At 39.4% G+C, this 108,823-nt stretch overlaps 3 protein-coding genes across 3 annotated transcripts; 2 read left to right on the forward strand and 1 right to left on the reverse strand.

The window, feature by feature from the left end:
* Positions 1-2,703: 2,703 nt before the first annotated feature.
* On the reverse strand, positions 2,704-7,670 carry LOC149005625 (polygalacturonase-1 non-catalytic subunit beta-like). The gene is made up of 2 exons (XM_089135960.1): positions 7,608-7,670; positions 2,704-3,678 (listed from the first exon to the last, which is right to left on the reverse strand). The coding sequence occupies exons 1-2, from the start codon at positions 7,668-7,670 to the stop codon at positions 2,704-2,706; spliced, it is 1,038 nt and encodes a 345-aa protein (XP_088992086.1).
* A 7,251-nt stretch (positions 7,671-14,921) lies between these two features.
* On the forward strand, positions 14,922-29,960 carry LOC149005626 (ABC transporter C family member 3-like). The gene is given in 13 exon segments (XM_089167765.1): positions 14,922-16,101; positions 16,104-16,483; positions 16,485-16,526; positions 16,528-17,301; positions 17,594-17,680; positions 17,765-18,421; positions 18,518-18,682; positions 27,669-27,963; positions 28,068-28,276; positions 28,526-28,831; positions 29,193-29,256; positions 29,480-29,719; positions 29,860-29,960. Coding segments are annotated over 13 exon segments (4,500 nt in total).
* Positions 29,961-74,162: 44,202 nt separating this feature from the next.
* Positions 74,163-80,930, forward strand: LOC149005627 (polygalacturonase-1 non-catalytic subunit beta-like). Its single transcript, XM_089135961.1, has 3 exons — positions 74,163-74,192; positions 79,956-80,066; positions 80,133-80,930. The coding sequence occupies exons 1-3, from the start codon at positions 74,163-74,165 to the stop codon at positions 80,928-80,930; spliced, it is 939 nt and encodes a 312-aa protein (XP_088992087.1).
* Positions 80,931-108,823: the final 27,893 nt, after the last annotated feature.

Here is a 108,823-nt window from a genome sequence, read left to right on the forward strand (position 1 = left end):
GAGTAGCTGCGTTAAATCGTTTCATCTCACAGTCGGGAGAAAAGTGCCTACCTTTTTTCAAAGCACTCAAAGATTTGAGGAACAGTAAGGAGGCAAAGTGGATTGAGGAATGTCAGAAAGCTTTCAAAGACCTGAAGAGGACATTGGGAAGACCACCGCTATTGTCCCGACCTTAGAAGGAAGAAGTTTTACAGCTGTATTTGGCAGCATCTACTTCGGAGGTAAGCGTAGTCCTCGTTTGGGAAAAAGACAAAAAGCAGTGGCCAATCTATTATGTCAGCCACGTAGTACTTGACGAAGAGACACGGCATTCTCAGATCGAGAAGCAGGCTCTAGCTCTAATGCTAGCAGCTAGAAAACTACGGCCATACTTTCAGGCTCATTCAATTGAGGTATTTACTACTTTTCCCCTTTGTAAAGTTCTTCGTAAACCTGATTTGTCTGGAAGAATGGTAGCTTGGTTGGTGGAACTTAGTGAGTTCCAAGTAAGCTTTAAGCCTCGAACGGTGATTAAAGCTCAAGCATTAGTCGATTTCGTAGTAGAGAGCTCTGCACCGATGGAGGAAATTGCCGAACCCACTATTCCGATCGTATGGGAGGTATATGTGGACAGTTTGAGTAACAAGCAAGGAGCAGGGGCTGGAATTATCCTGAAGAGTCTAGCAGGATTTATTATTCGATATGCATTAAGATTTGCATTCGAAGCAAGTAACAATGAGGCAGAGTATGAAGCCCTAATAGCTGGACTTCGATTGTCAAAAGCATTGGCAATAGCACATGTGACTATTTTTAGTGACTCACAACTTATTGTCAATCAAGTACAAGGGGAGTATGGTGTTAAAGAACCCCGGTTACAGAAATATCAAGAGATTGTACAAGCATTGCAGAAAGAATTCAGGAATTTGAAAGTATGTCAGATCCCAAGAAAAGAAAATACAATGGCAGATGAGCTATCCAGATTAGCCAATGCCAAAGAAAAGAATTTAGACCCTTCGGTCTACATAGAAGAAATAACCTTCCCAAGTTATCGGGAGACAGAAATATCCTATATTGAAGCAGAGCGTTGCTGGATGGATCCGATCATAAAATATCTGAGAGATGATAAACTACCAGAAGATCTGAAAGAGGCAAGATTAATCAAGGTGCGATCAGTATGATTCATTATGCAAAATGGAAGGCTATACAGAAGATCTTACTCCAGACCCCTTTTGAGATGCTTGGGTCTCGAAGGATCGGAATCAGCTCTAGCCGAGGTGCATGAAGGAATTTGTGGTGCTCACATGAAAGTATGCATGCGTTGTTATGTTGTTGGTAAACAGCATGATTGTTTTATAAAATTCACTTACAAGTGTAGCTGATACCCCCATTAACATGCACAGATAGGTAGTCAAAGGACAAGGGTAAATGCATAGTGATCCAAGAGTAGGATTGAGAGCCCGAGGTCTCTTTTTGATTATGCTAGCTATTTGGTTCATAATGGGCAATTATATTAAATATTTTAAGGGTTTGTACAAGATAGTAAATATTCAGTTCAATAACTGGTGTAGATTTGTAAGTCGGATGACTATACTTAATTAGTATAGATAATTAGAGTATGTAGTTGCAATCAGATGATCTATTTTCTGTATTTCTTTATTCTCTCTTGATAAATTGATGTTTCTTCTATCTTACCATAATCTTTTAATTGTGTTATTAAGAAATAATGGTTAAAGAGAAGTAACTGTCACGTCACGTGGTAGAGTTTAGGTGTCATGGGCTCCACTTGGCCCTAGCAGTTGGGAGCATGACAAGGGCAGCCACGTTGCCAATAGAGGGGGGGGGGGGCACTCAAAGCAATTTGCACAGGAGGAGGATTCTCAAAATTTAGTTTTTGGGGAGAACATGGAGTCTATCACAAATTAAATTGAAGGAGCCCACGAGGTAGAGATGGAAGTTGAAGTGAATTCCAGAGTTTTAAATTTTCTAAATTCAAAATTTTTTGAAAAGGATAGAATGATAGATACGTTGCCAAAAGAGGGGGCCCGCACAAAGTAATTTGCACAGGAGAGGGACTTTTAGAATTTGGTTCCTAGGGAGAACTTGGAGTCTGGTACAAATTCAATTAAGGGGGCCCACGTGGAGGATGAGTAGGCCATCGATAAAGTGTCTCATGATTTTAGATGTTGATCCAATGTTCAGTTGAGTGTTGCAGCGAGGCCAAGACTTTTTGGTACAAATTATGGGATTAACCAGTGGGGGGGAGAAAAGGAAAACTAGGCGGGTAAGGGGGGAGAATAAGCCTCACTCAGTGTATGATGGTCTAGATGAAGATGAGATCTCAAACAGTAGGTGAAAGGAGATCACTTTTGAAGAATTCGCAAAAATTAGTCAACTCTTGGTGGAGAGAGAAAACAGTGGGATGAGTAACCAAACTTAGATCATTAGCTCTTCTAATAGGGAAGGGGTTTTTCTATCTTAAAATTTTTTATGAAGACATTCTTTTGGAATAGCAAGGATAATGCTCTACAAATGTATATGTATTTTTTGAATTTTAATTTTTTTCCCATTATTTAATACAAATGAAAAACAAGATATATGTTGAAGCTTGAAAGACATTTTAAGAAACCTTAAGAAGTGGGCTATTATTTATCCTTCAAATACCAAAAGCTGTGACCTTTACCACATATCACAGAAGTAGAAAATAATCAAATCCTATAATGCTGCTCAACCTATTTTCTTTGTCCAGATCACTCCATTCTCGTTTACCCAGTGACATACTTCAATTAAGCCAGGGCCAAAACCCAACTGCTTGAAAGCAAGATGATTTGCATTCCAAGTTGATGTATCATAATGACATGCCATGATCACGCGATTCACTTTCTTCCCAGCTTGAACATCAACAGTATATACTTTTACCTTTCTTAAAATGTGGCAGTAGTAGACTTGAAATGGGAATGGTTGGCTATGACATAAGATTGGTGGTTCTAAAAGGTTTCCACATGTTAGTTTTATAGCTTCAATTGTAACATTTTCATAAGATCCTTCAATGCTCTTAGTACTCCATATGTGTACATGGTGTCCTAATTTTTGAACAACAAAATCAATGAGATCCTCTGCAGATGTCGTGCAAGTGCACTGCTCTCCATGAATGCAGCTTCTCTCACATATCTTGAAGGTATCTTGAATATACTTATCCATGTTTGAATCATCCACCACACCAAAAAGTTCTTTCAATTCCTTAATGTGGGTAGATGAAAATGGCATTTTTGAAGCTAAAGGGCGTGGCAAGAATGATTTATATGACAATGGGTCTCTTAGATCAGGTAAAAGCATGAAATGTCCCTCTTTCACCATTGATTCCCGGAAAAATTGCAAACCCCCTTGGCTGATAATTGATAATGGTGTTCCATTTGGAAGGCCTTCATAAGTCTTTTTAAGATCATTCCATTGGGCTATCGGTGGCAGGATTTTGTCATTCATTGTCTTCTTCAGTAATGCATTTGTAGAACAAGCAATATTAGCCAGCATACAGAATGAATGCCTATGGTAACCCAATTCCTTTTTCTCTATAAGTCTCATAAACTTTGCCAACTGATGGAGGTTCAATGGAGAAGCCTTTGCGCGAAACCAATGCGGAGGGTATGGAGAATCAATATTCTCATCCCAATATTTTAAAAGTTCATTTTCACCTTCAGAAGCCTGCAAATTTTTCAAAAAATAACAACCAAATAAAAAGAAATTAAGAACAAGCAATAGCAAAGGTGAAAGAAACCTGGAATTCTTTCTTTTTCTTACAGTAAAGCATGCTATCATTAGAAGTCCAAAGAAAAGAATGAGATGCGCCATGGTGAATTGAAAAGAGAATGGAATGAGTTGTTTCATGCCTCGTCGTCTTTAAATTTATATGAGTAGTTTTTGTCAGTCCCTTAAATGGCTAACTGTATTGTTTATTTCCAATTTCACCCTATGCAGAAGTGAAGAAACTTTTCATTTATTTGTAATATTAAGGGATGATTTTGGTAACTTGATGCAGGTATCTAAAACCTCATTTTGAGTCAAGATTTTTCTTTTGTGATTAGCACAGAATCAAAGCACAAGTCAGAACCTAAAAACTCAAATTAACTAGTGATGTCTAGAATGATGGATGTAAAGAATACACCTGATGTGGAATGAAATCACCTCATATGCACAAAACACAGTTTCATTTTTCTTTTTAATTTTTCAGAAAATATTGATGCAGAGAAACCATATATCAGCACCCGATTCAGGTGACTTAATGTCACCATGATTTTCAGTCCTTCTACAATGTTTTAACCCAATTTTTTCCCACCTTGGAAATCTGACATTAATTTTTGATTAACTGGGAATCATATTTTATTTCTGGGTTAACAAGCATGGAGGCTTGATTAAGTTTACAGGATTGAATCATTCAAAGATTTGAAGGTAAATCACTGAAGTCTGAGGAAAATAAGGGATCGTAAAGACACATCATCTCTATTCACTTATTTGACAAACGTTCGTTCCAACTAATTCAACCCCTTTATTTATTTATTTATTGATTAAGAAAAAAAATGATTTATTCAAAGAACTTCATAATAATATATATTTGATGAATGTAGAAACCTAAACATCCATATTATGGCAAAACATGCAACATAGTTAAAAACCTGTACTTTTCTATTTTCTATGAGTCCAACCAGTACAGCAAACTCAATGGAAGGATATCTAGGTCTCTAGATTCCTTTTGCCATTCCTAAACTCAGCAAATTTTTTGATATTTTCAGACTTTCTTAAACGAAAACATCAACCAAAAAATTAAAGCTTTATTTAATGAAGAAAACATCTTTTTGGTGTGGAACCTAAGCCATGCGTTTTTTAGGTTAGAATAATGTCCCACGTGATTGGTTGTGGATGGGATTCAAACTTCCACCTAAGGAACATTTTCCTGTAGATGTCATAGAGTATGAATGTGATAGCAGAAAATTAAGAAATTAATAAGGAAAGCAAGAAATTTACACATAAACAATACGAGGTATACATCGCATCCACGAAAAATCATTGGATTTTGGTTTTAGAATAATACAATCTAACTTAAGTTTCAGAAGTAGATTAAAACTCTATTACCAATGTTCTTGTATTCTTAGAACTCTTGTGGAACTAAACTTTCCTAATAAAGAAGCAAAAGCAACCCTTTACTTAATTAATTCCAATGATCCAATACATATTTAAAATTCAAAATACTACAACAACACCCCATCCCCCCACCATTTTGAATATAATGGAGCTCTCACAAAATAACCCTGGAAATCAAATGTATAAATGAAAGGCGTCTTTGGACATAAACCTCCACTTAGTGAAACTCATCAAAGCCAATTAGAAGCACACAATAGATAAATCCTTGAACTGGTAATCCATAAATGACAAGCCAAATGCATCTCACACACTTGGCTTCTTCTCAACTAGTACTCTACTAAGCTGACATGTATAAAGGCACGCGCCGATTTCCTGGTGTCATGAGTGCTTTAAGAGCTTAAGCTTAAAACTCAATAGAGGCAACCTCACTCGATGCACTCACTTAGGTAGACTTATCAAAGATGCCCTATAACACAACACCACAACAAAAACTGTTATAATTCTACTAATAGTGACTCACCCTCCACCTCAACACATTACAGTTAGCGAGCACTCACCTTGGGATGGTTACAAAATCCAGAGCTTGTAGATATCTCCATATAAAATACTTTATTCATTGAGCATCCAACATGATATTTACTGGTACCTCTGGTTGCCTCGATGGTCAGACTTTAATTGTTGTTCTTGGTGACCAGGGATCAAGTATTGGTAGTTTCAACATCATCACCCCATCCAACATGATATTTCATGTACTAGGATGAGTTTCCCCTTTGTTGAAGTATTGTTTACTGAATTCCTAGCAAGACATTTTGTTAGTGGATCTACCAAAAATTGGTTTTATCTCATGAAATCAATGATAATCACTCCATTACTAATCAACTACCTCACATAACTGTGTCTCAGTCCAATGTCTAGATTTTCCATTGTAGATTTGACTATATGCTCTAGACAATGTTGCTTCACTATCACAATGTTTCAATATTGGTGACATGGGTTTTGGCCATATTGGAATTTCTATTAATAAATTTTGTAGCCATTCAGCTTCTTTATTACTAGAAGCCAACGCTACAAACTCTGCTGCCATAGTGGAATCAACAATACAATTTTGTTTCTTAGAGCCCCAAGACATTGCACCTCCACCAAAAGTAAATATCCAACCACTTGTGGATGAGTGGTCCTTGCTCTCTGTTATCAAACTTGCATTTGTGAAGCCTTCCAAAGTAGTAGGATAATAGTATAACCTATGCCATAGTATATGGTCCCCTTAAGGTATCTCAAAACTCTGAAAATTGTTTTCCAATGTAAATTACTAGGGTTACTTGTATACCTACTAAGTTTCCATATAACAAATGCCATGTTTGGTCTTGTACATGTCATGGCATACATGACACAACCCATAGCACTAGCATAGTTTGTTTTGACACTGCTCTTCCATCATTCGGTACTAAACTGATACTAGATTCAAAAGGTATACTTATTGGTCAAGAATCCCAATGATTAAATTTCTTTAACACTTTCTCAATATAGTGAGATTGTGTTAGCATTAAACTATTCCCATTTCTATCTATTTTAATGCCCAAAATGACATTGACTTTACCCATATCATTCATATCAAAACTAGTAGACAAATACTCTTTAGTAATATCTACTTGTTCTTAGTTAGTGCCAACTATAAGCATGTCATTAACATATAAACATATTATCATACCTTCTCCTTCATAAAACTTTCTATACACACATGATTCATGAATTTTTAAACCAGTTGACAAAACTATTTTATCAAAATTTTCATTCCACTGTTTTATTGCCTGTTTAAGTCCATATAAGAACTTCATGAACTTGCAAACATTATGCTCTTATCCTTTCATGAAAAATGCTTCAGCTTGTTGCATGTAAATTTCTTCATCCAATTCACCATTCAGAAATGTTGCTTTAACATCCACTTGGTGAACGATGAATTTCTATATGGAAGTCAATGCAATCAACACCTTAATAGTTGTAATCCTAGCTACTAGAGCTTAAATATTAAATTTGTCTATCCCTTCTTTTTGTGTAAAACCTTTTGCCACTATCCTTGCCTTAGACTTATCAATGGTTCCATCAAAGTTTAATTTTCTTTTGAAAATCCATTAAATTTAAGCTCTAGTAGCTAGGATTTACACAAAAAGTCTAAGGCAAGGACTTAGCACTTTCTTTTGGAGGCTAACACCCTTTTTAGAAAAGAGTTAACTTGATTCGGGTTTACCCCGATCGACTTCGCACCTTTGATAAGGACTTATCCCAAACGAGTCACAAAAGACTATAGTTGAAAAACACTTAGCAAAATTTCATTCATGATAAGAAATTACATGACTCGGGAAGATAGTACTAAACAACGCATGATTAGTTACAAAAACAACTTAAACACTGGATTACATGACTCAGGAACAAAGGAACTCGGGACAGAGATGACAAGATCACACCGGCAAAGAGATGCTTCATCATAATTGATATACTGAAGCATCTTTGAACTCTTCACAGTCGCCAAGAGCAAGATTCATGTGCCGATCGAAAGCCATGAATTTACCAACTAGTTGATGCTCATCTTGGATTGTCACTCGCATTCTGTCCTAAGCACTCCAGTCGGCTCTCAGGGATGGGCTTTGGGAGCTTTCTCTTTGGTAGAAGGCCTGACCAAGCCTCCATCAGACACGTTAGTGTCAGCAATGGTGTCAATTGGGATCCTTTGATTTCTTCTTCAGCGACAGATTTCTCCGGGCCATCATCCTCAGCATCTTCCTCTAACTCCCCTTCAACCTCTTTCTCATCCTCTGCTTCTTCTTCTTCTCCTCTTTCCTCTTCCACTTCCTCTTCGAGATGGTGTTGAGGAGGAGGATCGATGTAGTCAGTAGCATCAGGGAATGGGATGACTAGGAGTTCGGGAAGACCCTCTGGCTGAGGAAGCTTGAGCTCATCATACAACTGAGGGTCCAAAAGCTTCTCCAACTCCTTGGGATGATGAAGCTCTGTTTGCTGAAGTGTCTTCTTGAAGGGGCGTACTCCTCTTCTGAAGGCGGGAGTGGCAATGGTCACCGATAAATCTTTGAATTCCCTTGGTGGAAAAGTAATCTTCTAACACCTCCCGCCTAAAAATTCGAGCCCCCAAAGCTCTCAGTTCAGCTAGCTCATCTCTTAGTTGCGCATTCATATTTCTTTCCTCGGCCAGGAGCCTCAAAAGCTTTCAGATCCTCGGCAGTCTTCCCCCCGAGCTTCTTCTTAAGATCAGTGACTTTTCCTTTGTATTTGCCTTTGCTTTTGGAGAAGTCATCCCTCTCCTTCTTCAGCTTGGCCATCTTCCCTTGAGCATCCTCCAGGACTTTTCTCGCTTGACCAACCCAAATGTTGGCTTGTTGATGCAACTGCTCGGCAAGCGCCAGCTGTTGGGCCTGGTCCCGAGCCCTATGCATTGACTCGGCAAAAATATGGACGGCTTCGGCCACATACTTGAAGGAGAGAAACATTAGACAAATTGCAACAAAAGAAGGAAGGAAGAAGAAATCAAACGGGAAAGAATGTTACCTGTATCCCTCCACAAAAAATTCCCTGTTGGGGAGATTTCTTAAGTACTCCCGATCAGGATTTTGTGTGGCTGTCATCAGCCACTGCTCGACATAGCCCGAGTAAGAGAAAATAGAGCTAAACTCGGGAACTTTAGAGGTAGCTGAGGGCCCAACCTCGTGATCAGGTCATAAATACGAACTTTCTTTGGAGGAGGACGAGGGGCCCCCTCAGCTTTTCTTTTCCCACCTCCCGAAGAAGGCGTCTTTTTCTTGGGACTCTTTTGAGTCCCGACAGCAGCAACAACAGTAGATTGGCCTTTGGCCAGAGAAGACTTAACCGGGATAGGCCCCGAGGCAGAACTCTTGGTCTTCAGGATCCCAGAAGCTGAAGCCTTCGTCTTGATGACTGACATCCTCCTTCGGGCTTCTTCCATCCCCTCGAGAGCCAAGTTCAGAAGGTCCTCATCTGAGATCTGAGTGGTCACTGCAAGATAGAAGAATATAATCAGGTCAGAACAGAGAATGCAAAATAAAGACAATAGGAACAAAAGCTTACCCGGGAGAAGCCCCACAAGTTGGAGGACTGACTCATATTCCATGGAGTATCCATGGACTGCAAATTCGTCGTTCTCAACTTGGTTAATGATCCCGACCCTTTCCTCTTCCTCAGGATCCAAGTCAATTGGGGAGTTTAGGAGGTCAATGTCTTCCTTGGACCTCTCCTAAAACTGCGTGAGGAAAGGCTCAGGAGTAGGTGGCTCGAAGAACAGATAAAATTCTCTCCACCTCTTGGTCGTGGACGGGAGAGAATCCTTCAAAATGAAATTTCCTTGAAAAGAGGAAGACACCCTTTTCGACAAAAAGAACCAACCACGCTGGGAATGAGGATGCAAAGAATAGTAATGATGAAAAAGGCCGAAGGTCTGGAAGACTCCTAAGGCTGTGCAAAAACCAACAAAGCCGATCATGATGCGCCAACTGTTCGGGCTCAAGTTAGACGGGCTAAGGGCGTAGTGACCCAAAAAATCAACAAAGAGATAATGTAAAGGGAGACGCAGGCCCCCGATGAAAGCATCATAGTATAAGGGATAAAATTGCCTCGAGGGACTGTTCACCCTTTGTTCGTTAGTCTGGAGTATAATTTGGTATCCCTTGGGTATACCAAAACTGAATTTAATTCTATCTAAGTCATCAGCAAAAAGGGAGCAAAGATAAAATTCTGGTTCTTGAGGAGGTTTGAACAAAGTCAATATGCCAAGAAGTTAAAGGCTGGGACTGCGCCAACGCCAAGGCAGCTTGATCTAAGGTTTTCCTATCCGGCTTACGGGGCATAGCTCTCCGAAAACCACTAGGACGCTGGAATGGCGGACGAGGTGGGGCTTTTCTAGTAGAAACTCGGGACGTGGACGGAGTATCAGTCCTCAGCAAGGCTTGGGGAGGCGAAGCCAAGGGGTCACGAGAAGTGGCTATGGACTCAGGCCTTAGGGTGCTCTGGGCAGAAGGATTGGTTGAATCAGAAGCAGCGGGATAATTAGAACCCGAAGCTTGCTCGGGACCCTCCCGAGACTCAACACTAGGAATATCCTCTACTTGATCCTGAGTGGCCTGAGCCCGTGCAGCTTAGAGTTCCCTATCTTTACAGTTCATCTCCCTAATCTCCTCAAGGACCCGAGGGTCATCATCTTTAGTAGAATTGCCACTAGAAGATCGGGATCTCTCATCATCCGAAGACTGCTCGTGAAGGTCCTTCAGACGATCCCCAGTTAGATTAAATCTCTTAGTCTGGTCACTATCGCCTTCACTTGCGTATCCCTCAGCTCGACGCCATTTTTCCCGATACACGGGAATGGGAACCTTAGGTTGAAACCTAAAACCCCTCAAACTCACTTTTGGCCTCTTAACTTTATATCTCCTCGGGTCCATTGAAGGAAAAGAAAACTTACTGCTTGGAAGACTTAGAGATCTTGAAGAAGCTTTCGGGAGCTTAGTAGGGAGAGATTCTTAGTCGAGAGCAATAAAACAGTGAACTCAAACAAAGAAGGAAAGGGGCTATTTATACTGCTGGAAGAGGCGTTACTTTTGCTGATTGAACGGTTATGACGTTACATGATCAGCGGCTCAAAGGGGAAGATGCTGTAACTTCCTGAGGAAGTCATTATGACTATAGGCATAGTTATTTGACGTGGCAAAGCCAGACTGGACGAGGTCTTCGAGAAAAACCGTTACGAAAAACGGCTAGTCACTTCATGACAAGCATTTAATGCACCCGAATGGCAAAACTCCCTTGCTCTCCCGAATAAGTAGAACAAGATTTGGGATAAGGCGTTTTGGCTTGGCAACTGGGACCATATCCCCGAATCCTATGGACTTGGACATGAACAGACTTTCTAAATGGTCGGGAGGAACGATGAAACAACATCGTGAGCAAATACACCTCTTATCCTTAACCTAACTCTCTTTACATTACATACAATTGTTCTTGGGAAGATCACCAGCAGTATCCTCAATCATGGATAGCAAGTATTCTCTCAGAAACTTGGCAGGTTATGAAATGGTATCGTATGGAGAAGACCCATTAAGATAAGGGGGTCAGGAGGGTCAAATATACCCGATGACTTAACTTCCTTGCTATCCCAAACTTTGCAAGCAATGATCGGGATAGGGGGCTTATGATACGGAAGATTCATACCTGACCGGGTCTACCTGGTCGGGTCTCCACATACACTCAGTCGAGACCATAACCGACTAAGCTTGGTCAAAGCAAGACATACGCTTGACTAACATGGAAACCATTCTTGATGAGGAAGGTCAACTCCGTTACTGATCAGACGGGCCCAACGACAGGAAGGCTTGATCTCAGGAGAAACAACAGCCTCCGCCGGGTAGACTTGCCAAATATAATAGGTAACACTTACAGTATAAGAACAAAAGCATACCCCTCCGGTAAGCATCCAATAAATTCTGAGCATAGTCTTGTGTAATTCTTGCACAGGACCTTATTCTGTTCACTGTCTGACTTACCCATCAGAGGCGGTTGCCCGATACTCTAGCTGGCCCGCGTCTAACCCTTTTTGCAGGACTCATTGTCTACTACTGGAAGGTGGTTTAGTCGGGAACAACATCATCATAACTGTGACACATCATTATTTTTTGGGTAGAATTTTGAGCTTTATCATCCACATCTCATTATTTTACTTGAACTTCTAATGGGATCATGCTTTAGTGTAAGAAAAACAAAGAATCCCATTTACTTTTAACTTAGCTATTGTGTGTTCTTGATTTCTTTTTGTTTGTTTGTTATTTTCTGTATAAATATTTTTCAGGTTTCCGAATTTGAAAATGCACTTTTACAATATTGGGATGTGCATATTTCCTTACACCCTCCACATAAGTTTATTGCAAAGGCTTTTCATTAAACTTCCATTAGTTGGCAAATTTATGAGACTTATGGAGAAAAAGGAGTTGGGTTACCATATGCATTCATTTTGTATGGAGGCTAATACTGCTTGTTCTACAAATGCATAATTGAAAAAGACAATATATGACAAAATCCTGCCACCGATACTTCACCGGAATGATCTTAAAAAGACTTGTGAAGGCCTTCCAAATGAAACCCCATTATCAATTTTTAGCCAAGGGGGGTTATAATTATTCCAGGAATCAATGGTCAAAGAAGGGGAATTCTTGCTTTTACATGATCTAAGGGATTCATTGTCATATAAATCATTCTTGCCACACCCTTTAGCTTCAAAAATCCCATTTCCCTCTCTGGTGTGGTGGATGAGTTAAACATGGATACATGTATCTAAGATACCTTCAAGGTATGTCTGAGAGCGGTGTTCATCACAAGCAGTGCACTTGCATGACATCTGTTGAGGATCTCATTGATTTTGTTGTTGAGAAATTAGGACACCATGCATATGGAGTACTGAGAGCATTGAAAGATCTTATAAAAATGTTACAATGAAGCTATAAAACTAATACATGGAAACCTTTTAGAACCACCAATCTTATGCTATAGTCAACCATTTCCATTTCCACTCCATTTCAAGTCTACCATTGTCACATTTTTTTTTTAAATAAAATAAATTTATATACTGTTGATGTTCAAGCTTGGAAGAAAGTTAATCCAAGGGTTATTTTTAAGGAAGAAACATTTAAAATCAAATTAGAAATTAACTCATGAATCCCAAAACTTTTTCCCTAAAATCACAATCTCCTTAATAAAAATTCCAATCATAAGTTGACTACCTAAATATTCTTTACCCTAGACAATATGTATCGTGAAAAGACATCAATGCTCCCTCGATGGGGATGTGATCTTAACTCTCATTGTTTGGTCGCTTAGCATTTTGAGTTCCGGCTCCACCCTGCATAAGCTATCTCTTAGGTTTCTTATAATGTCTTTCAAACTTCAACATAATTTTTGTTCTTCAATTTTAAACCTGACTTTTTATTTATTTATTTTTTTTTAAATTGCCTATTGGCTTATCTATATGAGCTCTTCAATGGTTACTTATGTCCATTACTTAGCAGTCAGGGCAAAGCTCCAATGGAATGACAAATGTGCAATTTGATTAAGGGCTGGTACAATTTACCTGAGCATTATAAGTGTAAAAAAACATGCGAAAAGGCACACAGACAAGATTTACATGTGGTTCACAAAAGGTAACAGTCATGGCTGAATAGATTTGGTGTTTCATTATGAAGAACTAAATAAACAAAGTATAACCTAGTCATTTTTCTGCCACCATTCTCAACTTGTTGAGAGGCATAAATAGTAACATGTGAAAAATCCTACTTGAAGATAAAATGACCAAAGTTCCCGTGTACCAAAAACATGTCTAGAATAGCAATGTAGAAGTCAAAATGATTTGAGACCCAAAACGAGTCATTTCAAAGGTCTCAAAGTTCTAAACAAGACCCATGTCTATATAACAATGGCCAGTAAAAACGGCCACTTGGACGCCAAATGAGCCCTGGAATATTTTCCATGGTGAAAGTTGGTGTTCACCAGATAATTAGGAGACCAAAGACATTTTCAAAAATTGGGTGGTTGGGTTTGGAGTGCTAAAAATTAAGTTAAACCTGAGAAAGTTGTCTTTTATCCTCCTAAGAAACTGCCTGTCTGATTTAGTAAACAGAACAACCTCACAAAATTTCAACCAAATGTCATCTTGGTAAGAAAGTAATTTCTAAATTCAATCTCTGTGTTTTTTAATTTTGGGCAAACATACTGTGATAATTGTCCATGAATAGTCGTTTTTATCGGTTTTCTAATTATTTTGTAATTTTTATTTAGGCTGTTATGCATCTTCCTGGTGCAAAATTTCACACGTGGGATTAGGCGGGGCCACAGAATGTCTAATATGCCACAAACAGCAAGTTCAGCCAACGCCAAACATCCAGCTCCACCTGAATAATATTTGCTGGTCCTGCTCACGGACAATTCATCTGAACTGTTGTTTGAGACGTACAAGGGATTTCTCGTTCTTTTTTTTTTCATTGAAGAAGCGCAAGAAGAAGTTAAGTAGGTAAACCCCGTCTCTCTCTCTCTCTCTCGATCTCTTAGACTTTATTGTATGACTTAATCTAGTAATATATTGATCTAAAGAAAATATAAGGTTAACTGTGATCAGTTGCAGTGAAAGGATACTGGGATTCCTTACATCCAATGATTTTCACGTTTCATACCAAGAGACTACTTCATATCAATACTTGACAATTCAATTCGTAGCTTACATAGATTTATAATGTTGTTCCTATGGTTACATATCTGGAAGTTCGTGTATCGATTCAATATTTTACACGTTCATTTTTTCTTGACAAAAACTACTTCAATATATCATTTGGTATTCTTATACGAAGTCCTTTGCATTTCCTTTAATATTTATCCAATTCATCAATTCTGAACTATTTGTTCTTTATTATTTCATCTCTTGTCACTGAGTTTTATTATCTCTGTTGGTGCTCTTAATCGCAAATTGTCTAAGTTACTTCCATCCTTTTTTTTCTTCTTTTTTTTTTCCCTTCTGTTTTTTCTTTGAAATTTTACTGATTCACTTATGATTTATATACCTAAATATTTTCTTTCTTTTTGTTCATATATAGGTTCAATTACCCGAAGGTTATATTTGTTTCTAAATGCTAGAGTTTCAACTATATTTCTGCATTGGGCTTACATCGATTCGAAATGTGGTAAAACTGAAAAACTACTTTTATTGAAGCTGCATGAACTGCGCCACTAAATAAAGAGAAAATTCTGCAAAAATGGGTCCTTTTGAAGAATCAAAGAATGATGTGAATATCCAAATATTCTTCCTGCATCCTTCTGAAACCATTTTCATGTCCGGGTTTTCTGCTTCTTCCCACCTAGTTATGTTAATAGTTTTATCCATTTCTTGGGCTTGCAAGATACAAACAATTCCTCCAAATTCAAAACCACCATTGAAAGATAAAAACTTATACTATTTGCTAGCCCTTATATGTTGCATGGGTCTGTCCATCTGTCATATTCTCCTATTCATGTTAAACCAAGTTTCTGGATATAGACATGGTTGGTCTAATCTAAAGCTTGTTACCCAAGTGGATTTTGCATTCAGAGCAATCACTTGGTTTGTGATCTTTGTTTACTTGCGCAGCCAATTCTCCCATTCAAGTAAACTCAAGTTCTCTAGGTTGCTAAGGATTTGGTGCACATTCTACTTTCTAATATCTAGTTTCTATCTTGTTATACATCTTCGTCTGCATTGGAAACGCTCACCCTTTCCATTCTTATCATGTGTCTCCGATGTTACATCAATTGTTGCTAGTCTACTGCTTTGTTATGTTGGGTTGTTTGGAAAGGGACAAGAAGGTAGAGATTTCCATTTTTCGGAGCCTCTTTTGAAGAATAGTTCCAAACGAGATAATAGTGATGATGGACAAGAATCAGCCGTTGGCAAAGAGGGTCTAACTCCTTATGCAAATGCCAATTTTCTTAGTATTTTTACCTTCTCTTGGATTAGACCTTTGGTTGCACTTGGATATAATAAAAAGACCCTGGACCTTGAAGATATTCCTCAGCTTGCTAATTGCCATTGTGCAAATGTGGTCTTCACTTGTTTTAGAAATAAACTTGAATCTGATAGTAATAGAAGTGGTAACGGTGATCATGTAAGCGCAGTCAAGTTGGTGAAGGCCTTGATTTTCTCAACTAGGAAAGAAATTCTATGGACAGCTCTACTATCAATGGTTTGTGCATTGGCTTCTTATGTCGGACCATATCTTATTAATGCCTTTGTTGAATATCTCAATTACCCTCACCAACAAAAAAACAAAGGCTATGTGTTAGTATTTATTTTCTTCATTTCGAAACTCATAAAGTGCCTCGCAGAAAGACATTTGTTCTTTCTATTGCGAAATATGGCAATTAAGGTCCGTGCTGCTTTGTTCTCAGTAGTTTATAAAAGTGCCTCAATTTTTCAAGCCAATCAAAACAAGGTCATAACAGTGGGGAGAACATTAACTTAATGAGTGTTGATGCTGAAAGAATTGGCACTTTTAGCTGGTACTTGCATAATATATGGAGGGTTCCTCTTGAGATTGTTCTAGCATTGTTGATCTTGTACAAAACTCTTGGACTTGCTTCAATTGTAGCATTTGTTGCCACAATTATTTTGATGCTAGCACATATTCCACTCGGAAAACTACAAGAAAAATTTCAAGAGCAATTGATGGATTCAAAAGATCAAAGGATGAAGGTAACATCTGAGGCTCTAAGGAATATAAGGGTTCTCAAGCTCCAAGGTTGGGATATGAAGTTCTTGGCTAAGATAATTGAGTTAAGAGACCATTGAGACAAGTTGGTTAAGAAAGTTACTCTATACATCAGCTACTAACTTTTTTCATTTATAATTCTGCTCCCACATTTGTTTCTATGGCTACTTTTGGGTTTTGTATGCTAATGGAAATTCCATTGGGGTCGGGAGACATTCTATCTGCACTTGCAACATTTGAGATATTACAATTGCCCATTTATAATCTCCCAAGTACGATCTCCATGGTTGTTCAAACTAAAGTTTCCTTAGATAGGATAGTCTCATACCTCAATCTTGATGATCTTCATCCCAATAGAATACATTATATTCCAAGAGATGATGCCAAGATTGCAATTGAGATAGTTGACGGAAATTTCTCTTGGGACCATCATTCATGTAGTCTCACATTAAAAGATATTAATATTCAAGTGCACCATGGTATGAGAGTGGCTGTTTGTGGTTCCATTGGGTCAGGAAAATCAAGTTTACTTTCATGTATTTTGGGAGAAGTTCCAAAGATATCAGGGACTATTAAGGTGAATGGAACAACAGCCTATGTTGCTCAATCAGCTTGGATACAAAGTGGCAAGATAGTAGACAACATACTATTTGGTAATGAAATGGACAAGGAAAGGTATAATATGATTCTTCAAGCGTGCTCACTACACAAGGACCTAAAATTATATACCTTCGGAGATCAAACCATTGTAGGAGAGAGGGGACTTAATATGAGTGGTGGACAAAAGCAAAGAGTTCAGATTGCTCGCGCTTTGTATCATGATGCAGACATTTATTTATTTGATGATCCTTTCAGTGCTGTGGATGTGCAAACAGGAACTCATCTATTTAAGGTACTTACACTTTGACCTCTACTTCCAAAATCTTTTCCTTGATGAAATTGTATTATTATACATAATTGTTTACATCTTCATTTGGTCAGCCAAAAAATAAATTTGGTCTAAGAAGCTTATAATATAGTTGTCTATGCAAATGAGGCATCAAAAATGAATTTTGTCAATGCATGCTTTGGCATGGAACCTAGGTTTAATGTTGTTTCTTGATATTATATTGACAGGTATAGCAATTTAAGTAATAAAAATTTCCTTTAGTGCTGAAATGCCAATATCTGGACTTATGTGACAGGAGTGTTTGCAAGGAATTTTGAGTTCGAAAACAGTAATTTATGTTACACATCAGTTGGAATTTTTACCCTCTGCTGATCTTATCCTGGTGAGAATATGTCATCATTCTTTCTTGACTTCAAGTCCATCAGTTGTCTTTGAGAATGATTATTTACATTTTCTTATTTTATAGGTTATGAAAGATGGAATGATTACTCAAGCAGGAAAATATGAAGAAATTCTTAGTTCAAGTTCTGAATTTATGGAATTAGTAGGTTCACATAAGAAAACTTTGACCGATCTTAATTCTATCAAATGCATGAATGCTTTGGGTAATTCAATTAATGATGATCAAGAGGATTGCAATACATTTCCTCATGAGAAGTTTATTGAAGAAGATGAGAAAAATGAGCCTAAAAGCTGCAAAACAGAAAATTTGATTGGCTCAGAAGGGCAACTTATTCAAGAAGAAAAGAGAGAGAAGGATGGGGTTAGTTTTTCAGTCTACTGGAAATATATTACTGCTACATATAGAGGATCTTTTGTACCATTTATATTGTTAGCAGAAATTCTTTTTAAGCTTCTCCAAATAGGCAGTAGCTATTGGATGGTATTGGCTACTCCTGTTACAAATAACTTGAGACCTCGAAATGGAGCAGGATCCACTATCATATATATTTACGCTCTTTTGATCCTTGGAAGTTCTCTTTGTGTACTTATAAGGTCCATGCTTATTGTAACTGTTGGATACAAGACAAGCACTTTGCTATTTAACCAAATGCATTCGTGCATTTTTCGTGCTTCCTTGTCATTTTTCGATTCAACTCCAAGTGGAAGGATCCTAAATCGGGTTAGTAGAAGTAATTAGTTTCTCTGATGATCCAATTTTTGTATACAAAGTTTACATTTTTAAATAAGATTTTTGAAATTTTTTTTTTTTATACAGGCATCCCTAGACCAAAGTGCGATTGATTCCATTATTCCACATCAAATAGAAGAATTCATTATTTCGATCATTGGATTCTTTGGAACAATTGCAGTAATGTCACAAGTTGCATGGAAAATGTTAGTAGTTTTTATTCCAATGACTGTGGCATGCATCTGGTATCAGGTAATTTTAATGTCACTTCATTTGTCATTGGTGAAATTTCAAATCAAGCTTAACCATATTTTCTTAGGGTTAATAAGTCATTAAAAAAATTCATTTAAAGTTTCATGTGATTAGTACAAAAAAAGAAAAGACTCCCTGTGATCAAAGAACCCTAAATTTGTTTAGTTGCATCAAAATTGATGTAGAGCTGGATTCACATATTCTAAGGTGTTGAATTGTAAGTCCAATCTTAATATCCTTCATTAACTACAGAAAATGCATACAAGAAATCCATTTTTTTTTTCAATTTACTTTTTCATGTAAATTAATGCAAAGCATTTACTTTTAGACTAAATATCAAACTAGGCAGATTTTATCTAGAAATAGGAGTTCACATAAAACAACAATCTTGCACTTTAATAAGGATGCAGACGTTGTTATAAGTATGTACATAAGTACAATTTGGGTAGCTATTAGTTTCTGGATGCTAAATTTGGTTTAGGGGAGAAAGAGAGAGTGAGAGTCGCTTGAGGGGAGAGAGAACACACCAATTTATGTGGTTTAGTTGAATGCAACCTACGTCCATGGGAGGGTCTATGATAATTTCCACTATATCTGATTGAGTTGTGTACATGCCTTTTATAAAGAATCAAAGTCCTTGTTAATTAGTCATCTAGGACTTCATGTCATGTGGAGTCCTTGTGTTACAAGTTTTGAATAGTTTGAGTTTACATGAGTATGAGAGTTTGGAGATTACATAAAATATCAATCAAGGTTTTACATGAATTGTAACCTACTTCAAACTCGACTTTAGATAGGTTAGATTCCTCGTCTGTGGAATCCTTTTTTTTGAGTGTAGCAGTAGAAGTTTGATTCACTTTGGGCTTTTGAGAAGGAACCCTAGCCGTGTAAACTTGAGGAGAGGTGGTAGCTAGGGTTGTGGTGTTTTGCTAGAAATATTCCTAATACGCCCCCTCAAACTCAAGAGAGGTGAAGTGACCTTGAGGTTGGTCAGTAGTGTACTATAATGTTGAGTAGACAAAGGCTTTGTGAAGATGTTAGCCAGTTGGTCTCTTGTGGATAAGAAGCAAACCTAAAGATCCCTTTGGGCAACCTTATCACAAACGAAGTGGAAGTTAAATTCTATGAGTTTGGTATGAGCATGAAAAACCGAGTTCACAGTGTGATACGTGGCACCAACATTGTCCCACCACAGAATTGGTGCATACACCAGAAAGACGAGGAGTTCATGTAGAAGGGATTGGAGCAAAGTGAGCTCAACAACAGCATTGCCTAGGGCTTGATATTTAGATTCTGTATTGGAACAGGCAACTGTGGGGTGTTTAGACCCCAAAAAAATTGCATAACCACCCATAGACTTCCGATCATCAGGGCAGCCAACCCAATCAACATCCAAGTAGGCTATTAATGTAATTTTGGAGGACCTATTGTTAACACTTCCATGAGAGAGAGTGCCCTTTAAGTAACAGAGAATCCTTTTTATAGTAGACTAGTGATCAAGAGTTGGATTCTAATAAACTAACAGACTTTGTTAAAGCTATGGACTTATTCCTTCGATCATGTTGCACACTTTCTAGAACTTGCTTGTCTTCTTCAAGCTCCGCTTCATGAACAAGCAAAGATCCCATAAGCTCATCAATGGTGATTTTTGACAAATTTCCCACTTTTTGAATTGCGATCTTTTTGGGTCTCCATGAGGGTGGAAGGGCTCTTAGAATTCTTCTTGTCACATCCTCATTTGCTAACTCCTTTCCAAGGCTATGCAACTTGTTAACAATGTTAGTGAATCTACTAAATAAAGAAGTAATATTCTCATCATCTAATTTTAAAGTCTTCCTATTAAAGCATATAAACATCTAAGTTCATCTTTTTGATGTGGTCAGTCCCTTCATATGTGACGACCAACTTATTAAATATTTCCTTCGCACTCTTGCAAATCCCACATCTATTGTAGACTCTTTCACTTAAAGCACATTGCAAATTTTTTTTGCTTTGTGGTTTAATTGAATTTTAACCTTGTCGGTTGAAGTCCTCTCGGCTTCGGGTTTGGGCATTTTATTGCCATGTTCATCTACTTTAAGAACTTCATTTGGTCCACATGTGATGATGTTCCAAACATCGAAATCATGTGCACAAATAAAATCTTCAAACCTATTTTTCCAATAGGCAAAACCTTCTCCATCAAAATATGGAGGTCTAGAAGTATTAAGTCCTTCGGTTGTTGAAGGAACTTGGTCAAAGGGAAGAGCCATGATCTTTAACTCTTTTAGAGATTGATTTTAATCTCAAATTGAGCTCCCGCTCTGATACCGATTGTTGGTGCAACCTAGAGGGGGGGAATCGGTTGCAACTAGTGGAATATCCCAATTTTGCGGTTTATGCATAAATAAAAGGTAAATTGAGAATTTAACTGACAATACAAACAACCACAACACATGATTTATAGTGGTTCGACTATACAAGTCTACGTCCACTCCTCTATTGGCCTCAAGAGAGTATTTCACTAATAATTCTCTTTCAATACAATGGGTAGAGATCAAATCCTTACAATAATCTTTGTTGCGGGGCAATAGTACCTTTTACAATCTTTGTTTACCAAGTAGGGCAAGATAACCCAATCAATCCTTGTTAACGGGCAAGAGCACCCAAAACCAATTCTAATCTACCTAGACTAGAATTGTAACAGTTACAAAGGAAAGATGTTACCTTACAAGAGGTGTGACACTTTACCTCTTGTGTGAATGTGATGCAATGAGAGTTGTATGCTCAATATATGAAATGCATGCACCACTGACGCCTTCAATCACCTCAAGCTTGGCTTCCACAAGCTTAGTAAACACCTTGGTATGTTTCTTCAAGGTTGGGAGAGGGTGAGAAGCAAAACACAATTGCTTGCTTGTGATTTGAGAGCTTAAGATCACTTGGGCAGTAGTTGATCAAGTGTGAGGTTCAACCCTCTCAAATGGGGTGAATTGGACTTATATAGATGGCCTTTGAGTGCCTTAGCCCGATCCCCAACGGATAGAAAACACACATAATTTTAGTCCAGTCTTCAATCTAGACGGAAGTCCATTTGACCAGATGGTCGTCTGTTTGGAAAATATCCGTTAAAAACTAGCCGTTGGAGGCTTAGTCAGAAGCATACGAGAATTCCATCTGAAGCACATATTGCACAATTAAGTTTGGGACTTGGACTTGGCTTGGTTTTTGTCTTTTTGGTCAAACCTAAGCCATATACACCTTCCTACTATGTCCTAGGTTAGTCTAGTGACATGAAATGCATATAATTGTTGTGATTACATATTCGTGTATGTGAGAGTGTCATAAGTCCTAAATTCATCTAAGTCTTGATTCTTGACTTGATCTTTGCATCTTCATGTGCATTGACCTTGATAGTCATCTTGGCTTTGGTTCTTTGTCCAAGATTGCTTGACTTGACTTGGGCTTGAGCATCTGATGAGTTTGGTCCAATGAGATGGAATCGGTCCACTTTAGTAATGAGCTGGATAACCATAGCGTAATGTAGACATTAGTAAATTGTGTTGGTTATCATCAAAACTAATGGAGGCTAAAGTGGCAATGCTAACATGGCATTTCTTAACTGCTCCTATACTCTAAACTAGGAAAATCTTTATCTAGCTAGACACGCATTAAGATACTACACTAGCCTCTAGGAAGTTTCATATGGACTCCAACGGCTCCAACCCAACTGGGCGTCATGATCGAGGTTTAGGGATACAATCTTCTCATCAACCATGGCTGGAGTTTAGGGCCACACTCTCTCACCACTACCATTGGCATGAGCAGTGGTGCCTGTCAAAGAAATACCTAGCCTAATACAAGTCGTCCACTTAATCACATCATTCTAGGCTCAGATACCTCAACCCTAGCACCATACACTCAGTTCGGTATCCTCCCCTATTTAAAGTCATCGTATCCTATGGCTCCAGCCAACTTAGGCTATGCTTCCTCTTAACCCTATTTGTCATCTACATATGATGGGAGGGGGGAAGCTCTTGTTAATGCAACCTAGAGAGGAGTGAATAAGTTGTAACTAGTAGGTTTGCCCAATTTTTGGGTTTAATTGCAAATACAAGGTAAGTGTGCAAATTTAAATATAATTAAGCAAAATAAATTGAACTTAAATAAATTTGCAAACACATAATTCACAATACAAGGATTTTATAGTGGTTCGACTTTACAAGTCTACATCCACTCCCCTCTTGGCTTCAAAAGAGATTTTCACTAGTGATTTTCTTTCAATACGGTGGGCAAAGAATCAAACCCTTACAATCTTTGTTATGGGACAAGAGTACCCTTTTACAATCTTTGTTCAAGAGCAACAACACCCTCTATAATCTTGTTCATGGGCAAGAACACCATCTACAATCTTTGTTCACAGGCAAGAGCACCTTCAACCAATTCTAGTCTACCTAGACTTAGAATTGAAAACAACCAAATACAATAGATGGAATAATATTACCTAAAAAGGGGTGTGACACTTTACCCATTGTGTGAGTGTGATGCAATGAGTTGTATGCCCAAGTAGAGATGATATGCACTACCGGTGACCTTCCAACAAAAGCCTTCAGTTACCTCAAGTTTTACTCCAATGAGATTGCTTAAACACCTTGGTATGTTCTTTAAGGGTGGAGTAAAGGTGAGAGGCAAAACAAGTGATTTCTTGTAATTTGAGAGCTTGAGAGTATTTGGGGAATAGATGATCGATTGCCAAGGTTCAAGCTCTCAAATAGGGTGAATTGGGCTTATATAGATGGTTTTTGAGTGCCTTAGTCCAACTCCCAAAGAAAAAGGGGAAAATTTTAGTCCAAAAGGCTTGTTGTCTGACTCAGACGGGTGTCGGTCTCATTTAAAATATAGCCGTTAAGAATAACCGTTGGGGCATTTTTAATTAGATGGTATTCTGTCTGAGCTTCTGTGACTAAACGGAGGTTTGTCTAAAGCCCAAAAGCATAGTCAAGGGACTTTAAGGAACTTTAAGGGTTTACAAGGTCTTCTAACCAACCCTATATCTTCATACACTCTCCCAACATGTCATACATCAATATAATGACATGATACACATGGTATTGATGCAAATGAGTACAATAACATTTGTATGTGCAAGGATGTGTCCTAGGCCCTTATTTGCTAGGTCTTTCTGTTTGAGCTTAAATTGATATTCTTGAATCTTCTTATATTCTATTCTTCATGCTCACGTTGACTTAGACGTCATGTCCATCTTAGCTCGGTCTTGGCCTTGACTTGGGTATCCGGTGTTAAGTTAGATTTGGTCCACTTGCTCTTATATTGAATTAGCTATACACAACTCAATATAGCCATTACTAATTCGTGTTTGTTATCATCAAAACTAATGGAGGCTGATATGGAAATGTTAACATGGTATTCCTCAATAGCTCTCATGTCCTCTCACAGGTTGGTTGCCGGTCTTGAGTGCCCATGAGCCCAAGCCTACCATATGCAACCTACCAATGAATGGCCCCCATAATGTGGTTGTGTCCTCTCACAGAGTGGTTACCGGTCTTGAGCGCTGACCACCCCACATTACTGCCACGGGTGACTTGGCATCGATACCCTCGCCGATTGGGTAATGACATGATGGGTTACCTAACCACTTCCCAAATCTGTCAATGTTCGAAGTAGATCTTCTTCCGAATTCAACCAAACTCCAGATTCGTCATCTTCACCATCCACTTCCATTGGTTCAAGTCCTAAACCGACGATCTCTATTTGGATGAACCATAGCTGTCTTCTACTCCCGTTGGGGTTCTTGGACCTACAATAGGGATTTTCAGGTTAGGATCATGGGGGATTCCACAATATATATGGTGAAAAAGGAATTATTGCCTACCGACAGAGAGGTGATCTAGACTCATTATTCAGTGCCCCCCCAATATTCAATCGTGGCGGCAAGGCAGTCGATGCTCAATCCCATAAGCAGTAAGAAAAAGTAGAAATAATTCTATATTCACTACCCTAGTCAATATAGTCTCTTAATTTGTCAGGAAAATAGATTTTTAACAAGCAACTTAAATCTTTGAAAAATTCCCATGACTTTAGAGTTTAAGTGCATTGGATATGTGCAAAAATATTTACTAAAGTCATCCACAAGAATTATATAGTATCAAAAATCATCAACAGAAGTCACTGGGGAGTCTCCCACACATTTGAAAAATATGAAATCATAAATTATGTATAAAGAAAATAAGGGAGTTTATGAATCTTCCCTTTCTGGCATGCATCACAAATAAATTTAAATTTCTCTGAAGCAATTGGAAAATCAAACTTAGAAACTAGGCTACAAAGTATTTTAAAAGCTAGATGGTCCATTCTAGAATGCCATAGGAGACTAAAGTATGTTCACCAAGGAGGGCCTATGGAGAAAAATTGCCCAAGTGTAACTAGTGGAGTCCATTCTTAACATTTTCTTGGAGAAGACAGTTCCCTTTTGGTCAATCCTTCATATAAAACATATTAGGGTGAAACTCAAAAATGGCATTGTTATCATGTGTGAATTGAGATACCAATAACAAATTCTTTTGAATATTAGGCACATTAAGCACTTCATTAAGATGAACTATAGAAAAGTGTGTGTGAATAGAAATATTACCAGTGTGTGTGATTGGCAAGCCTATACCATTACCAACTTGAACTTGATCCAATGCAAAGTAGGGTTGAACTACGTGAAATTCTCGAGGGCATTGAGATGTGATTTGTAGCCCTAGAGTCAGGATACCAATATTCATCTGTAATAGATCCACCAAAAACTTCAGAGATATTCACGGAGGAGGAGCATTGGCTGTTCCTTGAAAGGCATGTTTATAATGGTGAGAGCAATGACGAGCTTTATGTCCAGGACGATCACAAATCTAACATATAACGGGAAACTATTGTTTTTATCCACAATTACAAGGAGAAGGTAGTGTAGCAGGGATGGGAGGACAATTGCCATTGGGCCTGCCACGATATGGTCTTCTTTTTGTTGTTGTTTGGGTGACCTCTAAAGGGAGGACAGGAAGAACGAGCATTGCCAGCATTACCAGTCTGAGTTAGGTTTTCCCATAAGTGGAGGTGAGTCATAGGAAAAATTCATCTTTAAGACAAACTTCTTGGGTGGTAACATCCCTCTTAATTCAGCATAAGTGAGAGATAATCAACAGGTTATATTCAGGACCCAAAATGTTTAGAACATGCAAACAAAGATCATCATTTGAAATGGCCTTACTAGTTGCTACAAGTTGATCATTGCTATTGTTGCCTCATTGCATCTGCTATAGTTGGAGACAAAGTTGCGTAATTTTAGCAGAAGAGGGGGTAGCATAAGCCTTTTCAGGTTGCTGCCATACTTAATTGGTAATGGTACACCCAATGACCTGAGCATGTATGGATTCAGATACCAAAACAATATGGCAGCACATGAGAAGCTGGTCTTGACGAATCCACTTGTTATAGTCAGGATTTGGCTTGCACACAGGGATTGAATCTTCATCAATAGTGATAGTGGTGGGTGAGGATGTTGAGGAGCCATTCACATCCAATAACTCATAAGTTTCAAGAGTGGAACAAGTTGGAACCTCCATACTAGATAGTTGCTCTCCTTGAGCTTGATGACAAGAAGATTGTTGAGGAGGGAAGTGAAGAAGGGGGTTGAGAGAAAGCCTGCTGCTCTAATGCTATGTTATTTTTGGTTTAGGGGAGATGGAGAGAGAGAATACACCAATTTATGTGGTTCGGTTGAATGCAACCTATGTCCACAGCAGAATCTAAGATAATTTCCACTATTCCTCAATGAGTTGTGTATATGCCTTTAATTAAAAATCAAAGTCCTTGTTCATCATCCATCTAGGACTCTGATTTCATGTGGAGTCCCTATGTTGTAGAGTTTGGGTTTACATGAGAATAAAGTTTAAAGATTACATAAAATAATCAACCAAGGTTCTACAGGAATTGTAACCTGCTTCAAACTCGACTCTAGATAGGATAGAGTCCTGGTGAGTTGAGTGTAGCAGTAGGAGTTTAAATCACTTTAGGCTTTGGAGAAGGAACTTAGTCGCATAAGCCTCAGGAGAGGTGGTGGCTAGAGTTTGTGGTCTTTTGCTAGAAATATCCCTAACACTTGATTGCTCTATCAGTTCCAATCCATACCAAAAATAATTTAATAATTGTTAAAAATTAACAATTAATAAGGAGATGGTTTTTAAACTAGCTAGTAGTCAACAATACCAAGTGATATCTGAGTTCCTATTCAATCATTTGACACAGTTAAAATTTCTGCACTGTTGGACACCAAAGTCTAATAAAACTAAGTCTGAAATTCGATAAAAAAAAAAAAATTTTAACTGGAGTACTAATTTTCTAATACAATAATGATTATAACAAGGAAACTTTTATCTAAGAATTTTGGGATAGAAACATAGGTTACCGACTCACCATGAACGTAAGTATGTTGTATTTTCAACCAACATTTAGTAAAAGAGAGAAATAATAACCATTGGAAAGAGATTGCAAACCTGATAGTGGATTTCTATCGAGGTCAACAAATGTCTTCACTAGTGGAAGTCCGGTCGCCAATGGTATCATGGAAATGGAAAGGAATAGGGCAACGCAACCATGATACAGACTTCTATAACTTAGTTAATGTAGGAAGCTATACAAGAAAGAATGTTGCTGCAGAGTATACGTGAATGCTCTTTTTTCCTTTCTTTAATGCCATTGACCTTCTAGTAGAAAGAAAGTTCAATTAAAGAAAAAAATATATTTACCTTTCCTTTTTCTAAGACAGTTGAATTGAAAAAGATAGCATGAAATTTCTTGTCTTGACCCATGATGATCTCAACCACCTAAACGTAAGTTTTAATGTGTATTTCATAAGCAAATCGTATATATTTACATTATTTTTCTACTGTGTATACAATCAGTGCACAAATGTTCGTACATTGTACTCACAGTAATTGTTGTTATGTAGCAATACTACAAGTTTGCAGCACGAGAAATGTCACGATTATTTGGAGTTTGCCGAGCTCCAATTATACAACATTTTTCGGAATCTTGTTTAGGTTCAACTACAATCAGGTGTTTCAATCAAGAAGAGAGGTTTATAGACACAACCCTCAAGCTAGTGGATGGATATAGTAGGACAAGATTTCATTACTCTGGTGCAATGGAGTGGTTATGCTTCCGGATGGATTTATTGGCATCTATCACATATGCTTTTTTTTTCATTTTCTTGATCACAATGCCAAAGGGAGTACTCAGTCCTGGTAAAATTCGAACTCAAGATTTTATGAAATCATCTTTATGGAAGCCAAAACAAGATTCTCTCTGAAATAATGATTTTAATTTGTTCTTTCCATTTGTGTTGAAGGTGTTATGGGTTTAGCAGTCACATATGGGCTTGGGTTCAGTTTGCATGGGGTTGTATGGGATCTTAATCAACTTGAGAATAAAATCATATCAGTTGAGAGAGTACTGCAATACAGCATCATCCCTAGTGAACTCTCTCTATTGGGAGAAGAGATAAAGCTGGATCATGAATGGCCATCACGAGGGGAAGTAAATATTGTTGATCTACAGGTGTTTCTTAATCTAGATTCCTAAATTCAGTCTCCTCGCCCTTACTCTCTCTCTTTAATGGATTTCAACTCGTTACTTTCTTTTTCTTTACTTTTTATTTATTTAAATATTTACTCTGGTTGTTGTATGGATTTCCTCCGTAATCTCATGATGTGGAATAGTAATTCTGAAAGCTAACGTTGCTAAAAAGGTCTTGTTCTTATGGGATTCTACTAATCTAAGTGATTTAATTGTATTATTTGCATCCAGATCCAGTATGCTCCACACCTTCCTCTTATCTTGCGAGGTATCACATGCACTTTTCCTGGAGGCATGAAGATCGGTATTGTTGGACGAACAGGAAGTGGTAAATCAACTCTTGTACAGGCTCTATTTCGTGTATTCGAACCTAGCACTGGTCAAATTTGTATAGATGGTATTAACATCTCTAAAATCAATCTCCATGAATTGCGCACAAGATTGAGCATCATCCCACAAGATCCAACAATGTTTGAAGGGACTTTAAGATGTAATATTGATCCACTTGAACAATTCACCAATGACCAAATATGGGAGGTAAGATTTTTTCATTTGATGAAATTTTTATTTAATATATATTTCAAGGATAGAATGGACATATTATACTCTTTTTGATGATTTGTATTCACAATTATGGTATTGGTAGGTATATGCTTTCTACTAAGATCCTACTAATGGTCATGTCATATCATATCTTAAGGAAAGTTCTCAAAGTCTAATTCATTTTTAATTCTTTTTGGGAATTACAAGTGCAGTAATTTTAGAGCTGCCTTCTTGTTTCCACTTAGCATCATTCGCTACTCATTTCTGTTTCTCAACTCATCTTTATTGATCAATTCTATGCCATCTTTAGTAGTCAAGCAAGGTGGAAGATTGATATAAATTTTTTATGTTGTAGGTCTTGGATAGAATCCAACTTGGTGGTGAAGTCAGAAATAGGAAATTCAAGCTTGATTCTACAGGTTGGTTTTTTTCTCATACTTGCTGGACATTAATGTTTCTTACAAAGCTACACAACCTTTGAAATTCTAGGTGCTCAATCCAACATCTCAACCCCTAATCCCTTTTCAAATAGAAAGTAGCAGATCAAAAAATTAATGAAAATAAGATATATCCTGGTCGATATCTAACCCATTTCCATGTGGTGGTTATTTTTTTGGATGAAAAATGTGGTTGCTGATGTAGTGACTGAAAATGGAGAGAACTGGAGCATGGGTCAAAGGCAACTAGTCTGTTTAGGACGAGCACTACATAAGAAAAGCAAACTATTAGTACTTGATGAAGCTACTGCATCAGTGGATACTGCAACTGACAATTTAATTCAGCAAATAATTAGACAACACTTCTCAAGATCTACTGTCATTACAATTGCACATAGGATAACATCAGTCCTTGATACTGACATGGTTCTCCTTCTTGATAATGGTTAGTAGCTCGTAATTATAGTACCACAATCAAATGGGTTAGTACTATGTAATCAGATGGGTCAATTGAGCTTAGTAAGCTTTCTCATCCTTTTCTAGGCTCTTTTCTAACAAGTTGATGTGTTTTCTTGTCTTAAGCAGGCCGTATACTAGAATATGATTCCCCAAGAAAACTGCTAGGGATCAAATCTTCATCATTTGCAAAGCTTGTTAACGACTATACTCGAAGATGTAGCTCCTAGACTTTACATGCTAAATACTAACTTTGATATTAGATGTAAGCAAGCTTTCTCAATTTACAAGTATATTTGTATTCTGATAAAAGTAAAAATAAATAAGCCAAGTTTTTTTGGTGAATAATAGATAAGCCAGCTGAACCCGTATTGATGCTGCCCGTGGTTTTCATTATTCATGCATGTATGTTTTTCTTGGAAAAGTTTTAGTAGTTCAGTGGAATACTTAGGCTGTTGCGATTATCTATTATGTGGTGCATTAGACAAAGCAAATCTAATGCAACGATAAGGAGGATCTTCTGCTGCTAGCCGCTAATCTAGCAAATTAATCAGTGATGGGTTCTGCTAGCTTTGAGCTGTAACCTTCCACATAATAGAATCCACGAATTGTGTGGCGGAGTGGGAAGAATTGCTCGTCTTTGTCTCTGGACAGAAATTCAGAATTTCTAGAAAAACAAAGATCCGAACAAGATGGTCCTCAAGAGGGTTGTTAAAACACAAAAGGTGTTTGAAAAATAATAGTTGAAGAGAGAAAGAGAGAAGAAAGAGATGGAGAGACGTTGAAGAGAGAGAGAGAGAGAGAGAGAGAGAGAGAGAAAGAGAGACACGTTAAGGAGACAGAGAGACAGAGAGACAGAGATCGTGTGTGAGAGAGCACAATAATTTGATTTACATTAATTTTATAATGATTTATGATGCGTCTAAAACTTGCTCAGCCCTTAGATCACTGATGAATGACCTGCAAAACAATCATCAGACATGGCCTGACTGTGGGGGTCGAGAGTCCACCTCCGAAGGCTAAGTCATTTGATGAACTGATCATAAAAGCCTCTACTAGAGTACAGAGCAAAAGTATGAATACGAATATTGGGAATACCATTCAGATACCTTTCTTGTACGTAGGTCATGTCTTATATAGTGTTTACCTTCTAATCTCCTTCGTTGCATTTATTTGAGCTTCTTCGGGTGACCGTTTGATCTTAACGATTAGATCCGTTGGTAATAGATCCGTTCGTTGGTGGGATAATGAATAACTTCCTTTGTTAACATGATCATAGCGCGGCAGTTATCCGAGTAAGCACGATCGTTTGATCCAGTAAGTGTCGTTAACCGTTTCCTTGACGATTCGTCCACTACGGAAATTACGGATACGGGCGTGTTTGTTGACTGAGTCAGGTTTCTTCCTTAGCAAGCTATCTTTAAATCCGGCCCGCTCAGATGCGAGTCAGTCCGTTTCTTCCCGATTGAGGTCGAGGGTCGAATCAAGGGCGGAACCGGTTCGACGATGGTTTTTCCCGTATCACGAGCCCCCCAGACCAAGCGTTCGGGTCACTCTGAGGGCTTGGTTTGAATTGGACCCGCTTATCAAATGAGTATTTTGAATGTTCCCTCACTTATTAAATGTCGAATCACATTTAATGCTGCTGCTTCACTTTCTCCTCAAGTTTTGTGGATGTCTTCCTTTTTTATGGGGGTGACGCCATGTGTCTGCTGCAGCCGAAATCATCATTGCTTGCGAAATCAAAACGACGGTTTCTCAAAACGTCTATACTGATTCGATTCTTTCAAACTTTTTTGAAACGTCTCCCGATCATGATTGTCAATCCTGAACTTATCCTAATCGTACACGTCCTCAATGATTTGTGTGCTTAAAAGGTGTTCGTTGTCTTCGCATGTTTCATTCTCTTTGTCTAGATTTCGAAACTTCGTCGTCCACCTTGCGCCCTAACAGTTTTCTTGCTTTTACGCTCTCTGCTTCAGTGAATTAGTAAGTTCACTGACTCTTTTGTATCCTTTATTTGTCTCGATCTTTCCTTTTGATTTCGTCCCCGCTTTCTTTTCTATTTAAAACCAGAACCAGACTTTCCTAGTAATGGAGGGTGGTAGGGCTTCTAATGAAGGTTCTTTTGAACATAGCGCCGGTAAGGGAGACTCTGGCGGTGAGGCTTTTGTCTCTGTCCCCGTCGAACAGTCAGATAGTGACAAGCAAACTTTAACTGTCATTTGGCGTGAGTTCGAAGAATTGAACCAAAAGAAAAAAGCAGAGAAAGATATTGAAGTTCCGTCCTTGCTTCTTGAGTCTGGACAGTCCAGAACTCCTAAGGCGGCTGTCGAGGCCTCTCGGCAATTTAAGCAACCTAGCAGACCCAAGGAGGAACCTGGCTCTATTCCTTCCTCCTTCACCGAAGTTGAACTCCCTTCGGCGGTTGAACGTTTTGACTTTCCTCCCTTGTACTATCTTAGAGCTCCCAATCCTGATGAAAGGGCCAATTCGAACCTGCCCGAAGAGTTTTCTTTGTATATAGATACTCTGGAGAGTGGAGTTCGTTTTCCATTCTTCCATTCTTTGTTTTCTGCTATTTTAAATCATTGGGATATTTGTCTCGGAATGCTTCTCCCCAATAGTTGGCATCTCATCGTTGGCTTTTTGGGTTTGTGTTTTGCACTTGGTATCGAACCTTCTCTCCCTCTCTTTGTACATTTTCATGCTTTGTCTCTTTCCCACACTTTGGGTTGGGTTTTTCTTTCCTAGCGCAATAAGGTTGATCTTGGATGGTCGGGCAATATCCTTGCTAGGGGAACCTGTGAAATCAAGCCCTAACCTTGTCCCGAAAACCCTGTTGTTTGTAGGTCCGACAACTCGAAGTAAAGCAAGAAGTCAACTATGGGCCATCTCAGTGGAAGACTTGGTGTTTGGCTTAGAATCCATGGAAGTTGATGACAGTGTTCCATTTATGGAAACTTGTTCAGGACTGAAAAGGAAACTGCACCCTAATAAAGATGGAATTAGTTGATGGACTTGGAGTACTTTCTGACTTGGTTCGAAGGCATTTCTACATACTAGGTAAGCCACTTGGTGTGTGTGCAAAACCCCTTCAAGTTTGGATTTGATCTGAGCCTTCAATTCCCTATTTTGAACTTGTTGTCTTGATTGGTCGACTGCATGGTCGATTGAGCCAGTCGACCAATCAATCGACCAATGGGATCTGTTTTGCTGAATTAGGTCTTGGCTGCTCTATTTAAGCCCAACTTCGAGTCTAATTCGTCTTTTGTGCCTCCAAACTTCCTGGAACGAACCAGAGCTCTCCTCAAGTCATCTCCTTTGCATCCTTGGTGGTGTTCTTGTTGGAACTTTTATCAATTCTCTTGCATTTACATCACAAGGTATGTGATCACCCTCCTCTCTTCTCCATCTTTGGTTTTCTGTAGTTTTTCTTTCCTTTTCTATTTGAGAACAGTAGAGTTGATGTTGCATCTCTGTTGTAACCATCACTCTACTCATCTTCTCTCTTTTCCTAAGGATTTAAGGCTTGATGGATAATCTTAATCAAGATCATCACTTGCTTTTGAAGGAAACCATGTCTTCATCTTCTTTCCCTTTTTAGATTCAAAGTTCTTCAATTTAGATATGTTTTTTCTAGAAGATCTATACATGTTTTCCATGATTTCTTTATCAGATTAGTAATCCATCATTCTTTAGTTTCTCTTCCATGAATTTGCCATGATTTCTCCAAGAACCCTGACTGATCTATTTATGTTAAGTTTTGTTTCCTATTTTGTAACTTTAAGACTTAATGTTTTCCATGATTTCTTTATCAGATTAGTAATCCATCATTCTTTAGTTTCTCTTCCATGAATTTGCCATGATTTCTCCAAGAACCCTGAGTGATCTATTTATGGTAAGTTTTATTTCCTATTTTGTAACTTGAAGACTTAAAGTTGTTAGGGTTTTGAAGTCCTCTTTAGACCAATACACTATCATTGCATATTCCCTCTTGTTTGGTGGCATTTCGAATCACAAAATTAGGATTTCGGATCAGAAATCTTTGATTTTGTCTATCACTGACTCTGTTGGTCGACTGAGTCAGTAGACCAATCAATTGACCAATGAAGATAGTAGCCTCTGTTTTGGTTTATTTTTGGTTGATTTGATTCCTATCTTCTAGAGATCTTCCCTAATAAGGTATGTACATTGTCTAGGATCCCCTTCCAAGTTTAGAAAAGATCTTCCTTGATTCTCGAGATTCTTTGCGAGTTATTTAAGGTAAGGATAGTTATTTCTTTAATTACATCGGTTGCATGATTTAGTTTCCATATTTGAATCTCTCTGATTTATTTCCATAAATAGATTCTTATATTGATGTACTACTGATGCAATTACTCTAATTACAGTAGCATTACTTGTTTACATTATTTAGTATATGTATGACTTTACTTGCCAATTATATATGAGTTGGATCATGTTCTTGATTACTTTCCATATGGGGAGTTATTATATTTGTGATATGATTGATTTATGGTTGTAAATGATTAGGTATGGTTTGGAAAGGGGAGGTGTCCTTCTGACACTTCTGTCCTTGGACATCAACGGGAATATTATGGGATGTTTCCGGAGATGCCCTATGACACTTTCCTAAACTGTTGGTTGTCATACCTAGGGCTATCTAGTAGTGTTTGGCTAGGATGTCCCGTTATATCAGACCCTAGTCAGAAGGGTATTGAGACCAAATGACCCGTGGTAGCAATGGGGACTCATGGGCGCTCAAGACTGGTAACCAACCCGTGAGAGGACATGGATCACGTTGTGGATACTTGAAAGAGGCCATTCATTGGTAGGGTTGCACATGGATAGACTTGGGCTCATGGGCGCTCAAGACCGGTAACCAACCCGTGAGGGGACATGAGAGCTTCCCGTTTACCATATGTGGATAACCAATAGGGTTGATGAGTCCGTAGTCAGGGACTATGAGGACTCTAGTGTGAAGGATACCGGAAAGGATTGCCAGGGGCGAGGAATGGATGTATCTGGATCTGAGTTGATGTAACTAAGTAGAGGACTTGCATTTGGCTAGGCTTTAACCCTGACATTCACCAGTATTTAGACCACTGGTGATGTGAGAGAGCGGTGACCTAAACCTCGCCATGGAATGTCCCGAGGGATGCCGGACCCACTACCAAACTGCGTTGTGTGATGAGACCTTCCCAAAGAAGTATGGTGCTATGACTTAAAGTATGTCTGCCAATAGAGACCATCATACATAGAGTTAGAATCATAATGCATCATATGTTTCATATCACATTGCATCATACTTTGCTTTGGAATCCTGCCATTTATGTTATTATGGATTTAACTGCCTTACTTGGTTTCTTTTGAAACTCACTCCTTTTGTGCTACGTCTTGTTAGATTTCTCTATAGGCTTAGAATATTATGACTGCTCGTATGAAGAAGCGCAGGGAGAGGAGGCATATCTCCAAGAAGGTGATTGCGGTTACGACGATTACATTGAAGATTCCGCGGGTGGTCATGCTGTGTACAATGCTTAGTTTGTCGATAGAATGGAAGCGCCCTTGTGCTATTTTGAGATTTACACTTATAGAGATGTTCTCTATAAGATTGAAAACGATTTAGTTATTCATTGCACTTGTTATTGGGATTAGTTTTGATCTCTTTTCCTTTTTCCTTCCGAACTACTGTTCCGCTGTTGGTAGAGTGAGATTTCTGCCTCACTTTACATTATGATTTTGACATTATTGTTACCTTTCGTACTCTGATGATATATGATTTTATTCCTTCCTTATTTGGATGTCTCATTTATACTTTGCACATTGATTATTTACGTTCTTGATTATGTTATTGCTTATGTGGGAGGATGATTTCCTCGATACTTGATCTTTGGGGCTGTGGATCACACACTTGGGTATGCCAGGTAGGGTACCGGTTGAGTGGATGTGATAGAATCTATCCTTCCAATCACAAAGGGTGGCACAAACAGTATTTTTTTTGTCGATCGCCTCAATCAAATCTTAACTTCCCAATCATCTGGAAGCTGTTTACTTCATATTCTGAGGGTAACCGGGTCCTTCCCCTATCCAAAGCTGAAAAAGCAGCTACCAAGAAGATCAAGTCAATTCCATGGTACCAAGAGATTCATGGTTTTGAGATGGAATACACCCCGATTTTTCAATACTGGGGGCTGGCTCGTTGTGACCTTCCTAACTGTTGCATTTGTCTTTTTGAATGTACTGTAGCCTTATTTGATTTTCTGACTTTATCCTTCTTCGCAGTGCCTCCCAGAATTAACCCGAAAACCCTTCGGGCCAAGGAGGCCAAGGCAGTTGTGGCTGCAGAGAAAAGGTCTCCTCGGACACTGACATCAGATGAGATAGCTGCTATTCCTCCTCCAGACCCTTCTTACAAGGGTATAAGGAATTTGAAACCAGTGGTTGAAGCCTCGGGGAAAGGGAAAAGGCCAATAGAAGGGGTGGAAGTTCCCTCTTCAGCCCGAACCAAAAGGAAGCATGACCCGACCGAAGTTTTTGTCTCGAAGAAATCTCAGAAGAGTAAAGACTCTGAGGAGGTTTTCATTCCACAATGGACGCTGAGCGTGTCGGATCGGATCACGCAAGATCATTGAAAAGATGCTGAGTGGAGCTCTCATAGCTTGATGCCAGCCGACCATCAAGCTCTTGAGTCTTTTAGTGACGATACGCTCGTTCATCTCTCTACAAAGTACTATGTTTCCTTGATCTTCTGTCGTCTACTTTGTAATTCTTCCTAGGACTTCTTAATAATTGTCTACTTTCTTAGGACTACTGTGGAGAATTTCTACCAGCATATTGAGGCTTTGAACTGGATTGGTCGTGGTGGCTCCCGACTCCAAAGTCTTGAGGAGCAATTGGTACTAGCAAATTCCGAAGTGGATCGGTTGAAGAAGGAAGCTGCAATGTTGAAGGAGGAGAATGACAAAGTCAACACTTTGAAGAAGGATCTTGACTTGTCCATTAGCCATGTTGGTGCTTTGGAACGTGAAGCGAAGAAGCATAAAATGCTCGCTTCCGAGTGTAGTGAAAGGGTTGAGATTTTGGCCCTTGAAAATGATCATCTTAAGAAGACGATCGTTCCCTGCAAACCCGAACATCTTTCCCAAAATCTTCGGAGGGACTACATTTGAAAGTATCTGAACAACGTCCCCAAGAAAAATAGGAAACTATCTCTCTCTCTCTCTCTCTCTCTCTTTTTTTTGCAAGGGTTGGCCCCCATGGCCCTTGAAAATGAAATGAATCTTTGCTTTCTTTATCCTCGAACTCTTGCAATAGTCGTTGTGATGAACTGGTAGGATTTTCTTATGGCATACTTAGAGAATTTGCTCCTTTTCCTCTTTCAGAACCACGTTCGGAAATGAACTAGGCTTTTTTTTTTCTGAAATAACCTTGTACCTTGGTCGAAGCTGACGTTCGGGAACCTCAAAGGGGTTGATGTTCGGAAACCTTGGAACATACCCCTGCCTTTCAATTGATTCGGTTCAATCCGAATCCCCTGTGGCTTATTTGAAGCATTTCTCTCCAAGTTGCACCCACTTTATGACGAAAACCAAACGTTTCCTCGTATTGGCTTATGAGTTATCCTTCCCAAGAAATTGAAAATATTCTTTTCATTTAATATTGGTGGGATGAATATTGGTGCGACGGTTGGTTTTTTGCTGCGCTCCCTCATATCAGGTGCACAACGCTCCACGTGGAGGCTTGGGACAAACTTAGCTTTTAAGTTTTGAATTTAAAACGTCATTATCTTTTGACCGTTGATCTTGGATTTGATTTCGAAATTTGAACCGTCCCTCTTCCTTGACCCTTGATCTATACGAGCTTTAAACCGTCGTATCATCCCCTGGGGCTATTTAAATCCCTCAGGTGTGCTTCAAACTTGCTTTCGTCCTTTGCAAGAACAGTTGTTCCTTCATCTTCATATTTTCTCTCTGGCTATTGCTGCTTCGTATTTCTATCTTAACACGATACTCTGAACAGAACTCGAACAAGTAAGTTTTCTCATTCTTTTCTGCTCTAGTTCTTCGGCCGCTTTCAAAGGTCCCACTCTGGTTTTAAACTGATGCCTTTATGACTAGTTAAGAATTTCCTTAGAAATTCATTAGGCTTTCGAAGGTCCCACTCGGGTTTTAAACCGATGCCTTTTCAAAGGTCCCACTCGGGTTTTAAACCGATACCTCTATGACTACTTAAGAATTTCCTTAGAAATTCATTAAGCTTTCGAAGGTCCCACTCGAGTTTTAAACCGATGCCTTTACGTAGAGATTTCCAAAGAATTCTTCTAAGCTTTTGGAGGTCCCACTCGGGTTTTAAACCAATGCCTCTATGACTACTTAAGAATTTCCTTAAACTTTCGAAGGTCCCACTCGGGTTTTAAACCGATGCCTTTTCAAAGGTCCCACTCGGGTTTTAAACCAATGCCTTTACTTGGAGATTTCTAAAGAATTCTTCTAAGCTTTCAGAGGTCCCACTCAAGTTTTAAACCGATGCCTCTATGACTACTTAAGAATTTCCTTAGAAATTCATTAAGCTTTCGAAGGTCCCACTTGGGTTTTAAACCGATGCCTTTTTGAAGGCCACACTCGGGTTTTAAACCGATGCCTTTTGATTTGACCTATTTTTGCTGAATAATGTGTGCTGCCCCCAATCAAAAGATATTGTGTTGAAAACTGGAAATTGCATTGATTGAGTCGAATGCCCTACATCATAAATGAAAATGATAATCTTTTAGGGATAATATTTCTTCAGGTGCCTAGCATTCCACGAACGATCTAGCTCTTTGCTTGTTGTTGTGTTCTTTAGCTTGTATGCCCCCGAGCCGACCAGTTTGGTTACCATATATGGTCCTTCTCATTAAGGATCTAGTTTCTTCTGATGGCGTGGATCTGAAGCTAAAGTATTCCTTAGAACCAAATCTCCCACCTGATATTGTCGACGCTTTACTTGGGAATTGTAGTGTGATGCTATCCTTCACTAATAATGTTGGGTTTGGGCAATTGCTTTTGTCCGAACTTCATCTAACAGCTCAAAGCTGTCAAGCAATCCTTGTTCGTTTGCTTTTTCCTCGAATTCTCTTTCCCAAAGTGTTCCAGCCATTACTTTGACGGGTGCCAATGCTTCAGATCCATAGGCCAATTTAAATGGAGTTTCTCCTGTGGGAGTCTGAACCGTTGTTCGGTAGGCCCATAGAACATTGTGCAATTCTTCAACCCATAAGGCTTTGTCAGACTCGAGTCTCTTTTTTATTCCATCAAGTAGCGTTCAGTTCGTAACCTCCCCTTGCCCGTTGCTCTGTGGATATGCTACTGATGACATTCGATGTTCAATCAGGTAAGTGTTGCAGAACTACTCAAATTGTGGGTTGTCGAATTGTGTACCATGGTCAGCTATGAGGATTTTCGGCATCTCAAACCGATAGATGATAGATTCCAACACGAACTTCTCCACCTTCCTTTCAAGTGAGGGTCACCGAGCATTAGCTTCTACCCATTTGGTGAAGTAATCGATTGCTACGACGAGATACACCCGTCCGCCCGCGGCCCTAGTGAATTTTCCCATAATATCAATTCCCCACATCGCAAAGGGGATGGGCAAGAATTGAGGTTAGGGTTTCAGTTGGCTTTTTGGATACTGTGGCATGGATCTGGAAATTGCTACAGCATCAAACGTATTCCATTACAGCCTCCTGAAGCTTCGGCCATTACAAACCTAGCCTTAAGATCTTGTGGGCCAAAGCTCGGCCTCCTATGTGCACCCCACAAATCCCTTCATGAACCTCCGCCAAAGCCATTTTTGATCCTTCGGGACCCAAACATCTTAAGAGGGGTCTAGCATAAGACCTTTGGTATAGCCTTCCATTTTGTATTACAAACCTTAGCGTCCGTACCTTGATCACTCTTGCTTCCTTTGGATCCTCTGGTAGCTTATCATCTCTGAGATACTCCACGATCGGGTCCATCCAGCAGTGTTCAACTTCAATATAGGATATCTCCTTTTCTTGAATGCTTGGGAAAGCTAATTCCTCAATGTAGACTGAAGGGTCTAGAGTCTTTTCTTTGGCGTTAGTGTCAATCCACCCAGCCGGTACCCTATCTGGCATACTCGGGATGTGATCCACAACCCCGAAGATCCATAGTCCAGGGACCACACCATCCACATCGACGATAACACAATCATGAACGATCAATATTAAACTAAACAATTGATAATAATAGAATTCGGAAATGAGATACCAAAGATAATCAGAGTGTGGAAATAACTATCTTATCAGATAAAATTAAGAAGCAGTGGGCGAAATCCACTCCTTCAACCAAGCGGAAAGTGAGATCAAAACTAGTTAATTACAAATCCCAAGTTATAAAGATAAATCAAAAGTTATTATAGTTCCTTCAAGTTTAACAGACATAAAAGAAAGGGAATGGGCATCTACAAATAAGTCTCCTCCACAATAAATAAGTTCTCTTCAAAAGTGAAGACCATAGAGATCCAACATGGCTGCTCCCAAACTATCCAAGGGCTAACCCTGATACGCCGAAGGATCTTCTTCGGTACCATCACCGAAGTCTTCATTGTAGCTAGCCTCTGAATAGTAGTATGGGGTATTCGGGTCCGCCTCGGGGAACATACTATTAGAATAATCACCTGTAGAGTAGTCTAACAAAACATTACAACAGAAAAAGGAAGGAGTTCAAAAGAACTCAGCAAGGTAGTTATTCCACAACACATAATCCACATGATAACCATAAAATGATGCAGATGATATGAGACATATGATGTAATATGATTCTAACTCTAAGTATGCTGGTCATCTATGGTAGACATGCTTTAAGTCGTAACACCATACTTCTTTGGGTAGTCTCAGTCACTCATCACCGGGGGGAATTGGGTCTTGCATCCCTCTCGGACAAATCCATGGTTGGGGTTTCGGTCACCACTCTCTCACATCACCATTTGGTTTGAGTATTGGCGCATGTCAAGGTAAAGCCTAGCCCAATGCAAGTCATCTACTTAGTCATATCATGTCAGTTCCAGATACGTCCATTCTTCCCCTCTCGGGATCCTTTCCGGTATCCTTCACACTTGAGTCACGGATACTACCCACCGGACTCATCAACCCTATTGGTCATCAACAAATAGTAGACGGCAAGCTCTCACATCCCCTCACGGATCATTTCACTGGTCTTGAGTGCCCGTGAGCCCAAGTCTAGCCATTTGCAACCCTACCAATAAATGGCCCCTTTCGGGTATCCGCAATGCAATTTATGTCCTCTCACGGAGTGGTTACCGGTCTTGAGCGCCCACAAATCCACACTACTACCACGGGTCATTCGGTCTCAATGCCCTTACGAATCGGGTCTGATATGATAGGGACATCCTAGCCAAACACCACTAGACATGTCCTATGTATGTCATCCAATAACCGGGGAAAGCGTCGATGGACATCTTTGGAGAAAATCCCATACTATTCCCTCCGATGTCCAAGGATAGAAGCACCAATAGGGTACTTCTCAATCCCAAGTTATACTTAAGCAATCACATGCCCAAGTCCATCATATCAATTCACAAGATACAACATCATAGTAAACATTCTATTCATAACATTGATATAATTCATCATATATTGAAATTGATAGACATAATAAGGCATTGTAATAAAACTAATGTAAGCAAAAAGGTTCTTTTAAAAAAAACAGGGGGGGGCAAGAAAGGAAGGGGAAGAGGAGGGGAGAGAGTTTTTTTTTTTTTGGTTAGAAAAAAAAAAAAAAAAAACCTCTTTTTATGTGGTTGTGTTTATTTTTTTTCCTTTGTGTGGGGGGGGGGGGGGGTGGGGGGACAAGCGGGGGGGGGGGGTTTTTTCTCTCCCCCCGGGGGGGGGGTGCTTTTGGGGTGGGGGGGGGGGGTGGCTTCGAGGAGGGGTGGTTGGGGGGGGCGGGGGGCCCCTACGTAGTGAAATAAAAAAATAAAGAAAAAAAAAAAAAATGGTAAAAACAGCTAATACCAAGTATCATGAATAAGATAAGAGTAACTAAATCAGAGTGCGGAATATAGATAATAATAAAGTGTGATCAAAATCATAAAGGGTGAGAAGGTGTGGTAGTCACCCTCTCAGAGCAGCGGAAAAGAAGTAAATCAAGTTAGTTACATATCCGAATATCACCAGAATAATTCAAAGACAAGTTAATTACAATATCCAAGGTTCCACAAATACACCAGGGGAATGGGGCACTATGCTAGGGTTTCTTCTATACTAATGGTAGTCTCCTCAACAAGACGGATGAAGTAAACCCAGCACTGCCGCTCCCGCACAACCGTGGGGCTAACCCTGGTGCGGATAGTAATCCTCCTCGGCTCCAATATACGGATCCTCACCGACGCCACTACCCGGAGGGTAGTATGTGGAATCATAGTCCGCCTCATAGGAGGTGCCATCGTAATCTTCGGTACCTGGAATGTAATCTAAAACATTTGCACAAAAAGGAATGAGTTCGAAGAACTCAGCAAGGAAGTTATTCCATAATTAGAAATCATACACATTCAGAACATACAATAATGCAATGTGATATGGAACATATGATGCAGATATGAGCCTAACTCTATGAATGCTGGTCTCTAAGGTAGACATGCTTTAAGTCATAGCACCGTACTTCTCCTGGTCGTCAGTCACTCTCCCATTTCCATATCTTGGGAATGCCCGGGGAAGATCGGTAAAGTCATCAAAAAGCCGTGGTAAGGGGATCGATCACCGCTCTCTCACATCACCATTTGGTCAAGTATTGGCGCATGTCACAAGTAAAGCCTAGCCCAATGCAAGTCATCTACTCAATCGGTCAAGTCAGATTCAGATACGTCCATTCCTCGCCCCCGGCGATCCTTTCCGGTATCCTTCACACTAGAGTCAGCGAAATCCCGGATTTCGGACTCATCAACCCTATTGGTCATCCACATAAAGTAAACAGGAAGCTCTCACGTCCTCTCACGGATTGGTTACCGGTCTTGAGCGCCCGTGAGCCCAAGTCTATCCATATGCAACTCTACCAATAAATGGCCCCTTTCAGGTATCCGTAGCATGGTTTACGTCCCCTACCGGATTGGCTACCGGCCTAGAGCGCCCATCCAACCATACACTACCACGGGTTGTTCGGTCTCAATGCCCTTCCGATTCAGGTCTGACACGACAAGGATGAACCTAGCCACACAACTAGACAATCCTATGTATGTCATCCAATAACTCGGGAGAGTGTCGATAGGCACCATCGGAGAACATCCCATACCATTCCCTCTGATGCCCAAGGACAGAAGTGTCAAGAGGACACCCCCAAATCCCAAGTCATACGTAAGCAATCACACATCAAATCTCATCATTTCTCATGCATCCAATGCATATTCACAATAGTAATCAAATCATGATATTGAAACTAATCATTATAATCATAAGCAAATCAAAATGATAAAGTAACCCAACAAAGTATAAAGATTTAAATGCTACTGTTCTAACACATGTGTAACAGTCTCATAATGATTGAAAGGAAATTTAGGGATTTTATTCTTTAAATAAAGCACAGTTCAATATTTGATGACTTATATGTTTATGGATATAACCACCCTTACCTTGGATGAGTTGATGATGAATTGAGAATACCAAGAATAGTCCAATAGAATTGTTAAGGCCCTAAACAAACATCAATAATAAGTTAGAAAAGAAGTCGGGAAGATTGGATGTCATTTGAGTCAAAACTGACCAAGGTTGTTGTCAAGCAACAACTTTGGTCGATGGTCTTGGTCGATGGTATCACCAAAAGTATCGACCAAAATTGTCCTCGGCGTAATAGTGGATTTTGGGGATTTTGGTCCGAAATGAGTCTTCCGGTGTTCGGATCAATCTGAAACTTGGAGGCATACTTAACAATAGTAGTAGGACACTATAAATCAAGGAATTAACCCAATCCAATGGTCCAATTAAAAAGCCCCAATTTGAGCTATCAAGTTCAAGTGATAAACATCATGGCATGAGTTGGAATTGATTGCATTGATGAGGAATAGCATGCAATAGCTAGAGAAACTAATAGAAATTCGATTGGAATCATATGGCAATGTTAAACATGCACATAATACACTCTATAGTTCAGTTTGATATCAAATAGTATGATGTTAATAGGTAAATCATGGAATACATATGCTAGGCATGAGATATAAGCATTAGCATCAATGAATGGCTAAGGGAATCATGGATTGAGCATGAGTAGGCACTTGGAGTGGTGGTTGCAAGGTTGCAGCACCATTCCAAATGTCCCATCAGCAAGATGATAATAGAAAAGAGTAGAAAAGGGTAGGGTAGAGAGTGGAATGAAGAGTCATACCTTAGTGTGGAAGATGAAGACAAGAATCAATGATAAACTAAGTGTCTTTGATGAGATACCCTTCACACTAACCAAGGAGCTGCTTTGGGAAGCTCTCCCCACGTTCCCAGGTGAGAAAAATGATTGCAAAAGGCTCAAGGCTCGAGGTCATATTAAATAGAAAAGGAATATTCCATGGAATCATTAACTTGGCAGACTGGGACATTTTGGTCGATGGTCCTTGGTCGATGGTATCGACCAAAATGATCGACCAAAATATTTTCAGCAGAAAACTCAAGTTTAGAACAGCAACTTCAAGTAGGGATTTGAAAGGCTATACAAGGTCAAATTGAGTGAGGTTTTCTTCCACAATTCAATCAAGAAGTCTAGTTTCGGGGAATACCTTCGGATTGTGCACAGGAGGTCATTTGGTACAGCAACCATATTAATCTCCTCCGATGCGCAGACTTTCCTTAAACACCGACAATGCATTTAAGCAAGGGGTATCATTGTCAATGTCCATGGGCTCGGTCTCCGAATCATGATCATCAATCAGAATGGTCCATAAATCTCTTCTTCCACCGCTTCGGGTCCTCGGACCTGAATACAACAGTGGATCCGGGTCAGGGTCAAGGTTAGAATAGGGCTGGATATTACATTCTCCCCCCTTAAAAGAATTTCGTCCTCGAAATTGAAAGCGTACCTGTGCTTCCAAAAAGATGAGGAAACTTCTCCTTCATGTCTTCTTCTTTCTCCCATGAAGCTTCTTCAGGGGTATGGTTTTTCCATCGAATCTTCACCAGAGGGATGGTGCGATTCCGCAACTGCTTGTCCTTTCTATCTAGGATTTCGGCTGGTCCTTCATCGTAAGAAAGATCGGCACTAAGTCCTTCGGGTGCTTGCTGTAGTATGTGCTCCGGGTTTTCTAGGTATTTCCGAAGCATTGAAACATGGAACACATTGTGAACTCCAGCAAGTGACGGAGGCAAGGCCAAGCGGTATGCTACAAGTCCAACCCTTTCCAAAATCTCGAAAGGTCCAATGAAGCGGGGACTAAGCTTTCCTTTCACATTGAATCTCGTCACCCTTTTCATAGGTGATACTTTAAGGAAGACTTTCTCTCCAATTGGAAATTCTAAGTCGGTTCTTCTCTTGTCGGCATACGACTTCTGTCTAGATTGAGCAGACTTGATCCTTTCCCGAATCATGTCAACCATATCACTGGTAGCTTCAATCATCTCTCGGACCTAAGACTTTTCTTTCACCAGCCTCACTCCAATACAAGGGCGTTCTACAAGTGTTACCATACAAAGCCTTAAACGGAGCCATGCCTATTGTTGCTTGATAACTGTTGTTATAGGCAAACTCGACTAAGGCTAGGTGTTCATCCCAATTTCCACCCATGTCAACCACACAAGACCTAAGCATGTCTTCAAGAATATGAATTGTCCGCTCGCATTGTCCATCGATCGTGGGTGATGAGCCGTACTCGGATTTAATTGGGTTCCCAAGGCTTTCCGCCAGTCCATTCCAAAACCTTGAGGTGAACCTAGGATCACGGTCCGAAACGATACTCACTGGCACTCCGTGTAGACGAACTACATTGTCCACATAAAGTCTAGCTAGCTTATCCAAAGAGTAGGTGATCTTCATAGGAATGAAATGGGCTGATTTAGTCAACCTATCAACAATCACCCACACAAAGTGTCATTTCCCTTACTCGTCCGCGGCAAGCTAGTCACAAAGTCCATTGAGATATCTTCCCACTTCCAACTAGGAATAGGAAGGGGCTGAAGTAATCCAGATGGGGGTTGGCGAACAGCTTTCACACGTTGGCAAGTTCCACACCGGCAACAAAGTCTTCAACATCTCGCTTTCAAACCATTCCACCAAAAATGTTCCCTTAAGTCCTTGTACATTTTGGTACTTCCAGGGTGTACTGTAAAGATGGACTGGTGTGCTTCTTTCAATATTTCCTTCTTGATTTCATCAACAGCGGGCACACAGAGTCTACCTCTAAACAATAAGGTACCATCCATAGATGTACTAAAAGCAGTGTCCATTTTTGAATTCGAGGCAATTTTATCAATCTTCTCTTTCAACTCTTGATCGAACTTTGCAAGGCAACAATTCTATCTCTAAGGGAGGATCTTGCAGTCATGGCATAGAGAATACAATCCGAACCCTTAGGGACCACTTCCAAACCAAATCTTTCCATCGAGGACAACAAAGGCCGACTCAAAACATTTAAATCCAACTCTTTTCTTTGACTCTTTCTACTAAGAGCATCCGCCACTACATTTGCTTTACCCGGGTGGTACCGGATGTCACAATCATAGTCGAGACCAACTCCAACCATCTTCTCTCGTCTCATATTCAACTCCTTCTCGGGTGAAGAAGTATTTCAAACTTTTATGATCCGTGAAGATGGCGATCTTCTCACCGTATAGATAGTGTCTCCAAATTTTCAAAGCAAATACAACAGCTGCAAGCTCTAAGTCATGAGTGGGGTAGTTCCGCTCATAATCCTTTAGTTGTCGAGAGGCATAAGCTACTACCTTTCCGTGTTGCATCAACACGCAGCCCAAACCGATTATAGAAGCATCAGTGTAGACCGTCAATCCACCGGAACTATCAGGTATAGTCAGAACCGGCGCGCTTGTCAATCTAACTTTCAGCTCTTCGAAGTTCTTCTCACAAGAATCGGTCCAGACAAACTTCTCTTCTTTTCTAGTTAGCTTAGTCATAGGGGCAGCCAACCTAGAAAAGTTTTCAATGAATCTCCGGTAGTATCCTGCTAATCCAAGAAAACTTCTTATCTCGGTCACGGTCTTCGGTCTTTCCCAATCAGTAACAGCTTGGACTTTCTCTGGGTCAACACGAATACCCTCGGCTGAAACAACATGGCCAAGAAACACTACACTTGAGAGCCAGAAGTCACACTTGCTAAATTTAGCATAGAGTTTCTTTTCTCTCAACCTTTGCAACGTGCAGTTCAGGTGCTCCGCATGCTCTTCCTCATTCTTTGAGTAAATCAAGATGTCATCAATGAAAACGATTACAAATTTATCGAGTACATCGTGAAATACTCGGTTCATGAGGTCCATGAACACGGCAGGGGCATTAGTCAAGCCGAAAGGCATCACTTTAAATTCATAATGTCCGTACCTTGTTCTGAACGCTGTCTTAAGGATGTCACTTGACTTCACCTTCAGCTGGTGATATCCCGATCTCAAATCAATCTTTGAAAAGACAACAGCACCCTTCAACTGATCAAAAAGGTCATCAATCCGAGGCAAAGGATATCTGTTCTTGATTGTCAGCTTGTTCAATTCCCGGTAGTCAATGCACAGACGCATACTACCATCTTTCTTCTTTACAAACAAGACCGGAGCTCCCCAAGGCGACACACTTGGCTGCACGAAACCTCTCTCTAAGAGTTCATTTAATTGAGTTTGCAACTCTTCGAGTTCGGTAGGTGCCATTCTGTAAGGGGCCTTGGATACAGGAGCCGCTCCAGGAATTAAGTCTATAGAAAACTCAACTTCCCTATCAGGAGGCAAACCTGACAAGTCATCCGGAAAAACATCAGGGAATTCACTAACAACTCTGACTTCTTCAAGTCTCTTCTTCTCTCTGACCTTGCTTCCAGACGAAGCATTTCCCAAAAAGGCATGGACTTGCATTAGAGTGGACAAGGTCTTCTTGCTAAATCTTCCCTTCTCTCCTTGAAATTCGAAAACTGAATTCTCTTCTACACGGAACTGAATCTTCTTTGAGGAGCATAAGATCACGGCATTGTAGAAAGTCAACCAGCCGATTCCCAAGATTACATCAAAATCTCTCATGTCAAACAATACAAGGTTTGCCTTCAGATTTCTTCCACAAATCAAAATGGAACAATCTTCTAACACTTTATCTAGTTTAACAGCAGACCCAACAGGGGTACAAATAGATAAATGACTAGATAAACATCGAGGTGTCAAGTTAGTTCTCAAGGCAAAAGTAGATGATATGAATGAATGTGATGCACCCGTATCAAATAATACAAATGCGGGAAGAGAAGCTACTAACAGAGTACCTGTTACAACATCGTGGCAGGGGTCTTGCTCGGTACCAGATATGCTAAACACTCCCAGAGGGAGGGGCAGAAGTAGCAGCAGGAGTACTCTTCACTATAGGAGCTTGAGGTTGCACAGACTTCTTGGGGCAAGAACGAGCATAATGGCCTGCTTGCTTGCAGAGGAAGCAAGTAGTATCTTTCGGTCCAATAGGAGCTGCAGCAGGGGGAGGTCTCTAGATAAGCTGGTCTAGGATTCACCATCCCAGTGCCTAGGAGGATAAGTAGCTCCCCGAGGTCTGGCTCCACTGGACTGACCATAATAGCTCACAGGAAGGGAATTAGGATTCTGACCAACATTTCTCGGCTGAAAGGCGGGTGCAGGATAAGGAGTAGGTCTAGCAAAACGCCGATCAGTGCGGTCCACAAATCCATAAGGTCTAGGTTGCTAGGGTTTCTGAACTCGAGCATTTTCCTTTTCATTTTCTTCAAGCTTCTTCGAGTTTTGAACCACCCGAGCATATCCTTCAAGAGGCAAGACAAGTGAGGTATGCCTTAATAGAAGGTCGCAAACCCTTGAAAAACTTTTTCGCCTTGGCTTCTTCAGACTTAATAGACTCGGGGCGAAGAAGAAAAGTTCTTCAAATTTCTGCCGATACTCAAGCACGAACAAAGTACCTTGTACTAAGGCCATGAACTCGGCCTCCTTTGCGTCCTTTACAGCTTCCGGAAAGTAGTTCTTGCAAAAAGCTTCCTTAAACTTCTCCCTGTAACAACACCACCATTCAAGGTCTCAAGGATAGGCCTAGTGGAAGCCCACCATGCATCAGCTCTTCTTGTTGAAGCTTCGCTCGGCAAACAACACTTTTCGAGCATCGAACATTGCAAATGTCTCGAAGGCCTTCTCCAACTCACGAAGCCACTTGTTCGGAAAGAGGGTGTCCTTTGTTACACCAAGTAAAGGAAGGTACTTGTAACTTTAGGAAACTTTCCATCAAACGGGTGTGGGGTGTCCCGGTGAATCTTTCCATAAGAGGGGCTGCGGCTCCGTAAGTTCCAATTCCGGCACGGTTCTCATTGCGAAGGGTAGCAAAACCAGTCATCATTTGATTAAATTGGGCAGCCTGCTGTTGCATCATGTTGGTCATGACGCCGGCGATATCTCTAAAGCTTCCGATATCGGGGGCACCATGAATGCCATTCGTGGTGTGGCTATCGTCCCGTGTCTCGCTGATCGAGCCCCCAGCAGGGGTTTCTTCGTTTCCGTTGCTTCCGGATCCGACGAAACGATTTCTAAGTAAGACCATTCTGCAAGGATCAAAGATAAGGATACCAAAATTTCAATTTTGACAAAGACAACTTGGCCAACGAATAGGATAACCAAATCATGGTTAGAATTATCAATATAACAAAAAATAAATCAGCATTGATCAAAATCCAAAGGAAATGAGTCAAAGAATCAAAAACTCCCAAAATAACCCAATGCGTGAAAATCAGATTTAAAGGGCCCACTTCTCATTTCATTTTCATTTCTCACTCAACCATTTCGAGTTTAGCTCTGGAGAAAGCGATTTTCTAGGGTTTTCAAAAGTGCTAGGACTTGATTCAAGGCTTCAATCATTCTTGATAATCTCACTTGATCATCTACACAAGTAAGTTCTCTTTCTTTTTCTCTTTTCTTGTAAACTTCATTCACCATTGTTGTGTTCTTCAATAAAACTGAGTAATACTTGTAGCTAATGGTTAGAATCATACATATAAATGATTAGAAACATGTTTTCATAACTTTTCAAGTAAGATTAAGTTCGAAACACAAGATTGCATCTATTTTGGTTACCAAAACACTATTCATTTCACAAAAACTCAACTTTACAAGCACTTGTCTCATTTTCAACCCAAAAGGAATTTTGACATGAAACAAATTTCTACAACACTGATCTACTAGGGGAAAAGTGTTCCCACTCTCCATTCGGTCAAATTCCAATTTTTCAAAAATCACAAATGCAAGCCAAAAGAGGGATTTTGCTCTCTCTTACTTGCTGAATTTTCACTTTGAATATGCCAAAAAGATGAATTTTCACCAAATAAAGTATTCTAGCATGCTTGTATAGGTCTTATGCATATGTTAGAATGATCAAATCAAAATTTCAACCAAAAATCGAATTTTCTGAAAATTTACGAAAATGCCCTTCATCTAACAATCATACACTGAGACTAATCCAAATGAGTTTCTTTCCTTGTTTCAACAGATACACCATGCCTAGAGGAGGGAGACGAGTAGACAGGGGTAGAGGACTTGTTCCCCGGGCTGAGGTCATAGACGAGGAGCATTTCACTACTCCTATGGCGGAGTTTCTATACGAACATTATTTCCATGATATACCGATCGAGCACGGACGATTGGTGGATGTGGATGATTTAGAGGTATTTCGCATCCGAGAGAGATTAGAGGCTATGGATTGGCTTCACTTATACACTACGGCACAGCCAGTCTACCCAGATCTTATCAGATACTTCTATAGTAATCTGACTTACCGTATAGAGGATGATCCGAGGGATGGTTCTAGGATTGTCATAGATTCCATGGTCGGAGGTAGAGAGATCAGTTTCACTACGAGGACACTGGCTCGCATCTTAGATGTACCGATCGTACGAGATTCCCGTTGGTGGATTCCCGCTGGTACAGATATCACAGAGGTGCTTCTTCCTTATGAGGTATACGAGGTGTGCATGACTCTATGGGATGACATTGACTATTATATGCCCCGGTGTGGTACTGAAATGCGTCCTTCAGCTAGAGTTATCGCTCGCATCGTCGGGCGAAACATCCCCCCGAAGGCAGGGCATCATAGCAAAGTGTCGGCGATGGAGGCACTGATCATTTATAGTATGTATACTGGAGTACAAATCGATTTAGCATACATCATGCAAAATGTCATGATTGATCGGATCGAGTTTCTTGGGGATAGGAACTTGGCTTTTGGTTGACTCTTGACTCGTATCTTTGAGTACTTTGGTGTGGACTCGGAGCATACAACTACGATTCAGGGTCGAGATTTAGGTGAGCCCATTTGTACATGGTTGATCAGGAAGATGGGGCTCCAGGATGCAGTCAGATCAGAGGATGAGGATGATATCGATGATGCATCAAGAGATGACGACTCAGAGGATGATAGTATTGATGATGATGATGGTGGTGACGATGATGAGCATAGTGAGGATGATGATTAGGGTCATGATGAGGCTCCGAGGCATGAGGAGGTTCCCGCTCCACGATTTACTGAGGTCGGAGGCCCATCACGCACGACTTCTGAGGCTCCAGATGTGGCTTCTCACCAGTCGTCGATTTACTCTATTCTTGAGAGGATCGAGGCTCGGCAGGAGAGGATGGAGTTACACATGTGCACCCTCAGTGAGAGGTTTGCACGACTGGAAGAGGATTTCAGATCTAGGAGGGATCAGACAGATCGCAGGAGTCGTTCACCTACATAGACAACACTAGAAATTTTCTTTTATGTCATCATGGATGTATTTCTCTTTTCAGACTTGTAAAAATTTCCCTATGAAATCAATGAAGTTCAGTTATTTTGTCTATATTATTGTGTCTTATTCATGGGTCAAATTATGTTTCAATATTTTGGTTTCTAGTCCAGGTTATCTATTATTCACTTCTAGGAGCACTTGAGTCACCTCCGGATCTGTGACTCGGAATGTTCCGTCACCGTTTCTGTGGTCGGGGTTCCACTTGATCTTGGGCTCTGATACCAATCTGTCACATCCACCCAGCCGGTACCCCATTTGGAATACCCGGGATGTGATCCACAGTCCAAGGATCAATGATCTGAGGTCCATGCCTCCCACATACACGGTAACACAATCATGAATAGTAATAATCAATGGTAAAAACAGCTAATACCAAGTATCATGAATAAGATAAGAGTAACTAAATCAGAGTGCGGAATATATATAATAATAAAGTGTGATCAAAATTAAAAGGGTGAGAAGGTGTGGTGTCACCCTCTCAGAGCAGCGGAAAAGAAGTAAATCAAGTTAGTTACATATCCGAATATCACCAGAATAATTCAAAGACAAGTTAATTACAATATCCAAGGTTCCACAAATACACCAGGGGAATGGGGCACTATGCTAGGGTTTCTTCTATACTAATGGTAGTCTCCTCAACAAGACGGATGAAGTAAAACCCAGCGCTGCCGCTCCCGCACAACCGTGGGGCTAACCCCGGTGCGGATAGTAATCCTCCTCGGCTCCAATATACGGATCCTCACCGACGCCACTACCCGGAGGGTAGTATGTGGAATCATAGTCCGCCTCATAGGAGGTGCCATCGTAATCTTCGGTACTGGAATGTAATCTAAAACATTTGCACAAAAAAGGAATGAGTTCGAAGAACTCAAGCAAGGAAGTTATTCCATAATTAGAAATCATACACATTCGTAACATATAATAATGCAATGTGATATGGAACATATGATGCAGATATGAGCCTAACTCTATGAATGCTGGTCTCTAAGGTAGACATGCTTTAAGTCATAGCACCGTACTTCTCGGTGGTCGTCAGTCACTCTCCCATTTCCATATCTTGGGAATGCCCGGGGAAGATCGGTAAAGTCATCAAAAAGCCGAGGTAAGGGGATCGGTCACCGCTCTCTCACATCACCATTTGGTCAAGTACGGCGCATGTCACAAGAAAGCCTAGCCCAATGCAAGTCATCTACTCGCCGGTCAAGTCGATTCAGATACGTCCATTCCTCGCCCCCGGCGATCCTTTCCGGTATCCTTCACACTAGAGTCAGCGAAATCCCGGATTTCGGACTCATCAACCCTATTGGTCATCCACATATAGTAAACGGGAAGCTCTCACGTCCTCTCACGGATTGGTTACCGGTCTTGAGCGCCCGTGAGCCCAAGTCTATCCATATGCAACTCTACCAATAAATGGCCCCTTTCAGGTATCCGTAGCATGGTTTATGTCCCCTACCGGATTGGCTACCGGCCTAGAGCGCCCATACAACCATAAACTACCACGGGTTGTTCGATCTCAATGCCCTTCCGATTCGGGTCTGACACGACAAGGATGAACCTAGCCACACAACTAGACAATCCTATGTATGTCATCCAATAACTCGGGAGAGTGTCGATAGGCACCATCGGAGAACATCCCATACCATTCCCTCCGATGCCCAAGGACAGAAGTGTCAGTAGGACACCCCCAAATCTCAAGTCATACGTAAGCAATCACACATCAAATCTCATCATTTCTCATGCATCCAATGCATATTCACAATAGTAATCAAATCATGATATTGAAACGAATCATTATAATCATAAGCAAATCAAAATGATAAAGTAACCCAACAAAGTATAAAGATTTAAATGCTACTGTTCTAACACATGTGTAACAGTCTCATAATGATTGAAAGGAAATTTAGGGATTTTATTCTTTAAATAAAGCACAGTTCAATATTTGATGACTTATATGTTTATGGATATAACCACCCTTACCTTGGATGAGTTGATGATGAATTGAGAATACCAAAAATAGTCCAATAGAATTGTTAAGGCCCTAAACAAACATCAATAATAAGTTAGAAAAGAAGTCGGGAAGATCGGATGTCATTTGAGTCAAAATCGACCAAGGTTGTTGTCAAGCAACAACTTTGGTCGATGGTCATGGTCGATGGTATCGACCAAAATTGTCCTTGGGCAGAATAGTGGATTTTGGGGATTTTGGTCCGAAATGAGTCTTCCGGTGTTCGGATCAATCTGAAACTTGGAGGCATACTTAACAACAGTAGTAGGACACTATAAATCAAGGAATTAACCCAATCCAATGGTCCAATTAAAAAGCCCCAATTTGAGCTATCAAGTTCAAGTGATAAACATCATGGCATGAGTTGGAATTGATTGCATTGATGAGGAATAGCATGCAATAGCTAGAGAAACTAATAGAAATTCGATTGGAATCATATGGCAATGTTAAACATGCACATAATACACTCTATAGTTCAGTTTGATATCAAATAGTATGATGTTAATAGGTAAATCATGGAATACATATGCTAGGCATGAGATATAAGCATTAGCATCAATGAATGGCTAAGGGAATCATGGATTGAGCATGAGTAGGCACTTGGAGTGGTGGTTGCAAGGTTGCAGCACCATTCCAAATGTCCCATCAGCAAGATGACAATAGAAAAGAGTAGAAAAGGGTAGGGTAGAGAGTGGAATGAAGAGTCATACCTTAGTGTGGAAGATGAAGACAAGAATCAATGATAAACTAAGTGTCTTTGATGAGATACCCTTCAGACTAACCAAGGAGCTGCTTTGGGAAGCTCTCCCCACTGTTCCTAGGTGAGAAAAATGATTGCAAAAGGCTCAAGGCTCGAGGTCATATTAAATAGAAAATGAATATTCCATGGAATCATTAACTTGGCAGACTGGGACATTTTGGTCGATGGTCCTTGGTCGATGGTATCGACCAAAATATTTTCAGCAGAAAACTCAAGTTTAGAACAGCAACTTCAAGTAGGGATTTTAATGGCTATACAAGGTCAAATTGAGTGCGGTTTTCTTCCACAATTCAATCAAGAAGTCTAGTTTCGGGGAATACCTTCGGATTGTGCACAGGAGGTCATTTGGTACATCAACCATATTAATCTCCTCCGATGCGCAGACTTTCCTTAAACACTGACAATGCATTTAAGCAAGGGATATCATTGTCAATGTCCATGGGCTCGGTCTCCGAATCATGATCATCAATCAGAATGGTCCATAAATCTCTTCTTCCACCGCTTCAGGTCCTCGGACTTGAATACAACAGTGGATCCGGGTCAGGGTCAAGGTTAGAATAGGGCTGGATATTACACAATTAGTCTTAAAACCCTAAACAAAAAAATTAAAGGGGGGGGGAGGGACGGAAAAAAAAAAGGGGGGGGAGAAAAAAAAAAGAAGAGAAGAGGGGGGGGAGGAGGGGGGGGTTGGTTGGTGGGTTGGGTGGGGGTGTGGGTGGGGAGGGTGGGGGGGGTGGGGGGGGGTGTTGGGTTTTGGGTTTGTGTGTGTGGGTTGGTGGGTGTGTGAGGGGGGTGGGTTTGGGACACTTTATAAATACTATTTATATAAAAAATAAAATTATTTTTTAATCTTATAAAATAACATCTCAAAACTTATTTTATAAGATGGGGGTAATGGTGGGGTTGGTTTTTTTTTAAATAATAGAAAAAAAAAAAGAAGGGAATAACTTAGGAGCAATATTGAAATCATATGCAAGGTATAGATTAGGTTAATCATAAGCTTCATCTCAGTTTTGGTAAATAAAGTAAGTTGGTAAGCAACAAATCATGGAAATGCATAGTTAATGGTCAAGAGGTAAGTAAATCATAGCAAGATTGGGTAGAACTTCAATGCATGAGGTATAGAAGACTCATGGCAAGGTGTTTGCAATGTTGCAGCACCTTGGTCGAAACAGTAAACATGAGGGTAAAGATGAGTGAGAAAGAGAGTAGGAGAGAGAGTCATACCTTGAGAGTAGAGTAAGAGAGTGGAAGTTAGTGGTTGGCAATGATTAGTGGGGAAGATGCTTCACCATTACCAAGGAGGAGTTTTTGGGAGTCTCATCCACGTTCTCAGGTGCCTCAATGATTAAAATAGGGTTTAAAACACGAGGATGGAATAAATAGAGTAGGGAATATTCCACAGAATCTTTAAATCCGGATTCAGCAACACTGTTGGTCGATACATTGGGTCGATGGTATCGACCAATAGTATCGACCAAAACATGTTTCTGCAGAATTTTTCAGAATAGTTTAGAAACTTTAGGTGTGGACTTGGAGGGCTATACAAGGTCAAATTGCATGGGGTTTTCTCCTATAGTTCACTCAAGAAGTCTAGTTTCAGGGAATACCTTTGGATTGTGCACAGGAGTCCGTTTGATATCTCAATTGTCTCACTCTTCATTAGTGCGCAGATTCTAACTTAACACTGATAATGTGCTCAAGAAAGGAGCAACATCATCAATGTCCATAGAATGGAGTTCCGACACCACGTCATCAACTAGTAGGGTCCACAAGTCCCTTCTACCACCACTTCGGGTCTTCGGACCTACAAACACAACAATTTCCGGGTCGGGTCAAGGTTAGGTAAAAGCTGGATTTTACATTCTCCCCCCCCCCATTAAAAGAAATTTCGTCCTTGAAATTGTAAGAGTACCTATGCTTCCAAAAAGATGAGGAAACTTCTCCTTCATTTCGTCTTCCTTCTCCCATGATGCTTCTTCCGGGGTATGATTCTTCCACCGAATCTTCACCAAAGGGATGGTGCGATTCGGTAGCTGCTTGTCCTTTTTATCTAGGATTTCGGCTGGTCCTTCATCATAAGAAAGATCGGAACTATGTCCTTCGGGTGCTTGCTGTAGTATGTGTTCCGGGTTCTCTATGTACTTCCGAAGCATCGAGACATGGAACACATTGTGAACTCCAGCAAGAGATGGGGGCAAGGCCAAGCGATATGCAACAGGTCCAACCTTTTCCAAGATCTCATAAGGTCCAATGAAGAGAGGGCTAAGCTTTCCTTTCACATTGAATCTCATCACCCCTTTCATAGGTGACACTTTAAGGAAAACTTTCTCTCCAATTGGAAACTCCAAATCGGTCCTTCTCTTGTCGGCATAAGATTTCTGTCTTGACTGGGCAGACTTAATCCTTTCTCTAATCATGTCGACCATCGCACTTGTAGCTTCAATCATTTCCGGACCTAAGACTTTTCTTTCACCCGTCTCAGTCCAATACAAAGGTGTTCCAAAGGGGTTGCAAATGGATCTGCTGGTTCACCAATCATTGATGGTTCTAGAACCGCTAAGCCTACATTACATGCAATAGTACCTAGGCCTACAAGTGTTACCGTACAAAGCTTTAAATGGAGATATGCCTATTGTTGATTGATAACTGTTATTATAGGCAAACTCAACTAAAGCTAGGTGTTCGTCCCAATTTCCACCCATATCCACAATACAAGATCTAAGCATATCTTCCAAGATTTGAATTGTTTGCTCAGACTGTGGATGATGGCTGTACTCAGATTGAACTGGGTTCCCAAAGCCTTTTGCAACCCATTCCAAAATCTAGAAGTAAACCTGGGATCACGATCAGAGACAATACTCATAGGCACTCCGTGCAGACGAACCACATTGTCCACATAAAGTCTAGCTAGCTTGTCCAAAGTGTAAGTGATCTCCATAGGAATGAAATGGGCTGATTTAGTCAATCTATCAACAATCACCCACAAAGTGTCATTTCCCTTGCTTGTTCGCGGTAAGCTAGTCACAAAGTCCATGGAGATATCTTCCCACTTCCAACTAGGAATAGGAAGGGGCTGAAGCAATCCAGATGGAGGCTGTCGAACGGCTTTAACACGATGACAAGTCTCACACTTGGCAACAAAGTCTTCAACATCCGCTTTCAAACCATTCCACCAAAAATGTTCCCTTAAGGCTTTATACATTTTTGTACATCTAGGGTGTATTGTAAAGATCGACTGGTGTGCTTCTTTCAATATTTCCTTCTTGATTTCATCAACAGCAAGCACACAGAGTCTACCTCTAAACAATAAGGTACCATCTAAAGATGTACTAAAAGCATGGTCCATTTCTGAACTTGTGGCAATCTTTTCAATCTTCTCTTTCAACTCAAGATCAGAACTCTGCAAGGCAACAATCCGATCTCTAAGGGTGGATCTTGCCATCATGGCATAAATAATACAATCCGAACCCTCAAGAACCACTTCTAAGCCAAACCTTTCCATCGACAACAACAAAGGTCGACTCAAAGCACACAAGTTCTAATCCCTCCTTTGACCTTTCCTACTAAGAGCATCCGCAACTACATTTGCTTTACCTGGGTGATACTGGATGTCACAATCATAGTCAGAAACCAACTCCAACCATCTTCTTTGTCTCATATTCAACTCTTTCTGGGTGAAGAAGTATTTCAAACTCTTATGATCTGTGAAGATAGCGATCTTCTCACCGTACAGGTAATGTCTCCAAATCTTTAAAGCAAAAACAATGGTGGCAAGCTCTAAGTCGTGAGTGGGATAATTCCGCTCATAGTCTTTCAATTGCCGAGAGGCATATGCCACAACCTTGCTGTGTTGCATCAACACGCAACCCAAACCGATCTTGGAAGCATCAGTGTAGACTGTCAACCCACCGGAACTATCAGGTATAGTTAAAACCGGGGCGCTTGTCAATCTAACTTTCAGTTCTTCGAAATTCTTCTCGCAAGCTTCAGTCCAAACAAACTTCTCTTCCTTTCTAGTTAGCTTTGTCATAGGGGCAGCCAACCTTAAAAAGTTCTCAATAAATCTCCGATAGTATCCTGCCAATCCAAGGAAACTTCTTATCTCAGTCACGGTCTTTGGTCTTTCCCAATCGGTGACAGTTTGCACTTTTTCCGGGTTAACACGAATACCCTCGGCTGAAACAACATGGCCAAGAAATACTACCCTTGAGAGCCAAAAGTCACAATTGCTAAACTTAGCATAGAGTTTCTTTTCTCTCAACCTTTGCAATGTGAAGTTCAGATGTTCCACATGCTCTTCCTCGTTCTTCGAGTAAATCAAGATGTCATCAATTAAAATGATTACAAACTTATCAAGCACATCATGAAATACCCGGTTCATGAGGTCCATGAACATAGCAGGAGCATTTGTTAAACCAAAAGGCATAACTTTGAATTCATAATGTCTGTACCTTGTTCTGAACGCCGTCTTAAAGATATCACTTGCTTTACTTTCAACTGGTGATACCCAGACCTCAAGTCAATCTTTGAGAACACAGTCGCGCCTTTCAACTGATCAAACAGATCATCAATCCGGGGCAGCGGGTATCTATTCTTGATCGTCAACTTGTTCAACTCCTAGTAGTCAATGCATAGGCACATACTACCATCTTTCTTCTTAACGAACAAGACCGGAGCTCCCCAGGGTGACACACTTGGTTGCACAAAACCTTTATCCAAGAATTCGTTCAATTGAGTCTGCAACTCCTCTAGCTCGGTAGGCGCCATCCTATATGGAGCCTTAGATACCGGAGACGCTCCAGGAGTCAAGTCTATGGAGAACTCAACCTCTCTATCAGGGGGTAGTCCTGATAGATCGTCTGAAAACACATCAACAAAGTTACAAGCAACACTGACATCTTCAAGCCTCTTCTTTTCTTTGACCTTGCTTCCAGATGAAGCATCTTCCACCAAGGAGTGGACTTGCATTAAAGCGGTCAAAGTCTTCTTGCTCTCTTTTCCCTTCTCGCCTTGGAACTCAAAAACTGAATTTTCTTCCAATCGAAATTGAATCTTCTTCGAAGAGCATAAGATCACAGCATTGTAGGATGTCAACCAATCAATTCCCAAGATCACGTCGAAATCCCTCATATCAAACAACACCAGTTTGCCTTCAAGTTTAAACCACAAACACAAATAGGACATTCCTCTAACACTTTATCTAGTTTAACAGCAGAGCCAACAGGGGTACAAATTGATAAACATCTGGGTGTTAGGTTAGCCTTTACAGCAAATGTAGATGAAATGAATGAATGAGATGCACCCGTATCAAACAACACAAATGCTGGAAAAGAAGTGACTAACAATGTACCTGTGACAACATCATGACAAGCTTCTAGGACAGTACCAGATATACTGAAGACTCTGCCTGCAGGAGTTGCAGGGACACTCTTCTGAACAGGAGCACTGGGCTGAACAGACTTCTTGGGGCAAAAAAGGGCAAAATGGCCAAGTTGTTTGCAAAAGAAACAAACATTATCCTTTGGTCCAACAGAGGTAGCTGCCACAGGAGGTCTCTGAGATGTAGGTTTGGGATGCACCATTTCAGGTCGAGGAGGCCGGACAAATCCCGCAGGTCGGGTCCCACTAGTCTGGCCATACTGGCCTGCATGAATAGCACTAGGACTTGGCCCAACACTCCGTGGCTGAGAGGTAGGAGTGAGGTACGGTGTAGGCCTCGTAAAACGACGGTCAGTACGATCAACAAATCCAAGAGGTCTTGACTGCCAAGGTCTCTGTGCTCGTGTATTCTCCTTCTCAGTCTCCTCAATTTTCTTTGCATTCTCAACGGCCTGAGCATAGTTCCCAAGAGGCAAGGCAGTGAGGTGAACTTTGATTGAAGGTCACAGCCCTTTGAAGAATTTCTTCGCTTTGGCAACATAGGAACCTAAAGAATCAGGATTGAAGAAAAAGAGTTCTTCAAACTTCTGCTGGTACTCCAGCACAGAAAGGGAACCTTGTACTAATGCCATAAACTCTGCTTCCTTGGCATCTTTCACTGACTCAGGGAAATAGTTTCTACAGAACGCTTCTTTAAACAACTCCCAAGAAATCACACCAGCATGGAGGTTTTTGAGAATAGGCCTGGTGGAGGTCCACCATGCATCAACCTCATGCTGAACCTTCGCTCTTGCAAACAACACCTTTTGGATATCCGAACACTGCAGGTGTCTGAATGCCTTCTCCAGTTCTCTCAACCATCTATTAGGAAAGAGGGCATCCTTGGTCACGCCAGTAGAAGATGGTACTTGAAGCTTAAGAAAACTCTCCATCAGCTTGGCATGCTAGATCTCTGTGGACCTCTCCACATACAGAGCTGCATGGCCAGGGTTCCTTGAACCACTTGCTCGGTTCTCTTCTCGCAAGGCCATAAATCCGGTCATCATTTGATTGAATTGTGCTGCCTGTTGCTGCATCATGTTGGTCATAACGTTAGCAATGTCTCTGAAGCTTCCAATTTCAGGGGCATCGGGAACTCCATTAGGGGCGGGGTTCTCCCTTTGTTCTTGCTGGCCCGGTGTAAAACCCAGCCCTAACCTTGACCCGGAAACCTTGTTATTTGTAGGTCCGATGACCCGAAGTAAAGTAAGAAGTCAGCTTTGGGCCATCCCAGTAGAGGACTTGGTGTCTGGCTTTGAATCCATGAAAGTTGATGATGAGGTTCTATTTATGGAAACTGAATCCTGATGAAGATCTGATTAGTTGATGGACTTGGAGTGCTCTCTATCTTGGTTTGAAGGCATTTCTACCTATTAGGTAAGTCACTTGACTTGTGTGCAAAACCCCTTTAGGATTGGATTTGATCTGGACCTTCAATTCCCTGTTTTGGTCTTCTTTGTCGGCATTGGTCGATTGATTGGTCGATCGGGCGATCGACCAATCCACTCGACCAATGAGTGCTTGTCTTTGGCAATTAGGTTGTTCTTGCTCTATTTAAGTCCAATCTCGAGTCCACTTCGTATTTGCTGCCTCCAAACTCTCTGGAACGAACCAAAGACCTCTCGCAAGTCATCTCTCTTGCATCCTTGGTGTTTTCTTGACGGATCTTCGTCGAAACTCTTCTTTTTGCATCAAAAGGTATGTCTACTCTCTCTTCTTCTCCTCCATCTTTGTTTTTCTTTCCTTTTTGAGTTGAGACAGTAGAAGAGATGCTGCATTCTCTGTTGCAAACATCTCTGAACATGTTCTCATGATCATCCTAAGGATTTGAGGCTAGAACAATGATCTTAACCATGATCATTGCAAGCTTTTGAAGGAATCATGATCAAACCATGATCTAATCTTTGTTAAACTTCTAATCTGAATTCTGATCTCTTTGGATCTTCTATGTTGATCATGTTAGTAGTTAATTACTGTGTTTTCCTTCCATGATCCATAATCTATAAATCTCTAGTTGTTCTCTTCTACCTTACTATGTGTTCTTCATGATGCATGGTAGTTACATATATGGTAGGTTTTATTTCCTTATTTAGATTTATGCTTCTAAGCCTTATTCCATGAAGATCTATGTATGTTTTCATGATACCATTACCTGAAGCAAAGATCTATCCTCCTATTGTTCTTGTCTTTGTTTTCTATTTCAAATTCATCAAGATCCATGGTTGATTTAATTATGGTAACTTTTTGTTTCCTAATTTGGATCTTGATATCTTGATTGGATTAGTGTTTTGAGGTCCCCTATATGTTAGAATACTACTGATGTAGTCTACCCCTTGATTAGTACCCTTTTGAACCACCAAATTCGGATTTCATATCTTAAAACTCTGTTTTTTTAGGCTCTGTCTGCATTGGTCGATTGATTGGTCGTTGGACCGATCGACCAATCCACTCGACCAATGAGTACAGCAACTCAGAATTGGTCTATGTTGGATGTTTTGATATCTTTTCTGTTAGGGATCTTTCCTAATATGTTGTATATACTTGTTTAGGACCTTCTTCTCAAGTTTGCCGAGATCTTACTTGATTTCTTAGGATTCCTTTGCGAGTTATAAAAGGTAAGGATGGTTATTTCCTTAATTACATAGATAGCATGAATCTAGTTTCTATATTTGAATATCATAGATATGATTCCTAAATTAGATTCTTACAATGATATACTACTGTTGCATAACTTTGATTACAGTAGCATTACTTATTCATATTAAATTGATTCATGTATGATTTACTTACCAATGTTATAAAAGTGATTGTAATTATTGATTTCTTTCCATATATGAAGTTACCATATATGTGATGATATGAATTGATGCATGTGTATGCTTAAGTATGGTTTGGAAAGGAGAGGTGTCCTTTTGACACTTCTGTTCTTGGACTACTACGGGAATATTATGGGATGTTTCCGGAGATGCCCTTTGGACACCTTCCTAAACTGTTGGATGACATATCTAGGATTGTCTAGTAGTGTTTGGCTAGGATGTCCTGTTATGTCGGACCCTAATCGGAGGGGTATTGAGACCGAACGACCCGTGGTAGCAATGGGGATTCATGGGCGCTCAAGACCGGTAACCAACCCGTGAGAGGACAGGAATCACATTGTGGGGGCCATTTATTGGTAGGGTTGCATATGGTTAGACTTGGGCTCACGGGCGCTTAAGACCGGTAACCAACCCGTGAGAGGACGTGAGAGCTTCCCGTTTACCATATGTGGATGATCAATAGGGTTGGTGAGTCCGTAGTCAGGGACTATGAGGACTCTAGTGTGACGGATACCGGAAAGGATCGTCAGGGACGAGGAATGGACGTATCCGGATCGACTTGATGTAACTAAGTAGAAGACTTGCATTTGGCTAGGTTTTACCACGACATGCGCGCAGTACTTATACCAAATGGTTGTGAGAGAGTGTGTTGACTTAACCCCCTGCCAAGGTTTGTCCTGAGGGATGAAGGACCCATTACCAATCGGCTGCTCAAGACCGGTGAAATGATCCGTGAGAGAATCCAAGATATCTTAAATGGTTGAGGATGTGAGTGGACTTTCCTAAAGAAGTACGGTGCTATGACTTAAAGCATGTCTCGCCAATAGAGACCAGCATACATAGAGTTAGATTCATTCATTCATTGCTTGTCTCATATCATATTGCATTTATGTTGTTCTGGAATCCTGCCATTTATGTTATTATGGATTTTAACTGCCTTACTGAGTTTCTTTGAAACTCATTCCTTTATTGTACAATGTTGTTAGACTATCCTGCAGGTACCGAGTACTATGACGGTCCCTATGAAGAAGCGCAAGGCGAAGAGGCATATCTCCAGGAAGGTGATTGCGGTTACCACAATTACTCTGAAGATCCCGCGAGTGGTTATGCTCCGTACGATGCTTAGTCCGACCATTGAGTGGAAGCGTCCTTGTGCCATTTATGAGATTTACACTTACAAGGATGTTGTCTATAAAGTGGAGAACAATTTAGTTACCCAATGTACTTGCTACTGGGATTAGGTTTTGTCTAGTTTATTCTTTAGAGCTACTTTTCCGCTGGTTGTAAAGTGGGATTTTTGCCTCACTTTACTTATCTGTTTGATACTCTGATTATATCTATTATTCTGATTCATTTATGATTCATTCTTTCTTTATTGGATCTATGATTTATCTTCCGCACTCTTGTTATGATTGTTCATGATTATGTTATTGTTTATGTGGGAGGTTGATCACTCGATACCTGATCTTCGGGCTGTGGATCACACTCTCGGGTATGCCAGATAGGGTACCGGCTGGGAGGGCGTGACACCCGGGACCCCAGCAGGCACATCGTCGACTCTGGAATTATCGGATCCAATCAAACGGTTTCTTAGGAGCACCATTCTGCAAAAGAATCAAGGATTACAACATCGAAAAATTAAACTCGTCAATAATCACTTGATCAAAAGATTAGGATGCCCAAATCATGCTTAAAATCATTAACATAGCAAGATTAGGTGCATCTATGCCACGAATCGGTGACCGATGGTACCATCGTGGCTGACAAGGGCAGCCTCCTCTCTGATGGAGTCGTCCTCGCAGTGCTCGAAGATTCGGGTCAGCAGCCATCCATAACCAAGGTTTACACCCCTTGGATGTATCACCCTGTAGATCATGGCATTTTGGATGACAAATGCTAAATCCATTTGATAACCTGTGTAGATGGCGAAGGGCATCAAGGCCTGTAGTAGGGAAATCTCACTTTGTTGCCTCACCTTGGGCAATAGGTTTCTACTAATAATCCATGAGATGACTATGCAAGATGGGAGCAGATCAGTCACAAAGGTGACACTTTACAAGTGTCATTGCAAATGGCAGAAAAGATGAGTGCCCCTCTCTTCCTAGTGAATGACATTATTAGAATCAACCCCTAGAGAGAACTATCTCCTCTCTATGTGGACGTATAGGATGTGAAGGATATGACCAAGAGTACAAGTGGAGAAGCGAATCTCATTGTTCTTTACCCTATTCTCTATAATCAGCCTAGTGTCCTTGTCTCCCATAGGCTGCTCATGGAAGGTCAGATTACTGTAAAATAACATAACAAGTTTAGAATAGGCAAGGTCGTTCAAGGATAACATGCTACTCCACCCTATAGCTACAAAGCTCTATGCAATCTTGAACTCTTCCAACTCATCTGTGACTATGGGACGACCCGACTCGACCCGTAGGTTCCGGAAATGGGCAAAGTATAGAGCATGTGCCTCCTCAGATCTGAAGAAATCTGAATGAAATGGATCGTAGGCATCACCTCGACCACGTCCACAACCATGACTATGAATAGGGACCATCCTACCTCCGCGGGCTACCATCTGTGTGAAATCTGAATTATTTTGAGAAAAGAAAAGAGGAAGTTAGATTTTGTCAATGAGATGTCCATGGGTGTCTAAAAGCATAAAGAATGGTGGATCTATGCTTAGACATCATTAAAAGATGAAAAGAAGTGGTTTCACAGCAAAGAAAAACTAAAAAGAGAAGTTAGAAAGCAAATTGACAACCTAACCGTGAAAAAGAGGGTTTTGACGGGTAGTTTACCTATGATGTGTGAATGGATCACACAGAAGTAACAATGTCAATTGCATACCAAAATCGTTTAACCCTACCGAACTGCATCGTCTAAAACTGCACCGTTCAAAACTCGGTACGGTACGTAAGGAAACCAAATTTCTTTAGTACGGTTCCAGTTTCAAGTACTCATACCGCCAGTATATACCGAAACCATAAGGAATTGGTACCATACCAAATTAAGGGATATAAATGTAATTTTACAATTAAAACACTTTACCTTCACCTTATCCCTAATTTCGTGAATCAATTTTTCGTTTCGTCCTTCACTCCCCTTCTTAGAATTACTTGCGTTGTCTCTGTTAATATTAGATTATATCGATTATTTAATCACAATTTCATTAGGATCTTAATGAAGTAATAATAGAAATGGCATGGGTTCATTCGTACCAAAATTGTACTACACTAGATACTGTGTTTAAATCATTCTCCCACTGATTTAATACCAAAATTGTACCGAAATGTTTTTGCAAATACCAAAACGTATCGTACCTTGTAAATTCGGTATGGTACGGTTCTGGTTTTCGATATTGAAAGTTGTTATTGTTCCAAATTACCGAAACCATACCAATTGATACCCTTATGTAGAAGGTGGATTTGTAGTCAATAGAGTCCCCAAAAATCTTCTCTTGACCTAAGGACAAAGCTCTCTAGAGTTCCAAAGGTTTTGAGAAGTGTTGGAATGAAAATGGGGCCCAAAATAAGTTTAAATAATCGGTTTCGTCACGAACAAGCGAGTCGCTTAAGCTGGTTGATTGAACCAATCGACCACCATAAGTGACCGGCCTGGATTTTTCTTGATGTCAATTTTGTTTGAGTATTTTGGAAATTGTGTTGCACTTAACCCTTGTTTACTTATATTTGCATGAAATAAAGCATGTTTTGTGTGAAGAAATGTTTTCCTTGGCCTAATGGTGTAGTGTTTGTTAAAAAATAAAAATTCACTAGATGGTGTAGATAAGGAACCGAAGTGTGAATGATGGTCAGAATGTCGATGGGAACAATGTGAATGGCAAGTCTAATGTTGAAAATGCAGCCAATAATTTGAATGCTGGGAACCCGGGAAATGGAGATCCTCCAATTGGTGGAAACCCTAACCCACCAAATTCTTTTGCTATGGTTACAGTGCAGGATGTCATGAATATTCTGGGGAATGTGATGCCTCAGCAACAACCTTAGTTCAATAACATGATGCAAGAATTCATAGCAATGCAACAAGCTGGGCAAACTACTCCTAACCCTTATGGAGGCGGTACTGCAACAACAAGTGTTAATGCTGATGGGTTTGCTTTTGGACCACATGCAAGGTTGATGGAACATTTTTTTAAGCTCTAGGTTCTTGCCTTTACTAGAGTGACGAAGGATGTTTTGGTACCGAATAAGTGGTAAAGAGAGATGGAGAAGGCTTTCTAAAATCTCCGATGTAATGAAGCTCAAAATATTTTGTGTGCCGAGTAGAAGCTATAGCATGAAGCACATGCTTGGTGGAATGCCACTCGACCGGTTTTGGAAGCTTTGCATAAGGACATCAGCTGGAATATTTTCAAAGGAAGCTTTCTACAAGAACTATATTCTTGAGTCTGTGAGAGATGCTAAGGAATCTGAGTTTATGGCTCCTACTCAAGGTCCCAATTCAGTCTTGGAATACCAGTAGAAGTTGAAATAACTCTTTTTCTTTGCCTCTGAAGCTATAAAGATTCACCTGGAAAAGGCGAAAAATTTCTTTAAGGGACTGAGACCATCGATCAAGACTTACCTTGCTATTCAGTCAGAGGAAAGCTATGCTCAAGTAGTTTAGAATGCCAAGAAAGTGAAAGAAAATGAAAGAGAGAACTACCAGGTACAGAGATCAATGGCAAATAGGAATAATTTGGTGGACCATAATAGAAAATTTCAAGGCTTGCTCCATACCTTGCACCTACCTATCAACCTAGAGGTGCTAGCACTGGATTTAGCTCTAGATCGAGTTATGGGTCAAACAGTGGACTAGTATAAACAATTGTAGGAAGTCATGCTGCTGGACCTATATATGCTAACCCCGTCTAGCAGTGAGTAATTAGAGACCTGTAGCTCTGACCCCAGCAGGATTAGTAGGCACGAGAGATGTTACATATTTCACCTACGGGAAGATAGGCCACTATTCTCGTAACTGCACTATGAGACCTAATCCACAGTTGTTAGCCATGGCAAGACCGGCTCAAAATCCTTCAGTAGGGAAAGTCTATAGCATCACTAGCACAGAGCCCAATTCTGATCATGATGTGGTCATAGGTATTATTCCAATATCATCTATCTCCGCCTTTGTACTATTTGACACTGGTGCGTCTCATTCATTCATTGCATCTTCATTTGTGAGTCGTATCCCTATTATTCTTAAGCAGTTAGAATGGGAACTTGTTATTAGTACTCCTACTAGGTCTGTTGTGAGATTAGATGAGGTAATAGAATCTTGTCTAGTGACCATTGTTGGTAGAATTTTGGAAGCCCGATTGGTAAAGTTGGATATGAAAGACTTCGACGTGATACTCAGAATGGATTGGCTAACGGAACATTGAGCCATTATCTTATGTTCTAAAAGGAAAGTTCTATTTCGTCCTAAAGATGCCCCTCCATTCGAATATCAAGATAATTAAGGAAAACTAAGCAAGAAGATAGTTGTTGCAACTATGAGAGGTCAGAGAGTTGACTAAAGATGCTGGACTACTTGCCAATTCTATGGATGCTCCAAAAGGTGCAAAACACTTGTCAGATATCGAAGTAGTCAAAGATTTTGCTGATGTATTTCAGAAGATTTTTCAGGTTTCCCCCCACAAAGGGAATTAGAGTTCGCCATTGATCTAATTCCAAGAGCAACTCTAGTTTCAAAAGCTTTGTATCGAATGGCCCCAACTGAGTTGAAGGAACTCCAAGTTCAGATGAATAAATTGCTAGACAAGGGGTTTATCCAACCCAGTGTTTTGTTTTGAGGTGCCCTTGTGTTGTTTGTGAAGAAGAAAGACGATAGTATGTGGTTGTGCATAGATTATTGTGAATTGAACAAGTTGATGATCAAGAACAAATATCCTTTTTCCTTGGATTAATGACTTGTTTGATTAGTTGAAAGGTGCACCTATATTCTCGAAGATCAATTTGAGATTTGGATATCATCAGCTGAGAGTGAAGTCTAGTGATATCTGCAAGAGAGTGTTTAGGACAAGACATGGGCATTTTGAATTCAAAGTCATGCCATTTGGTCTTACCAATGCGCCCACAACAACATTCATGGATCTGATGAATTGAGGTTTCAGGATGTTTTGGACAAATCTATCATAGTATTCGTCGATGAGATTCTAATATATTTGAAGAATGAGAAGGATCATGCCAAGAACTTGAGTTTTTGCCTTACAAAAGCTAAGAGATAAGAAGTTGTTTGCAAAACTTAGCAAGTGCAAGTTTTGGTTGTCCAAGGTTGTTTTCCTAGGTCATATTGTGTCAGGTGAAGGAATTAAAGTTAATCCTGCAAAGGTGAAAGCTGTGGCAGATTGAGACAAACCTAAGAGAGTCACAGAAATCATAAGTTTTATAGGTATGGCTTGGTACTGTAGGTGCTTCATTGAGAATTTCTCTAGACTATCAACTCTTATGACGAAGCTTACCAAAAAAGGTGTTAAGTTTGAATGGAATGAAGCTTGTGAAGAGAGTTTTCAAAAACTCAAGAAGAAGTTGACTAATGCTCCAGTGTTGACTATCCCAGATGACTCTCGAGACTTGACAATGTATATGGATGCCTCTAAAGTTGGTTTGGTATGCATTTTAATGTAGCATGGCAAGGTGACTGCTTATGCATCTAGACAGTTAAAGAACTACGAACATAACTACCCTACTCATGACTTGGAACTGACAGCAGTGATTTTTTCCCTAAAGATCTAGTGTCACTACTTGTATGGTGAAAAGATAGCAATATACATTGACCATAAGAGTCTCAAGTATTTCTTCCCTCAGAAAGAACTAATTATGAGATAGCGTCGATGGCTAGAACTAGTGAAAAATTATGACTATGATATCCAGTATCATACAGGGAAAGCTAATGTAGTTGCAAACGCTTTGAGTAAAAAGAGTAATTGACTGAATATGGAGCTGGCTTCTCTGAGTAAGCCCTTGTTAATCTCCATCATTGAATTTGGACTTGAGATTGTATTGGAAGGTTCAAAAGCTATCTTAGCAGCTATTTCAGTTTAATTGAGCCTAAGGGACACAATCATCACTTTGCAAATGACTGACCCGAAACTGAAGAAGAAGATTGATTTGATTTCTTCAGACTCTAGAGAAGTGGAAAATTTCTTTTTAACATGGACAAATTGGCGAGGCTGTATGTAGACAATGTTGTGAGACTGCAAAGTGCACCAGTCAGAATTGTATCTGACAGAGATCTGAGGTTCATCTCTTGATTTTGAAATAGTTTATAAAAAGCTTTGGGAATGCAATTGAATCTGAGCACGGCCCATCATCCTCATAAGGACAGACAATCAGAAAGAACCATTCAGATTCTAGAAGATATGATTCGGGCATGTGTTGTCGATATGGGTGGTAACTAGGATGATCTCTTAGCTCTAGTGGAGTTTTCCTACAACAAAAGTTACCAGTCGATGATCAAAATGGCCCCATTTAAAGCTCTATATGGATGGACCTACACGACTCCTCTCTATTGGGATGAAGTTGGGGAAAGGTGTGTCCTTGGCCCTGATCTAATTGAGACCATAGGTTCTATGGTTGATATGATTAGGGAAAGGATCAAGGCTTCTTAGTCTAGACAGAAGTCCTATGCTGATAAAAGAAAGTCAAACTTGGATTTTTAGGTTGAAAAGCAGGTTTTCTTGAAGGTCTCACCTATGAAGGGTGTTATGAGATTTAATATTAAAGGGAAACTCAACCCTAGATATATTGGATCCTTAGAGACTACTGAAAAGGTTGGACCAATTGCCTATAGGTTGGCCCTTCCTCCATCTCCCGTTGGTTTGCATGATGTATTCCATGTTTCTATGCTAACGCAGTGCTTAGCAAACTCAGAACAATTGCTCCAGCAAGAACCTAAAGGTTTAAGTGCAGACTTGACTTATGAAGAAGAACCTACTGAAATTTTGGACCGAAAAGACAAGTAGCTAAGGAATTAGACCATACCCCTGGTGAAGATCAGATGGAGGAATCGCTCTGTTGAAGAAGCATCTTGGGAAAAACAAGATGGGATGCGAGTAAAATACCCCCATCTTTTCGGTCACAAAAGTACGCTACAAATTCCGAGGATGCCATTCCTTGTTAGGGGGGAGGATGTAATTGTCACACCCCACCCACCGGTATCAGTCCCGCCCGACAACATGTGGGTGCGATCCATCGCAGGATCCACAGTTTTATCATCAGTAATAATAAAAGCAAGTAATAATAATCAAGAGCAAAAGTAAGTTCAAATAATTAAATAAAAAGGTTATAGGAGTCCAAATACTCCAAAGGAATGAATCAAAGAAAAGGAACTAAAGAAATCAAGTTCCAAAATTTATAGATTTCAGCGGAAGCAAAAATTAAACTAAAACAATTTTATCCAGTAAGTCGCTCCTGGGCTAAAACCTTCTCTTTAGTTCTAGCAATGACGGGAGCTATCCAGCTTTGCTCCAAAGACTTCTCAAAATGCAGAGCAATCTGTCTCCTTCTGCCATCAATGGGTGCTATAAGCGCACTCCATGCATCCGCATGAGGCTTCATAACATACATCTCCATCACCCACTGACTCCGCCACATCCTCTTCACAGGAGTTTCTCCAGTCATATGCAACCTCTCCTAATTCGGTAAACCCATTTGTATAATATAATGTAACATACAAAGAAAGGAATGAGTTCTGACGAACTCAGTAAGAAAAACACATCTCACATACATATCGACAATATATCAAGGTAAACTCATATATAAAGAATGTTATGCAAATATATGGATGCAACCAGAATATAACTATGCAAGTCTCTAATGGTGGACATACTTTAAGACATAACACCAGCCCTCCTCTGGGTAGGTCTACTCACTCTGATCCCTCACAAACTGGTTACCTTTGTTGGGATCGTGGGCAAGGGGTTCAGTCCTCATCAATCAACCATGGTTGGGGTTAGGACAACACTCTCTTACCACGACCATTGGCATGAGTATTGGCGCATGTCGGGGTTTCTAATCCAATGCAAGGTCATATATGGTGACATACTATGTATAGTCCAAGATACTTACCCTATGGCACCAACCAACTTAGTTCAGTATCCTTTTCTACCTAGGAATGAGAACCCTCACAGACTGGCTACTGCTGTTGGACTCCGTTCCCTAACCCTATGGTCATCCACATATTGTTGGGTGGATGCTCTCATGACTCCTGGCCGCTCCTTGGATGTCCATAAACCCTAACCCTAACATATGCAACCCTACCAATGCATGATCAACAGTGGACCACTGAATCTCCGCACGGACTGGTTACCACTGTAGGATGAAATAGAGTCACGTCACTATTATCGCAGGTCATTCAGCTTCAACTCTCCTAACAAAAGGGTAGTAGTGTGTATGGGTACCTAGCCATGTAATCTAGACTCCCTACGTATGTCATCCAACAATCATGATAGTGCTGGGGACATCAGTAGATAGTGTCCCATACTACAGTCTTTTGATATCCTAGGCAATGGAAACCCTTCCATCACAATTACATCACATCACCAACCATTACCATTCATTCTATCACAAAGTAATAAAGTACATATAAACATCATTTACAACATACATTCAACTACTAATCATTGAATTATACAACTACAACAAATTATAAGAGCAATGATATACATAAGAAATCAAACAGTTCATCATAGAGCATATCATCGTATATATATAATATGTCCTTACCTGTAAATATGTAAAAACTAATGAAATTGCAATTAGACCTCACCCACAACAATTTCAGAGAACCTTAGCGATCACCTAAATATAGAGTTGTAGAAATAAATTGAAGACATGAGTCAAATTAGAGCAATAACCAAGTTCACAAAGCTACTGTGACCTAGCCGGTCACTTGGGGCCAAGCAACCACCCTTGTTCCAGACTGCTTCTAAGTCTGAAATTCCGACTTTTGATCTCCCAATTTTATCCGATTTTGGGATGATCTAAATCCGAATCTTGTCCTTATGGAGCCTACAACACAAGTACCAAACAAAACCCTAAAATTCTAATGATTCAATATTCACATCATCTCCTCTAATTAGATCTATCCTTTATTAGAATGCAAGGATATGTTTTTAGACATGATCTAATCAGGATCACTGGTGGGGAATAGAACCAATACAATTAACTCACTGCCAATCCACAAAGAGGATGGATCCACACCATTCAAAGAGATGAGGAAACAATATAGAGAGTGTGGGATCACTTACCTCCACTTAATTTGCAAAACTGACAAAGGATTGAATCTTCTTCGCAAACCACGCTTCTCTCACCTTCCAGCATGTGTTCTCTGCTTCATAACCATTCGCAATAGCAATCCTGAATAGAATAATGAGTAAAAAGGTCGGGGATTGCTATATATATGAGATTGGGGGCAAATTAGGGTTATAATCCCGCAAGCATACTTGCGGTCGCTTGGGGTGGTTGATTGGCCAATCAATCGCCTTAGGGCTTGTTTGGTTACATGAATCCAAAGATTTGAAATCTCTGGATTCATGAATGCAAGATTTATATGCGTTTGGTTGTGAAAATCTCTAGATTCATGAAATCTAGAGATTCATCTTTTTACACTAAAAATGTGAATCTGTAGATTTGTGGGTATAGGGTGAAAACCAGAGATTTCATCCTTACTATAAAAACACTAAACATTTGCGCATTCACAAAAATCACTGATAAATCCAAAAATTTCATTCCACATATTTGGTTAACCAAACAGTTAATTTTATAAATTATGACTCTATACATTTGAAATCTATAGATTTGAAATCTCTAGATATTTAAAATCTCCAGACTCATATAAATAAACAAGCCTTTAAGCAACCACCCCCTAGTACTTTTCAGTACTTGGGTGCTTTGCTCCAGGGTTGATCCCCAACTCAAACCTAACCCTATACAACATGTGGGGGAGACCTTACTTTCATTCCAGACATCTTCAAACACATCATGACTTCGACTGGTGATCCACTTTCCCAGTGCATCAAAGTTTCTACGGGTTCTTCTTCGGATTCCTAATAAAGTAGGTTCTTCTTCAGCTGAATCCAGATCCATGGGCTCAGGTATGGATCATGGACTTCAATCCGGCTACTCCACAACTTATTCCGGCTGGACCTTCGGGTTATTGGACCTGCAATACTAATCCCAGGTTAGAATTACAAGGGTTGTTACAGTAATAACCCCCACAATTCTAACCCAGGATCCATATTGTAGGTAAGAGTACCTAAAGTTCTAGCCCATGATCCAGGGTCTGGATCATGAAGTTGTGGGCTATCAGGATTGAAGTCCATGATCTAGACACTGAGCCCCTAGAACTAGATACAGCTGATAAAGAACTTGCCTTACTAGGAACCCAAAGAAGATCCAATGGAACCGGATAGCCTTGGCCAGATGGAATTCTAGCTTGAGACATGGGGAGTTTGAAGATGTCCAAGAACAAGGTAAGAGCCCCCTCACATGTTGGTCTAAGTTAAATTGATGTTGGGGATCAACCAGGGGAGCAAAGCACCCAAAGTACTGAAAGTACTAGGGGCAGTTGCTTAAGGTGCTTGATTGACCCAACCAACTGCCCCAAGAGACTTGTTAGTCTAGTTGGGGGTTTTAAACCCTATTTTTTACCTGGCCCTCTATAAATAGTCATCCACGACCTAATTTCGCATTAATTTATTCGTGGAGGATGTTGTGGACAGTCGGGAGACTGTATACACGTGAAGAACCCTCGAATCGTAGAGAAGGCTTGGATCTTGCTTGGACTTTCAGATCTTTTAGAGGTTAGTTAAACACTCTCTCATTTTACTTGAATTCTATATTGTTAGAGAGTAGTTCCTCCCTCTAAAATTTTGTAATGGTGAGTGGAAGTGATTAGAATTATTTCCCATCAATGATCTCGACTAGTTCACGCTCGAAGATGGATTCCAATATCCGGATCAAGGGTTGATTTTGTCGAATGAGATGAAGTGGATTTTAGAACTTTGTCTTCTATAATTTGGAATGTGGTGACCTCTCTAGAGTTCTAAGGAAAAAGTTCAAACTTGAACCAACCCAAAATCATATCGAGGATGGGTGATCAAAAGTCTGAATTTCAGACTTGGAATTATGTTCGAAAAGGGGGCGGTTGATTGGCCCAACCAACTTCCCTAAGCGACTGGTTGGGTCATAGTGGCCATGTCAATTGGATTTTTGCTCTGTTTGGATCTCAAACTTTAACGAAACTTCTTAACCCTAATCTAGGTGATCTCTGAGGTCTGTGGGAGTGTTTATCTGAGATACTTAATACATTTTTCAGTGATAATTCCACTAAGTTAGGTCAGGTTACAATTGCATATATGATTTAACATATGATATGATAAATTGTTTATCATTTTGTACATGTAGTCAAGTTCTGTATGTATGGGAGATAGATTTTCAACATAAGACAAGATGAGTTTGAAGATGTTTGAGATCAAGGTAAGAGCCTCCCCACATGTTGGTTTAAGTAAATTGGTGTTGGGGATCAACCAAGAGAGCAAAGCACCCAAGTACTGAAAAGTACTAGGGGACGGTTGCTTAAGGCGATTGATTGACTCCAATCGAGCGCCCTGATTGACTGCCCACTTTTCGGGTAGAATTCCAAGTCTGAAATTCAGACTTTTGATCACCCATCCTCGATCTGATTTTGGGTTGGTTCAAGTTTGAACTTTGTCCATAGAACTCTAGAGAGGTCACCACACTCCATATTACAAAAGAGGAAGATCTAAAATCCACTTCATCTCATTCGACAAAATCAACCCTTGATGTGGATATAGGAATCCATCTTCGGGTGTGATCTAGTCGAGATCATTGATGGGAAAGGATTCTAATCACTTCAACTCACCATTATAGAATTTTAGAGGGAGGAACTACTTTCTAACACTATAGGATTCAAGTAAAATAAGTGTCTAACTAACTTCTAAAAGATCTGAAAGTCCAAGCAAGATCCAAGCCTTCTCTGCGATTTGAGGGTTCTTCACCACCAACCACGTGTACACAATCTCCCAACCATCAACAGTAGCCTCCACGAATAAAGTAATGTGAAATTAGGTCGTGGATGACTATTTATAGAGGGTTGGGGGCAAAACAAGGTTTAAAACCCGCAACCAAACCGACCGGTCGCTTAGGGAAGTTGGTTGGGTCAATCAACTGCCTTAAGCAAGCGCCTGTCGTAATTTTCCAGTACTTGGGTGCTTTGCTCTCTCGGTTGATCCCAAATACCAATTTAACTTAGACCAACGTGAGGGGTTCTTACCTTGATCTTGGATGTCTTCAAACTCTGCTTATCTCAAGCTAGAAATCCATATGCCCAGCCTATCCGGGTTTCCACTGGATCTTCTTCGGGTTCCTAGTATAGTAGGTTTTTTATCAGCTGTATCTAGTTCCATGGGCTCAAGGTTTGGATCATGGGCTTCAATCCTGATAGCCCTCATCTTCTTCTAGCTTGAACTTCGGGTACTCGGACCTACAATATGGATCCAGGGTTAGAACTGTAGAGGTTATTATAGCATTCATCCCTCTCAAAGGGCATACATCAAGGATCTACTTCAAAGAGCAAAAATTTCAGACTATAAACCTATTTGTACTCCTGTATCCACAACTGACAAATTAAGTAAGTTTATAGGGGAGCTTATGCCTGATCCTACCTTTTATCATGGCATTGTTGGGGCTCTTTAGTATGCTACTATGATATGAGCAGACATTCAACTTGCTTTCAACAAGGTATGTGAACTCATGCACTTTCCTATTCTTGATCATTGATTTGTAGTGAAAGGAATTTTAAGGTATTAAAGGATTCTTCTTCTCATGGTATATTTATGCACTATCAACTCCAGTTAATTTATTGGCCTTTTTTTATGCCAAATGAGATGGTTTCCCTGATGATCGAAAATCTATGGCTGGATATGCTATATTTTTGGGTTGTGATCTTATTTCTTAGATTTCCACAAGCAGGGCACAATTGCTCAATCTAGTACTGAATCTAAATATCGTGCTGCGAGAAGTGCAATAGCTGAACTCACATGGCTCTAATCTTTACTAAAGGAGTTATACATTTATCTACTTCAAGCTCCAACTCTCTGGTATGATAATGTTGGGGCCACTTATCTCACAACCAATCCAATGTTTCATGCCCATACAAAGTGCGTTGAGATTGATTTTTCATTTTGTTTGGGATAAAGTTGCAACAAGAGGCTTGAGGTTTGATATTTATCTACTAAGGATCAAATTGCTAATATTTTCACAAAGCCCCTCTCCTATCAATGGTTCAACGCCTTTCCAACCTCAAGGTCTCATCTCCGCCCTTGAGTTTGAGAACATGTGTTAAGGATATTTCTGACACTTCAGAGACAACCTTGGCCGTACCAACGATTGCCTTAGCTATCACACCATCACCAGCCATCAAGATTCTTGTGTAAATAGAACTCTAGTAGAGTGCAAAAGTCCTAGACTTGTGATGAATAAAGACTCTTAACTTATTTGTGAGATATATCACAACCACAAATAATCAAGGGAAGCACATTCATTATCTCTATGGATGTGGGTTGCGGAGTACAACCAAACCACATAAACCAACCACACACGGCTTCTGGTAACATTATTCAAATCCTAGAGGATTCTGACCAAAATCCAACTTAAATGTAACAACAAATTGGAACGATATTTGGGGATGGAATATTGGGCATGGTTTTGACATGATTGTAGCAACAAATAGGAGTAATTTGGCAGCTGAATTCGAGAGTGATTTTTAGGCTTTTTTAATTTTTAATAAATTTCGTTTTTGTATGACTGATTTGATTCTATCCTTCTTTAATTTAGGAGTGCAATGAGCAAACCTTTTATTTTAAAAACTTTCTTTTCTCACGCTTGTTTTTAGTGTGAAAATTAGGTTGTAATAGCCTACGTAAAGCGAACTTCAATGAGAAAATAAGTAATTAATTGACCATTCACAAAATTTGAGAGCGTCTTTCACTTTTAGCTCTTGAAGAAACTTTTGAACTAATCAAAATTTTTCATGACGTTCAATTCCAGAAATAGGTTTTCATCACCCTTTGTAGCATCTTTCTTGCACCAAAGTTTTTGTATGCTTAAATTGTGTTTACCAATTCTTAGTTTACTTCTCAGAATTGTTCTATTTTTATGCATCATGTCCCAAAAATGTAGTTTTTAAATTGTTCCTATAACCAATCTTTTTTTTCTTTTTCTCCACCAAACTTATCACATGAGATGTAATTCTATCTTTAAAAACGAATGGCTTAGATTATTCCCAAAAAAATTATCCTGTTATAACATATTTTAACTTCTTGACTGGTGTTTTTGTTTTGGATAATTTCTGACATTTCAGATTCTGATAAGGTAATCTGAGGAACTAATATTTAAGTTTATGTTTATTTTGAAAATATTTTTTCCTTATCCATAGCTTTGTTGATTGTGGGGTAAGCTGTGTCATGATAGGAGTGGACAACACTATTGAGTATGGTTCTCTTCCTCGTTACCTGATGGGAGAAGCTTGTCTCTCCCTCCAGCTTTTGATAAGTTGATGGCATGGATCAATTACAAAGTTAACTACAAGTATGGAAGGGAGGTTTTCTCTAGGGTTACAACAGGGTCGGACTGGGTCAGACTTTTGCAATCCCAAGTCCAATCCTATATATTCTAATCTAAGCCTATTTCTGTCATGATCTTAATTTAGGATTGATAATTATTGTCCTTGACCCTAAGCCCTACAAGGTCAAACCAAGCCCATTCTTGCACTGGTTGGCCATGTCTCTAGTTCAAATTGACATTGTCCCTAGCCCTGATTGGCCCTGTCCCTCGCCCTGACCCTGGCCCTGATTGACACTATACTTGACCTTGGCGCTAATTGGCCCTATCCTTGTCCATGTTCCTAATTTGAGATCAAGTATCAAGGACAAAATTAGAGCAAGGATTAGGGCCAGAGTCAGGGCAAAAAATTATGGACAGATAAGAATAGATCCGGCGGGCCAAAGAGTAATCCTAGGCCCTCCCTTGGCCCTAGTCAGGGCTAGAATATTTTTGCCCTAACCCGTCCTTAGGGTCAAAATCTTAAGCCCAAATCCTATTCGGGCTCAGGACAGGCTTAGGGCTGGTCAAGACCATTAGGGCCAAACTTGCACTCCTAGTCTTTTCCATGTGAGGAAGAGGAAAGATCACATTTTTCAAAATTTATTAAAGCTTTATTTTTGCAATGATGGTTAAGTTTTACATAGACCACACCAAATAAGAAAGAATTCACAAAAGAGAAGAAACCAAGAATTTTTTTTTTTTAATAGATCAATAAACCAGATTCTCCGAGAAAGAAAATAATTAATCATGCTGCTGAGTGTCCATCATGTATCATTCTCTCTCATATTGTTTAGAAAAAATAGATTTCTTACAGGAAAATATTCTCTGTTGTACACATCTCTCTACCGTGTACAATGCACTGTTGTACCAAATGGTTGGCTGGGAAAACAAAGCAAATACAAGACTATTGAGAATTTTACAATTTTAAAATTAAAATTTTAATCTCAATCTTCTATTTGGCACAAAAGTGCACTATTGTGCACAACAAAGATTTTTTTCTCATTTCTTGCACCTTATTTTATGCTCTGCAATTGGAGTATGCAATTAGCTTACAAAAAGCTAGCAGCATAATCAAAATTCTTCCTTACGAGAATTACCTTGAATAAGGGGTAATTTTAGTATTTACAATTCTAGGGCGTAATGGTGATTGAATAATTAGAAAATCTACTTAAATCATTTAAAGGGCTTCAATAAAACTTGTCTCCATTTTCTACATGGGGTAGGCATCATAGCTACATCCTGTATCTAATACCATCTACTTCTTTCAGCCCTTTTCGCTTCCGAAAGATAAACACATAAAGTACCCATTCTTCCAATTTTATTTTTTGATACTACAAAATTTTTCTTAATAAATTCAAAGATAAACCCCCCCTGGGGTCACCACCTTAACACAAAACCTATTTATTCCCACAAAAACACAACCTAGCTCATTCCGTTCTTTCTTTTAGCTCCATCGTGATGCATCTCACTCTTTTGCTTGGACTTCTAATGGTAACATACTTTAATGTAAGAAAAGCGAAGATTTTCAATTATCAATTGTTGAAATTCGTTATTGCTTCACTCTAATTGATCTTTGTTATTTGATTGTTGTTTTTCACATAAAAATGCAGGGTTCTGAAGGTGGAAATGCAATCTTAGAATATTGGGAAGAGCATATCAACCTTTCACACCCTCCACAATGGTTTGTTGAGAAGGCTTCCCCCTTAAGCCTCCATCAAATGGTAATGTTCATGAAACTTATGGAGAAAAATGAATTGGTCTTCCACTTGCATTCTTTCTGTATGCAGGCTAATGTTGCTTGTTCTACAAATGAACTGATGAGAAAGAGAACATATGGCAAAGCCTTTCCACCAGTAGTTGAATGGAATAATCTCAAAATGATATATGACGACCTTCCAAAAGAGACACCAACGTTGACTACCAGCCAAGAAGGATTGCAGTTTTTCCGAGAGTCAATGGCGAAAGAGGGTAATTTCATGTCTATACCTGATCTTAGGGACCCAATGTCATTCAAGTCCTTCTTGCCACGCCCTTTGGCTTCAAAAATCCCATTTTCCTTTGCTCAAATTAAGGAATTGAAGAAATCTTTTGCTGTGGAGGATGATTCAATCATGGATAAGTATATTCAAGACACCATCAAGGTATGTGAAAAAAATTGCATTCATGTTGAGCGGTGCACTTGCGCAACTTCTGCCGAGGATCTCATCGATTTTGTTGTTGAGAAATTAGGGCACCATGTACATATATGGAGCACGGAGAGCATCGAAGGATCTTATGAGAATGTCACAATTGGAGCTACGGAAGTAATATATGGAAACCTTTCAGAACCACCAATCATATGTCATAGTCAACCATTTTTATTTGAAGTCTACTTTTGCCACATTTTAAAAAAAGTAAAAATATATGCAGTTAATATACAAGCACAGACGAAGGTGAATCATGCTGTCATGGCATGCCATTATGATACATCAGCATGGAACCCAAACCATCTTGCTTTCGAATTGTTGGGCTTTGGCCCTGGCTTAATCGAAGTCTGTCATTGGGTAAATCAGAATGGAATAGTCTGGACAAAGACAGAAGGTTGAGCACCATTTCAAGATTTGATTATCTTCCCCTTCTGTGATATGTGTCACAGGTTATTGAGTATGATATTTTAAGGATAAATTATGATTTATTCTGGTTTCCTTTAATGCGTATCAGCTTCATTATAATTTTTGTTCTTCAATTGTACAACCAGATTTTTAAAAGAGAACAGTTGTTTGTTGCTTGCAGTTTTCAGCTAGACGTATTCAGTCGAATACATCCTTTTGCAAGAATGAGGTTTTGCAGAATATAAAACTCATGCTCCTAGAGGTTTTTTAAATTCCGTAAGTGGCGTTGCTACCAAGATCAATGCGGTCAATTATGTCTCGTAGAAATTAGATAGCCACCGAAAGAAGTAGAAGAAAAAGAAATCCCCAAATGAAAGAAGTTGTTTGAGTTGATATTAATTGTCTTTAAAGGGCCTATTATTATCTTCTCCCACTATGAACTCCAAATGATGGCAAAAGAAAATATCAGAAGCACAAACTATAGTACAGTGTTGTTGAACTATTGCTGAAACCAAAACTAGATCACTAAATTGGAAAAGGGAAAAAAAGGAAGGTAAGATCAAATTTCTTCCCCCCCCCCCCCACCCCCACACACACCATCTTTTGAGGTAATTGAAGGGTGAACTCTTCCGGGCTTAGGGAAGTTTTCATGTCATTTTGGCTTGGTGAAGCTGATGTGCTGTTATAATATGGTTTTCTGATGTTACGGCAAACTTTTTCACCAAAAAAAAATAAAGCAATCTTGCTATGGTAGTGCTGTTGATGGGGTATTGCTATTAGACCTTCTAGGGTTTTCCTCAAAATCTTAATCAATAATAACCATGCAAGAACTAGAATACGATATGATATTTAGAAAGTATTAGGCATACCTTACACTAGACGTATGTTGAAGTCTCCAAATTTGCAGAATGAAAAAGCCTTCTCCAATCTCCTCGTCTTTTCTACCGTACATCTTTCTTGTGGAGAGAGAAGAGAACTAAAGAACTTGAGAGATTGGAAGGACTCCATCATAGTTATTTATAATAGCAATCCCAAACCCTAGTCCACTTTCACAATGGACCGGTTGGCCCATCTCAAGTGTATCGGCTCGATGTGTTGAGAGCCCCATCAATTATTAATCCCAATAATTAATCCAAGCCTATATATTACCTAGGATAAGCCTAACAATTGGTTGTGGTGCTCACCGTTGGATAGTCATCATGTGGATTTTATTAACTCCACCATCCGCTAAATACATAGTTTGGTACTATCCTAGCAAGGTCAATGCTTCTTTTCTTGTAACGCAAGGTTTCAGTCTTATGCTGTGACCATGCATGGAGCCATGCAGTTGGGGGCAGCACTGCTGCGCTGTAATTTCTTTATGGAAGTATCATAAGGTAGTCTGAAGAACATGTAGACTGGCTAGAATATGGAAGATTGCGATTTTGTGAACATCTCTTCAGTTTGGAGTGACAGTCAGTGCAGGAAAGGTTTACGTCACTGTCAATGGAAACTTGGTTTGAAAGAGCACTGTGCAACTAGAGGCCCCAGTTACATCAGCCCTCATAACCCATGAGCTTGTTCTCATTCCTGAAGGGCATTTGATCCTGAGCCGTCTAAACTATGACATGGAAGTATAGAATTAAATAAATAAGTAGTTAGCACCATAGATCAAGCAGGTTTTGAGTATAACACTGATCACACAGGGCATGATCCGGTAGAACATGAGAATTTTCAAGTCAGACTTGGGGAAGGAACATTACCAGAACAAAGGGTTTTCTTCTTAGGTTACTCTCAAATAAGGAACAAGAAGAAATAAGGGTCCATGGCATGCCTGATGGGTGATGAATTCATTCTTAATGAGAGATTATCCATGACAGACAAATATAGAACATTTAGAGGTAAAACAACGCAGCTGAGGAACTACAATACCCTTGAGCCAACTGAGGTGAGGTATAGGTAACCCAAAGGATATTCCACTGATTTAATGGGGTGTTTTCAGAGTTTAACAGTGATCCACAAACTTCAACCTTGTGCAGGATTAGATAACCACACTATGGTGACTTTCAGATAAAAAAGATCTATACAGTGAAGCATAAGCAGTCCCAGGGAGGCAAGCAGTAGGAGAAAAAGGGATTCTAGTCGGCCCACATCCAACCTTGAGTTTCCCTAGAGAACCTTCTGTAGTGTTTCAAGCAATTGGTGAAACCTCTACAATAATTAGTGATGAGGTTTGGCATAAAGCATCCAACAGGTCAAGAACCTTACCTGATTGACCTGAACCTAACATGATTTCCAAGAGTGGAGATGTCACATCCACCCAGCCAGTACCCTATCTAGAATACCCGAGTGTGTGATCCACAGCCCCGAAGATCAAGTTTATGAACGATCATATCCATTTAGCACAATGACATAATCAAAAAAGCAATAACTTATCATAATATTCAAGTAATTTATTACTAAAAGTCAAGAAAAGATTTCCAAATGATCACAAAACAATATTAGAGTGCAGAAAAATAAGATACCAATCAAAGACAACTGTAGAGTATAGCGAAAATATAGCCCACAAACATATGCCGAAGGTAGATCGAGATCTAAAGCAGAGCCTAAGCTAATACGAGTAAAATGAAAAGTCTAGAAGAAAATAGAAATCTAATCAACATCTTCCATCGGCTCTTCTTCTTCTTCACCTTTGGGTTATGCTCTTGAAGCTTCAGATCAGCATCTAACGCATAATCCCATCGATGAACAAGACGATGTCGGCTATCGTCAATAGGAGCCATCAATGTAGTCCAAATCTGTGCATTGGCTGCCTCGCTAGTCAACACCTTGTCCAAGGACTTCCAGAGCTATACCATGTATGGAAAGGTCCTTCGTGTTGTGGCACAAGTTCTCTTCCAATCCTGCAATGTCATCTAAAAACAAGTCCCCAGAAGGGTAATCTCAAAAGAACTTAGCAAGTAATCCAAACACAATAAGCATCTTCACATGCATTCACTAACAAACATAGATGCAATGATATGAAATAATAAATGCAAATATGCTTCTAACTCTATGTATGTATGCTAGTCTCTATTGGCAGACATGCTTTAAGTCATAGCACCATACTCCTTTGAGTAGGTCTCACTCTGTTCACCAGTTGGTAATGGGTCCTTAAACCTTACGAACAACCTTGGCTGGGGTTTAGGTCAACACTCTCTCACATCACTGTTTGGTCTGAGTAGTGGCACATGTACAAAGATAATCTTAGCCCAATGCAAGTCATCTACTGAGTCATATCTACTTAGGGTTAGATACGTGCATTCCTCACTTCCCACGATCCTTTCCGGTACCTTTCCCACTAGAGTCATCATCTCCTTCCCGGCTACGTAGACTCTTAACCCTATTGGTCACCCACACATAGTAAACAGGAAGCTCTCGTGTCCTCTCATGCATCTCGCAATCTCGAGTGCTCATGAGCCCAAGTCCACTACATGCAACCCTACCAATGAATGGTCCCCACAATGTGATCCATGTCCTCTCACGGGTTGGTTACCGGTCTTGAGCGCCCACTTCTCCCCATTGCTGTCACGGGTCACTCGGTCTCAATCCCCCTTCCGATGGGGTCAGATATGACAAGGGTTTCCTAGCCAAACACTTCTAGATATGCCCTAGGTATGTCAACCAGTAGTTAGGGAAAGAGTCAAGGGGCACCATAAGAAAGCGTCCTATATCACTTCTACTAGTGTCCAAAGACAGAAACGACAAAAGGGAATTCCCCATTCCACAACCACAACCTAGGCATTTACATCATAACATGATTCCATACAAATCACATTCACATTCATATTCCCATCATAGTCCAATCATATTCACAATACTATATCATCAATTCCAATATGTAAATAACAATATGAACACGCTACTGTAGTTGCAGAAGTATCATGATGTAAAGAAAATAAAACATCAGTAGCTAGATCATGCATTCATATTATAATACATAAAAACATGTAAATAGGCGTATTGTGAGTTGGAATACTCACCTCGTTATCCGAACTTATAATCTTCAAGTAAGAGATCAGAGAACAGATCCAAAATCACCTAAACAAGCTTGAGAAAACATGTATAGGTCATAAGAAGTAAATACAAGAGATAGGAGTCGAAACGGAGCAAAAAAGGAGTTGCTAACTGCCTTGGTCGATTGGGTGGTAGCTTGGTCCAGACGACCAGTGTGAACAATACTCGACAGCAACACTAAATCGGTCATAACTTCTTCGTTTGAAGTCTGATTGCTCCGAAATTCGAAGGGGAACTTCACAAAGACATACTAAGACTATCTAGCAAGGATTAAACACCATCCATGATCAAAATCAAGGACTTTCTAATTTGGAAACATGACTTTCTATTTTGAAAACATGACTTTCTATTTTGATCAAAAACATGGTTTTTAATGAAAACAACCATGGCTGCAAAGGAGAATTAATGATTCACTCAAGAGGATCATTAGCAATAGATCATATATGAATACTACCATGAATCAGATCTAATATGCTAAAGAAATTAGATTAAACGAATGATCATGAAGATATCATATAATCATGGCTAAGAATTCAAGCATGAAGATCATAACATCAGTGGAATGAATGGAGATTCATTCAAAGACATTGAATATAATAGATCAGCAATGAAAACTAAGAATAAGCATGTCTAATACTGATTAGAAAGGAAAAAACTATAGTAATAAAGAATCATTCTATCAAAACCAATTTAGAAACAAGGAAAATCAAGGAGATTCACCATATGGCTTCAAGAAATGCATAGAGTGAGTGTTCACTCTAAGACACAAGGAGATCAGAGAATAGGCAATTACAATAGTGTAATGCCTTCTTCTCAATCAAAACAATAAGCTAGAACAGTAAGAAGAAGATATTAGAGAAGATAGAGGTAGAATACTAACCTTGACGATGAACAAGAGAGGAGGAACTTTAGATCTTGCAAGAGTTTTTCAAAATCACCAAGGAGAGGCTTCCAACATTCATAATAGGTTTTTGAAACAAAAAGGGCTAAGGGACACGAAGTCTACTTAAATAGAGCACTAAAAACCCTAAACAGAAGATTTTCTCGGATTCTGTCCCTGTTGGTCGATTGACTGGTCGATTGGCCAATCTACCACCCAATCGACCAAGCATGTCAGCAAGGCCAAAATAGGGATATCAATGCCCAAACTTCATCAAATTTACATGGGCTTCTCCTAACTCAACATATGGCCTTCCTAGCACATAGGGGCACCTTCAACCCATGTCCAAATGGGTTTTAGGTGCATCAACCATGCTCTTAAACATTAAGGTGCAGTTCATATTCAAAACAGAAAAGGTTTTCTAAAAGGGAACTCCATCATTAATTTCTATGGGTTTTGGGTCAAACATCATGTCTTCATTTGAGATGGCACAGCAAGGTCTTCTTCCTTCACTTCGGGTCTTCAAATCTATACTAAGGGAGAGGTCTGACTTGACTTCCTAGAACATTCCAAACATATTCACAATGAACTCTAGATCCCACTTCAAGGTTAAACACCTACAAGTCACTTCTTTATCCAAAATAGATAGGGTATCCAAGCTAGGTTTTGGGTTGGATTTCACAAGAAATAAGCCCACAACAATTTTGGTGCTTCTAGTGAACTGCCAAGCTAAAAAAAGTGTGATACCAGAGCTTATCTAGTAGATGTTGAAGGAAAAATATGACCACAACTAATAAATGTACATTTTGGCAAAGTTACAAGGAATTTACAATTAACCAACATGTATGGGCTGCATACGGATCTTTTGGGAGGCAAAACATCTACTCACACCAATTTACAGAAAGAAATATATAACTATATACTTGCACGGTTGCACCAATAATATGCCACCACGTGCATCTGAGCAAACTCATCCAATTCATACCTCAGCTTGACTATCAACTTAACTCATAGTTCTGATCACCAGATCTCTTGGACCAAGAGAGTTGACATCATATAACAAAACACTGCTGACTCAAGAGATGGCTTTCTGTTCATGTTCACGTTGTCAATATTCAACACTGTATATCTCTGCCATAATAAAAGCACAAAGATCCATACCACATTATCTCCAACACTATTACACCATAAAAAATAAAATAAACAGGAAGACAAAAAAAAATTGAAGCCCAGTTGCATCACTCACTCCATGCAGAGCTGGTGTTCTACTGATCCCATCAAGCAAAATATACTGACATGCCTGAACCAGGGGTTATGTGATGTATAATGAGACGAAAGTTGTGAAATGACTGCACACATACATGCAAGACATGATAGATAATTATTACCCAACATGATCATATAAACTACTTACATTTCATACCATATTTAGTAACAAAACTTATTATATGTTTTTACTATATTTTTTAAAGCCATAATTTCACAATATCATTGTTTGAATACCAGCAATCACAGAGAAGAGGTTAAGAAAAGAAATTGAGATTGTTGAGATAAACCGCCGTATCAGTATCTGTTCAGCAGCCAACCACCCAACCCTCCTTTCTCCCAGCCCCCAACCCAAAAAAGAAAACTACCAATTATATTTATGGTAATAGAAACACAAATAAAGTTACTGTTAATATTAGTGGGTGGGTCCCCCTACAATTTGCGCCATAGGTGGCGGCAAGATGGTTATGTAGTCTAAGATGACTACTCCTCTATTTAATTGAGTTTAAAGAGGACTCTAATATTTCCTCCCTAAGATGAGTCTAAGGAAAACCCTAATTAAGAAATTAGGGTTGAGGGAAAACATTATAAATAGAGGGATGGAAAACCAAACAAAAACAAATGATTTAGAATACTCTCTCATGCTCTACGAATTCTCAAAACTAATCCTGAACCTCCATCAATTGTGGTTCGTCGATTTGGAAGCGTGAAAATTACCTATAGAGTTCACAAGCTGAAAAATGAGAAAGGGAACGCAAAGAAGCACCTCCCATGTCTAGATCCATTGCAGAAAATCACTAAGCTAAATGATCTAAAACTATTCCTTTCATTCATTTAGATTAACAGTAACAAAAGCTACGACTTCAATCTCAAACTACAAGCAGAAATCCCGAGTCCTAGAAACAAACTTAACAGATTACTAAGTAAACTAGGAAATAACATTTCCATGATAGCGCTCCCCTGCTGTGTGGAGCTAAAACTCCTCTTCACAGTGCAGTTCAACCTAGAGCATACTAGTCAGTATTGCCCAGCATGGTAAAGAAAATTACTGAAAACACAGATCCAAATACAAAATTAATAGAAACAGCAGTCAGCTTACTTCCCGTAGAGATGAAGTGATGGGGGGATAGTATAGAGAAGGTAAAAGGTAAAGAAGAAAGGGAGATGAAGAGGAAATCTCAAAAGAATTAAACTTGAAGAAGGAGAAGAACATTCATAAGAAGAAGAGAAGAGAAGAGAGAGAGAGAGAGAGAGAGAGAGAGAGAGAGAGAGAGAGAGAGAGAGAGAGAGAGAGAGAGAGGGACTGCAAATGTCCACTGCTAAAGCTTCAATTTGTCTTCTTTTTGTTCCATAAAATATATTTCTTATTGCAATAAGGGCATATTTATAGCTCAGCTAAAGTTTTATAAGAGTATAAACTTAAAACTAAAAATAAAAACTAATATCTTAGTAACTAATGTCAATAGAATCTTATAAATATAGAAACTAATTAAAATTAAAAATTACTAAGCTTTATCTTTCAACCACATGCATAATAACTAATATATAAACTAAACTAAAGTCCTAAATCTCCTAAGAATAAAATCTTAATGGAAACTCATCTTGGGCCCCACAAGTCTTCTATGAAACATTCCCAATATACTAAATATTGGGTAGTGAAACTGCTCACATGAGCAGTGATGGCGAACGTGTTTTGGCCCTCTTTCTTCATGTTTTCTCCTATTGTTGCAATCCCAATTGATTGGTCAAAGTTGTAGAGCAAAGGGACCTTCTATCTTGACTAGTTGGCTAATTTGAAATCGTGTCCATTGCTGGTTTGAATTGGTCCTAGCTGGTTGTCTTGTATCAATTCTTCCTCTCTCTTTTTTCTTTACACCCCCCTCCCCCCAAAAAAAAATTAAAAAAAAAAAGAAGGAAAGGAAAAAGGAAAACCTCATCCTTGAGTTCTATTGAAAGAAGAACTAACATTAGTATGGAAAGCGCTTGTTCAAGAAGGAAGTATGCTGGTTTTTATTTCTATTTCCAAGGTGTGCGGAATAAGAAGAAGTAAGGTTTACGAGAGTGAGTAATCATAATGGTAGTGAATAGGTGGAGAACAAAATGTAGAGGAAGATCACAAAGAAAGAGAATTAGAGAAGGCAAATCAGAAAGAAGAAGAACTAGTAGGGAAGACATCATAAGAATAATGAAATTAGCAAGAAGACAAATTGAGAAAAACATCGAGAGTGAGGAATCCAACAGAAAGAGAGAGTTGCCTAGGTTTAGGCTTTTATATTGATGGGGGGACAATATACAACAACAATGGTAAGCCTTGTCCAAACTAAATGGGGTCAGCTAAGTAGATTCTTGCCTTCCAATCAGCCATATTTGAGGCCATGCTAGATGCAAGGCCTAAGCTATGCATATCCTTTCTCAGCACTTCTCTTAAGATTATCTTATATCTACCTCTGGCTCTTTTAATTCTTTCAATCTTAATTATATCACTTCTCTAAACAAGGTCATTTACAGGGAAATGAAGAGGAAATCTTAGACTTGAAGAAGGAGAAGAACACTCATAAGAAGAGAAGATGAGAGAGAGCAAGAGAGAGGGAGAGAGAGGCCCACAAAATGCCCAATGCTGAAGCTTCAATACATCTTCTTGAGTGTGTTTTACATGTTTGGAGCATAGGAATGTTTTTGATAATTTTCGTGGATTTTTGCCTTGATGTTGGATTAACAGGATGGTTAACATAAGGAATTGCTGCACCTCTACAAGTAGGAATGTGAATGGGATTGTCCCTAATAGTGGTGTATCTATTGATGGTGCCGGTGACAAGGTACCGATGAATAGTCAGACTGTTGGGAATCCACCTGGTGCTCCCCTGATCGCAAGTTTGCAGGATATTGCAAATATTATGGGAAACATCATGCAACAGCAAAGCATACAGTTTAATTACCCTGTTGTTGTGCCTAATGTTGGAAAGAATGTGAGTACTGCTCATTCCAAGTTGATGGAAAGTTTTCTGAAACTCCAAGTGCCAAATTTCACTGACGTGTCTATTCCCTAATAAATGGCTGAGGAAATTAGAGAAGGCTTTCAGGAATCTATAGTGCATTGAGGCACAAAATATTTTGTTTGCCAAGCAGAAACTTCATCATGAAGCAGATGCATAGTGGAATGCCATCAGTCCTGTTTTGGAAGCTTTGCATACTGATGGTATTTCTTGGAAAATTTTTAAAGATGCTTTTTGTAAGAATTATTTTCCTGTCTGTGAAGGATGCAAAAGAGTTGGAGTTCATGGCTCTTGTGCAAAGACCACATTTTGTGCTGGAGTATCGCCAGAAGTTCGAGGAACTGTATTTCTTCGCTCCTGAGTCACTGAGAACAGATCGAGCAAAGGCGAAGAAGTTCTTCAAAGGACTTAGATCCTCAATCAAGACTTATCTCACTATTCTACCGATTGAGAGTCTGAGAAGGAGCATTTTCGTCTCTAGAGATCCCCTGCGAGTAGGAATCCTACCTATGTGGAAAGGATTGATGGGAAGTTCACTAGACCTACACCATACCCGACCCTAACATTTCAGCCCAAGAATGTGGGGCAAGGTTTTGGGAATACTCAAATTGGACAGTAGAATCAGAATAGCGGGAACAAGCCAGCTGGGAATGTTCAATTCTCCAGGCCAGTCTATGTGAAACCCAGCCCTAACCTTGACCCGAAAACCCTGTTTTTGTAGGTCCAAAGACCCGAAGTAAAGGAAGAAGCCAACTATGGGTCATCTCAGTGGAAAGCATGGTGTTTGACCCAGAACCCATGGAAGTTGATGATGGTGCTCCATACTTGGAAGCTTGTTTAGATCTGGAAAGAAAACTGTACCTTGTTGAAGATGAGTCTAGTTGATGGACTTGAAGTATAGTTAGACATGATACGAAGGCATTTTTCTATACTAGGTAAGTCATATGTTGTGTTGAGAGAAGCTCATTAGGTTTGGACTTGATTTGGACATTCAATTCCCTGTCTTGGCCTTGCTGACTGGCTTGGTCGACTGGGTTGTCGATTGGGCCAGTCATAGTAAAAAATTTGAGGGAAACTCAAGTTTCGACCGAGTGAAAATGGGAAACTTAAGTGGAAACTTGGGAAATTTCGAGGAAACCGGGGACTTTTCCGTACAAGTTTCAACATCAAGTTTCTCGAGGTTTTAGAGATTATTTTGGGGTGGGATTCTGTATTTAAGCTAATTAGAGTATAAAGAATACATTTGTTGTATTTTGCTAAAAAAATCAATGTAGATATGTCATTCAATGTACATAACATCACTGTAGAGTTGTCCAAAAAGTACATTATAAACTTAACTACTTAAGCACATAACATTCAATATATACTTTATAACTTAGTGTTAAGAGGAGTGCCAAGAGTGGATTCATCTTGTGAGCTGAGTAGTACTATGCCTGTAACATCCTCTCCTCCAACCAACAAACATAGACATCCCATGACATTTTATGCCTATGGTTGTCAAGTTAATCAACAACTGTAACTTTATGAGTCTAGTCATCAATATGCTTAAGATAACCAACCTAAGAGAATACGTACTTTGGATAGGGAAGTCGTGATGGAGGGGGTATTTGTCGTGGTATTTGGGGAAACATGAAATAAACAAAAAAATTTAAAATTTGGAAAAGCTACGAAATTTACAGGAAAAAGTCCCAAGTTTCCACGAAATTTCCCAGGTTTCTACGAAATATCCTAGATTTCTATAAAATTTCCTAGGTTTCCATGAAATTTCCCAAGTTTCCACGAAATTTCCAAGTTTCCCATGAAATCTGGGAATTTTTTCCCCCTCATAAACCAGCTGGTCCAACTAGGTTGAACCAAGTTTCGACAAGTTTCGACAAAATTTCGATCGAAACTGAGGACTTTTTTTCGGTCCTCATGAGTTTCGTTTCGCATTTTCCAAAATGGGAAATTTCGGTGAAAATTTTGCAAGTTTCAATGGAATTTCGTTCTATGGGGCCAGTCGACCAACAGGGTCAGAATTTGCCAAGATCTTCTGTTTAGGTCTGTTGGTGCTCTATATAATAGATGTACAAGTTTCTTAGCCTCCTTTGTTTCTAAAACCCTCAGAGAACGTGGGAAGACTCTCTCAAAGCCTCTCCTTGGTGTTTGTGAAGAACTTTGCAAGACTTCAAGCTTCTCATCTCCTATTCTTCAATCAAAGGTTAGTAATCTCTCTTGTGTTGTATTGATCTACTCTTGCTATGTTTTATTCTTGTGATTGTGACTATAAAGAAGATGTTGCATCCTTGCAACCATCTCTTCTACAATCTTCTTTCATTCTTAAGGTTTTATATTCATATTGATCTTCGCCATGATCCTTGTGAAATCTTCATGAAACCATGATCATTCTTTCGATTTGTTTCCTTAGCATGTTAGATCTGTTTTGCATGATGGTTTCATGTATGATCTCTTGCTTATCTTCTACTAGAATGAGATCCAATCATCTCTAGTTTTTCCTTTGAATTCATAGCATGTTTTCATTGAAAACTATGAATTTTACCAAATTAGAAAGTCATGTTTCCAAATTAGTAAGTAGTGTTTTTTTTTATCATTGCTAGTGTCTAATCTATGCTATTTTAGTGTTAGATTACTGTTCTAGAGGTTTTCTCCAAGTTTCGTAGTGTATCGGATCTTGTAGAATGAGTTTCGAATCAAAAACCACAATTCTGCTTCGTACTGTTTAAGGTGGTCGATTGCTTGGTCGACTAGATCAAGCTACCATCAAATCGACCAAGAAAGACAATAGTTGTGTTATTGTCTGATTTGATTCGTTTAATCTTCGATCTTTTAGGCCTCTTTCCTAATGATGTATCTATGATTGTTTAGGGTTTATTTGCTAAGTTTGGAACCACTCACTTTGATCTTTGAATATTCATTGAAGCTATTTAAGGTAAGGACAGTTATTTCCATAATTACGTAGATTGCGTGAATCTTAGTTTATATTTTGGGATTCTCTTACATTCAATACCATAAATGTATTTTCTTATTATTATATTACTGATGCAAGTACAGTAGTATCATGTTCATGTATTCTTTTGATTTTGAATACTTATTCTTATCAGTTTCATATGCGATTGATCATGTTTATGTGTCTCTTTCTATATGATGAAATATCGGTTGTGTATGTTATGACTGATTTGAGAATGTGATTGAATAGGTATGATTTGGGATTGAGAAGTATCCTTTTGACATTCTATCCTTGGACATCAGTGGGAATAGTATAGGATATTTCTGATGGTGCCCTTTGACACTTTTTCGGATTATTGATTTTCATACCTAGGGCTTGTTTAGCAGTGTTTGGCTAGGATGTCCCTGTTATATCAGACCCGATTCGGAAGGGTATTGAGACCGAACGACCCGTGGTAGCAATGGGGATTTATGGGCGCTCAAGACTGGTAACCAATCCGTGAGAGGACATGAATCACATTGCGGGGGCCATTTATTGGTAGGGTTGCAAATAGTAGACTTGGGCTCATGGGCGTTCAAGACTGGTAACCAATCTGTGAGAGGACATGAGAGCTTCCCGTTTATTATCTGTGGATGACCAATAGGGTTGATGAGTCCGTAGTCCGGGACTATACTGACTCTAGTGTGAAGGATACCGGAAATGATCCCGAGATGGGAGGAATGGACGTATCTGGACCTGAGTTGATATGACTAAGTAGATGACTTGCATTTGGCTAGTTTTTACCTTGACATGCGCCAATACTTAGACCAAATGGTGATGTGAGAGAGCGGTGACTTATACCCAGCCATGGATTGTCCAAGAGGGATGAAGGACCCTTTGCCAACCGAGGATGAGTGAATTGAGACCTACCTAAAGAAGTATGGTACTATGACTTAAAGCATTTCTGCCTATAGAGACCAGCATACATAGAGTTAGATTAATACATATATTGTCTGTTTGATATCACATTGCATCATGCTATGTTCTGCAATCATGTTATTTATGTTATTGTGGATTCACATGCCTTGCTGAGTTCTTTTGAACTCACTCCTTTTTGTGCAAATATCTTTTGTTAGATTAATCTACAGGTACTGAGTATTATGACGGCCAATATGAAGAAACACAAGCTGAGGAAGCATACTTCACGCAAGGTGTTGGAGGTTACAAAGATCTAGGTGATGATTCCTCGTGTGATCATGTTGTATACTATGATTAGCCCAACCGTGGAGTGGAAGTTATCGTGCCTAATATCTGAAGTTTATACTTATATGAATGTTCTTTATAAAGTAGAAAATACTTTAGTTTAGTTTGATTATCATTTCCTTACTTTCCTTTGAGAACAGTTGTAATTTCCCTTTTGACTTATGAGCTACATTCCGTTGTAATTGTGGAGTGAGATTCCGCCTCACTCTACTCCTTTTTTTATTTTATATATATATATATATAGATATATATATATGGTATAATTTTCCGCACTCTGATTACATTGTCATTTTCTTTCCTTATCTGGATCTCTTGTTTATATTATTACACATTGATTATATTCCGTTCATGATTATGTTATTGCATATGTAGGAGGATGATTTCCTCGATACTTGTTCTTTGGGGCTATGGGTCACACACTCGGGTATGTCAGGTAGGGTACCAGCTGGCTGGATGTGACAGTCTATGGTAATCCTAGGCCCTGTGAATCGAGACCACCAATGGCAGTGACTACTACTACTACACCAAGAGATCCTATCTATTTCTTCTGCAAGTAGACTAGACATATTCCCACACTTGCCCTCGAAGAAATGTGCAGCCAGTAGCAACTGTGGCTAAGACTGCACTAGCCCCTCCTACAGAAAAAGTGTTCAACATTATTGGGACTAAGAGGATATGAGCCATGATGTTGTGACAGGTACGCTACTTGTTGCTTTAGTACCTACTTTTGTATTATTTGATACTGGTGCATCACATTCTTTTATATCATCTGCATTTGTAAGAAGTACTTCTATGACACCAAAGAGTTTATCTAGATGTTTGATGATTAGTACACCTACTAGGTCAGTAGTACAGTTAGATCAAGTAGTTGAAGCTTGCCCTGTCATTGTTTGTGGAAGCAATTTGGAAGCTAATTTGGTATTCTTAGATATGAAGGATTTTGATGTGATTTTGGGAATGGATTGGTTGACTTCTCACAAAGCAATTATTCTCTATTCTTTGAGAAGAGTACAATTTCTTCTTGATGGAAATTCAGCCTTTGAAGTTCAAGTTGATCAAGGAATGCTTAGCAGTAAGACTTTAACTGCGGTGATGCAAGTGAATGCATTGGTTGAAAGTGCGTCGCTTAATACTTCATCTGGAAGTGAGATCAAGAAAGAAAAGAAGCTTGAGGAAGTCAAGTTGGTGAAACAATCAACAAAGGATCGCAAAAAAGAATATTAGAGTGCAGAATAAAACAAGATCAGAATATAGAGTATAGCATAAATATACTCTCAAACCAAAGTAGAAGATAGATCAAATCTAAGGTATTACAACTGAAAGAAATAAAGAAAATAAGCTTGTTCTAAAGCTAAACAAAACGAGTATCTATATCCATCAAATAATATCAGATGTCTCTTTCATCACACGGGACACTCTAGCTCCAAGATCCGGAAAATTTTAGTACACTCCATCTTCACACATGTTTGCTTCACTGTATTGCTCGTAGTCACCAACATCTTGGAAACCATACGAGTCATAAGCAGTGGCCTTAGAGTTCGGAATCTCGCAGTCATCTGTACCTGCAACACAATCTAAAGAAAACATGTTCCCCAAAGGGTGAACTTAAAAGAACTCAGGAAGTAGTTCAAACACATTTAACAATTATAACAGTCGCAATCTCAAGAACAAGAACAAGGCATGAAATGCAAATGATATGACACAATATGCAAGTCTGCTTCTAACTCTATATATATTGATCTCTATTACACGCATTAAGATAAATCACCATACTCCTCTGGGCAGGTCTCAGTCACTCTTCCCTTAACCCTCTCGATCTATTGGGTTCTCCACGGTAGTTGGGTCAGGGCATCCCTCTCGGACTTTCCATGGTTGGGGTTTAGGTCAACACTATCACTCACCACCATTGGCATGAGTATTGGCTCATGTCAGGATTAAACTTAGCCCAATGCAAGTCATCTATTGTGTCACATCTACTTAGGGTCGAATACTTTCATTCCTCGCCCTGTCGTGATCCTTTCCGGTATCCTTCCCTCTAGAGTCACCGTCTCCCTCTCAGCTACGTGGACTCTTAACCCTATTAGTCATCCACAAATAATAAATGGGAAGCTCTCGTGTTCCCTCATGCCTCTCGCATTATTGGGTGCCCACGAGCCCAAGCTTACTATATGCAACCCTACCAATGAATGACCCTCACAATGTGATTTGCGTCCTCTCACGGACTGGTTACCGGTCTTGAGTGCCCACAAATCCCCATTGCTGCCACGAGTCACTCAACCTCAATACCCCTTCCAATAGGGTTAGATATGACAGGGTTTCCTAACCAAATACTGCTAGACATGCCCTAAGTATGTCAACCAGTAATCAGGGAAAGCACCAAGGGGCACCAAAGGCTTTAGAACAATATGGAACGAATTAGAACAAAATTGGAATATATAGGGCTTCAAAAACCTAAGTTTCCAAAAAGTGACCAATCTGTCCTTGGGAGGGTTGGTCACATAAAGCAACCAAGGGTAAGCAACCAAGCTTGGCAGTAAGGCCAAAAATCAGATTTTTGGTCTTTGACGACCACAAGCATCACCTGGGTCCTTCACCAACTTTAGAAAGGGTCTTACTTGATGTTATAGGGCCTTCCAAATGTGCCATCATTGTACTCTTGGTCTACCTTCCAAGTCAAACTTCATTGAAGACACCTCTTCTTTCAAACTCACTTGGGGTTTCCATACCGAGATCTTCATCGTCTACCACCAAGAATTCTAGGTCAGACCTAAAGGGTTCAAACTGGGATGGCCCACAACTTCTTCTTCCTTCACTTCGAGTCTTCGGATTTACATTATAGATTTTTGGGTTAGGGTTAGGGTTAGGTGGGATTTCACATCTGTGCCACGCTTTGGAGCAACGATAGATGTTACAGTTTGAGTAGTGGCACAGAGATGATTCCTTCGGCTGAAGTCATCACTCGCATCATCAGGCAAAATATCAGACCAAAGGGTAGGCATCACAATAGGGTTATGATGATGGAGGTGCTCATCATCTATAGCATCTACAAGGGGCATTGCATCGATTTAGCCTATATCATGCAGCACGTCATGATCGATCGAGTTGATTTTCCTGGGGTCATGAACTTGGCATTTGGTCGACTTCTCACACTCATCTTCCAACACCTTGACGTTAGTCTCTAGGAAACAGGGGAGCGTAATCTGGACTTAGGAAATGTCATCGGGTCTAGATTGATCGAGATGATGCAGAGAGATCCGAGGGTGAGGGTGAGGATGAGGATGAGGATGTGCATGAGGATGCTCCAACTCTAGCTCAGGCTCGGGATGTTGATGGAGAAGATCATCAGGGAGATGAGGAGACACAGGATGTTTCGGAAAATGAGGAGGATACTATTCCACCTCGACAGTTTAAGGTTAGAGGTCCTTCACGTCCGATTTTTGAGACTCCAAACTTGGCTTCTCATATGTATGTGGTGACTTCCACATTATCTAGGATATAGACTTACATGTATAATGTGGGAGAGCGACTATCACTATTAGAGGAGGAGTGTCGAGCTATGAGAGATCAACATGACTCACAGAGACGATTTCTAAGATAGATAGTTCTATGATTTTCTTTTTATGTTATCACAAATGTATTTATTTACCTTTCAGTCTTGTAAAAATTTCTTAAGAATTAATGAAGTTCAGTTCATTTCACTTTTTTATTGTACATTATGCATTTCCTTTATTGCATTAAGATGTATATTTGTTTAACCATGGTTATTGTGCATTATTCAGACTTGGTGTATTATGCTTCATTAATACTTGTTTATATTCTTATGTTTTCTATTATTCACTTCTAAGAAGCGTGAGTCACTTTTGGATTTATGATTCAAGAATGCTCCATTACTATATTATATGGTTATGATTGTTTGAAAACTTTGGGCTCTGATAGCACTCTATCACATCCCCCCAACTAGTACTCTAATCATGATAGCCAAATGTTTGATCCACAATCCCATGGTCAAGTTTAGAGCAATCATATTCCCACATTGCACAATAACATAATCACAAGCAAAGAATAATCAATGTATAATTATATAATGAAACAAATTAATGAAAGATCTGAAAATAAACCTCAAAGTATAATCAGAGTACAAAATAAAATGATACCAATTAGATAAACAACTAGAGAGTATAGCGGAAAATAACTCTATAGGTCCAATGCGTAAGAGTAGATCAAAACTCTAAAATATTACAATTTAAATAAACTAAGAACAAGAATAAGACTAAGTCTATTCATACAACTCCATAAACTCAAATAAAGTGTCTCTAAACTCGAAGACTTCCATATCCAAATACGGTGCACTAGCTCCAAAATAGGACTATTCCTAATATTCATCACAGCCAAGATCTTGCATGTAATACAAGTCACACTGGAAATCTTCACTGTTATACTAGTCACAGCCAAGATCTTGCATGTAATACAAGTCACTCGCCGTGGCCTCGTAGTCTTGGCTCTCATAGTCATAATTACCTGCAATAGAATCTAAAGAAAACATACCCTCCGAAGGGTGAGCTCAATATAACTCAACTAATAGCTCAATCACAATAAACAACTACAAGCAGTTCAAAACAATCATGGCGCAAATGATATGAAACAATGAATGCAAGTCTGCTTGTAACTCTATATATGTTGATCTCTAGTGGCAAACACGCATTATGATAGAACACCGTACTCCTCTGGGTAGTCTCAGTCACTCTTCCCTCAGGGCTCTTATGCACGTCTTTTGGATTCTCTACGGTAATTGGGCCAGGGCATCCCTCTCGGACATCCGATGTCTAGAGTTTTGGTCAACACTCTTTCACTCTACCATTGACATGAGTAATAACGCATGTCAGAGTTATACCTAGCCCAATGCAAGTCATCTACTGAGTCACATCTACTCGGATTTGGATACGTCCCTTCCGTGCACTAGACAGTCCATTCCAGTATGATGGCCTCCCTTCTGTGCCTAGGCAATCCATTCCAATACCTCCCTCCCTAGAGTCACCATCTCCTTCTCGACTTTGTAGACTCTTAACCCTATTGGTCATTCACATAGAATAAGCGAGAAGCACTCATGTCCTCTCACGGGTTGGTTACTAGTATGAGCCCATGCTTATTATGTGTGACCCTACCAATGAATGGTCCCCACAATGTGATTGTGTCTTCTCACAGGTTGGTTACTAGTCTTGAGCGCCCACCAATCCCCATTGCTGCCACAAGTCACTCGGCCTCAATACCCCTTCCGATAGGGTCAGATATGACAGGGTTTCCCTTGTCAAACTCATTAGACATGTCCTAGGTATCTCATCCAATAGTTGCGAAAAGCGCCAAGGGGCACCATAGGAGTGCGTCCCATACCACCTCCATTGGTGTCCAATGACAGCAATGCCAAAAGGGCATTCCCCAATCCACAACCACACTTAGGCAATTACATCATATCATGATTCCATAATATCACAATAAAGTCCAACTCACAATTGAATCAATCACATTCTTACAAGTACGCAATTTACATAATGAACCATATTATGGAATTATAGAAGTATAACATTATAGAAAAAGTATAACTACAGTAGCTAACACTTGCCTACAAATCCTAGTATATCAATGCAAGTAATCGTGTTAATTGTGAGTGAACATACTCACCTTCAATTTGATTCGTAAACTTCGAAATATGAGCTTAGAGGGTAAGTCCAAAATCACCAAAACAACCCTAAACAAACAAATATAGAGTATAAAGATCAAACCCTAATGATCAGAGACAAAACGGATAAAAACAGAGCAAAGTTTGCTGTCAGGGCTCCTTTGGTCTGTTGGGCTTGGTTGCTTGCGGGGACCAAGGCAAGCGACCAAGCCTACTGTGTACGGATAGCAAACTCCAACTTTGGTCAAAAACACTTCATTCAAGATCAGAACACTCCAAAATTATTAGGAAAATTCTGAATAACATATGAAGACTATCTATGAAGATCTAAACATCAAACAAGGTCTTTGGAATCACATAATAGGCTTGATCCGCAAATTCTCACGGAAAGACTAGAATGAATGGGGATTCATTCTAGAGATAAGAAAACAGTAGATCATAGTTATAAAACAACATGGAACAGATCTAACATAGATTAGAAATCAAACAACTCAAGTAAGAATAAATCATGGTTATTATGCTAGGTAAAACACCGAAAATCATACTGTGCTTTCCATGTAAAGAATACAGTGAATGAGAGACTATGAGAATAAGAGATTAGGTCATTACAGTAGTGTAAGACCCTCCTCACAATCAAAACAATAAGTTGAAACAGTAGAGAGAGTAGATCAATAGAGTATGGATGCGAATACTAACCTTGTAGAAGAAGATTCAATGGAGAATCTCTCATGGATGCTTGGAATCAACCTTGGGCTTGAAGAGGAAGCTTAGGGTTCTTCTCACGTTCTCCAATAGCTAAGAGGCAAAGTAGTATGAATTAGATCAAGTTTGAAAATATAGGGCTCTAAAAACCTAATTTTTCCCAAAAGAGACAATTATGTCCCTGGCCAGCTTTGGTCACTTGGCTTGGTTGCTTGGGGCGACCAAGGCAATCGACCAAGGGAGTCCCCTTTGGTCAAACGCTGAATTTTTGTCTCCAAAAGCCATATTTACCACTTGAGTCCTCTTCCCACTTAAGAAAGGGTCTTACCTGATTGTGTAGGACCTTCCAAGGGTGTCAACACTGCACTCAATGTCCATTTTCCAAGTACATCTTCATTCAAGCTACATCTTCTCTCATAGTCAAACAAAGTTTCCATAATGGACTCTTCATTATCAACCTCCATTGGTTCTAGGTCAGAACCAATGGGTTCAAACGAGAGGGTCCACCTTGACTTCGGGTCTTCAGACCTACAACATAGATTTTCGGATTAGAAATTGTGAGGGATTTCACGTGTGAACATGCTATACTCCAACCTTAACTTTTGAAATGCTTCATCTAAGAGATATTTGCCGAAGATCCGGTATCCACTAATACTCTATGCATGTCCCTGTTTGCCAACTTAACATTGATCATGATTGCATCATTGTTTGGCATTTGGACATAGCATATCTTATTTGGTAAAGGTGATTGGCTATATGCATAGTTCAGTCTTTCTTTTCTGCCCAACTTCAGTGTTCCCCATGTACTACGCATTATGCTTGGCATGCGTAATGGACTCATTCATAGGTCTACTAAGTGCGAGATCTCTGACACTTGTAGTCTCTGGGTGGTTGATGAGCACATTTATGTGTGAAATCTTAGGGCATAAAGCATGCATTTTACACACTTAGAGTGTCTACCTTGGGTTTTATGTTGTTTTTGCAGATTTTAGGAATTTTCAATATTTAAGCAAATATTTGAAGTTTTGGATATGAATCATGCAATTTTACACGTCAAGAGGTCCGTTCAAATTCTCAAATGTGAAAATGGGCCTAATCTGGGGCATGATGGGCTAGAGATGTGATTATGGGCCAACTCCAAAATATTTAAGAGAAAAAGAAGGCAAATTTGATCTACGGCTGAGATTATAAATTATCAATCAAATCTATAGAGATATTATTGAGATAGTCCAAATGGAGAAACGAGTCCTTGCATACCTCAATATCTTATTTCCTATTTTTGATTTGATTAATGAAAGAAAAAGAGGAAAATGAATTATATTTAGATAAGGAAGAAGGAAAAATCCCGTTTTTTAATGTTTCTGTTCAATTTCGATCAAGCCCTTCATCGAACAGTCATCTTGTGTCCGATCGAGCTGAATTTTGGAGGAGAGCTTCACGACTTCTTGATCCTAAAATCCAACGGTGGAATTATGCATTTGATCTCTCTAAATCAGTCCGATTAGTACGTCAAAACCCTAATTGGTTGAGTCAGATAGGAACCCTGAGTTTGATTCAAATTCTGTCGAGATTCATATCCCATGTAAACTCTATAAAAGGAGAGCATACTCCATCAAGGGAGAAGGTGTTTTAGAGCTTAGTAGAAGCACTCTTTCTTCTCTCTTCAGTTTATTTAGGCTTTCTCTAGTTTTCTTTGCTTGCATTTGTGAGATTTAAATTTCTAGATTGAATCTTTAGGTTTAATTTTTCTATATAATGCAATTCAAGTTCAAGTTTTAAGTTTTAAGATTTGTTTTTCTCTGGGTCTTGCAATTGCAGATCTAGATATTCTAGATCTAGATCTGGTGTTAGGGTTGGTTGAGATTTGAATCGTTTGTTCAATTCGCAAGTAAGTAACCTTCTTCAATAATCTTCTCTCCTCCCTCCATTCCCGCTTCTATCTACCCCCTCCATATTCTTAGCTTAGGATTTACTTTTAGCATTTATTTATTGTTCTCCCTTCCCCTGGGTCCTTGATCAGAGATGCCTACAGTCGTGCCTCTCTTTGGTTAAGGTTTCCCTTTCCTTTTATTACTCAGTTATTTACTTTCTGCAATTTACTTTCAGCATTTATAAGGATTTATCTATTGTTTTCCCTTCCCCTGGGTCCTTGATCAGATATGACTACAGTTGTGCCTCTCGTTGGTTAAGGTTTCCTTTTCCTTTTATTGCTTTGTTTATTGCTTTGTTATTTACTTTCTGTTATTTCCTTTCTGCAATTTCTTTTTCTCTAATATCCTTTCCCCCGATCGGTGGACTATAAGCTATGGAAAAGGGTCCATGGTCAAAGTCATTATAGTTATAATCCCCTTCCCTCGATCCAGAGCTGACACTCGGATCACTTCCCTTTTATTTATTTATTATTCACATTTTTTTTGTGCCTTTATTACTTATGTGTTGGTTATGTTTGCTTTAATTTTCGTTTCAATTCGATTGCATTAGATGTATGGATTAGGATCGTTGGTTTAGTTTAATTAATTAGTTATCAAAATTTGAATCATTCCACTCCTGCATTACCATTAAGAAGTTGAATTCTATGTGGCATATCTCCCTGAGATCGACCCGTTAGCTACACGATACCGTGCGCTTGTGATTACTTTTAATTTGACAAACAAGTTTTTGGTGCCCTTGTCGGGGAGGTATTAGTCCATTTTACTTTTCTCATTCTTAGGTAAATCGAAGTGTTTAAAAAAAAAAATTTCGAAGATATTACTCTTAACTAGAGTAGAAACAAAAATGTATAGTAGTTCCCACTCTACTACAGAATCCCTAGGATTCGATTGTAAGTGGCTCCGAAGACTATACAGATTCCATTGCTGTCAAACCTATAAAGCGCTCAGCTATACGGCAACCTTAGGGCTTTGGAATCATTGTTTCAATCTTTGTGGTGGGAAATTCACTACTTTCCCTTTTGTTTTGTTATTTGTTTTCTTCTTTATGTACTTTATTATAAAAAAAAATTAAAAAATTAAAAAATTAAAAAAAAAAAACCTCATTCTTTCATAAGAGCCATTAATTGCATTAGGTGGTTAGTGCATGTGTGTCTGGACTCGTGATTCCACAAATAGAATTGTCCAAGTGTCTACCTTGACCATGGAAGACCTACTTCCACCTTCTCCACCTAAGAGTCTTAGAGATAGATTTTATCCAACTCGATCTACACAACCCTCCTGTATACGTTTACCTGATGTGAGGAGTAATAATTTTGAACTTAAATCTCATTATCTGTCTATGTTACCCCAATTTCATGGGTTACCTGATCAAGATGCATATTTGTTCCCCAGGGAGTTTGAGGAGGTTTGTGTCCTTATGAAGGTACAACAACTCACTGATGATGCCATAAGACTGCGATTTATTACATTTGCATTAAAGGACTAAGCCAAAAAGTGGTTTTATAGCTTACCTCGGGATAGCATTACCACATGGGAACAATTCACTGTCCTATTCTTGAAGAAATTCTTTCCTTTTTCCAAGATGAATAAAATAAAAAATGATATTCTTCAATTTCTTCAGAAACCCAATGAGTCCTTTTCTAAGGTAATGGAGAGGTTCCGAAGCCTTCTCCAAGAATCCCCTCACCATGGTATAGAATTATGGCATTTATGCCAAGTAATTTATGAGGGTATCGATTATCAAACAAAGCAACTTTTAGAATCTATGTGCCCCACAGGATTTACATCGTTCACTGATGATTCCAAAGCTTAGAAATTTCTTTTACACCTAGCAAATAGAACTAGAGAATGGGAGTAAACCCAAGAATCTGAAAGGACTAGTAGGAGATATTTTGTTGATAGCCAAGTTCATAAGGAAGCACAAATAGACAATCTTTTGAAAAAGTTAGAGACTTTGGTAGTAAAAGCTGCACCACCACCACCAAGTCAAGCACATTTTATTGACAAATCTATTGCTATGTGTGCATGGTGTCAGTTTTCTACACATGTAATTGATGAATGTCCTAGCTATTCTGGAGGCCAACATGAAAATGTCAGTGCGATGTTTCTAAACCTATACAATAATACGTACAATCCTGGGTGAAAGAATAATCCTAACTTTTTATGGTCTCAAGGGCAAAACAAAATGGATTAAACAATTATTCCACACAAAATCAATTTGATGCCCCTTAAAAACAAAGTGCCCAATTTTCTCATAATCAAAATGTCCAGTTCCCCCAAGTCAAATCCTCCCCTTTTTCTTTAGCTTCAATTAATTCTGTGTCTGCATTGAGAAGTGGGAAAGGGTATTTAACAGGTGAGTCACATATTAATGAAAAGAGTGAGATTAGTGACCACAGTGATGAGGAGAATGTTCAAGTATCTCCTAATAAAAGTTTGTTTGAGGAACCTATAGAAGTTAAGGATGAGTTAGTTGCTTTAGCAGTACCTGAGTGTGGTGAACCACTATCAGAAACTATGATAAAAGAGCAAATTTCAAATGAGAGTCCTTATGTTCCTAAGGTTCCTTATCCTAGTCATCTAGTTGATAAGAAGAAGACTGCAACTATGGAGAAAATTTTTTATGTCTTCAAAAGGATAGAAGTGAATATCCCTCTTTTGGATGCCATATCTCAGATCCTCGTCTATGCAAAAGTGTTGAAAGATTTATGCACTCATAAAAGAATCACTAGCATTTCCAAAAAGGCATTCTTGGTAGGTAACATTAGTTCCATAATTACTCAACCTGTAACAGCCAAGTATAAGGATCCAGGGAGCCCTACCATAACTTGTGTCATAGGCAATACACACATTGAACATGCTTTATTTGATCTTGGTGCAAGTGTGAATCTTTTGCCTTACCATGTTTATAAGCAAATAGGATTAGGAGAATTGAAAGCAACTAGAACTACTCTTCAGATGGCAGATAGGTCAGTTATGATTCCTAAAGGGATGGTTGAAGATACTTTACCAAAGGTGGGAGAATTTATTTTTCCAGTTGACTTCATTGTGCTAGATACTAAACCCTTTTCGATCAAGGAAGAAATCTCAATAATTCTAGGAAGACCATTTTTGGTTACCAGTAATGCATTAATCAATTGTCGAAATGGCCTCTTATGGTTGTTTTTTGAAAATCAAACTGTAGAGTTTAATATGTTTAGGATAGGGAAACAACCACAAATAGAAGAAGGATGCAACACTGTTGAATGATAATAGAGAAGCATTGAGTTGGTCTATCACTAATGTCAAAGGTCTGAGCTCTTCCATTGAACAACATCATATTCATCTTATGAAGGATGCAAAACCTTATAGAGAACATCAACATATGATGAAAATTCTCTTTAACATTGTGAATGTTTTTCTTCAGATCTTTAGAGATGACTTTTCTATTCATGGTTTTTCTTCTTTGGAGTGCCTTCCCCATCATACATTGATATTGAAGATAAGACTAAAGCTTCCCATGATATGCACATCTTGATTGAAAGGTATACCCCTCATTTGTCTTCCTTGTTTAGCATTCATGCATTGAGGACATTGCATTACTTAAGTGTAGGGGGGTATAACTTCTTTGTAGATTTTAACTTTGACTTTTGGTTAGTATACATACTCTTTCAATTGCTATGATGTGTGAAATGAGAGTGATTTTGGTACCCATCGTGAACACATAAAAACCCTATTAAGAGGAAGGTAACTTGTATGTATGTTGATATGAGACTTACTTTAGAAAAATAAAAGGCCCTTAACTTAAGGCGTTGGACCATCTATGAGTTTTGTGGGTCCTTGTTTCTTTGGCTAGGAGTTGAGATCAATTTTGTGTATGGCATGACAAAAGAAGAAAAAAATTGAAAAAAAAAAAAAAATAGAAAGTAAAAGTAGAATTCCTTGGAACTGGACAGGGCACTCCGACTCAAGAATCGAGGTGACTTGATCAAAACTCTTAGGAAGGAGATTAATGAAAAGAACTCTCGCATCACTGTCTATGTGGGCATATGCAAAGCAAAGCTACAAAGTAACTTGGGTTTATAGTGTTTGCTCCACCATGTTATTTAAGCCAACCGTAGTGGAGTAAAGTAGAGTTCACTACTCAAAAGAAAAGAGAGAGATAAATACAAGTGTCATCAATGCCTTGGTAAAATTGTTTGGTCAAAAATACTTCAAAACCTTAGTTCTTGGTCCCCTTACTTTATGAGTGGTTTTGCTTAAAGGAGAGGTGTACTTGAAAGATATAAGGTGAGTCTTTGATTAAGATATATGAATCAATATAGGATAATAAAGTTCAAGTGTGGGGATCTTAAATCAATGGTGAGAAAAATTGTCATAGCTATTGATTCTGTATGAGTACTTACCAATTGTTAGAGTTGGAATTTGCAATGTTTTATTTTGAGCAAAATTGGAATTTCGGATGTATATTCTCTGCAAACATTCACGAGACAAAACTCGTCCTCTAGGGGTAACCTAGTGGTTTAAGGGTTTGTTGCACATGCTAAGTGAAACCGTGATTCCTATGAAAGTGAGTTAGGATTTATTTTGTTATTGCACTAGTTTCTTACCTGCATTTGTATTTTTCTTTAATTTTTGCTTGAGGACAAGCTTAGTCTCAGTGTGGGGGAATATGATGATCACATTTATGTGTGAAATCTTAGGGCATAAAGCATGCATTTTACACATTGAGAGTGGAGCTACCTTGGGTTTTATGTTGTTTTTTAAGATTTTAGGACTTTTCAATATTTAAGCAAATATTTAGAGTTTTGGGTATGAATCATGCAATTTTACACATCAAGAGGTCCGTTCAAATTCTCAAATGCAAAATGGGCCTAATCTGGAGCATGATGGGCTAGAGATATGATTATGGGCCAACTCCGAAACATTTAAGAGAAAAAGAAGGCAAATTTGATATAGGCTGAGATTATAAATTTTCAATCAAATCTACAGAGATATTATTGAGAGAGTCCAAATGGAGAAAAGAGTCCTTGCAAACCTCAATATCTTATTTCCTATTTGTGATTTGGTTAATGAAAGAAAAAAGAGGAAAAAGAATTATATTCAGATAAGGAAGAAGGAAAAATCCCGTTTTTGAATGTCTCTGTTCAATTTCGATCAAGCCCTTCATCAAATGGTCATCTGATGTCTGATCGAGCTGATTTTTGGAGGAGGGCTTCACGAATTCTTGATCCTAAAATCCAACAGTGGAATTATGCATTTGATCTCCCTATATCATTCCGATTAGTATGTCAAAACCCTAATTGGTTGAGTCAGATAGGAACCCTGAGTTTGATTCAAATTCTATCGAGATTCATATCCCATGTAAACTCTATAAAAGGAGAGCATACTCCATCAAGGGAGAAGGTGTTTTAGAGCTTAGTAGAAGCACTCTTTCTTCTCTCTTTAGTTTATTTAGGCTTTCTCTAGTTTTCTTTGCTTGCATTTGTGAGATTTAAATTTCTAGATTGAATGTTTAGGTTTAATTTTTCTATGTAATGCAATTCAAGTTCAAGTTTCAAGTTTTAAGATTCGCCTTTCTTTGGGTCTAGCAATTGCAGATCTAGATCTTGTTGTTAGGGTTGGTTGAGATTCGAATCGTTTGTTCAATTCGCAAGTAAGTAACCTTCTTCAATAATCTTCTCTCCTCCCTCCATTTCCGCTTCTATCTACCCCTCCATATTTTTAGTTTAGGATTTACTTTCAGCATTTATTTATTGTTCTCCCTTCCCCTGGGTCCTTGATCAGAGATGCTTACAGTCGTGCCTCTCTTTGGTTAAGGTTTCCCTTTAATTCCTTTTATTACTCAATTATTTACTTTCTGCAATTTACTTTCAGCATTTATAAGGATTTATTTATTGTTCTCCCTTCCCCTGGGTCCTTGATCAGATATGCCTACAGTCGTGCCTCTCTTTGGTTAAGGTTTCCCTTTCCTTTTATTACTTTGTTTATTGCTTTGTTATTTATTTTCTGTTATTTCCTTTCTGCAATTTCTTTTTCTCTAATATTCTTTCCCCTGATCGGTGGACTACAAGCTACGGCAAAGGGTCCATGGTCAAAATCATTATAATTATAATCCCCTTCCTTCGATCCAGAGCTGACACTCAGATCTCTTCCCTTTTATTTATTTATTATTCGCATTTTTTTTGTGCCTTTATTAATTATGAGTTGGTTATGTTTTCTTTAATTTTCGTTTCAA

This window comes from Hakea prostrata, chromosome 9, assembly GCF_041222555.1.
Source record: "Hakea prostrata isolate BN-2017 chromosome 9, UWA_Hpros_2, whole genome shotgun sequence".
Classification (NCBI taxonomy): Eukaryota; Viridiplantae; Streptophyta; class Magnoliopsida; order Proteales; family Proteaceae; genus Hakea; species Hakea prostrata.

Coding starts and splice junctions, on each gene's coding strand:
- LOC149005625 (XM_089135960.1), bottom strand. CDS start 7,670: ATGGCTTTCGATCGGCACATGAATCTTGCTCTTGGCGACTGTGAAGAG. Junction 3,679..7,607: donor AAGAGTTCAAAGATGCTTCA/GTATATCAATTA, acceptor AAAAATTTGCAG/GCTTCTGAAGGTGAAAATGA.
- LOC149005627 (XM_089135961.1), top strand. CDS start 74,163: ATGGGGAGTTTGAAGATGTCCAAGAACAAG. Junction 74,193..79,955: donor TGAAGATGTCCAAGAACAAG/GTAAGAGCCCCC, acceptor ATAAAAATGCAG/GGTTCTGAAGGTGGAAATGC. Junction 80,067..80,132: donor CCTTAAGCCTCCATCAAATG/GTAATGTTCATG, acceptor TTCTGTATGCAG/GCTAATGTTGCTTGTTCTAC.